This window comes from Mesocricetus auratus, unplaced genomic scaffold (assembly GCF_017639785.1).
Source record: "Mesocricetus auratus isolate SY011 unplaced genomic scaffold, BCM_Maur_2.0 Super-Scaffold_100045, whole genome shotgun sequence".
Lineage (NCBI taxonomy): Eukaryota > Metazoa > Chordata > Mammalia > Rodentia > Cricetidae > Mesocricetus > Mesocricetus auratus.
In genome coordinates, this window is record NW_024429222.1 from 8,546,012 (window position 1) to 8,679,833 (window position 133,822).

Below are 133,822 nucleotides of genomic sequence, written 5' to 3' on the forward strand. Positions count from 1 at the left end.
TGGGCAGATGTGGAGAGAGCCAGGTCACACTTGACCCTGAACCTGTGATGGGCCTTTCCGGGGGCAGCTGCTGCAGGGAGCCCGTCTCCATGATGAACTTCTTTTCCAGCAGCTGAAACAGAGCCACTCAGACACAGCCCCTCTGCCCTCATAAACCAGTGTTTAGTATGTGCCTGTTTCTTCCCCTGGGAAGGAAGGCTGGAGTGGAACCATGTCTTGTTATAAAGTGCTTGCCTAGCATACAAACCCCTAGATACCAGAACTTCATAATGTGGGGGCAGGGTGTTCACTGATGAACTAACTATTCCCGTGGTCGTATGGATGGGCTGGGCTTTGAGGACTGCAATAGGTACATTTTAAAAATAAAATTAAAATTTATATCTGCAACAAAACCAGAAACAGAAAAGAAAAAGAATATCGAAAAAAAAGAAAAGGAAACAACACCTTTTAAATGGAAAGAAAGTGTTGCTCCCAGTTAAACACTGGATTCAGCAAGAGAAAGGAATGAGCATCGCCTATAGTGAGCAAAGCCTCATGCAGAGTGAGTGGGTTCTTTATCTCTAAGCTACAATTCCATTCCCAGAGACATGAATTGTATCCAGTTTCAGTAATGACCCAATTATGCCTGTCTCTGGTAAACATTTCAACATTCCAATTTAAATAATGGAGAGAACGAAATTAGAGCCATTGAACTATTAGGCAGGAACAACTTACTCTTGGATCTCACACATTGGTTGTCTCTGCACTTTCACAAATCAAACATGATTGTGTGTGTGTGTGTGAGAGAGAGAGAGAGAGAGAGAGAGAGAGAGAGAGAGGGAGGGAGGGAGGGAGGGAGGGAGGGAGGGAGGGAGGGAGGGAGGGAGGGAGAGAGAGAGAGAGAGAGAGAGAGAGAGAGAGAGAGAGAGAGAGAGAGAGAGAGAGAGAGAGAGCTGTTGCTGAGGTTAGGTCTGTGTGTCAGGAGTGTCCCTGCATGGAGGTTTCTGTCCCACCTTGTCCTGCAGCCATTTAGCCCAAGCTAAACACCAGAAGCAAACTTCCCACTGCCTGTAAACTCCATGTAAGTGTTTTGTGGCAACTTTTAAGTGTTTAGAGCTGTTTTAAAAGAGCCTTTCTGGTTTTGGCATGAACACTGTGTCAGGAAGCCTCTCTTAAAGGACCCACACCTCTGCTTGCCTCTAGCAAACAGAGCACACCTGAGAAAATTCTGCTACCTCTCGAGAAGCTGTGCTTGATTCTGATCTTTTGTATACAGAATCCCTTTTTAATTTTTTTGTCTGGTTTGACGTGGAAATTCCTGCCAAACTTTGGGATGCCAAATGCAGATGGAGGTTTCTATCCTGCCCAGTCCTGTAGCATTTACTTCCAAATAAATACACAGAGACTTATATCAATTATAAAATGGTTGACCTGTGGCTCGGGTTTCTTACTGTTTAGTTCTCTATTAATTATTAACCCATTTCTATTAATCTATATATCTCCACATAATCTGGGATTATCAGTGAATGCTCTGCCTACTACCTTTCTCTATCCCTGTTGTGAACTTTTAAAGGGGTTAAGACAATTATAGACTACGAGAACTTTTCAAGTTGAACTGGATACATTTCTGAATTATGTTATGGCTACAAGCCTATGGGAGCCAGGGAGTGGAATGTGATTGTTTAAAATGGAGTAGCTCCTACAGACTTGTGTGTTTGAGATCTTGGTGCATAGGTAGTGAAGCTATTAGGAAGGTGCTATTCCATAAATAACCCATCCTAGTGTGACGAACACTAAGTCTAGAATATCACTTCTTCCAGTGCAGAAGTCATTGCCATATTTTTATAACCTCCAATGTTCTCAATTAAACCTGTAATTTTACCATTGTGAAATTTATAAGAACACAAATGAAGTGGCCCTTGTTAAGCCCTAGCACACGCAAATAAGTGTGGAATATTTTAAAGAAGGAACTATGATGTGTATATATCTGCCCAATAAGAAGGAATATTCCACAAGGTTTATCAAAGCCATAGTCTTGTGCCAGGGCCACTGTATCCAGCAAACAGCAGTTCCAAGAGGATGCTAGTCTGCCAGTCACACAGCCAAACCTGGACCAGTGCCATCTTTGGAGTCCCCACTACTAACCCTTGTAACCAATGATTGTTGTTTTAAAACTGCTTACATAGCCCTGCTGTTTTACGTTAAATGTTGCCTTCACCAGCCTTCAGATGAATCCCTGATTTCTATTGCATCATTTTGACATATCACAATGTCCCCTGATTACTTTCAAGTAAACCTAACATTTCTTTAAGGACCACCCAGTGTGTGTGTGTGTGGGGGGGTGTTCTCATTTAAAGGTTAACTCCAACCAGTATACTGTCTGTACTATTAGTTTTCTGTAAATGCATTCAATCTTTTTATTTTAGCATATCACCTCAAAGGGGAGCTTTTACATAAAACCCATAAATGACAGAAACATACTAAGTACAATAAATTAAATGTTGGTATGGCCAAGTTGCTACTGTGCTAGTCATAAAACAAAAGTGAAATAATGGTATTCAAATAATGCATCTGGCTTACCAAAAGTCACATCCACAAATTAGTCACTCAGTGTGAATCCTGGACCACGGACAATCAATTATAAACAAAAAGTCAGTGGCTACCCTGACCACCAGGTAGGTGACAGGCATCAGATTGGTCAAGGTTATTGTCACTGCCATCATCTTCTGGAGTTTCAGAGAACATCAGATATTCATGCTCAGAGTCTTTGGCAGATGCTGATTATGTTTCCAACTTTCAGCTCTTAGTGTTCTACCTACATTGGATGTCCTTCTCCCTAGAGACAAACCTGCTCAAAGAATGACTGAGTCAGTGTCTGACAGAAGCTCAGCCCATAGTTGAGTCCCAAAAAGTACAATTTAGGGGCTTACATGACCCATTAGAAGTCTCATAATCTTGTAGTATGCACGGTGAGCTATGGCTAATGGTATGTAAACAAGTACCCCATTCAGATTGCTATAAGACCTTCCAAAAGAAGATATGCAATGGTCCACATTGCATTCCCAGACGGTAGAGCTCCTAGAACAGTGTCCTCTATTACAGCCCACCCATGAAGAGTCAGAGACATAGTAGGTAAAGTTCCATGCAGGATTTGCTTTTGTCTCAGGCTATTCTCCTATCTATTCTCTGCTGAAAATTCTTAATCTGAATAAATTAATAGATATGTGAAAGCTTGTAGGTTTAAGAGCATCCAGAGACACCTGTGATACCATGTTCTTCAGAAGTCTTAGAATTCCAGGTCATTTCCTAGTACTTTTCCCCTAAGGTCACTTAGTTCCACACAGAATCTGTAAACAGCATCTCAATGAAAAGACATTAATAGAGATTAACTCATGCTTAAGGGGAAAGAGATGTGTCAGCTATAGCCAGAGTGACACAGAGAAATTAGATGTGGTGAACAACTTTGTGCTGTGGTGTGAGACATGGGAAATCCCTACTTCATCATTTTTGCCAAGTCATGATGAGACAGGAAGGCTATGCTTAAATGCATCTGAACTTTAGATGTGGCAATCTGACTCCAAATGATCCGGAGTGACAAAAGTGCTTGTGATGTGAGAACAGTCCATGTGTATCTCAGATATTTTGTTGGGAAATCCCTGCATAATCCTCATAAATTTAGTGCCAAGGCAGTTTGCTGGGTTTCAAAGGCCAGCTGTCTAGGGCAAACAAAATATTGTCCCTCCTACCAGTGAGTGTGTGCATGCACTTTGAAACAGCCTTGTTGTCAAAACAAGAGGCTGACACAGAGTGTTGTTTGTGTGTTGAGATGGGGGAATACTATTAATCCACTATTTAAGGCTAAATTTCCTGTTGGAATACATTGCTGGTTACTTGGAGGACACACTCTGTTGTAAGCTTAGCAGCCTTTTGTCTAAACCCACCAACATTGAATTCCCCACTCTGAGCAAAACTTCTGTCCTACCTCCCCTTATCTGAAGAATATCCTTGGGCCTGGGGGACTGATCTTATCTGAAAGATGTCTCTAAACCAGACCATCTTTAGCTTGACCCTGGGCACAAATCCCTGCTAAGACTTGCTCTGGGAGTTCTGTTATTGGAGCCTCATGCCACATACTAAGTCTTGTGATAGGAGTGTGCCATTTAATGCAAAATAGGATTTGCCCCAGGCTCCCCAAATCCTGTATATTCCTTTTACTCTGGAATAAAGTTGAGCTGGTTCCCTGAAGTCTGTTTCCTAGAGAGCTGTCTGTTCATGATTATGGACTACAAACAAAGATTTTTGTCTTCCCTCCTGCCTCTTTCACTTCTCTACCAGGTGCCCAACAGGCCCAGAGGAAAGAGGACCCCCACAACTTCTTTTGTAAATAAAAGTAAAAGAAAAAATTCAGCCCAGGCCAGTGTTCGTAGAGTGATCATCTCTGGGAACTTATTTTAACTCTTCAACATTGGTTTGATCTGGGTGAAAACACACTTCTGTTGGCCACTGCTTTCTCCTTGCCTAACCCCGCAGCTCTTACATTCTTATCTTTGGTTACAGAACAATCAATGTGATTGTGCATGAAATTAAAGCATTTTGCCTCATGAAAAGACTGCAGGACCCTCTAGGGTGAATCATGGGCTTATTCTGAACACTGCTGTCCTGCACACAGAACACTGACCACATGGTTCTCCACTCTGCTGGTTCTCAAGAAATATTTGGCAAAAGAATGTAATAAAAATAGAAAATGTATATAAAGAACAACCCAATATTAGGGTCAAAACATGGTTGTTTGAATAATTAAATACAAAACATCCAGAATGTTTGCTGTGCAATTATAGAGGTTTGCTGCTACTAAAATGTGGCCAGATTATACATATTGTATATAAAGTCTGTAGTTCATGAATGTGACCTTTAAATTATATAATTCAATATTCATGTAGCAAGGCATGAGGGGTGTTATAAGAGTCAGAGATTGAGGGGAACCAAAGTGAAACACTTTGTTCTGGAGATGACATCATTGTCACACTCATGAACTCACAGCATGCCTTCACAAGACATGTGCAAGGTAAAGGCAGTCAACACTCTATCATGAAAGTGGAGGGGTCAGTGGAGTTTCCACTCCTAAGTGAACATATTTGAACAGCTGATGGCTTCTGGGGGGAGGCAGAGTCAGTTTCTTTAAGGGTATGATGACAGTGGTTAGTGTCATACTCAGAAGTGTATGGGAAGCACAACTGGACTTAATGGATATTTGAAATACCTGAAGAGGGCATGAAGTTGAAGACATGAAAAGGAGGGAAGTGGAGGTAAACAGGCCAGCTTCCCAGCCTGTGTTCCAGTACCTGCAGATCGCCTGGGAACTGCACAGAGCTCCCAATCCCGGCAGGAGCCAAGCACCCAGACTCCAGGTCTTCTCTCCCACCAACGAGACCAGGAAACCAGAGGAACCAGGGAGAGCAGGGGAGTAGCTGTTCCGGATCAGGTACAACAGGACCCAGCATAGGGTCCAGGGGACAAGGTAGGAGGCTAAGCGCCCCAGATTCCTGTTCTTCTTCTCCACCCACGGGACCAGCATTTGGACAAGGAATAGAAGAACCACCAGAGTATTGGACTTGCTAGCACCCACCAAAAGGGAACTCTGGTCCCCAGACCAGTAAGGGGCTCTTTCTGCACGCACTAGAAGAAGAGATGGGAAAGAGACAATACAAAAACACAGTCTACAACAGAAAAACAAATATGACACCGCCAGATTCTAGAGACTCCACACCAGCAAGACCCCAACATTCCAATGCGAACGAAGCAGAAGAGAACGACCTTAAAAGCACTTTCATGAAAATGATAGAGGCCCTAAAAGAGGATATAGGAAAATCCCTCAAAGAAATGGAAGAAAAAACAAACCAAAAAATGCAAGAATTGGAAGAAAAAACAAACCAAAAAAGGCAGGAAATGGAAGAAGAAATGAAGCAAAAAATGCAAGAAATGGAAGAAAAACAAAGCAAAAAATGCAAGACTTGGAAGAAGAAACATACCAAAAAAGGCAGGAAATGGAAGAAGAAACAAAGCAAAAAATGCAAGAAATGGTAGAAAAAACAAAGCAAAAAATGAAAAAAATGGAAGAAGAAACAAACCAAAAAAGGCAGGAAATGGAAGAAGAAACAAAGCACAAAATGCGAGAAATGGAACAAAAAGCAAACCAAAAAATGCAAGAAATGGAAGAAAGAACAAACCAAAATTTCATAAAAGGCAACAAACGGACTAAAAGATAAACAGAAAATTGCAAGAAGCAATGCAAACACTGCAAGGGTTGAAAACTGAAATAGAGACATTAAAAAAACACAATCTGAAGAAAGGCAGAAAATAGAAAAGCTGGACAAACAGTCAGGCACTACCAATACAAGCATTACCAACAGAATAGAAGAGATGGAAGAGAGAATCTCAAGTGCTGAAGATACACTAGGAGAAATGGATACATCAACCAAAGAAAACCTTAAATCCAACAAATCCTTAACATAAAACATTCAGGAAATATGGGACACCATGAAAAGACCAAACCTAAGAATAATAGGTATAGAAGAAGGAGAAGAAATCCACCTCAAAGGGGCAGAAGGCATATTCAACAAAATCATAGAAGAAAACTTTCCCAACCTTAAGAAAGACATGCCAATGAAGGTACAAGACGCCTACAGAACACCAAATAGAGTGGACCACAAAAAAAAAATCCCCTCGCTACATAATAATCAAGACCCCAAACATACAGAATAAAGAAAGAATATTAAGAGCAGCTAAGGAAAAAGGTCAAGTAACATATAAAGGCAGACCTATCAGAATTACACCTGATTTCTCCATGGAAACTCTGAAAGCCAGAAGGTCCTGGATAGATATTCTACCTACACTAAGAGACCATGGATGCCAGCCCAGACTACTATACCCGGCAAAGCTCTCAATCACTATAGACAGAGAAAACAAGATATTCCATGACAAAACTAGATTCAAGCAATATGTGTCCACTAACCCAGCCCTACAGAAAATTTTGGAAGGAAAACTCCAACCCAAGGAAGCTAACTACAACCAGAAAAACATAAGCATTAGAGAATCCCTCTCTACCAACAACCAAAAGAACAAAGGGGTGAAATTCCACTCATAATTCCACCAACAACAACCATCGCAAATCGAAGAAGGATGAGCAATCAATGGTCATTAATATCCCTCAATATTAATGGCCTTAACTCACCCATAAAAAGACACAGACTAGCAGAATGGATTCGAAGACAGAACCCTTCCTTCTGCTGCATACAAGAAACACACCTCACCCTCAAAGACAGACATTACCTGAGAGTTAAAGGTTGGGAAAAAATTTTTCAATCAAATGGACCCAAGAAACAAGCAGGGGTAGCAATCCTAATATCTAACAAACTAGACTTTAAAATAAAATCAATCAAAAGAGATGAAGGAGGTCATTACATACTCATCACAGGTGAAACCCACCAAGATGAAGTGTCTATCCTGAACATCTATGCCCCAAATACAAAGGCATCCACATTCCTTAAGAAATATTATTAGAACTTAAATCTCATCTAAAGCCCCACACAGTTATAGTGGGAGATTTCAACACACCACTCTCACCACTAGACAGGAATACCAGAAAGAAGCAAAGGGCCTAATAGAAGTAATGACCCAACTGGGATTAACAGATATCTATAGAACATTTCATCCACATAAAAAAGAATATACCTTCATCTCACCACCACATGGAACCTTCTCAAAAATCGACCACATACTTGGCAACATATCAAACCTCAGCAGCTACAAAAAAATTGGAATAACTCCATGCATCTTATCAGACCACCATGCTTTAAAATTAGAATTCAACAACAAAACAAATTGCAGAAAACCTACAAACTCATGGAAATTGAATAATGCTCAACTGCACCATCCCTGGGTCAAAGAGGAAATAAAAAAGAAATTAAAGACTTCCTCGAATTCAATGAGAATGAAGACACAACATACCCAAACCTATGGGACACTTTGAAAGCAGTGCTACGGGGGAAGTTCATAGCACTAAGTGCTCACATGAAGAAACAGGAGAACAGTTATACCAGAGAATTAACATTACAGCTGAAAGCTCTAGAACACAAAGAAGCAAACTCCCCCAGGAGGAGTAGACGCCAGGAAATAATCAAATTGAGGGCTGAAATCAATAAAGTAGAAACCAGGAAAACAATACAAAGAATCAATGCAACGAAGAGTTGGTTCTTTGAGAAAATCAACAAGATAGACAAACCTTTGTCCAAACTTACCAAACAGCAGAGAGTGAACACGCAAATTAACAAAATCAGAAATGAAAAGGGGGACATAACAACAGACTCTGAGGAAATCTAGAGAATCATTAGGTCATACTTTGAAAACCTGTACTCCACAATATTCGAAAATTTAAAGGAAATGGATGATTTCCTGGACAGCTATCATTTGCCAAAACTAAATCAAGAACAGATAAGCAATTTACATAGACCTATAACCCCTATGGAAATAGAAGCTGTCATCAAAAGTCTCCCAACCAAAAAAAGTCCAGGTCCAGATGGCCTCAGTGCAGAATTCTACCAGAAATTCAAAGAACAGCTTATACCAATTCTTCTCAAAGTGTTCCACACAATAGAAGCAGAAGGGTCTTTGCCAAACTCTTTCTATGAGGCTTCAATAACCTTGATCCCCAAGCCACACAAAGATACAACTAAGAAAGAGAACTTCAGACCAATATCCCTCATGAACATTGATGCAAAAATACTCAATAAAATACTGGCAAATCGGATCCAAGAACACATCAAAACAATCATTCACCACGATCAAGTAGGTTTCATCCCAGGGATACAGTGATGGTTCAACATACAAAAATCCATCAACGTAATCCACCATATAAACAAGCTGAAAAACAAAAATCACATGATCATCTCACTAGATGCTGAAAAGGCCTTTGACAAAATCCAACACCCCTTCATCATAAAGGTCTTGGAGAGATCTGGGATAACAGGGACATACTTAAACATAATAAAAGCTATATACAGTTAACCAACAGCCAACATCAAACTAAATGGACAGAAACTCAACGCAATTCCTCTAAAATCAGGAACAAAACAAGGCTGTCCACTCTCTCCATACCTTTTCAACATGGTACTTGAAGTTCTAGCTATTGCCATACGACAACAAACGGGGATCAAGGGGATACAAATTGGGAAGGAAGAGGTCAAACTTTCACTGTTTGCAGACGATATGATAGTTTACATCAATGACCCAAAGAACTCTACCAGGGAACTCTTACAGCTGATTAACACCTTCAGCAAAGTGGCAGGCTACAAGATCAACTCAAGAAAATCAGTAGCCATACTATATACAGATGATAAAAGGGCTGAAAGAGAAATCAGAGAAACATCACCCTTTACAATTGCCACAAACAACATAAAATACCTTGGGGTAACGGTAACCAAACAAGTGAAAGACCTGTATCGTAAGAACTTTGAATCTTTAAAGAAAGAAATTAAAGAAACCCTCAGAAAATGGAAAGATCTCCCATGCTCTTGGATAGGTAGGATCAATGTAGTAAAAATGGCAATCCTGCCAAAAGCAATCTACAGATTCATTAAAATCCCATTAAAATCCCAGCACAATTCTTCACAGACCTTGAAAGAACAATAATCAATTTTGTATGGAAAAACAAAAGACCCAGGATAGCCAAAACAACCCTGTTCAACAAGGCAACGTCCGGAGGCATCACCATCCCTGACCTCAAGCTCTATTACAGAGCTTTAGTCCTGAAAACAGCTTGGTATTGGCACAAAAATAGACAGGTAGACCAATGGAATCGAATTGAAAACCCGGGTATTAACCCACACACGTACGAACATCTGATCTTTGACAAAGAAGCTAAAAATATACAATGGAATAAAGAAAGCATCTTCAACAAATGGTGCTGGCATAATTGGAGACTGGCATGTAGAAGAATGCGGATCGATCCATGTTTATCGCCATGCACAAAACTTAAGTCCAAGTGGGGGAAAGACCTCAACATAAATCCAGCCACACTGAACCTCTTAGAAGAGAAAGTGGGTGGTACCCTTGAACAAATTGGTACAGGAGACAGCTTCCTGAACATAACACCAGTAGCACAGACAGTGAGATCAACAATTAATAAATGGGACCTACTGAAACTGAGAAGCTTCTGTAAGGCAAAGGACACAGTCAGCAAGACAAAAAGGCAGCCCACAGAATGGGAAAAAATATTCACTAATCCCACAACTGACAGAGGGTTGATCTCCAAAATCTACAAAGAACTTAAGAAGCAAGTCTCCAAAACAACAAAGGACCCTATTAAAAAGTGGGCTGCAGAACTAAATAGAGAGTTTTCAATAGAGGAGTCTAAAATGGATGAGAGGCACTTGAGAAAGTGCTCAACATCCTTAGCCATCCGGGAAATGCAAATCAAAACAACTCTGAGATACCATCTCACTCCTGTCAGAATGGCTAAAATCAAAAACACCAATGACAATTTATGCTGGAGAGGATGTGGTGAAAGGGGGACACTCCTCCATTGCTGGTGGGAGTGCCAACTGGTTCAGCCACTTTGGAAATCAGTATGGAGATTCCTCAGAAAAATGGGAATAAACCTACCACAAGACCCAGCAACTCCACTCTTAGGCATATATCCAAAAGATGCCCATTCATACAACAAGGATGTCTGTTCCACTATGTTCATAGCAGCTTTATTTGTAATAGCCAGAACTTGGAAGCAACCTAGATGTCCCTCACCCGAAGAGTGGATAGAGAAAATGTGGTACATCTACATAATGGAGTACTATTCAGCAGAAAAAATTAATGGAATCTTGAGATTCGCAGGCAAATGGATCACACTAGAAGAAACCATCCTGAGTGAGGTAGCCCAGTCACAAAAAGAGAAGCATGGCATGTACTCTCTCATATATGGATTTTAGACATAGATCTGGGGAGTGCCAGCCTACAAACCTATGACCAGAGAGTCTGGGAAACAGAAACTTCATTTAGTGGCTGATCGAAGAAGAGGCAGACTCCCTTGGTTAAGTACTGAGCTGAACTCAAGAAAGCCAGTGACAGAGAGGGAGGACTGATGATCAAAGGGATTAAGACTGGGCTGGTTTAACCTCCAGAAACAGCTGACCAGACAAAGGTTAACTCTTGAATCCCAGGCATCAGCCTGGGAATCCAGCATGGGACTGATCAAGACCCCCTGAATCTGGGTGTCAGTGAGGAGGCCTAGGGAATCTATTGAGCCTTGGGCAGCAGATCAGTACCCATCCCAAGTATACACATGGACTTTGGACTCCCATAGAACAATGTGAGGTGCACTCTCACCCTGAACTCTTGGGGAAGGGTCTAGGCCCTGCCCTATATGAAATGACAGACTATGGACACCCCCATGGAGGGCCTCACCCTCCCGGGGGAATGAGGGGATAACGGGGGGGGGTTGGGGGGAGGGCACGGGAGAGGGACCTGGAACTGACTTGTGAAGCAACCTCGTTTCTTATCTAAATTTAAACTGGAAAATAAAATATATAAAAAAAACAAAGTACTGGAACGTCCTGTGATGCAGGGATTGAGAGATGTTCATTTCAGTGTTTTACATAAGAATGCAATAAACATGCTTAAGATGCTTCAAAAAAAGAGTACATTTGATTTTATCTGCATTAGAGTTCCATTTAACAAGGTCTCACACTTACAGTATTTGAAAATATAATTATCTCTTCTTCGGGAGGGGAAATTGTGGTTTGTATTTAAAATAAATAAAAAATAATAAAAAAAGGAGGGAAGTGGATCTGGGAGGAGTCATAGGAAGAGGGGGGATGAATATGGTCAGAACACATTGTGTGAAGTTCTAAAAATCTTATAAGGTATATTTTAAAGACATATAGAGTACTTTATACTCATCACCGTTTTATCCAGCACATTTTCCTCACTGAAAGGAAAAGATAAAGAGATTAAAACCAAGCAACAGTTCCTTCCATTAAATATGGCTTTGCTTTGTCTTGATTTAAAGTCAGAGAGTTCAAAACTACCCTTCCAAGGTTGAGGTCCAAAGACCTAAAGGTCTAAGGCATGGCTACTGTAAGATGTTTGTTCTTAGGTGTGGAGGTCTTATCTTAATAACAAGAGACTGGGTCTGAGGTGTGTTTACTCTTAACCCTCAAGGCCAGATAGTGATATTATAACCTTAGTCCTAGGTGTGGTTACTAAATGTTTGGAGAATTAAGGAAGAAAGTCTGTTTCTTCTTTATATCTTAATAAAGAGGTCTTTTGTCATTTTCCCCTTTTTGGGATTACGAATGTTGAAGAATAAACTTGGGGCATTCGGTATTCACTGGATTGCCACCCTGGCTCTCTTCTGTGTCTCTATCTTTTCCTTAGTATCTTTTCCTGCCCTTTCTCAATCCATACTCCCTCTCTCAGGTACACAAATCAGGCAAGTCGTCTGGATCTGACTGAAGCCCCACAAAGATGGGTTCCTACACATTAGCAGTTGATCCTCATTGTTACTTTTCCTTAGCCCCTAGCATCCAGAATGACATTTTTATTTAGCCATTCATTTGAGATGGTTCTGCTTTGGGGCCATTATAAATAACAGTGTTATTTGTGTAGAAGTTTTTCTATGGTTGGCATTTTTAATTATCTTGGGTATATGCTTAGGCCTCAAGTTTTTGCACCCAGTGGGAGAATTTCCACATTGAGATTTTGGAGAACAGACTATGTCCCAAAGACACTACAATAATCTATGGCTTGCATTTTCCCTTCAGGATACAACAAGTCTATATTTCCATGCCAGTACCTAGAGACTCTCATCTCCACTTTGAGTGAAGACTCGGGTGTACCAGACTCTATGAAATAAATCTCTCTGATAGGGCATTTAGAAACATCATGAAAGAGGATTTGAATCACTTCCCTCAATCATCCACACCCTATAAAGGAGACCCTCTCAAGTGCACCCTCACACTGTATCCCCCTATGGTGGAGCTCTCACGCACACTTCAGTATCTGTTTTCCATTCAGAGAATTGTCTGAGAAAATGGTCTGTGGCTTGGAATCATCTTGTCATCCACAACAGTTCTCAAAGGGCATTCATTTTGGTAACTGTTTGTAGTATATATGAAATAATGGATAGACAGATAGTTAGAGCCTAGAATTTGGGGAAATGCAGTTAATTTACTGTAAGGGAATTTATTCTTTATATAATGCCATCTCTGAAAGCTAGTGAGTTCCCTGACCTTTTTTGTATGCAACATCAGGTGTGGCCACTTGGCAGAAATATTGCAAACTAGTTTAGGCTTCCCTAAGGAGGCTGGATCAAATTTAAGATCACTACCACACTCGAGAAACCCTGAAAATATCAGGCTATAGAACTAAGAGGTGTGTTCTAAACTATGTGATGAGCATCTCTGGGGGTTGTGATGGGCTTTAAGGATTCCTAACCTATTGTGAGGACCCCCAACCAAAGATTCACTCTTCTGAAGGTGTTGTTCAGGTTTGGGGAAGCTCATAGAGCACGGAGATGAGGGCATTGTCTGACAAATGTGTAAATAAAAAGTTGTTGGAAGAGTTTTTGGCCATCTATAAGCTGAGAGTTGAGTTGTGACTATTCAAACAAAGGAGGACAAACTGGGTGTGTGAATACCCGGGTTAAGCAGAGTAAACAAGAGGTGTAGCTTAGAGATCTCACACAGAGTCCTGGGAGTGTCTTAGCAGAGGGAGGAGTTTTGTCATCAGGGATTTTATAATTGTGCTTAACAGCCAAGATTTCAGGGTGGGTCACCAGCACAGCAGTGGGACCAATACTCCAGAACATTCTCCTTTATTACAGACCAGAGTTGAAGACTTCACTGGATTGCAAGCCTGTTTTTCCGAGATGTGCCTTTGTGCTCTGATTCTGGTATCTCTATCAGCCTGCACGGCATTGGGTGAGTTCTTTTAAATAGTAGTCAAAATATTTGCTCCAGGTGGAGGCTGACAGAGATGTGTGTATATCAAAGGTAAGATAGATCTAATTTGGCAGATTTTCACTCTCTCAACCTGGATTCCCTTGTGGAGTAGCCCAGACCAGGGTTCCCTGTGCCTGAACACAGTGAGATTAGGAGAGTGTAGTAACTGTGAATCCCAGGAGCACATGATGGTGCAGAAAGGCAAGGAGTCAACCCATGCCTCACAAAGAGGGACAAGGACATCTCATTTTTCCTATAATCAGGGCAGATTAGACTGATTTTTCTCTGTGTTTCTAAAGTGTATAGTATGGTAGTTGTTGAAAAAAGTGTAAAAAATCAACTGATAAATAAGGACAGATCCCAAATGGAGTGGATTAAGAGAAAAGATATGGTGAGGTCAGTGCACAAGGATCTAATGACCTTTGGAAAGGCATTTATTATTAGGGGTTCTTAAAGGAATGGGTACAGAACTGGGTGTAGGGCAAAGGGGCAGAACCAGGTTCAGTCGGAAAACACAAGAATAGGGAGTCTTTGCAAGTTGCTCTTTAGGATCTCGATTGGACACAGGAGAAGCAGCAAATGTAGGTATAGGATTGGTTTGAATTGCAAGGGAAACTAGGGAACACTGGCTGTTTTGATTGTGTGGGGTAAGGTCAAGGGGATTAAGGCAAGGGAAATGGTCCATGGTATGAGGTCTGGATAAAGGAAGAGGCAGGGGTACTGTCATTGCATTAGATAGATGCTAACGGTGACAGTTCCTAGAGGGTAATGGGATCCTAAAAATGAAAGCAACAGATACACAAATTACATTTACAGTTAATATATGGTATAGCATTGAGTCTCAACATACAGTCCTTAATTTCATCAGCTGAGAATTTAGACTCACAAGAACATATACTCTCCCCAGAGTTATCAAGAAATTCATGATCTGATCTACATCTGGCCCATGAATCTAGCCTCATCTTTTCTTGAGCTTATGTTTCCTGAGTATATGAGATACTGAGAAAGGTCTAGACTGAGTAACAGTAAGAACGGAATATGGAGAAGAATGCTTCTGTGCTGCTGGTTACCCCGGCAATGCTACCCCAATTCCATCTTTTGAAGTTCAAGTTTTCAAACACAGTTAAGTGGGCATATTAACAGTACATATTGAGACTTTGGGGAATATTAAAGGAATTGAAATGTAAATTTGGCATATAGGAGATTTCCAATGTGTGACAATTCCGTACAATTTTAGTGTTATCAACTGTTGATAATATTCTTGTCATCCAGTCTCATTATAACCAAACACACTCTACTCTGGCTGCATCAGGAAAGCTCATAACTGAACTAATCCCCCTAAATACCTAAGTGATTTGTAATCTGACATTCAACAATTTTGTCAATCCTTCCTCTCCTACTGCCCAGGCTTCCATGGTGCATGTCCTCCTGACACTGCTCTGATGGCTGCTCTCACTCTAAGTGGTGTCCATGGTTGATTTTATCTTTGCATCTCTGTCTTCATTTACACCTCGTCTCCTACCATGGAGTCAATGTATCACATTCTGTGTACTTGCACTCAAGTGCATCACTCTACCTGACCTCTAGTATACAGATGACCAAACCCACTGACATTTTCCTTTCTTGTTTGCTTCTGTTTGTCTTACTATTTATGTCAGGCTAGCCTAAACTTGAGGTGATCCTTGGACCTCAGTCTCAGTGAAAAGCATGTCCCCTCACACCTGGCTGGTGGCATCTTTTATCAAGACACTTCTCTCACTGTGTTCATGTCATAAGGGGCCAGCACCACTCACTCACACTTCAGTACACTTTTTACCTTACTTTAGCCCCCATGTCAGGACAGATGACAAGTCTCCATTCCTTATCCATTTCTCCATATTTCTTCAGAGCAGTTTTTTCCTAATTATAAATGGGTCCAGGCCTCACAAAAATTCTTCAAGTTTATGAAAAATATTAACATGCACTGATTCCATCTGTGGGTCTCCTCATGTCTAGGTTCTGGTCACATGATCATAATTAACACAATGAGAAAAGGAGAAAAATGTAGGATTGGCTTCTAATGACATCAGGCATGGCCTCAAGCTTGAAACTTGGATTTCCCCAAAGCGTTTACAGTGTTAATGGTTCTCATCTCTATAAAGCTCATCTGAGACTTTGGATGGGACTACATCCTGATAGCCTAACAATGTTAAAGTAAAAACATACATCATTAGTTAAATGCCATTAAATTAAACCACCATAAATTGGATATATAATGTAAATTTATACTCCAATCTTCAATTGCTTGTATTTACCAATAAATTAGAATTAGAAACAATGAAAATGTATACACTATGGGTTAGCTATGGAAATCATGTGTTATGGGTACCACATTATAAACTACTTTCCCATGAAGACTCCCCAGTGCCATACACTATTTTTCTGTTTGGTGGGGGCTAGAATTTTCTTTTGGGAACATATGTTAAGGACATGTACTTTTCACCCATAGCATCTCTATATAGTGATACTCTGACAACATGACCATTAACCAAATGATGAAACATCAGGATTGTTGATGGTGAGGTGTAGTATCTTGAAGAAGGACCAGGTTGGTCCCGTCAAATCCCACAGAAGATAGAAGCAAGACAGGTGACGAAGTTGTAGGGACATGAGAAAATTTTTCCTGCATTGTAAGAACGGAGCCAATGGTTCAGACAGGGTCAGACATCTAGTCCCTTTTACATTTAGATGGCCCTACACAGAGTTTCCAGGGTATTTTAGAAGATCATTGTGTTCTTGGGACCATAACTGCTACTGGGGCATACTAATCCATGGCATGAAACCTAATGTCATCCTCATCGCTACTTTGTACCTGTTCTCCCTGGATTATCTTACTCTTCCTACAGAATTCTGCCAGCAGTGATATGCTACCCACCCTTCACAGCCATGCTCTGTGCTACTCTGTCTTCCTCATATTTCTTCTTGCTTAGCTATCCCTCAGCCTTTCATCTTTCCTGACTTACCTCAAGTACCAGTTCCCATGTGGTAACACCAATGAGGAAGACTCTTTTCTTCTCTAACTCCCATGGCATCTACCTGGCTCTTCTCATAGGTTGCACACGTTTCATCTCAGCATTTGCTCGGCCATTCTAAGATAAAGGTAACTTCTTGTTTGTTGCCATATCCAACAAGTGTCTCTGCCCAGGATCTTATTGGATAAGAGTCTCCAGAGGCTTATAAGAGGCACACCAAGGTCTTGTTTATCTCGGTCTGTCCTCTTTTTGCGGTGACCTTTTGAGAGATGCTTTCTAGTTCCAATATCCACTCAATTTTCTATTTGTTGCTATCACATAAGGGCATTTTTCTTCTTAGTCCTTTTATGTCAGAAGCAAATGAGACCTATAAAAGTTCAAGGCCATATCTTGAAAGTGTCCCACCTAAAACCCAGATCTGACCTTTTCCTTCTGATGAATTTATGTGTCATCTCTTTGTCTAGCAGGATACCCATCCTCACCACCCGTGGTGGACACCGTTCATGGCAAAGTCCTGGGGAAGTATGTGAGCTTAGAAGGATTCGCACAGCCTGTGGCCGTCTTCCTGGGAGTCCCCTTTGCCAAACCCCCTCTTGGATCCCTGAGGTTTGCTCCACCACAGCCTGCAGAGCCCTGGAACTTCGTGAAGAATGCCACCTCCTACCCTCCTATGTAAGCCACATTTACAGTTAGGAAATCTGTCTCTGGATGCTGCAAGAAGGATTCAAAACAATTCTGTGGTCTACTATACGTTGTTTTGGTGTCTTTCATAGATACTATAGAATCATTTCTGAACCACAATAGCTTCCTGGAGTCCTCTGTTCAGCACATGTGCATTGAGCACCTGTTATGAGCCAAGTATGCTCCAGTATGAAGACACAAACTCAAACTCATAGAATCATTGAGATAAGTTTTAGTACAACTAAGAGACTAGTGCAAGCACAGACATTAGCAAGTAAATAATGCAATGTGTTAGAATATGATAAGCAAGAAGAAAAATACTCCAATATTATCTATGCTAGTGATAACATTGATGAAAATTGTAGGGGACATGAAGAAGGGAATGCCCCTCCTAGATGTATCTGTCTGACCAATAGCAATCTGAACAGTGATTTGTGTGCCCCAAATATCCTCACCAGGTGGTGAAAAGAGCCTCATAACCACCCCCAGAGAAACCAAGACACTCACAAATATCACTTCAGAGGTTATTTCTCCTCTAAGTAAGGGACATGAGGATACCCAAGGTTCCACCTGTGGCTGCCTTCTCTGATGATATCATATCTGTTGTTTTTACCTTCTGATCCCAAATACAATACATGAGTACTGAGAACAACTCAAGAAACATACAGAAGTAAATGTAAGTAAACAAAAATCCATATGCAATATCCCTATCACAAAAGAACTGTTGTTACATCATTAATATTACTTTTCAGTCATTTTCCTGTTGCCTATTTCCCAGACAATGGTTCATACCTCCCCAAAGCCTAGGTTGCTTCCATACTTACAGGTGTCATCAATGCCACTCTACCAGTAAGTATCACAGCCTAATATTTAATAGCAACACAAAATCCAACAAGGAAGTGAAATATAACTACTCAGTCTCTAATTTAGAGTCATGAAATTTTCTTTGGTGTTCTTGATGTTATACATGACGCTATGATCTTACAGCTAATAATTGTACATATTGATGACTGTTTGAGGGTCGGTTCCAAGAAATTTCTGAGGAATGAGTAAGAGTCTTTTGTTAAGTTTCCATCCAGAAATATCTAAGTCTGTCAGCTTTCTCCATAGACATATGAGAACATTCATTCATAGACACCTGCCAGTGCTTGGGCTTATTTAAAGAATAATTTGTGGGCACTGGAAAGAGAATTCAGCAATTAAGAGCAGTTACTGAGCTTGAAAAAGATCAGAACTTAGTTCCCACAACATTAGGTGGCCCACAACTGCCTGTAAATCCAGCTCCAGACCATCCAGTGCACTCTTCTGACCTTGATGGCAGTCTTACACATGTGTATACCCTCACATATACATACACATATGTATAAATAAAAAATAAATAATGTGTGACTCTTGGGGAAACAAGATACAATATAATAGCTGGAACAACAATAAATATAATTTTGTAGAATTTATTTTAATACTAGTAAAGTTGAATTTCCCTTGTTTTGATAATTTGAATTATTACTTTTGAATAAAATTGAATTATTGTTTTTGTTGACATAAAGTCTCAAGAGAACAAGGGTATAGATATACCTTTTCTGGTATAACTTTAACCTCTTGGCAACTTCGTCATCCTGGCACTGAGAGCCTCACTTACACATACTGAGGCCAGTGTGACTTCCATCTGTGTCACATAAGATTGGACAATGTTACTTATAATTTACTTAAATTAAAAGTACTTCACAGACAGGATAATCCTAGCTGTGTGATCTTGGGCAGACTCTCAAACTTCCCTGTCTTTTTTTCTCATCCACAATCTGAGAGTAAAAATAAATGATTTACTGTTTGTACATTAGGAGAATTTAATTCAGTGGTAGACCCAATTGCTACCTTTTCAGCCCTGTAATCTGTTATCACAGAATATTGTAGTGATTGTTGGGATAAGAAGATGAAAAAAAGCCTGATATTCCACCCCCTTAAGCACTCACCTCACATGGACCAGGAAGTTTGGGACCCAGATCAAAGCATGAATTCACTCAAGGTCATCCAGCTCATCAGTGGCTAAGGCAGGATAGAAGGCAGTTCTTGTGTGTTTATCCCTCCTGACCCGCAGCAGGCTGTCATTGGAAGTAACCCTTCTGGTTAACACAAGTCTCCCAAGAGGTAGAGTATGGAGGAGCACAAATATCCTGCAGCCCACTGTACAAAGCACATCAGATGGCAGAGCCCTTTACTGGTAGTGTGGGGCTATCATCTCCCAGAGAAGGGCAGTATATGAACATTTCTGTCCTTTGCCAAGAGTTTCACAAAGGCTCTCTGGAAAGTGGGAGGCATCAAGTTGATCTCCATCTTCAGTGTTGGGAGACTTTTAGAGTCCCAGGTTTCCTACTGGTATTCTTAGATACCCTCTTGCCAATTGTATCTAAGTCTGGTCCAGTGAAAAGAGCTATGGAAAGGTCAAGTTTGCTAGGTGACCTTTTCAGCTTTGTTCTGGGGAAACATCTGCTATTTTTTATCCCCTCCCAGGTGCTCCCAAGATGCAGCACAAGGTAAGACAGTCAATGATCAACTAACAAACAGAAAGGAGAAAATTCATCTCCAGTTTTCTGAAGACTGTCTCTACCTGAATATTTACACCCCTGCTGACTTGAGGAAGAACAGAAACAAGCTGCCAGTAAGTACGGAGCCCAGTGACTCATTCTCTTGAGCTCCAGCATCTAGATCTGTGTGCACCTGGAAGACAACAACAATAGCTGGGTACAGGGCACCGTGGGCAAACCAACTGCAGATTTCTTCTGACCACACCTTTCCTTGTTTCACACTTGTGCAACAACATCAGATTTGCTGCCCACCTGCAATTACGTCCTCATCTTCCATGCTCTCTTATGCTACTGAAAGGAAAAAAGACTACTTTCAGTTTTCAGATATTACATTAGGATCTGACCCCAGAGCATCCAAGACACAATTTACAATGATGTTAGTGCCAGAAAGAATCTTAGAGAAAAACGAACAGCCTACACCTTTCTATTCAGATAGAGAAACTGAGGCTCTGGTAGTGAAGGGAGGGTGAACAGAAGGAAGGATCACAAGACAAGAGCTCAGGTCTTCTGCCTTTACACCTTTGCTCTTAGGCAGGGTCTGGCAAGGGGGATGTGTGCTGCCTTTCTCCCCACGTTACCTGAGACAACCTTTACTGCCAGATGGGAACTCTCATGGCCCATGATAGCAGTGTGGAGGAAGGATTCTGGGGCAATCTCATATCTGCTCCTGACTATCTGTGATTTTATTGTAGCTCCTTCCACTCCCTAGTTGTCTTTGGCATGTGCTGACAGCCTGGTGAGTCAGCATTTCCCATAGAAATTACGAGGCAGAAGCATGGCACACTGCCAGTTATAGACCAGAGTTTTATATTTTTGGTTGTGAGCCTAGCCTTTAATGTCTGAGCCATCTCTCCATCCCTATCCAAGAGTCTTAAGGAGGATTACTACAAAGGAAATGACACTTGAAGTGGAATAAGACAGGGTGTGAGAACCCACACAGTCTCCTTCAGTCCTCTACGATAGAACTCAAAATGAAGGAGGAGACTGTGATCATGAGAATAGTATTTGGTCCTAATAGTGCATAGTTTGCACAAGGAGGTGAGAATAAGTCTCATTCCCACTCATTCATTTGCCTCTACTGTGGACTCAGTGACTACACAGTGAGACTCTGGGTCACAGGAAGTAGGAACATAGACCATTGTGGAAAGCCTTGCCTGCCAGGGCCTTGCCATGTGGCCTGCACTCATATCACAATATCTTGAGCACCTCATTTCCCACCAGCCCTTGAGCTCAGTCTTTACTCAAGATGAATGATTTAGTCTTTCCTTGGACATAATCTATAGAAGGGAAAATAGGATCTCCAGAGGCCTGGAGGTAGGGCACTCCTCACCAATGTCCACAAGGCCTGGACCACAGGGTCTGGTTTTGAATCCTTGGTCTACATTTCATTTGCTGAATGACCAAACCATGGTTTTTACCTTCCCAGCTTCTTCTCCTGAAATAGGAGTTATCTTTGTGAACACTCGATGGTGACTATCTAGCCAGTCCTGGTTCAGTAGCCAGGACAGAAGCAGCAATGCACCAGAAGGAAATGCTTATAGTCTTACTCGTTAATGCCCTAGAGTTACAGGGGTTCCAATTCCTGTTTAGCAGAAGCTTACTGAATTGTGGTCATGAGCCATGGCAGGAGATGGGAGCTCAGTGTGAGACCACTGGGGCCAGGTGGCTGAGTCAGGTCCTATTTCTAGCTTTCATTAGGGCCTATTTTCCTATCTGTCAAGGCATACAATATAAATATCTACATTGTGGTTAGATAATCTACTGTCGCTGAATATTTTGATATATTCATCAGTAATGTTATATACATAAATAACATATAATAAATAAATAACATATATAATGTTATACAACATTGTAACTTTATCCTCTCTCAGTTCTATGACACATGAAGTTTTAAATTCAGGAGTCATGGGTCAGAGGCTTTTGTCTGCTCCCTGGGTCTCAAGTCCACTCACAATCCTTTATGTGTTGTAGATACTCATCTAGTTAAATGACTGAAGACTTCATAGAGGATGTGGATGTGAACAGGGCTTTGAAGGATAGGGGAGAACTTTCATGTGCAGAGGAAACAGAGAGAGAGAGACCATTGGGAAGGCATGACATTGAGGATGTGTGTAGATCTTGAGACAATCCCTCAGGTATATTAGTATTAAGAGAGCTGAAAATAAAATTTGAATACTGCCTGTGGCTAAGTCTCAGACATAAGGATGGTGCAATGGTAAAGAGCATGTGACATCCCTGGCCCTATTGTTTCTCATGATAATTCTTCCTTTTAAAGAAAATATTTATTTTTTTATTTGTTTATTTATTTATTATATGTATAATGTTTGCCTGGATATATTCCTTCAAGCCAGAAGAGAACACCAGATCTCATATTGATGGTTGTGAGCCACCATGTGGCTGCTGGGAATTGAACTCAGGACCTCTGGAAGAGCAGTTAGTGCTCTTAACCACTAGGCAATCTCTCCAGCCCTGATAATGCTTCTTATTTTGAAAAGATATAAACAGACACTGAACAGGGTGGGTCTGTGGGGAAAAGTAGAGAAGGGTGACTATGATGACCTCTAGGGTCTAGCCAGGCAAGATGAGGACAGAGACTACCTTTTGCAACCTGCTCCCACTTCTTGAATTTAAGTGGTGGTCTTCTCGAGCCAGGGTCTGATCAAGGAACCAAACCATAAAACATATAATGAGCTCCTCCTCAATTCTACTTTATGACCAGGATGGTTCATTTCTTTTTGTCCAGGTAATGGTGTGGATCCATGGAGGAGGACTGGTATTGGGTGGGGCATCCACCTATGATGGACTGGCCCTCTCTGCATATGAAAACGTGGTGATGGTGGCCATTCAGTATCGCCTTGGCATCTGGGGATTCTTCAGGTAGGGTTTTGAACCCTCCTACCTGCCTTATTAGATTTGCATTGATTTGTTTTTAAAATGACAACATACTTGAAACTGATTAATGATATAGATACAGATTTATTAGGCACAGAATCTGAGTGCCTAAAGCCACCAAACAACCAGGGCTATTTGAGCAGACTTCAGTGGTGAAAGTCTCCACCTTACCATGCAGTAATGGAGTAAAAGAACTTTAGTCTGTAACATAAAGGACAAAGCACATGGGAAGACAATAAGCTGGGAAGAACAGAGAGACAGGTAACGTTAGTTTTCTTTTTATTGCTGTGATAAAAATATCATAACCAAGAGAAGCTTAGGAAAGAAAGAGTTTATTTGGCTTATACATCCCAGCCATAGCTGATCATTGAGGGAAGTTAGGGAAGAAATTTTTGAAAATAACTAAAACAGAGTCTATGGAGGAATGCCCTTACTGGCTAGCTTTCAAGGTTAACCTATCTTTCTTTTCATACATTGGAGGACAACCCACAATAGGCTGGGACCACTCATCATATGTTATTAATTAAGACAACGCTTCCACCAGCTTGCTGACAGGTTAATGGGATGGAGGCATTTTGTCAATTGTCATTGTCTTTTTTCAGGTAATTTTAGCTGTTTTCAAGTTGACAAAAAAATTATTAGCACACATATACTCACACAGATAAACTCACTGTCTCAAGAAGTAACTTGATCGCCCCGTGCATACAGATCCTAAAAGAATACAGTGGGCCCAATGACCTAATTACCTTTCACTGGGACTCACCTTCCACAAATTCTATCACTGTGTAATGCTGTCATCTGCTTAGGGACCAAGACTCCAGCACATGAACCCTTGTCACATCAATCATATCCAAACCATCGAATCTGCAAAATCAGAAAGACATTAGTGATGTCCTTCATGAGGACATTTGCTAAGTTTCCTCATGATGTTCACAATTCTGTCTTTCTTGGACCATATCACTCTTTATTCCCCAAACACTCGGTTCAAATCCTTCTGAGCTCCCTTTCAGGAAGTTTGCTCCACTCACCAAACTTGTGCTTGCCTTGGGAGACCTACTCTTACATTCCTGTAGGTGTCCTTCAAGTACTCATCCATTTTCGCCTGTGCTGCTCAGCTCACTGCATTCCTCTGTGACAGTATCAGCAACAGTGTTTCCCTTGAATGTTTGACATCTTCTCACAGGAAACTATGGAAGGAGTGGGCTCGTGTTAGGGGTGCTGTGGGCAAGTTTTTTACTACCTATACTGCCAGGCTGTGCTCAAGGCCAACTATGAACTCTACCAGAGCTCACCCCAAGCTCAGGTGACTCACTGCACCAGCCACAGACAATCTCTTCTGGCTTCTTTGAGATGCTCCTGTTCATGGCTGTGACTGGTGGCTCCTTCCTGGTCCTTCCACACTCTCTCTCCTAACACCAAGTGATCCCAGAAGTACTTAACACAGTTCCCTGTTTATAGTCTTCACCTTTCCTTTGAACCCCAAGTGTTCCTCTTTGGATAACACCTCATCTCCATTCTGTTTGTGTGCAGGGTACATCCCACATCACCAGACCTTTGTCACCAAATAATTGTTCCCTACAACAAAATCCTGTTTTTCTTTTCCCAATAAGATCCTCTGCATAGCCGCTGGCTGCTCCAACTTCCTGACTCACCTGAACAAAAGAGCTTTTGGACTCCGCCTTTTCGCTTGGCCCACATCCAGCATCCATTCTCTTTATTTACTAATCAAAACCCTAAGTCTCTGGCCTGTTATAATCCCTTAGTTTATATGAGCCAGTTAATTTACAGTGAGAGTGATCCACATAGTGTGCAGAATGTTCTGGGAGATGACTGAGTCATGTCAGTCCTCTGAACAATGTTCCCATTATTGATAATAACACAGAAACTCTCATCAAGTCTCCCAGTCCGGTTCTACCTGCATTTCACAGCAGCCACCCTCACGCTGTTAGCCCTAGGGATTTTGTACCTGATGCTTCTCCTGCCCTAAATTTCATTCTCTATGTCAGTGGTTCTCAACTTTCCTAACACTGCCACTCTTTAATACAGTTCCTCATGTTGTGGTGATGCCCTGCCCATAAAGTATTTTCATTGCTACTTCTTAACTTCAATTTTGCTACTGTTATGAATCATAATGTAAATATCCGATATGCGACCACCAAAAGGGTTATGAACCACATTTGGAAAATCAAGTTCTAGATGCCAATAAGACCCATATTAAATTTACTTAGATCTATACCAAATGCCACTGTCTCAGTGAGTCCTTCCCTAGTCATGAGACTTCAATACTGCCTCATCCCTCTTTCTTTGTGACTTTTTTCCCAGTGGCATGCTATACCCTTTGAATCTGTTGGTTTGTAGTCTGCAGTGTAAAATGAATGTAGTCAGATTTTGCCTTTAGTGTTCCAGAAGTACAGTTGCATAGATGGATGATGGATACTCAGTACATAGTTGCTGAAAGAAATAGTGAGAGGCATACAAAGATCAATGTAGGCAGATGAAGTCCTTTGTGTCAGGCATTAGAGTATAACCTAGTTCTGGAAGATTCACTGAGGACCCTCAGTCCATCCAAGGACCTGGGAACTTTGCTATTCTATTTGTCTCCCCTTATATTGTCTTGCAGCACAGGGGATGAACACAGCAGGGGGAATTGGGGCCATTTGGACCAGGTGGCTGCACTGCGCTGGGTTCAGGACAACATTGCCAATTTTGGAGGAGACCCAAGCTCTGTGACCATCTTTGGAGAGTCAGCAGGAAGTGAAAGTGTCTCTGTTCTTGTAAGTGTCCCTGGCAATACATGCCTAGTATTGGTGAATTTGCTGATGGAACCTCTTGGAGACCAGTTATCTCCAAAGACCACAGGCATCTTTGCTTTCAGTACAGGAGTTCTGAAAACTATATTGTAGAACATTAGATCGGGAGGAGTTAAGGAAAAATTAACACTTTGGCTTCTATAAAGATTACTCTCCAAATTTGTTTTCCAAAGCCATAAGCATGTCCAGTTACAGCTTGGGACAATAACAATTCTAGTCTTCTCATTTGGTTGATTTTCCCTTTTTAAATATTTGGCATAAAGAACACTACTTCTAATTGTAAATAGAGTTGAATATAAACCACAAACAGGAAGAAATATTTTCTAGGCTCCAAGACAGATCTACATGCTATGACCTCAAGTGGTAAAAGCCAGCATTTAACTCTGAGGTGTTCTTGTGAGCTGTCAATACCCAAGAGGTTGGGCAGCTGACTCTGGAGCAGAGGGATGGATTTTGCTTGGAGAGTTACAAAGAGGACCTGGTAGTAGTGAGATGGGCAAGCCCTAGTAGGGGATGTGGGAAATAAATGCATGGAGATATAAATGTCTTGTTGATGTGGAGAATGGAACTTAGGGAAATTCTAAGAGAAGCTTAGAAATAGAAAATTTGTGTGGCACATAAAAACACTACTAAACCCTGACATATCGATTGCTATTCTCTCTCTCTCTCTCTCTCTCTCTCTCTCTCTCTCTCTCTCTCTCTACCTTCCACCTCTGAATCAATCTATAAATCTACCAACCTATGATCTAGCTGCATCTATTAATCATCTAAAAACCAATGTATGTATTATCTATTTATATCATCTATCTATATCATCTATGCATATATCTATCATCTGTCCATTGATCTATCTATAATCTATCAATTCATCTCTCATCATCTCTTTATTATGTCTCTATCTATTTTCTGATTCCATATAGGCTTAATTATAATCTTTCTTTTGTAGTGAAACTTTGCTTAGTGATGTACTGTGATACACATATCTTCCTAAACATTAAGCGTTCTTCATAACACTATGATTTATAATTGCACACTATTCCACATAAAAACTGAGACATTCCCTTTTTACAAAATATCCTAACATATGGATATTTAATTATTCCCATTGTTTCCACTATAAAAATGCAATATCAAATATCTTCTGTATCTCTGACATTTCACACTTCCTGTCACCCTTCCCTCTTCCCCACTTCCTCTCTTTCACTGTCCTGTTGTTGTCCCATAAGCTATATCCTCAGTCCTTTCATCCTGACCACTTTTCTTAAGGTTTAAGTTCTGAGTAATAAATATTATATCGCAGAATTTGTAACTAGGAATTGCCAAAACTGTCTTTCAGGTAGTTTTGATCATCACTTGTCATATACTTCCTGTTCCACTACCCTGAGGATCTGTGGAGATCTCAGATCCATGGTCTCAGAAGCAGGTCTAGAATGACAAATTCCCCTATTCCCACAGAGCACTGCAGTCCCTAGGTGAATGGCTAAGTTAGGGGAGAGGGCAGAATAAGACTTAAATGGCAATAAGAAATAGAAACCATGAATTTGAGAATTCAACAAGTGGTGGGTATTTGGGAGAGTTTGAGGGAGGAAAGGGAAGGGATAAATTATGCAATATAATCTCAAAAATTATTATAAAAGGGTAAACTGACCATTTATGCATATAAATTCTTTTCTTCTGTCCTCCTTCCCTCCAGGTGTTGTCTCCTCTGGCCAAGAACCTCTTCCACAGAGCCATTTCTGAGAGTGCTGTGGTCTTCACTTCCGGTTTATTCATGGAGGATGTGACATCGCTGACAGAAGTATGTCTCAACCTGGACAACTCCTGTGTCCTTCCGTCTGATTTCCTGAGGCCTGGGTGTGCATGGGGGGGGCTTACTGCTTATGAGATTCAACTCAAGGGATTCCTGAAGTTAGAGTGGCTGAACAGGAAGGGATTTTCTGGTCTCATATAAGTGACATTCTGCTGGTACCTCACCTGTCCTCCTCTGAATCATGTTACTCAGATGCCTTGCAGTTCTGCACACGTTGCATGCTGAGACAGGTTGCATGCCACCTGGATTAGTTCTCATACGCTGGGTGCTGGAAGCTGAAGCCAAATGACCTGAAAGTGAGCAAACAGATCTGAACTAAATAGTGGAATCATGGATCCTGGCTCTTCACTTGTCTCTACATGGCTTCAATTGAGATATTTTTATATTTGTTCATTTTTAAGTTATATGCAAACAATCAGATATGTAAGTGACTCATGGATATCTGATATCACAATTATAATTAAAACTGAAAAAACTTATTCATGGGCCTCAGAAACAACATCAGCTTCTCTAGAGTGTTTTCAGACATGCTTTCCTGTCTTTAGAGATGGGGCTTAGGATAGAACCCACTGTCTACACCAATGGTGGATACTAACGTTGCTTTTGACCTCTGTGTTTGCCTGTTATCTAATGCAGAAAGTTGCTGTTATTGCTGGGTGCAAAACCACCACACCTGCTGTCATTGTTCACTGCCTGCGCCAGAAGACAGAGGATGAGCTCTTGGAGGTCACGAAGAAAATGGTGGGTGTGTAGTCTAGTGAACCTGCTCTCTAGGCTTCATTCAGTCTTCTGTCATCTGACTCTAAAGTACTGCATGCAGGGGGTTTTTATTCATATTTATTTGGTAATGTTCTTCTATTGGGGGCAGTATCAATCAATGACGCCAAATATTATTTTTGTGCTTTCTTATTTAAAATAGTTTTAGTTTTGTAAATTAAATGCAATTACATCATTTCTGCATTTCCTTCTTCATGCCCATCTTGCTTTCTCTCAAATTCTTGACCTCTCTTCTTTAATTGAAGATACGTGTCTGTGTGCGTGTGCACGCGCGCGCTAGATATGAGCTTCTAGGAGTCATTTTTCTGTTGTGAGAGTCATTTCTTTGAGGCCTTGAACTGGAAAAGGGATGGGTTTTAACAGAATGTTTACAAAACTTTTATCTTCGATGTGGCTGGGTCTGTGTACTTAGGAAATATCCCCGAGGAACCAAATCTAAGCTTTCCATTCCGTGGCTTCCCTCTGCAGCACCCCTGTCTCCTGGGAAGATAAAAGTTAGCAGCACCCTGCACTTACACCCTGTCTGCTTAGAAACTGTCTAGTACAACATTTGAGCAATAGTTTTTGTTTAAACTTTGTTGAATGGAAACTGTTATGAATTCATTTCAAAGGATTAACCATTTCAGGAATATGGTGCAACCATCTGATATCCAGACATCTGTATTTATGAAATGAAAACAGGGGTGTGGGAAAGAATGGGAGGCTCATCCCATCCTGCTAGTTCATACACTCAGATCAAACTCCCCTTGGTGCTGCCACACCCTCTCCGTATTGTTGCCAAGAAGAAACTGGAAGGGGCATGATTGTAGGAGGATGCAGGTACAGGCAAGCAGACATTCTCTCCAGAGCTCCAGTGATCCTGACTCTGGGTCACTCTCTGCTACTTCCTCTCCCTCACCATGCTCCACCCTGTATCATGCAGAGAGGACCCCATGTGGGATTCTGTTACATCAGTCAATGAGGAACTAAGAGCCCAGCCCAAATGATGAGATTTTATACCAGTAAGGCTGACCACATAAATGTGTCTTTGTTTCCACAGAAACTCCTTAAATTTGATTTACAAGGAGATACCAAAGAGGTAAGGATGCTTTACCTTTTGCAGCTATGCAGTGTTAGTCTTAAATTAACTACAGTTGGTAGGATTCCCCTTGGTGAAATCATGCTAATTTCTTGTGTGTACTGTTGATGCCTGGAGGAGCAAAGTCACTAGATAGTTAGCACAATCAAGGAAACCAGAGGCTTGGCTGGCCCTGCTGCCCTGACTGCCAGTTCTGTGCTCCAAGTCAGCCATTCTTTTCCTTTCCTTATTTGCACTTCTTGCTCAATAACTGGTCCTGTGAGAAGAGATGACACCAGAACTTTCCACTATCAGAAGGAGGAGATTACTAGCCAAGAGTCTTGGGAGCCATGGTTGAGCACAAACCTCTCAGGGTGACACAGCTCAGGAGGTTTGTAGCCTGAGATTTCAATCCTGAAGCTACCACATTGCATCTTATACCATGGAAACTCCAGCAGGGCCCTCCATCTTGTTCCTCCTGTCCGTGCACCTACCTCCCAGCCATGCAGTCTGGGAATCAGTTATGCAGCCTCCTACACCTCTGCCTACTCACTCCCCCTGATGATCCTATCGCTTCCCTTAAATGTCTGTGAGGCCAGAATGAAAGTCTTTTAGCCAGCTGGCAAAATTTAAGGCAGTGTTTATTAAGTGGCAAGATATGATTTTGAGCTGGTATACAACAGTAAAACAAAAAATATCTATCGCTCTTGAGGAATTCCATCCTGGAGAAAAAATATTGATCTATGTTTTGGGTCTTAGATATGGTTAAGATAAAAGAGAAAGTCAGTTTTGATGAAACAGCATCCAAAAGAGGGGGAGGATATTTGCCTATTTGAGGATGACATCATTCTGGGAAGTGATCATGTGGTACCTACATTTTGTGATAAAACTTTGGAAAAGGTAAGGGACCATCTAAACTTGTGGATGTATATGTTTAAACTTCATTCGAAGATAATGAATTTGAAAACTTCACAGCATAGAGCATGAATGTGAAGCTGAAGAAAAGTTAAACCTTGTTATGTGGGTGAGGAGAGAAATAATGAGTCCTGTCCATTTGTGTTTCACTAAATACTATGTCAACTAATTCTTTTTAAAAATCTATGCAATATAGTGTTTCTTTAACTAGGATTTCACATATAATACAAGGGTACTGCCATTGTGGTGAAGGCTCATGTATTCTGCCTTTCCCTTGAAGCAATGGATTAGGATCACTAATTCAACATTTATGACAACCTTTCAGATCTAAGGTATACTGAGGAATACATAACTATAATAGTATAAGGAATACTGAGGGTTAATTTTATCTGATGTGCTGCAATTGAAACATATCATACATGACACATGTTTAATTTAAGATAAGCCTTTCCCTTCTCCTTCTTTGGCACAGTTATCTTGCTATAGACAGATGGCTCTAATCAGGCCTTTGTGACTCTAGAACTTTACCTCCCTTCTAAGGACCCTGAGTTTCTGTAGGCACCATCCACAGTCATGGGATCTATGTTCCAGCTGCAGTCATGGGATCTATGTTCCAGCTGCTGTCGTGGGATCTATGTCACTGCTGCAGTCATGGGATCTATGCTCCAGCTGCTGTCATGGGGTCTATGTTCCAGCTGCAGTCATGGGGTCTGTGTCCCAGCTGCAGTCATGGGGTCTATGTCCCAGCTGCAGTCATGGGGTCCATGTTCCAGCTGCAGTCATGAGGGTCTATGTCCCAGCTGTCCCCTTGGATAGGGAGAGCAGGAGATGCTGGTGATCTCTGACACTGTTCTGCTCTTTTTCCCCAGCTCTATCCCTTCCTACCTACTGTGATTGATGGAGTAGTGCTGCCCAAGGCCCCAGAAAAGATTCTGGCTGAGAAGAATTTCAACACTGTGCCCTACTTAGTGGGGATCAACAAGCAAGAGTTTGGCTGGACCCTGCCAACTGTGAGCATAAACAAAACTGTTTGACAGGTGCCCTTCCCCCTACCAATTACTCATCCAACTGTGCACCCATAAGCTCTTTGTTGGAGCCTTGCTTGGTATCTTGGGCAGCTGTCCCTATTGTTATGAGTGGATTCTTCCATGGAAAAATTGTTTGACATCACCTATCGCCTGTTACCTAAGAAATGCTGCCTGGGAAAATGTCATTAATTTTCTTTAGTGAATTCTGGAATTCCCAGGCTTCTGGGTCCTGTGGAGACAATAATTATGCAGATAAAATAACCAAAAAAATCAGGGAAGAGGTGAGTGTTCAGGAGCATCAGGCTGGGGCATAGAAAGACACACTTGTACTTGACCCCTCAAGTCACATGGATCCCATGGGTGTTCTGAATGCCTCAAGAACAGTATTAAGAAAGGTGATCTGACTGATTTGTTTCTCATAGGTAAGAAAATGGTTTCTTTAGTGATTACAGAACTCATCAACAGTAGTTAATACAAGGCAGGTTTTACCCAGTAATATAATTAACAGGGAGAGAAAGATTAAACATTACCTGGAGTTAAATCCCTGATACTAAGGGTGGGGATGTTATCTGTATTATGAGACATAATTGGCACTTTCTATAGTGACTTATATAAGAGAGATGCTAGGGGCCAGTCTTCCCATTAGTGGGTTGTCCATGCAGAAGTGTAATTTTTGCTTGAAAGCATTGTGCTTTTTCAGGCAAGCATAGTAGGGGCTCATAATGTCTTAAGTTGCTGAAACAATGCTAGAATCTGGGCTCTAAGAGTAGAATTCTTGATAGGGTCAGTACATGCTGAGAGTATTGCAACTCTCACTGGTGACTTCAGATGCCATCAAACAACCCAGCCATAAATGTTGGAATGATGACTTCCTCGGTCAGCAGGGTCTGTAAGGACCCAGCCTTTTCCTCTATCATTGGGCTCTCTGCTTCTATTTTACCATTGTCTAAATGTTCTTCCAGTGCCTAGGGTAACATAGTTCCTCTAGCCTGATAAATAAGTATGTAAGTATCTTCATCCCATCCCTTCATTTTCTATATAAAAATCCATTAATTTTGTTGATTTTGTTAAATTCATGGGAGACCCATACCTAGGAATGAGGAGTTAGAGTCTTCAATGCACAGTAGGCAGGATGGTTTTCATGGTTGTTTTTTCTTGTTCATTTCTGAGCATTCACAATTACTGAACTATTTTTTAAACAGCTAATGGAATTTCTACCAACTGATGTAAAACTGGACAAGGAGATGGCCACATCACTCCTGAAGAAGACCTCGAGTTTCTTCGTAAGCATCTTATGATCCATGGTACCTGGCTGAGGGATTGGCCGAAATTGCAAACATTTCTTTTGCTATTTCTTTCTCATACATTACACCCTGACTACAGTTTCCCTTCCCTCCACTCCTCCAGAAACCCCAATCATATCCACTCCTCCTCCAATTCCCTTCAGAAAAAGATCAGGGGTTGGCCTTCACAGGGTTATCAAGCAAACATGGCATAACAAATTAGAACAAGACTAGGTACAAACCCTCATATTAAGGCTGGACAATGCAACACAGTAGGAGGAAAAGGATCCCAAGAGCAGACAAATGAGACACCCTCACTCCCACTGTTAGGAGTCCCACAGGAGCCTCAAGCTAAACAATCATCATGTATAAGCAAAAGACCTAGCTCAGACTCATACATGGTCCATGATTCTCTCTCCAGTCTCACCAGAGAAAGATTGAGACTCATTCAGACTCTATACACATGTTTTCCAGCTATCACCTCAAGAGGAATTTATATAGGGCACAGAAAACTCACAATCGTTGAGTCTTTCTCAATTGACTGTAAAAGCCAAGTTACCCAGTTGGGGGTGGTCCCTTTGTTCATTCATTTCAGGATATACCGGAGGATGGGATTCCAGCTGCCATTGAGAAGTATTCAATAGACACAGATGACCCAGTCAGAAATAGAGCCCAGTTCCTAGAGTTGATTGCGGATGTGATGTTTGGTGTGCCATCTGTGATTGTGTCTCGTGGTCACAGAGGTGAGTCCAACAGGTGACTGACCAGCTTTGGTCTCTAACCTTCTGACCCACTTGGACAGACAGATGTGGAAGGTCTTGTGGGTGAGGTCTCAAAGTTTAGTGCAGGAAGAGTTCTATTCTGTTTAGTTCCTGGCAGTGGCAGGTTCTACAGGCAGGATGCAAATGTAAGCAGTTAATGTTTGAATTGATCCCAGAAAACATCATTGTGGGAGATGAAGAGAGGCACAGGATGGAGGTAGCGGCCAGTTAATGATGCACAGCTAAACACATGCCCATTGTGGACAGTTGGAGCTGGAAACTCTGAGAATAATCAGATGAGTGGTCTTGGGGTTATTGCGTCTGAGCAAGAGGGGAGGATTTTTATCCACCACTGCTCATCTGTCATTGGTGTGCTTTGCCTGATGAACATGGGAAAAACAATTTATAGTGACCAGAGAAAACCTGGTACACTAGTTACCAGTACTGGAAGTAGAAGTCAGGTTTCTTTGCCCAGACAAGATGGCTGCCATAAATATTGTGAGAGAAGATAGACTTATTTGGGTCAGGGATGCAGTATGTGGTGGGTTGACTCAACTGTTCCTGAGGTAACATTCATCATTTGGGGAGCACAGTTAAGCAAATATGCTCACTTCATGTCATACAAAGAGAAATGTGCAGGAAGAGGTCAGGAAATGTATCTCCCTTACTGGCAGGATTTATTCTTAATATGAGGAAACATTATTTGACTTTCATTTCTTGATTTCCTCTGCTGTAATTTTACTGTATTTACTTAGTGTTTGTAAGTATTTGGGGAGTCTATATGATTTCTATCAGTAGATATATAATGTCCATGAATATTGCTGCATGTCTGACTTTCCTATTTAGATGTCTTCTTTTTCCTTTGACAAATAGTTCAGGCAAACACTTCCAAGACTATACTTATTCAAAGCAGTGTGAGAGGTAATTTTATTCTTGTTCCAAGTTTTAGGGGAAAATAGTTTCTCTGTTGTAGACAATGTTGATGTTGTCCTTTATTATTTCAAAAACACTCTATCTCACACCAGGTGGTGGTGAGGAACACCTTTAATTCAAGCACTCGGGGAGGCAGAGCCAGGCAGATCTTTGTGAGTTCAAGGCCAGTCTGACCTACAGAGTGATTTCCAGGACAGACAGAGCTACACAGAGAAACCTTGTCTCAAACACACACACACACACACACACACACACACACACACACACACACACACACAATCTATCTCTTATTTGGTCAACTTTTTAATTGTAACAGTTGAATTTTATCAAATACCTTTTCTGTATATAATAAGGTGACTATTTTGTTCCTCTACCTGTAACATGATATAGCATGTTGTCAAGGGATATGATCTACAAGTCTAAGTCCTGTTTGACCATGGTAAATTGTCTGCCCAATATGTCATTGGATTGGTTTGCTGGTGCTTTTTTGAGTATTTTTCGGTGTTCATTAAGGCCTTGATGTAGTTTTCTTTTCTTGTAGTGCCTCATCTTATTTTCATATCTGTGTGATTGTCCTCATGGGAGGAAAAACTGGAGATGGTCCATTTGCCTTTGGGGAAATTGGCAATAATTTGAGATATATAGTCCCCAGTTCTTTAAATATTAGTTGTGATTCTTCAGGGAAATCATCACATTTCTTGGATGAAAACTTTAACCAATATCTCAATTCACTTACTATTGACCTTCAGATTGTCTGTTTCTTTATAGTTCAGCTTTGGTAGAATTAATTGGAGAAATAGTTCATGTTCTTCTTCCAGGTGGCCACTCTGTGCTGATATTGGCTCTTATGAGCCTTTGAATTCTGGTGGCTTCTTCTATACGATCTTTCATTTATGATTTTATCTATTTTATTCTGTATTGATTTTTGCCTGGTGATTTAGCTAAATTTTGCTGATATTCTTTATTCTCAAAAACCTTTTACACCTTTATACTCTCTCTCTCTCTCTGTGTGTGTGTGTGTGCGTGCGTGCGTGCGTGCGTGCGTGTGTGTGTGTGTGTGTGTGTGTGTGTGTGTGTGTGTGTGTGTGAACCTTCATCTTTATCTCTGACTATTTGACTCAGTTCCTAACCAGTCTTGGGCTGTGTTCCAGCCCTCACATGTTTCTCTTCTTTTACTCTCTTCTCTAGCTTTAGGCCTGGTTTGTTCTCCACATACTTTATGTCGTTTATATCAGAAATCAGATCATTTATCAAGGACAGTTTATTTTAGCCACAGAGTATTTGTTTTAGTTTTGTTGTTAGCACTATTTTTGTCTTTTAAATTTAGGACTTGGAATCCACTTGCCACATGTATGATCACTACAGCTCTAGAGTGTCCTAAATTCCATTTATGTCTTTGACGTTAGTGTTAGCAGGTCTCTAGTTGTTTATTAGTATCTCTTTACTTCACCTTGAAAACTCCTCTAATTTCTGGAAGACATGTCTTCTCATGCTCAATTCCATATGTTTTTATTTGTTTATTTCCCTTATTTCTGAATGGCAGCTTTATACATTGTGGTTTCCTGAGACTGGGAAGACAGATTGCTTCCTGTCTGCTTATATTTAAATTTTAATAAATTCTACCACAGAGATACTGCTATACCCATGTTCATTATCATTCTATTCACAATGGTGAAGAAGTAGAACCAGCCTAGAAGTTCACAAATGGATGAAGGAGCTGTGGTATATACAAAGTGGAATTTTATAAAGAAAATAGTTATGATTTTTGCAAGAAAGTGAATAGAACTGCAAATCATCCTGTTTAAGTAAAATAAACTTGATTTGGGATAATAAATAAATATGGTGTGTATCCCCTCACCTGAGGAGTCTAGATTCAAATTTGTATGTATATGGGCATGGAGTAGAGAAAGTAGAAAACAGTAAGAAAACAGATCTTCAGGGAGAGGGAAGATGGATAAAGACAATAGTATACATATTATAATGAAACCCATTACTTTTTATGCTACTTTCAAATAGTAATTAAAAACATTAAATAGCATTTTTAGGCAAGCAATTAGATTTTCTTCACACTCCTGGAATAGAGTGAGCAAACATGTGGAAATGCTCACTCTAGTATGTATAGAAGATGCTTAGTAGGTTGTAGATCTTGGAATGAATGTGCACCAGAGCATTACCATGAACACCTATCTGGGTTTTTTGGGGGGTGCATCTTATTCACTATTTTTAAAGTCCATGAATGCCTGACTGAAGTACCACCTCCACCTTCCTTTCCTGAACAGCCAAAGCACATCCAGGTGATGCATTGGTAGAGTTCCTCTGCTTTGCCGACCACCAGGGGTTCCTTCACATGTAGAGCAATTTTTGCCATCCAAGTACATTCCTGATAACATGAACTCTCTTCCCAGATGCTGGAGCCCCCACCTACATGTATGAATTTCAATATCACCCAAGCTTCTCATCAGAAATGATACCCAAGACAGTGATTGGAGACCATGGAGATGAAGTCTACTCTGTCTTCGGTGCCCCAATTTTAAGAGGTAATGTTACTTTGTTGTCTATGAGTCTAATATTTATTTCCCCAACTCAGTGTAACAGGAATGAGCTAGCCTGTCGGATGCCCAGCCCTTCTCCAACTCTAGCACACACCAGGAAAGGTATATGCTCATGGGCAGCCAACAATGCTTTCCATCAGGATGCTGACCACTAATAAAACTAAGAGAAATGTATCACCCAAGTTCCCCTGCCTGAAGATAAGAACTGCACTGCTTGATTTCCCACCCAAAATGACATATCATAATGTGAGTTAAGAAGAGGTCAAGTTGTTGCTGACTGTCAACAAGATGTAATTTGTATCCATCTGTCTGTATACATATCTGTTTATCTAAAAGTTGTATTTTTACTTACTTTATAGATAATAGTATAATGTTTTTAAAACCTTTGATGAACATCTTTAATACCTTAATTCTCAGCAAGTTATGTTTTTTGGCCCATTTCAATGGCTGCTGATAACACACTCTGAGCATTTCCCAATTAGGTATGTTTTAGGATATATGCAATTCTAATATTTTTGCAAACAGTGAATATATGGTTTTGAAGAGGAGCTTGAGAAAGGACACATGTACCAGAAATACTTTCCTATAAGGACATCACTGAACTGCAGCATCCTTATCCAGAGTAGGGAAGAACTGGACGCTGGGTGCGGAAAACAAAATCAGACAGCTAGGAATGAACTGCATGACTTGCAGAGTCCTGGATCATTCATTCTCAAACTAAAAGTACACACCAGATAGCTATGAACTTCTTATAATGAATAATTGCATACAGAAATTTTTAGTTATAATCCATATTCTGTATTCATAACAAGCTATTGCTGGTTCATGAAATGCATATTAAGTTTATATATATATATATTTATATATATTCTTATTTCCTACAGATGGTGCCTCAGCCGAGGAGGTCAACCTCAGCAAGATGGTGATGAAATTCTGGGCCAACTTTGCTAGGAATGGGTGAGAATAGTACAAAACATTGCCAAGGCATTGGGTGAGGTGGGACCATGGGGAAGGGGTGGATTTTAGCTATAAGTGATCAAATCCCACCCTGTGATCACAGGGCTCTGACAATTGTGTGCTCCAATTTCTTGTTGTGCACAAGCCTTTGGCGAAGATACACTAGGAATCACTGTAAGTGTCATATGAATGTGGGACCACACAGCAACTCTAAGAAATTATGTTTGATTCTGTCCTCAGGAACCCCAATGGGAAGGGGCTGCCCTATTGGCCAGAGTATGACCAGAAGGAAGGCTATCTGCAGATTGGTGTCACCAGCCAGCAAGCCCAGAGACTGAAAGATAAGGAAGTGACTTTCTGGACTAAGCTCAGGGCCAAAAGCCACCCCAGACAGTGCACACATGCTGAGCTATGAATAGGAAGCTCTTCCAGCCTCAGGAGACCATCAAAGTCAAGATAAAGCTACTCCATAGAAGATGTTTCATGGCCAAAGATGAGTCCTTGAGAAGACCGAAGAATTTTGTTATGGGAATGGGCAGGGGACAGGGAGGGTAATGGTTATATACCTGTGGCCTCAATTTGGAGAATAAATGTTCATTTTAATATCAACTCAGTGTCTGCATCTCCACTTACCTTAGACTGAGAAAGACAAATAGAGATTATCATAGGAAGTGCCTCCATGTAGAGCTGTGACTTGTCAAGTGCTTACCTGCAAATTTGGGAGGAAATATTTTTCAAGCAGAATACAATGTGAGCTTTGACTCATCTTCCTCCTCCAGCTGGGAGATAGCATCAAACACGGGAGGAGGACACATGAGAGTTTACTAAAGTGTTAAGCAACTCTCCATTAACCAGCCCTCACAGAAACATGCTAGAACAGTGACAACCCCTGGGAGGTGTAGAGGAGATGCCTCAAAGTCCAGTTTGCTGACTGTATTTCCTTCCTGTGTGTGTAGGATTGCTCTCAGGATCCTCAGTGCTGTCATAGTTGTCATGATTTAAGTTTATGCTTGTCGTGGAAAGTTTTTGGGTCTCCATCAATTTTTAGAGATAATTTGGCAAATGTAGGTAGAAATTGTTTGCTTCAGGGCTTAAATTATACCATGTTATGCTTTTTATTTTATTTATTCATTTATTCATTTTTATTTATTTTTTGTTTCCAGAGTGTCTGTCAAGAGGGTGCTATAATTTTGATGAGTTTGTCTTTGTAAGTAAGCAGACACTTTTCTCTTGTAAGTTTCTAGTGTTTTTCCTATGTCCTGAAGTCTTTTAGTCTTTTGAGATTATAATCATTTCCCCCTTTCCATTCCTCCCTCCAACTCCTCCCATGTATGCTTCCTTTATGTCTTTCAAATTCTTGGCCTCTGTTTCATTAATTTTTGTTATATACATATACACACATGCATATACCTAAATGCATAAATGTATAATGTTACTCATATGTTTTCAGGGCTGACCATTTACTTGGTCTGGATAGCTCTTTAACAGTCTGGTTCATATACATAAATGGAATAAAGAAGCAAACCACACCAGGCTTCCCCTGACTGCAGTAGACCTCCTAACAGAAAATGGGTTTCTCTATTCGACAGTTCCAGGGCTGCTGGTCCTAAGACATTGTAGAACTACACATGTTGACATGTTATTTTCTCTCATGTGTGAAATCTAGTTTCATGTGTTTGCTCATGCCTGTGTGTGTATGTGCATGAGTATGTGTTCATATGTGTGTTTGTGTATGTTTATGTGTGTGTTTGTGTATGTTTGTGTGTGTGTGTGTGAGTGAGAGAGAGAGAGAGAGAGAGAGAGAGAGAGAGAGAGAGAGAGATGACAGTAACAGTAGAGATGGGACTATAATGAATAAGGAAGAGATCCTTAGAAAAATGAGATAATAGAACATCCTGTGGCCTGGAATGACCCAAGGCTTTCTCTTACTCCTTGATATATGGAGAAGAAGCACAGTTTTTTTACTAGCTGGTTTTGTGTGTCAAATGACCAAGCTTGAGTCATCAGAAAGGAAGGAGGCCTAGTTGAAGAAATTCCTCCATGACATCACGCTATAAGGCATTTTTTAAATTAGTGATCAATGGTGGAGGGCCCAGCCCATTGTGGGTGGTGCTATCCCTGGGTTGGTGGTCCTGGGTTCTAAAAGAAAGCAGTCTTAGCAAACCACAGGAAACCAGTCAGTAACTAGCACCCCTTCATGGCCTCTGCATCAGCTCTTGCTTTCAGGTTCCAAGCCTGCTTGAGTTTCTGTCCTGACTTCCCCAGTGATTGACTTATGATTGGGAAGTGTAAGCCAAATAGACCCTTTCCTTCCCAACTTGCTTGTTGGTCATAGTGTTTGTTGCAGTAAGAGAAACCAGTGGCATGTTTGGCAGAGCCAGTAATAGCCTGAATCCAGGCCCCAAGGAGCTTTTCCCTGAGGTTGTCATGTAGGAGAATGAATGCCGTTACTTATCTAAAACCAGGAACATGCTTAACAGAGCCAGTAATATTCTGGAGTCAGGCCCTTGGGGGAGCTGTAACTTCTGATCCTGGGAATTCAGCGCTTCCCACTACACAGGGCTATAATTATTAGTCCCAAAGCTTCTGTGTGCTTGGTCTACAAAGCTCTTGAGACACCACTGTGTTCCTCTTATGCAACATTGCTTGATTAACTTCCAATTAACGTCTTCCCATTTTATGATAGTTTCCACTGACTCTATTCCATTCCTCCCTTGGAAATAGTACATAAGATGCTTTACTTCTTAATATACTTGTTTGGCATAAGCTATAGCTTATGTAAGACATCTTGAGTCTACCATTTTTAATGTCCTTAACTCTGACCAATCCCCACTTTCCTCCTCAGAACCCTGTCACTCAAGAGTGACCTGATGGTCCAGCTCAGGAACCTACGTGACATGAAAGCACGGGGTGAACTAGCTGGGAGGATCATGAGGACGTGCAAGACGGAATGTGAAGACAGAGTGGGAAAGGGTGAAAAAGAAAAATGTATAATGACATATTTATGAAAATGCCAGATGAAATCTGCTTTCTACAAATGAGTTTTAAGAAGATATTGTAGACCCTTGGGCAGAACAGAAGCCTCAGCCAATAGCTAAATTAGGAAGCAATGCCACTTATGTCACCTTCATTACATATTAGCAGAGGGGAAGAGTCCAGCCTCTCACCTGAAAAGACTAAGCTTACAGGCATGTGGGGGCTAGGCCTGCAGGTTTCTTTCCTGATTTCTTTCATGTAGAAGGAAATACCAGACATTTTGGTAAATGTTTGAAAAATGAATGGATAATGGGTAGGCAGCAATAGACTACGGGGGAATAATTCCTGGGGAGAGATCACTAAGGTCAAAGTGTAGTGATCTCTCTGACCTTAGAGGCCAGCAGAAGGTTGGGCACTTGGCAGGAGTACTGCAAAGGCAGTATTTAGACATTAGGGCCACTGGATAAAGTGTAAGTAAGGTGGGTTCCAAATATGGGCCAGGAATTCTAGGAAGCACAGGCCCAGGGATGCTGAGAGATGTGTCCAAATCCTAGAGCTGGGATATTTGGGGGTCTTGAGTTGTTCTGAAATCTCCCATCCTTTTCTGGGGATGCCAGATCAAAGCTTCCCCTGCCTGAAGGCATCTGCCTGCTATGCTAGTCTCTGCCGTTGGGAGGCACACAGACCACTGAGGTTTGACTGGCACAGGGACAAACCTTATATAAGTCCTTGGCTTAGTTTATGGGCCTCTGTTATCTGAGAGTTGGGCAATGACTGTGCAAACAGAGAGCACAGAGTAGGTGGGCGTGGCTTAGCGGTCCCTCCCACAAGACACCCGGAGAGCTCTTGGTAGGGAATTTTCATTTTCCTTGGGCTGTCTTATGCAAATCGGCAGAGTGGGCAGGATTTCAGGGATTGGTCAATAGCTGGATCAGTGCACTCCCTCCAAGCACCAGGCACCTCACTGGACCCCAGAGGGAGGTACTGACCTTCCATGATGTGGCTCTGTGCTTTGGTCCTCATTTCTTTCACTGCTTGCCTGACTCAGGGTGAGTACTTAGGGGAGCATATTTGAAATTATTTGTCCTACGTGATGGCTGAGTGCAGACTCATGCAAGGAAATGTAAAACAGGGCCCATTTCTTAGTGGTGTTTGCCCTCTGGACATGGGCAGAGAGTGTGAGTGAACCTTGGAACCTTGTGTCCTTGAGTGAGGAACTTAACTTCTCAGGGCAGCTGCTTCTCCATTGGGCTGCAGTGAGGGTGAAATGAGTAATGGTGTCTGCAGCATTCCCAGTGGTGGTTGGTCTAGAAATGGGGGGATTTAAATTAGAGTATGTCCATAGAAAAATTGACATATAAAATCATCAAAGAGTTGCATTTGAAAAGATGATTTTTTGAGAGTTCCCTGAAAGGGGGTACATCAATGAAGCAGGACAGAGAGGGGAGTGCTGGGATCAGTCAGAAGGCTGAGACAGAATAGAAGCTATGGGAAGGGTCTTTGTCATGGTTTGCGGGACAAAGAAGAGAGGAGGCAGGAGAAAGTGGCATAACCTTGAATAGTTGGGGCGGTTTCAGAGGATTTGAGGATTTATAAGCTGTGTTTTTTTTAATTGTACCTAATTTTATGTGATCAAGATGGGTTAGTGGAGGCACAGGCTAGGGGACCCAGATAAGTGGGTGCCTGGGGGTATAGTTCTGGGGTTGTTGAACCCTAGGGGTGACAGTTTTTTCCAGATGAACAGGGCCTCAGGTGTCAAAGCAACAGGTATAGGAAACAGATCCATGGCTAGTACAAGGGTACAACATGGGACCTTACTACCATATGTGTCACTTGAAGGAAGGAGACTGAGGCTTTCAGGGGAATGTACTCACCCAAGGCCTCCTGGAATCATACCTCACTCTATCTCTAGCTCCAGAATCTACAGCAGGGCTTCCCCAATAAGGGTCATGTTGAAATTTCTAGACTTCTCTTCTGTTTGGCTGTGTGACACTGGGAGAGGCTGGGACAGATATGAGGCAGAGTGAGAAAGGGTTCAAATTAGGAGTAAACATGTCTATACTGCTGATTGCCCGTGCACATTCCAATGACCACCTAAATTCTGTCCTCAGGAAGCTCATCCAGTCTGCTTGCAACTCCTGTTTCTTCATCTTTAATATGACCTTGATAAGTCCTACTTAGCAAGGCTTTTTAAAAGGAGCATTGGTATGTGTTTGTGCACACAGTAGGTGACCAATATGTGTACATCCTATATTGTTTAAGCAACAGCTATATTTTTGTTTATACTTCCATCCCATCCATCCTATTTATTACCCGGAGCAATCTAGAGTCTTCCCACTTCATTTGGGTAGAAAATACTTATTGAGTTATATAGGTTTCACCTAGTGGTTTCTGTATGGCTTCTCTCTCTCCTTTTTCTTGCCTGAATTAAGTGTCTGTGGTCTTTCTTATGAGGTCAGACTCCCAAGGATATGGTCACCCTCATTCTTTGTCTCATTCAGCAGGCAGCTCATGTTTTCTTTATTTTACATGCAATAAAACCATAGTCTAGAGGGTTGAGGTGACTTATTCAAGGTCATATACTTAGAAAGTGACAAAGCCTGCCTGGAATCCAAGTCCAACATTTCTCTCCTAACTTGCCCTCATTTCCTCCATGTTCCACAGGGAACCCTCGTGGAACCCAGGACTGACCTTGTCACTCTGATGTGTTCTCCTCTTCTCCATGTTTCACAGGGCACACATCCTCACCACCCGTGGTGGACACTGTTCATGGCAAAGTCCTGGGGAAGTATGTGAGCTTAGAAGGATTCTCACAGCCTGTGGCCGTCTTCCTTGGAGTCCCCTTTGCCAAGCCTCCTCTCGGATCCCTGAGGTTTGCTCCACCACAACCTGCAGAGTCCTGGAGCTTCGTGAAGAATGCCACCTCCTACCCTCCTTTGTAAGCCACCGGGGCCCCATTTGGTGACATTGTCCTCGTAAATATGAACAGTATCTTCCCAACTGTCTTAGCCCCCTCTCTGTTTGCTGTGTAGATGTCATGACCTAGGCAGCTATAGGAGAAAAGGTTTTATGGGCTGACAGTTTCTGAGGATGAGTCCATCATCATCATGGCAGGGAACATGCTAGCCAGCACTCCGAGCAGGAATGGTGCTGAATGCTTGTATCTTAAAACAACCGCCAAAGGGCAGAGCTGGGTGAGGTAACTATGAAAGGTGTGGGCTTTTGGAACCTCAAGCCTGCCTTCAGAGACATGCCCCCTTCAACGAGGCCACACCTCCTACCCTTCTCAAACAGTTTTGACAATCGGGTACCAAGCATTCAAATGTTTGAGCATATGGGGGCCATTCTCATTTAAACCACCACACTGACAGATTGTCCTTGGGGAAGTTGTCTAACATCTTTGCCTCAGGTTTTTAGCCAGTGAACGAGGATAATAATAGATGTCTGGTGTTGTGGCCCTTAAATGACTTTTACTAATAAAGAGTAAGAGCTTGCATGCTCAAAGGGCTCCATAATTGCCATCGCTTTAACTCTGCTTTGAACCTTTGAGCTTTCTTATCAAGGTAACCACAGTGGTTTCTGGGCTTTGAGAAAGGCAGAATCTTAGCAGGCCAGGGCAGCAGGACCCTTAGGGTCAATACTTTTCCCTAGACCCAGTATTTTGAGTCCCAGTGGAGGAAATAATTTATCCAAGGTCACTCAGCATATTAGTGGTTGAAGCAGAACAATGATGTGGTTTTCCTAAGTGTACTCATTAAACACAGGTCCTGACCTGTACAGTGTGTATGTTTGCCATTAGAAGTAGTACCATTGCTTGATGAAAGTGTCCCAAGGATTAGAAGATGTTTACCTGATGGAGAGTCATGTCACCCTGTAATCCACTGTATAAAGCCCAATAGAGGCTTAAACATGACATCAATCCAGGCAGGAGATGACGTATTTTCAAGCCAGCATGTGAGTTCTTCTCTCCTGGGCCTAGGATATTCAAAGGCTCAGGGAAGGAGAAAGGTGTCAAGTTCTTCTCATTCTGCAGAGTTGGAAGGCACTAGAGAATCTAGAGGTTCCTCCAGGAAGCACAGACCTTCTTACACATGGCTGCCAGCTTCACTAACAAGTTCAAACCTCCTAGTACAAGGTTGGGCCCCAGACAACATGCCCAGCTTCCATCTGGTGGAAATTCAGGCGTTCTGTCTCCCTCCCAGGTGCTCCCAAGACCCAGAGGGAGCACAGATGATTGCAAAACACTTCACCAACAGAAAGGAGACCATTCCTCACAAGTTTTCTGAAGACTGTCTCTACCTAAATATTTATACTCCTGCCGACTTGACAAAGAGCAGCAGGTTGCCGGTAAGCATGGGGACCACTGGTCCAGCATCAGTCTCTCTTCTGTGCCACTGGAAGAGGATGAGGGCATCTGGGAGCAAGGATACCAGTGTAAGACTGAATCCAAACCTTCTGTTAGCCACCAGAAAAACAAAGGTTCCTTGCCATTTGTCAGAGTGCATCAGACTCTGCTGGAGGTTGCCTGGCATCTGAGTTAACACATCTTATTCTTCCAAGCTGTCTTACCCTAACAAGGACAAAGATGTCAAGTGTTAGTTACTGGAGTGAGAACATGATCCCAGAATAGTTAGGATGTAATTTCAATAGAATTAAATTAAATTAAATATCAGAGAAACTGATATTCTGGTAGAGGAAGCTAGGGCACACTGCAGGTAGGCAGGGCAATAGCATGGGTCTTTTGACCTTTAAAACAAAAGGCAAAACAAACAAAAAAAAAACTGCTGTCTCATAAGGAGTAGCTGTGTTAACTTCATTGGCCTGTGCCAAAGGTTCCAGGGGGGGAGCTGGGGGAGGAGCTGGGGGAGGAGCTGGGGGAGGAGCTGGGGGGCAATTAGAAGCAGCCTGTTTTGCCTTTTGTCAGTAAACCTTGGTTTTATTGTAGGTCGTTGTTATCAGTAACTGCCTTTGGCACAGGCTGATGATGTAGTGAGTCAGCTTTTGCCACATAAATGAAGGGACCTGAGATGGAACAGGATGCCACTTGTGGGCCAAGGGTGGGCAAAGGGCTTTGGGAAAGAGGCGATTCCCTGGGGTGTGACAAGTCAAATGCCAACTCCCTGTCAGTCTCCACAGGCAGGAGTGGGGAGAAGAGATTTTGAAATTGGGACTAATATTAGATGCTATTCATGCTTTTCAAGTGCAGGAAGGTGGAGACTAAAGTTCTTTCACTCAGACTCTGATTTCTTCACCCATTTCTTTTGTACACAATGCCCCAAACACAGCCATGATGCAGTCAGGGAAAGCAGGGACATGCCATTCTCATACAGCCTGTCTTGAAGGACCTGACCATCTCACCAGCATAGTCTTACGATCTGCTCAGTGTGCCATTGCTCATGAGCTCTTTCCTCCAGCTTTCGTTATGAGATGGCCTTGACTGACTTAGAGCTGGCAAAGAACCTGGTTGTGTGAATGAGGGGGACAGGGCCTCTGGAAACATAGAGGCAGGAGAACCTCTGTTTATGACAGAGGTCCAAGAGCCACAGGGTCTGGGGTTAAATTTAGATCTTGCCTTTTTCTCCTGCTCCAACTGCTGGCTCACTAACCTGTGGCCATAGGCAACAGAGATTGGGAGCTCAGTGCAGTGCTGGGCACATGACTTGGCCAAACCATGCTTCTGCATTTTATTAGCTATTGAATTCAGGCAGGCAAAGCACTTCATTTCTTAGTGGAGGCATGGGGAATTATTCTCTACTCCATGCAGAAGTTATTTCTTCTGCTTAGTGCAATTCTTGGTTCATAATACACACTATGATTTCTTTTAAACAAATAGGATTTTGTAAACTCTCATATTTTCCTTGGCTCTATAGGTTAACACACACACACACGTTTTGCATCCTTTTACCTTCAAGTTTCATCAGTCTTTGGTACACAATAGTTTCTTAAATAATGTTAGCCAAAGTACTGAAGACATTCTGGAGGAAGTAGCAGTGAGCTGGGCTTAGCAGGGTGGGAGGATTTGGGTGTGTTGAGTAGATACTGTAGAAGCCGTACCACCAGACTGCTGTGCTTCTCATGAGATAATTACTTCCCAACAGAAGTTTAACTTACCCCTGAAAGGTTAATGCTATGAAATGAAGTGATGGTCCAAGAGCTTCCTCTTTCTTATATGTTCAATTGGCTGGACAGTCCAGGCATGAGGTCATGGGATTGTGGAAGAGAACATGCCATCCTTGGTTCTTGCTGTTCTCATGATGTTTTTCTCAATTTGAAATCACTGAAGGATGGAAATGAGAATGATGGGGACATTGAGTGTTGAGTCATTTTAGGCTGATCTGATATAGTTGGAAAGAAGAATGACTGCCTATTGCAGTCTTTCTGGATATTGGCATGTTTGTGGTGATATCCTTAAGTCACAGCCTAGATGCAGGTGGCCAGACCAGATGACTTCTGCAGTCTTTGCAGTTATGCTACCTGTGACTTATATGTTTATGTTTTTGTCCAGGTGATGGTGTGGATCCATGGAGGTGGACTGGTGATAGATGGAGCATCGACCTATGATGGACTGCCCCTTGCTGTTCATGAAAATGTGGTAGTAGTGGTCATTCAGTATCGCCTCGGCATCTGGGGATTTTTCAGGTGATACATAATATTTCTCTCTATATATTAGTTCTGCAATAGGTCTGTTTCTTTTATGTTAGCAAGAAGAGTGAGTATATGACATTGTGTATAGTTCAAAGTCATGTATTTAGCTTAGATTTGAGATAATGAGAGTACAAGTAAGTGTGGTTGCATCAATGAGGCATTGGCGAGAGCCTTTGGCTGTATTACATGATGCAGAAACAAAGGGGATCTGAACATACAGGTAGGTTACATGGTGACGTAGGATGCCTGGAAGTGGAAAGGGGACAGTCTTCCTCTTTTCATAAAAGCTCAGTCACTGGAGAAACAATCTAAGTCACAGAAGAACTACATTAGTTCCTTCTCTGTGACCAAATCACCTTCTCTTAGTCTCAACTTTCACAAGTCCTATCATTGCCAAATGTTGACACAGCATAGACCAGGACTACCACACTGAACCCTTGGTGGGAAAACCATGTGCAAACCCCAGGGATCAGTACAAGGCCTTGTTATATCCCTAGTTTAAGCCTGATATTGTCCCAACTATCTATTGTTATAAGTAGCTATTTTAATGCTATAGCTGTTCTACACAGGGTCAGAATGTTCTCTGAGACTGATTAAGCAATTTTGTTTCTCTGCACAATCTTTCTGTGTTTCGTATAATGATACAGATGTCCTTGCCAAGGCCCATAGCACTCATTCTGACTGCGTCTCATACCAGCTACACTTACACTTCTGTCCCTGTAGCACTGGGGCCTTTGTATCTATTGTGTCTCCTAACTGCAGTTCTCTTCTTCAGATGCACCTACACATGCCCTCCTTTGCTTTCTGTTGCTATGACAAAACACTGACCAAAAGCAACTTGGGCAAAGAAAGGGTTTATTTGGTTTGTGCTTCCAGGTTCTAGCATTTCATGGAGGGAAGTCAGAGCAGGAAATCAAGCAGGAACTAAAGTAGAAACCAAGAGGGGTGCTAATTCCTGATTTTCTATGTCCTCATACTCAGCGATCTTTCTTAGGTAGCCCAGACCCACCTAACTAGGGATGGTGCTATCCACTGGGGGCTGGGCTCTCCAAAATTGATCATCAATCCCAACAACCTCACAAACCAATGATCTGGCGCAGTCTTCAGTTGAGGTCCCCTCTTCTCAGGTGGTTCTAGACTGTGTTAAGTTGGCAACAAGAACCACCATGACCCATTTATATGATTTATTCAGGTTTCCGGTAAGTGACCCTGTCGCAATGCCATCTTTCCTTGTTATGCGATCTAAAGCACCAGCCCTCAGCCCTCCTGCTGTATTCTCTTCACCCAACCACGTTTTCCCACCATCTGCCATTATATTCTGTTTCCATCCGTTGGTCTGTGGTGTAGAGTAAGAACCAAGTGTACACAGAAGTTTCATGTGCTTTCTTCTCAGATGAGCTGTACATTTTAAACCCTGTTTTTATACGTGGTGGTTCCTCACTACCTGGTTTATGGAGAGTGAGTATAGAGCCCCACTCTAAACACTGCTGTAGGGATAAATAGCAGGTGAACACTCTTGTCAGTGATGTGGAGCTGGCCTTATTCCAGAAAACTCATTAAGAATCCTAGTCTCTCTCTAGACCTTAAAACACAGCCATAGCATTTCTAACTCTATCCACTGTTGTCTTTCAGCACAGGGGATGAACACAGCCGGGGGAACTGGGGCCACTTGGACCAGGTAGCTGCACTGCGCTGGATCCAGGACAACATTGTCAACTTTGGGGGCAATCCAGGCTCTGTGACCATTTTTGGAGAGTCAGCAGGAGGTGAAAGTGTGTCTGTTCTTGTAAGTGTCCCTGATATCAGGCCTCAAGTCCAGATTTAATGTCTGCTGATAAGATCTCTTACAGACCCGCCAGTTTGGCCTTGGCACTTTTCCTCTCATAACTTGGATTCAGGTTGACTCTACTTATCTATCAGCATCAGATGGAGGATGGTTAAAGACTAAATTTCCTGAGCTCCTAGGGTGTTCAGAGCTTTGTGTCATGGGCCATCACAAATACCAGTTGTATACTGCACAATGCCACTTCTCCTCTTCTGACTTATTTGCATTCTCTTTGTTAATTAGACTAGCATTAGGGGTTGATTTCTATCAAGAAGTGTTGGGTGTAAACTTCAAATAGGAAGGGTGAGAGCATGAGTGTAATTGTATGGTTATAGCCTGGGTCTACACAGTGAAGAGACATGGGCACCCAACAGCCTGGTTCTACCCAGTGAAGGTACTCAGGAACCAAGTGGCCTGGGTCTACACAGTGAAGGAACTCGGGCATCCAGAAGAAGCAGGTGTATCTTCAGATAGTTTTTCCCTGCCCAAAAGGGAAGGTGCAGTCTCTGGGACTGAGTTATATGGTAGGATGTGGAACATAGATCTGGAGGGCATTGAGGGGAGCTATGGAAGGCATTGGTGACTTTTAGGACTACTCTAGCTCCCTCAGGGTTGAACAGAGAATCAGCCCAATCATTGCACTCCCAAATACATTAATTTCATATTTTGTTTGTCAAATGAAATGTTCATAGAGATTAAGTAGAGATTAAGGAAAAGATAAATGAACTCTGAAAAGCTGGGTGATGGTACATGTCTATATTCCTATCACTCAGAAAGCTGAGGTTAATGGGTACAAGTTCAAGGCCAACCTTGACTAAAGAACTAATTCTTGCTCATTCTGGGCTATTTGGAAACAAGTGTTTCCTTAAAGGGGAAGCAGTCTTCGGTAGTATTGTTTTGTTTTTAGGGTTTTTTATATAATTGCAAAGTATATCTCAGTGAAAATGTTTAACTAATCACATTAGAAACTTAGGCTGTTTGTGATTTTAATATTATGAATATCAGGAGCACACTTATTTTATGATCACTTTTCTTGGGATAAATTCCGTGTAATATAATTCTGAAGCAGAATTTGAGACTAAGAGTGTCAAGTTGTCTTTGCAGTGGTTTGATTATAGAAAAAGGCTCTTGCTGCATTCTTTTTGTTCAGTTCTCATTTTGGGCTCTGCCTTCACTGTGATAAATGTCTTTTGGAGGAGGTGGTTCCATGGTGACCCGAGGAAAAGGATGCTTTTCTGTCCACAGATCACCAGGGCCCCCAGGTGAATGGCCTTGGCAGTGGAGCAATCCAACATAGCCTTAAAGAGCAAGTGAGTCTCAGATCACTCCTTTGAGTGCAAACTCTCTTCTTGTCCTCTCCCCTGACAGGTGTTGACCCCACTGGCCAAGAACCTCTTCCACAGGGCCATTTCTCAGAGCAGTGTCATCCTCAATCCTTGCCTGTATGGGACAGATGCTAGGCCCATAGCTAAGGTATGTGTCATCCATGTCAGCTACTGTAGACTTTAATCTACCACCTTGGATCCCTACCAGTCTTTCTTGCTGCAAGATTCAGCTGAGATGCTCATGGCTGCCTGAAATAAGAATGAATTAACAGTAAGGGCTGGTTTATTACCCACATCTAAGCCATAGTTCACTGTTGAATATACTATCCAGGCCTCCAGCAATTCTGCACACATTTTAATGCATGGGAGACATGATTGCTTCCTGTGCATGCCTCATCAACCACCATCCCCATCTGTGGATGACTGAAAGTGAAACACAGAAAGATTGAATGGCATGGCAAGTGATAGAGGTGAGGCTTAAAACCAGACAGTGAAATTCTTGATTTTAGACCTTTAATCTCCAACAGCTTCTTAAGAAATGTTTTACTTTGAGAATATTCCTCATCCCTTTAGTTGTCCTGGGAATGGACATTGTGCCCATTTTTATCAGGACAAAGTGACAGAAACATAGATATTTGTGTAACCAGCTCTAACCACTGGTCTAGTCAGTAATAGAAGTTGCTCTCTGCTACCCAGCCCCCATGCTTGCTCCTTTAGACTACTTTCAGCAACCTTCTACCATCTTTAAAAGAAATACATGGGCTAGGAGCCACTGTCTACATGGAGGGAGAGACAGGAAATGCTCTTGACCCCTGATGTCTTACAGAAAGTGGCTGTTCTTGCTGGCTGTAAAACCACCACCTCAGTTGCCATGGTTCACTGCCTGCGCCAGAAGACAGAGGAGGAGCTCTTGGAGGTCTCCCTGAAAATGGTAGGCATACCCATCCTCGTGTTCCTATGCTATATACTTGACCCAAGACTTGACTCATTCAGCTGTCTTCTGAAATAACTATCTCCTCTCAGAACAGTTTCAATCTTGTGATGTAAATTGATTCTCACTGCTTCTCCAACATGAAATAAATAAATGTAAAACTGCTCAGCAATAACATTATAAGAAATTACATGGCAACCCTCAGCTTAATAGCATGGCATTCTTGTTTTAGGGTATATTTTAAGTTATATTTATACACATAATCACCAAACTGAATGGGTGAGGGCATGCAATGCAAGCCTTCTAAAGAAAGTGTCCCATACAATCTAGGGCCACCTATCCACAGAAGGTATGGCCCACAGTGGGCTGCGCCCTCTCGCATCCATCATTTATCAAGAAAATTTCCCACAGACTGCCCACAGTCCAATCTAATGGAGGCAATTCTACAACTGAGATTCCCCCATCTTAGGTGACTCTAGTTGTGTCAAGTTGACAATAACTATCCAGTACACTGTATATTTCTCCAAACATTTACTGTCTATCCATTAATTCTTATAACCAATTCTATTAATAATTTTTCATTAATCTAGTAAAGGGCCATATGGCATGAGTTTATTTTAGCCTTTGCCTCTATGTTAATGATCATTTTATCCTATGGCAGAAGCATACCTAATTGATTTGCCTTTCTTTTCTATGTAGTTTTTCCTAAAAGTAGATTACCAAATTAATAAGTTAATTTCACTTCCTAAATATATTTTTTACCTCAACAACTATTTATAATATGGAAGAAATGTCGTGGAGAATCCTTCAAATTAATCTTCAGATTAATGTATTCATTCAAGAAAGACATGTCTTATGTCTCTAGAAGCATACTAGATTATAGATTACCTTCAGAAGTCAGCAAGGTACAACATACCACCCAGATAACACTCCAACAGACTATCTAGGAACAAGCCATTAACTTACAAAATACTTTTTAAAGAGTGGGCCAGACCAGAAGTAGCAATACAGAAAGAAAGTGTACAAGAAACAGTACATGAGTAAATTGTCTCAAAATGAGATGATAATGACTCTTGGTGTCTGATGGTGCTTTTCAGAAAAGGCGGGCTTGAGAGCTGATGTGGTCCTGCGTGCTTATAATTCTAGCACTTAGGGTGTGGAGGTAAGAGATTTTTGTGTCTAAGGCCAACAAGAGAGGTGGATGCACATGAAGGAGGATAAAGAGGAAAGGAGGAGACTTGAGTCCTTGGACCTTACAGATGATTGACATTGAATAGTTAAAGGAGATATTCCAGGCAAATAGAGATTATTGGAATGGAAAAAAATACATTCCCAATTCAAAGACTATGAAGCTGTCCTTCTAAGAACAACTTCTTAGGCTGTGTGTTGCAACCCCACATTGGGTCATGTAACAGAATGTGTCAGGAAAAGATCTGATAACAGCAAAAGGTTTCCCAGAATAGAGAAACAAAAAATTAATTCAAACTCAAATGCATAATGAATCAGAAGTGTTTCACATGACTTCAAAGCAACCTTTGTTCTGAACACAAAACATTTATATTTTGTACTATCTGTACTGTAAAACCATACAATGCCATAAATACTTCCTGAAACATCTCAAAAAAAGAAATCATCTAAAACATTTAATTCTTCTATTTTCAATCTTTTTCACCTCTATTATTATCCAACCAACCAGTATGTATGTATCTTCACACAGACTCTAAAAACAATGGTATGTAGGAATCTTCTAGAGGCCATAAAAGCCCTCTGGCACTGTGCTCTTTCTGCTTGCCCAATGATTGAGCCAGTGCAGACACAGGGTTTTCACTGTCAGGCTTAGATTAGGTGTTATAAGTGTTAAGAGAGGGCTATTTTCTAATACCCAGAGAAAAGGCAACTATTTTAGCCACTTTCCATGTGACACAGGAGGACTCAGCATGCTCATGAATAGCTGGTATCTTTGAAGAAACCAAAAGAACCTAATATCCAAGAACATGCTACAAGTTTTAGTATTGTGTAGAAGTACTTCAGCCCCAGCATGCATGCACATGTACTCATATGCATGAATGTGCACATACATTCAGCAACTCTTGGATGGTGGGACTACAATGCACAATGGAGGAATTATAGTGGTTGCTTCTACCAAGCAAGTGAGCCCAGTTAGCTAGCATGCAGTGATATAATCACTGCCATCCTTACAACAAAGAAAAGTGTGGGTTACAGTGAGGTCCAGAGACCTTGGAAGTGTCATTCTTTTTCTGAGCCCGGATGGCAATACTCTTCAGTGTCCCTTGAGCAGAAAAAGAAATACATTGTAACAGAATGATTCAACTTTAAAATGTTCTGGAACAAATTGTCTGGGAATGCACCAACTCTATTACTTGGTTTTTTGTTCTTTTCTTTACCCAGCATTCCAGAGTCATTCCCTATCTGCTTAGAAGGCATTTTCCTTCATTTAAACCACAGGCTTAGTGTAAACTCAGGTGAACCAACATGGTTTAACCATGATTTCTGACTTACAGGGAGGTAAACTGTAGTGGAGGGCAGGTTAGATGCTCAAACACCACTTGGGAAGATATGGTGTTGCATTAAACAATGCAAGGGCCCTTGTACCAGAGAAGTGAAGGTTGGATGAGGTTAGAATCTGGACTCTTCCTTAACTGCTCCTCATACAGAAGACATGGTGCTCCAGATCATGTGTAGTTGTCTGAATTCATGAAGTAGGAATGAGGAAAGGGGAACCGTGGTGGTGGGCTGTCCTGCTAGTCTATCCTAACTGTTGACTTATCCCCCCACCTGGCCTCTGTATGCCTCCTACCACCACCTTGACCTAATTCCACTGCTCTGCAGAGAAGACATTGGGATACTGTCACCAGTGAGAGAATCGAGATTAGGAGCACAGAAATAGACAGAAGACATCCTTTCCACACTTCCCAAGGCCTGTCCCTTTTCTGCCACTACCCCTGCATCATCTGGATCCTACCTGTGCCTACGTCCAGAGAATCCTGACCCGATTTTGTATTAGTTTCTATAATAAAATATGCTGAAAAAAGAAACTAAGGGGGAGAAAGGGTGTTTTTAGCTTACAACTCCTGGTTATAGTCCAACATTGTGAGAAAGTCACAGTGGCAGGTAATTGAAGCAGCTAGTAGTATCACATCCTCTGTCAACAGCAGAGATAAACTATTGGATACATGCTTTCTTCCTTGCTTGTGCTCAGTTATACAATCTTACACAGGACTACCACCGTAGGGAATGGTGTCCCCTACAGTAGTCTGGATTTTTCTATACCAATTAAATTTCTTAAGACACTTTCTAACAGATAAACCCATATCCCAATTGAAATTCTCCTCACAGGTAGTTCTAGGTGGTACCAAGTTGATAATTAAAGCTGTCCATTACAGACTTAGTAGAAGGTTCTCTTAACCTTGGGCCTAGCCAAGGAAGAATCCGGCCAAGCTCATAGGATCAGCTTTGGACAAAGCAGTTTTCTCACCCAATTTCTCTGTCTTTGTTTCCACAGAAATTTGGTACTGTTGACTTTCTTGGAGACCCCAAAGAGGTAAAGTCCTTTGCTTTCTGAACTATAGGTACTGAGTCTTACAATTAAGGAATAATTGTAATAATTATTTGTAATGTGCATTCTTCCCACCAGCTGCCTACGTCCCACTGCTGTCTCAGCCACCAAATAACACATGAGACTCTATATTAATTATGAAGCCATTGGCCATTTGCTATGGTTTCTAGCTCTGACTTGATTATCAACCCATAATTACTAATATATATTTTTATGAGGTCTTTTCTTACCAAGAATGCCAGACTTGTGTTCTCTCTTCCCATGATCACATGGCAACTCTCCAACCTTGACTACATTTCCCAGAATCCTCCTCAACTCCTAGTCCCACCTATCTTGCTTCCCTATTGGCCAACGGTGGTCTATTTATCAACATATACAGAGAAATACTTCACCCATCAATTATTGTAAGGAATAATTCCTTACAAATGAGGAATAATTATGTGTGTGCACTGCTGAGGTCGAGAGAAGGGAAATTACTTGTGAGGGTAAGATAGTCAGGAGGAGCCAGGCCAGGATGATCTGAGTCCCAGTCAAGTCCTCCATCTCAGCAACTTGATGTCCCCCAGAGTCACCTAACCTCTTCTAAGTAAAATTTCCTGCTTTTAAAATGATCCTGTAGGAGTGGGATACACCAGAACCTTCCATACTCAGGAGAATAAGATGGATGGCTAAGTCAGGGAGCACAGATCTCCTGAAAGGACATAGGGCCAATATACTGTGAAGAAGGAGACTTTGATCTCAGTGCCGAGGACCTCATCCTCTTCCCGCCAACCAAAAAAAAATGCAACAGGGCCCTCCATTTCATTCCTCTCACAGATAATGTACTCCATACTTTACTCCCTGTATCCTGTGCTCAAGTATTCCTCCAAATCAGAACTATTTGAAAGTCTCACAAAGAGCCCTGCATAGTGATACTTTATCCATGAGATCATTTCCTGCCCATTGTTTTGGAAACGTTGGTTCACAGAGAACACACACAAATACTGTGTGTGGCCAGCACATCATGGGAGCTGCTTCTGCCATCTGCTCCCATGATGGCTTCTCTGCACTGCACAGTTTTCTTAGGGCAGAAGTAATTGCTCGTAGGTCCTAGTCTCCATTGTCAACCTATTGATGAATGGTTTGGCTCTCACCTGCATCCCTCAAATGCAGAATCAAGACACAGTTTTGTCACCTTGAGTGATAAATTGCGTGTTTTCATAAGACTAATTACATTTTTAACAGTACAAATTTAGATATGCATAGGTAGATATCATCTACCATATCTACATCTGTAATCGTGGATTCTGCGTTTCAGAACTCACTTACTTAGTAAAGTATCTCTGGAAGCCTAAACCATCACTCATGACAATATTCTGGTTGTCTGAACAGTGAGTGTAAAGTAGGTGATGCCCAGTATCCATCTGAGATCGGAGAGGAAATATTTTGTTTTCTTGCTCATGCTCACAAACTCACAAGTGTCTTCCATTTTGACTATTAGTGCTACCTTTAAGAACAATAATTTGTTGCTTTTTAAAATGTCCTTTCATGGGAATTTTTTTAATTTTATACATGAATATACTGTATTTATATCAACTCTACCTTTCCCTCTCCGACTGCAAATCCTCTCTCTCTCCAATACTTCTTGAGTTCTGATCTCATCTCCTAAAAGTATTACTATATATTGTGTACAACACATGCATACATGTGTGTATCCCGTGTGTGTGTGTGTGTGTGCGTGTGCGTGTGTGTCCTGATCCTCCAGCTCTTACAATCTTTCTGCTTTTTTTCCTCTGAGTCTTGAGATAGGTGTTGCATTGTAGATATACTGAATGGAGTCAGGCAATTAGACTACAATTCTCAACCAGTAACTTATGTTTACTGCAAAAAAAAATAAGCTGCTTTGATGAGGAGTGAGAGCTACACTTACCTCTGTGGAAACAGATAGCTGTTCAGAATGAAACTATGTTGATTTAGGAAACCATCAGTAGTAGGTTCTCCTCTAAGGTCTATGACCTCTATAGCCATAGGGAATTGACCAGGTTTATGGTAATAAGTATGCTTTCCCCAAACTGAATCCAGGCATTCGGGATAAGTAGGGATAGAGATTGTATGGTGGGGCAGTTATAATTTTTTAAATTAGCATACACAGTATTAAGTCTCATTATGGTATTTTCAAACAAAAATGAATTAATATGAATTAAATTTGTTTTTAAACAATTTTGAATTTTGTACATGCGTGTGATATATACTAGTCATTTTTGCCTCTAACCTCTCTACAAACAACCAGCTCCTTTTCTTCCCACAAATCTCTCTTTTACATTCATAACTATTTTCATACTTTGCAACCCACTTAGATTATCCATGGCTTTCTGTGTGATCATGGGTTTGGAGCTAATTCCTTGGATCCCAGTGGGTTCAGCAGTTTGCATACAACAAGATACTTGCTCCTCTTCACTAGCACCTATTAACAATCAACAACGTAGGGTTAAAGGGCAGGAGCCTGTCAACCCCTCCCTCATCCTTAACTTATTGTTGATAGGGCCTGCTTCATGCAGGTTATAACTATTAATAAAAATTGTTGTCTAGAGAAGGTGGCTTCCTATGCTTTCACTCTGTCTTTCAATAGTACATATTTCCTGCCACATCTACTACAAGGTTTGCTAAGCTTTGGCAAGGGTGGAATATGTATCTCATTCAGGCCTGGGAAGAACAGTTACAGACATTCCATTTCCATCTTCCCAGAGCTATCCCTTCCTGCCCACTGTGATTGATGGAGTAGTGCTGCCAAAGGCACCAGAAGAGATCCTGGCTGAGAAGAGCTTCAACACTGTGCCCTACATGGTGGGCATCACCAAGCAAGAGTTTGGCTGGCTCATTCCAATGGTGAGAACATATGGCCTCTTATACAGGTGTACTCACAGTCCCTGCTATAGGGAAGCCCCTGCTGCTCAAAATGCCTACCTCCTACTTGAGTTTTCTTTGAGACCAGAACAGATGTCCCCATTGTCATGAGTGGGGATTTCCATGGCAACATTACCCAGAAAGCCCAACTATCCTGACAGTTTCAGTCCTGAACATCCCTCTCCACAAACACTACGTTTCCTTAAGGAGTCCCAAACTTCACAGGCTGGCAGGGCCAGAGATAATGCCTGTGCAGATGGAGCAACCAAGGACATCTACAAAGGAGAAGGAGCTGGAGAGCAGGGGTCAGGCTGGAGTTCTGCAGTTTCCACCTTGGAGTTGAACTCTTAGGTCCCCAGACATCTCCACAGGGCTCTGAAGTGCCCTGTTGCCAAGAGTCAGAGACAAGTCATTGACTTAGTTCTGAAATCAAAACGGGATTGACTTTTTACAATGCCATAAAGTCAGACACACAACAATCCAATTGGGTACTTTTAGTTCACTTTTAGTATGGCTGAAATATAGAAAAGAGAAGAGGTGACCTGAGTTCAGGTCCCTCACTCCCAATACCTAGAGAGGTTTCAAGACTGGGATCTCAAGGACTGATGTGGCTAGCGTGATCCTGGTACAAGGCTATTGAATTCAGTTCATGCTCCCTCACCAGGACTGGAAGTTATAAGTTGAAATAAGACTCTCACCAAAGTGAGTTTGTTGTCCTCCATGGTGGCACAAAAGAAATCAAGTATCATCTCCCCCAGATGTTTACATTTCAAATGGTTTCATATGTCACAAGCAAAGTCTTGCTCACATCTTGAGAAAGCAATTCTGGCAAAATGTTATTAACTCTTAGGATAAAGAAAGAACTGGTAACTGCAAGCTGTTTAACTCTTAAAGAGAGGGCCCAGGAGTCAATCTGCCCATCATCAGCTTCATGCTGAAAAATAGAGTAACTTCCACTGAGTGTCCCAATTTGGTGTCATGCTAGGATATGGCCTTAGCTGCTAGAGTGGTATCAAGTCTCTGATTGCAGAAGTCTGAACAAGGTATGAACGTACTGGTGGTTCTATAGCTTCTCTGGAGAAGAACTTTGGGGATCATAAAAGTATACAGTCACATGATTGCCTTTGGCTTCCTCAGTCACCTGAGGCTGTGGGCAAGGTCTTGAATCCTCTGCCCTTAACAATGACTTTTCTATTACTCTGATCTAGATGTTACTTCACTATTCAGATAACTACTGTGTATGTGTTATATAAGTATATATGTAAAACATATATTGAAGTATCTATAAGCAGACATATATAGACTATAGGCCTTACAAAGAAGATATTTTGGTATGTATGTATATAAAACATACACTATATTAATATATACAGTATATAATAGATGAACATACAATATATACTATATTGTATACAGTATATAATGTATACTGTATGTGAATATATATTTAATATAAATAAAACATGTACATAATAGACATTCTTATATATTCATATTGTATATGATACATATTATATTTTACATATTACATTCACTTCACTCTTAGTACTGCTCATTCATTTCATTGTTTCTTTTCCTCAAACATGAACTCTCAAGAACACCTATTAAGACCCAGTAAAGAAGTTTCCTTTTGTATTGATGTGATTGTTTGGCTGTCTGATTCTTGTCATTTCCCCATAATTCACGACTGTTCATAATTGTTTCTTTAACAGTTTCAGGGCTTTTCAATCTCTGAAGACAAACTGGACCAGAAGACAGCCACTTTCCTTATGCGGCAGGCCTACCCCATTCTTGTAAGAGTTGAGAGAATCATGGAAATTGGTTGAGAAACAGAAGTCTGTATGCTTTCCCTGAAACACACATGTACCCAGTGGCTGAAAAGTGCTTACATATGGGACTCAACTCCAGATTTCTGCTTTTCCCACTTCAAAATCCTCATATGAAACTCGCATTTGTGGTTTGCAATCCAACTCTTCCCTGCTGGTCACTGCAAGCAAGTTCTTGGAAAAAAAATTTACCTTGGTAAACCAAATAGGATGGAGGCAGTGACTGGTGGCATAAGACTTATGTAGGTTGCTATCAGGAGGCATTGGTGGTTACAGAGTTTGGGTTCTCTGCTTTTTTGGCAGATAGGTTGCTGTCATCTGCAGGTCTCTGGGTGCCCCATAAAGCTATAGAGAAGTTATACAGCTGCAAATCTTATGAATAGTATATTTTATTCAGTTTCCCAGGAATATTTTATTTTGAAGTTAATTTATTGAATACCAAAGGTGCCTTTTCCCAGAGATCAAGGGAAGATAGCAAAAATTGCTTTTCCCTTAAGGAGTATGTGAGTGTGTAGAGAAAGGTGCCATCCCTTCAGGATAGAGCTGGAGAAATCACCCTCTAGAAAGCAGTCCCTCAGCCATTAGGTGACGTTAGTCACATGAACTTCTGCTGCTGAAGCCAGTGGGACAATAACGGTATATCGCTGAGATGTCTAAACTCCAAAATTAAACTTAAATCTATTAAAAAATAAATAAACCTAGAGAGTTTATTAGTCTTCCCTGGGCTACACTCTCCTCCAAAAGCCTTGTGTCCATTCACTACTGAAACTAGGAGAATTTGTCCCAGAACTCAGGTGGCTCGGGATCCACGGATCCATGACATCCACGGATCCATGACATCCACCTAGAGAGGCCCCACTGCAGTGGGTTACATGGTCACTTTCTGGTCCATTTCAGAACGTCTCTGAGAATCTGATTCCTGCGGCTACTGAGAAGTATTTAGGAGGGACAGATGACCCTGTCAAAAAGAAGGACCTGTTCCTGGACTTGATTGCAGATGTCATGTTTGGTATCCCATCTGTAGCTGTGGCCCGTAGTCACAGAGGTGAGTCTTGAGAATGGAGTAGGAACTTCAATTCGCCAGACAGATCTCTAACTTCTGCCATTCAGTATAAACAGACATAAAATCTGTTGAGGTCAGGTCTCAAAACCAGGTTCCTATGACCTGCAATGTTTAGTATTGCTTCTGCCAGTAAGTGTCGGTTTAAGAAAGGCTCACAATTTAATCAAGGAGGTGCTGCCAGCAAACACTCTAGATAGACAGGAGAGTGACCTGGAGACCAACCTGGTGGACAGTCCCTCAAGCCATATCTATAGCCCCAGGGATGACACTTTTAATATGTTGTTGGATTATATTTGGTAAAACACTGTTGACAATTTTTATGACTGTGATCATGAAGGATATTGGACTGTAATTTTATTTGCCTGTAGTATCCCTGTCCTATTTTAACATCAGGAATATGATGCTCCCAGTGAAAGAATTTTACAGATATTTGGAAAGAATCTAAGGATTAATACCACAAGCTCTTTCCTTTTATTTGTATATCCGTTTATCAGTGAAATTGTAATAATCTGATATTTTCATTGATAGAGGACTTCTAATTACTTTTACAGTCTCCTTACTCCATACTAATCTGTTCAGATTGACTATTTCTTCTTGTTTTGTTGTGCCAAAATTCTGAACCCCAAAATCACTAAGAGGCCCATTTGATGCAAAAGCAAAGAGTCTTTTATTAAAGTTATTTAACGAGCTAAACCCATTAGCTTGGGCCCTTCATCCATCCACCATGGCGGATGGCTGGAGAAAGACCTCGAGCAACCTCAAGTCAGGGATCTTAAAGGGCAGCATAAGGGGTGTGTCTAGGGTTGTGAAACAGTCTCAGGATTGGTGCGCTTCCAGGTTTGAGTGACCTGCCCTGTATTGATGGGTCAACTGGTTGTTATGGCCCATAGGCCCTCCCAGGCAGTTGCTATGCTCTGCACATCACAGTTGTGCACTGTTCATAAAGCACACCCAGAGCCGTAAAGCACAGCCCCACCAGCTAACTTCTGATTGGTTCCTTGCCACGAGAAGGGCATCTGACCTCCTAGTGACCAGGACAGGAGCCACAAGTTCATACAAGCATGTGTTAGCCTGTCATGGCTGCTAAAATGGAGAGGCTGGTCACTACAGTTTCTGTCTCCATTTGGCTTATTAGAGCAATTATTTACCTGCTTTGGTCATTAGTTGGCATGTTGGTGGTACTTTGCTCTGTCCGGATATTAATCAAGAAATTCTTCAAGCACTGGTCTCTGGCAGCTCTTGTATTTGGCAGCCTTGACTGTGGTTGTAGGCAGATGGCAGTCTCTCATCTTACATCCATGTAGCATGGGGAAACAACATGAAACACAGGCAGTCTTTAGTTCTGCCAATGGTTCAGCTCCTGTGTAGGCCCTGGAAGCCAGGATTCCCCAGTCCTTTGCTGCTGTCACTGAAGCATCTGCAAAAGCAGAAAACAGTGGGGTATAGCCATCCAAATTCCTTAGTTTTAACAGCAACCAGTATTGCAGCTCTTGTGTGAGCCCGTGAGTGTAAAGTTCTTTAGCCCTTAGTACTGGTCAGTGTCACAGTTCTACCTCTGGCCTAAAGGACTCCATAGACTTTGCATAGCTTCTGTCACCCAGGATCTGCTGTCCTCCTTTTCTTGCACCTTACTGCCTATATTCTTCTACAGTCTAGGTTCCTCACCATCTCCTGCTGTCTCTCCTTCCACTGACTGTCTTCCCGGCTCAGCTGTTCTTAAGTTGTTCAGCTGCATCTGCTTTAGCAGCTTGGCCTGTCAACAGTTCTACTGCCTCTGCCATTGCTGCTGCTATCCAGTGTCTCTTTCTTTGTGCTACAGCGCGGTCTGCATGACTGAATTAGGCAAGAGAAGAACACTCCAGAGTCTCACATTAGGCCTGATGTTTCAGTGCCAGAGGAGGGAGCATAGTCAAGCATCTCTCACCCATGTCACCAAATAAGCCTGAACAGCCTGCTTGTACCCAGAGGAGGGGTATTCACATGAAGAGGTCATGTGTCTTTACCACTGGCCACAGAAGCCATCTGCTAGATGGTCAGGGGAACTGCTGCTCCTCTGACCTGGGTGGAGATAGTCACAGGATCATCTAGAGTTCGCCAAGGGTTGTGACAGTGAAATGTCTGGTACAAGCTATTTAAAATTGTCTTGGTGATGCTGTACCCTCAGTAGCCAAGGCTGTCAGCTGTCTTCACTCTGTGGTTGTCTCAAAGAGTCTGTGAGTATTCATTTAGGTTGATGATGGCATAAAGGCTGTTTAGCCCAAGGAAGCCAGGATGCAAAGGGGACCCCAACAGTTTACACTAGAGAGTCAAGATGCTCCTCTTTCACCGTATTTACTTATTGACAGGAAAACTGAGAGGAGAGCCTAAAATACCCAACAGAACTTATCATTGACACTGTTGATGGTTTTAACCATCTTAAACACTTTCCCAGTACACTAGTACATGTAAGTCCCCTTAAATGACACAACTTTTCCATTATCCATTTCTTGTGCATAGCTTGTGTCTGTAGTGGTCTCTTATGATCCAGGGATATTGATACACAAATGAATAATGATCTACATAAATAGACTAAAGGATAGAAACCACATGATCATCTAATTAGATGCAGAAAAGGCCTTGGACAAAATCCACCATCCATTCATGATAAAAGTCCTGGAGAGTATAGGGATACAGGGGACATATATCAAAATGATAAAAGCAGTATTCAGGAAGTCAACAGCCAACATTATTCTAAATACAGTATTCAGGAAGTCAACAGCCAACATTATTCTAAATAGAGAGAAATTCAAAGCATTTCCACTAAAGGGAACAAGTCAAGTATGTTCCCTCTCAACTTGTTAAACAGAGTATTTGAAGTCTTTGCCAACACAATAGATGAGTGATGGAGATAAAGGGAACACAAATAGGAGAGGAAGAAGTAAGTGTTCTTACGGTGATAAGATTCTGTGTATAAAAGATCTTAAAGACTCCATTAGAAAACTCCTACAGCTGAGAAACAGAGTTTCTTCAGCCTTGGAGACAAGCTCTTTATCTCCTGAGACATCTTGCTAACCTATAGTGTAATCTAATAATCTATAACAAGATGGTCATAGTGTAACTGTAACTGACTAAGTATAAGAACTCTACATCCCTGTCCCTCAACACACACTTTCTTCATGTTTCTGATACCAGGATTTATATCATCTAGGCAGACATCATAGCTTATTGTCAGTCTAGTTGATTAATTTGTCTCATCTACAATCATTGGTGTAATTAATTTCTATTGACCCTTTACACTACACAGGATAAACGTGCGCCCACATTTCAACTATAATTCCAGAGTGTCCTGCGTGTGGCTTGCTTCACACCACTGCTTTTGATGTCTCATGCTATCCATTGTTATATTGGAGCTTTTGTTTAAAATCCCTGCTTTAGCCACTCCCGTGAGGCAGGAACAGAGGTAGTGAGTCCCGCAACTCTGCCTGGGAAAGCCGCTCTGTCTCCCTCACCCCTGAAAGACCCTTTCCTGAGCACAGTGCTCCAGGCTGGGTTACTTTTCTTCAGCACAGGGCCTGGATCACCTGCTCTCCCAGGCCCTGGGATTTCCTCTAAGACATTGGCACTTCCTGGATTGTGAAACTCATAGTGCTGATGCCCCTGGGATTCTCCCTTTTCTTTCACTGTTAATGCTGAGATTATTTGTGTATTGGCTGAAATCACCTGAAGTCTGCTGTGCTTCCTGACTTAATGCTGGGAATCTATCCCAGAGGAAGAGCATTTTCAGCCACAATCTCTTGAAATAAATCCTCTGTCCTTCTGTTTTCTTTCCCCTACAAGTCCTCTTATTCAAATGTTGAACCTGGTGACAGCTCCCCATTGTCTAAGCTTTTTTTATTGTTACAACTTGAAACTACTGAGAATGTGTGTCTTAATTTCCTTTCAAATATTACATTGTAAGTATAATATGGTTAAAAACACCAGAGGTTCAGCAAAAGGCAATAAAAGTATGATGGGCAATGCTATATAGCTGGGGTCTGAGTTCCCTTCTAATATTACCAAGCGGCAGAGGCAAGAGCAAACACTTTTCACCAAGTTCTACTTATCTTGAAGCATCTGTTCTATAAATGACTTTTAGAATCACATGGTTGCCAAGGTTACAGTAAAGGAAGATATGAAAGGTGATTTTCCTCCTCATTCTTTTTATGTCATTAAAAAGTTCTGTCCATGGATGTATCATGATGTGAAGCAATGACACAGTGTATTAAACATATACCAAATTATTTTAAAGGTGTAGATTATGATATACATGGCAAAACTGAATTATAAGTGTATAAATGTTTGTACATACACAGCCTATAAAACAGTGGGGCTTCTCTGTGTGATACAATTAATTATACATTTTAATTTTGTTTTGATTTTTACTTTTTCTGCAAATGTCAATTCTCTTAAAATATCCATGGGGGCAAAGTTGTAAAATTTCTCCTCCAGGCTGACATGCTCACCCTTCCCTTCCTGAAGTCACTGCTCTGTGGTCACCCATACATTACTGTGACTAGTACACAGTTACGAGTCTCCTGTGCTGGGGTTCCTGGGCTGTACCATAAGGAGCAAGGATTGTTGGTTCCACTGCTACTGTAAGAAAAGTAGCATTCTGACTCACATCCAGGACTTTGTTGGTGCGTGTGGAAGGCAGAGGAGATAGGAGAGAGGTTGGAAGAGACCCCAGTTCATCTTGCCTTGGCACATCTGTTTTGCCATTACTTTCTCACTTTATGATATTGCAGTGGGCCAAGCACAGCTGGATATGAAATATGAAACCTCCAGTTTCTGCATAGATTTTTAAAATCTAACTACCATAATTTTCAGAGGCAATCTGGGTTTTCTTCAGCCTGCTCTGTAGAGCTGAGAAAATCCCTAGGAATGCTCAAAGCCAGTGTGGATGAAAGACAGCCATGAGGATCTAGACTGTCTTGGAATCAAGGAGCAGCAATGTCATCATCAACACCCATCCTGTGCGTTGCATTCAGGGATACATTAATTGCTCATTCAATAAACACCTGGTTCAAATCCTAATTCCACATCAACCAGATGTGCAGCCCATAGCAAGTCAGACCCTTCTTAAAACTATGTTTATCTCCTATACACATGAGGGGTATATTCAACTTCAGGGCCTAAGGCCTGGATATCATCCAGGTATGTGCCTGAAAATGGGAACTGTGCATGAATCCATGTCTCTTCAGATGCTGGAGCCCCCACCTACATGTATGAGTTTCAATATCGGCCAAGCTTTGTATCAGACATGAGACCCAAGACCGTGAAAGGAGACCATGGGGATGATCTCTTCTCTGTATGGGGAGCCCCATTTTTAAAAGGTAAGGTCTCTCTGTTGGCTTTCCCCTGGTGATCTGAGGCCTGGCTTTGGGTTTTGGCTTTATGGCCTTGAGGAATTTCTCCTTCTAAACTGGCTTTCTGGACTCTCTGTAACAGTACCCAGACTCTCTCCTTCTTCAGTTCATGTGATAGGATTGTGTTACTGTGTCCCCAGCCATAATCATTCTCAGAATCCTGACTTGTGACACCAGAAAAGATCTGATGAATTGTATATAGGCCATGCTTAAGGCAAGGATGCCATGGTTTATTTTCCTTCTGTGAGAACATTGGAACAGGGGAGGAAATTTAAAACTTTTGCTAACCTTAGCAAGACCTATTGAGTTTCTTCCTATCTGGCTATCTATAAATGTAAAATATATCATGTACTTTATATATTTGATTATTTGATATTTAAGAGAAACTTTCACGGAGGTCTTAAACACCTTAATTCTCAGCAGCTGTATGTAACTAGTGATCTTACAGTGCATCACTGTCTCTGTGAGTGCCCAAGCTGCATGACTCCTTAAGCTCTTGGCAGTTCTGATCATTTTCAGAGTCTGTGCAAAGGTGTGAAAATAAGAGAGTGATAACAGCTCTAAAAGTCACCAACCCTGCTAAGCCAGAGATAACTGACTGTTGTTGTCACTTTACCCCAAGAGGAAAGTTCCAGGCAGCTGAACGTGGAAGAGAAGGTAGACAGCTTATGGAATTAAGTCATTTGAACTCAAGTGTGGGCCTGATCAAGCAGGATTTTCTTCCTAAAAGTTAGATTTGGACCCAATAATTATGTGAGAAGGACCAAGACTATTCATTTCACTTATCCAAGTCCTAACCAGGCCCAACCACACTTAGCTTCTGAGATCAGAAGAGATGGGATGTACCAAGGGCACTATGGCCAGACAAAGGACTGTACTTCTTACAGGCTCCCTGTGCTGCCGCTGTGCCTTATAAACCAGGTCTTACATACTTAAAGCATCTTTCTTTGTCCTCCACAGGGAGCATCTCGGAAGAGGAGATCAACCTCAGCAAGACAGTGATGAAATTCTGGGCCAATTTTGCTAGGACTGGGTGAGGTTGGAGATATGGTGTGAAGGCTCACAGCTTTTGGGAATGAGTGTTTTGTAATGCTTGAGTGATCAACCTCTTTTCTCTATGACCACAGCATTCTAACAAGGAGACCCATATTAGTCAGTTTTGTAAGCCTAACTTTATCTGTGAGATAATTCAGTATAAAGGATGGATTGTGAGCCAGGCATTGGAGGCGCATGTCTTTAATCCCAGCTCTCGGGAGGCAGAGGCAGGCAGATATCTGTGAGTTTGAGGCCAGCCTGGTCTACAAGAGCTAGTTCCAGGACAGGCTCCAAAACAATACAGAGAAACCCTGTCTCAAAAACCAAAAAAAAAAAAAAAGGATGGATTGTGAAATTTGGTTCATAGACCAGAGGTTTCAATTCTTGGGCACTTGGCTGTTCACTCTGGTCTTGTGTCAATACAGATCAGTGTGGTAGGAAACAGGGTAGATCAAAGCTCCATATGTACTGTGGACAGATAGAGAATAGACATAAAGGATAGACCCAAGATTCCAATATATACCTCATGGGCATGTTCCCTATGACCAACTTCCTCCAATCAGTGGATGCTCTGAAATTTTCCATCAACTCTCAATAGCACCATCAGATGGGAATTAAGACGAGCACATATGTTTTGGAAGGATTATTTAAGCTCTAAATAATAACCTGTGACCTTCAGAGGCTCATGCCCATTGTACAATTTCAGTATTTCCAACACTAATTAGAATCCAAGTCAATGACTTCCTTAGTCTTTCAGAACCTCTTATTTTTGAGTCTCCATTGCAACAAAACAGTAACATTTCCAAGATACAATGACAGAATCCATACATTCCTATCATACATGGAAGAACAGGAAAGTGGCACCAAGGAATTGTCCCAAAGCAAGTCCAAAATACAAGAGAAAAATCTTAATTGCTGAAGCTCAGTGTCCAGTAGATAATGGGCTTGGGAAACTTCTCCTCTATGGTCTTGATGTCTCCACATCCAGGACCTCTCTGGGACTGGCTGTGCTTAAGGCCTGAACCTTTCCTAGGCAAATGTTCTGGCCCTGCCAGTTCTAATGTACTAGGGTCTCCGTAGCACCACCAACTTCACTCTCACAGTGTCATGCATCATGCTCTCAGTGTTGCTAGCAGGGCCTTCAAATCTTCCACACACTTGCTGGCCTCCCAGATCTTCATTTGAGAGCAGGTAGACGCCTTGATAACTCTGTAATTCTTATATTCTGCTAGTTTACAAAACCAGCACCCCATAGACAATGCTGAAATGCAACTGTGGCCTGAGATTTGGCAGGGCTCCATGAAATGTTAGCTATAGCACCTACCAAGTCTTTGAATATGGGAAAATGAATTCAAGAGAATCAGTTCCTTAGGCCACTTTGTGGGGGGCAGGGATCCCTAGTGTTCTCTTCTCAAAGCAAGTTCTTCAAAAACAATTGTGTAGCCAAAGCCTGTGATGGGCTGATTGGCGACTTTCTAAGTCATTTTTGAAGTAACTCCCCTTTCTTCATATACAAAACAGACCTGATCCAAGGGCACTAATCCCTTGAGCAACAACTATCTTTGTATACAACTTTAAGCATGTTCTTTGTTTGGCAAAACTCCGAATTTCAAGCCTTTATGGTGTGATTTTTGCTCCTAAATCTTAGTGTAAACAGATTGCAATCAGTAGGAAATGCCATTGCCACTGCCTGCATAGTGTGCTCCCTAAATTTCTCCCACTAGTTAAATAGTGCATCAACTCCAAATTCAGCCTCTCAAAAAAATTTCAGTGAATGGACAAAATATAGATAAATTCATTTCCACAAATGAACATGGATGGCTTCCAATACAGTTCCTTATAGAAGACCCATTCCCATGTGAGTGATCGAAAGTTTGACTTTTCTCACCTTTTGCCCATTAGCTCCCACTAGATTATCCTGTAAGCCTTACTAGCTGCATTCTGGGTATTCTGCACACACTCACAAAACATTTCCAAACTCTGTCACAAACCAATTAAAAAGTCTTCTGAACTATATCATCATGTTAATTAGATAATGTCCCGCATCTCAGTAATAATTTCATGTATTAGCTTTCAATCAGTTCAAATGATGGATGTTTATTTTGGGTTCTGAGTTACACTTGAACTTTTTATTTGGGACCTGTGTTGAGGAAGAACATCACAGTAGGGACAAGTTTGTGCAAAAGCTTCGGTCTCTTGACTGGAAGGAAGCTATGAGATAGAAGACTGGGGGGCTGGGTGCTCTTCATGGCCAAGCCTTCAGGGACCTGCTTCCTCCAACCGGGCCCCACTTCCTTAAGTTTTCACTTATGCCCAGCTTGGTATCAGCCTGTATCACATGAGGAAAATTTAATATCCAAACCACAATGTGAATGTTCTTAAAATGAACAGGCTGCCCCGTCAGGAGACGGAGATCTGGTTACTGGTTTCTTGGCAGAGATGAGCCAGGGCATCCTGGCACATTTCCAAACACCATGGGGACAGCACAGCTGATTTGGTGACTTTCTCTTTTTATTCTGTTCACAGGAATCCCAATGGGGAAGGGCTGCCCCACTGGCCACAATATGACCAGAAGGAAGGGTATCTGCAGATTGGAGTCCCAACACAGGCAGCCTATAAGCTGAAAGACAAGGAAGTTGCCTTTTGGACTGAGCTCAGGGCTAAGGAGGTAGCGAAAACACCCACCCAGAGAGACCATGTTGAGCTCTGATCAGGAAGCCAGTGAGGTTTGAGAGCCTGGAGCCATGAAAGGGCTATTCTACAGAGACGTTTGCTTGTTTGCTTGTTTGTTTGCTCTCCAAAACAAGGCTTCTTACTGTTGAGTGTGTAAACTCTTTGAGATATTGTATAAACAATAAGAGGGAGATGTTGGTCTTTGTGCTCTGAGTTTTGTATGTGTGTTTTTTTTTACAACAATATAAATCATAACTGTAAATCAAGCCAGGGTCTGTGTCCTTGAATCAAGATGAATGTATGTGCCTTCCAGAGGGAAGTATGGAGAAAGATCCAGCATCATGAGATGCCACTTCTACAGGCGGTGGATAGATGATTGACCATCCTGAATCATAAAGGAAACAAGCAGACTGTGTGATAGTCGAGATGTTGTCATGCCACTTTTTCCTGGGAAACATGAACAAAGCTATTCACTCCAGATAGGGCAGGAATGACAGATCAAAATAATGATTCCACCAAAGTCTAGCTTACTGGACTAATGAGTTTATTGGCCTTACTTACATGAGTGAGGGGGTTTCTTACCAGTTTACTGAGAAAGAAGCCGCATCACGAAAAAGTCCTACCTGAGCATGGTTTATAACTATGAGGAGTTGCTGAGATGGAATCCCAACCCTAGCCCTCTACCCTATGTTCATGCTAACACACTGTTGGATGACATACAACTTGGACAGAATATTATACAGCCGGGATGGGATGACAAAGGGACGGACTAGACTCTGGTGAGGAACAACTATGAGGAAACATTGACAGCTGAATTTTGTGAGTCTCTTATAGGTAATCACAGCTGTTCTGGTTAAGATGTTACATTTAAAGAGATCTCTGGACACTGGCTCACTAGCTCCCTTTAGATGTAAGATGTTTTGATGAATGTGAGGAGAAGGGCTACACACCACATGCAGCCTTAACAAGAGAGTACAAAACCCCTGAGAATCACAGACTCCAGGAAGAGTCTGCACGTCCTAGGCTTTGCTCTGTGCATGTCTGTCAGGTATTCAGGGTAACAAGACTGGTACACAGAATGTTCCTGCATTTCAGGCACAGAGCACCTCACAGGTCTGTTTTCATGAATAAACAGAATTCTCTACCCACTGGGGAAAGCAAAAAAAAGGGGGGATGGGGGTTGTCACAGCTTTGGTGAAAAAAATATTTCAAATCCAGAAAAGAAGAGCTTTAAAATTCTACTCACCCATAGGTGGGGAGGAACTTGGAGGACTGGTGGGAAGGGAAACTATAATCAGAATATACGGTATGAAAATGATCTCCTTTCAATTAAAGAAAAAGAAAGGAAAGAAGTGGAGGGTGCATCTGTTTTGGAAGCCTGTGCCCTCTGCAGCACACTCTGTTCACATTCATCATTGTATTAAAAATGTCCACAGCTCAGATTCTGACCAGTGCTGGCCATTTCAAAAGTGAAACATGGACCCTCTTATATCTAGAAAAATCTATTTGTTTTCAATTTGGCAGGTGGGCCTTATTGCAGATTGTAACAATCTGTCCCTGGGAACAGATCTAGTTTACTTTTAGAAGTCTAGTGGAGAGAGTGACTGAGGTAACAAGATATTCCTTGTAAGACCTAGTCTAAGACATTTTTCTAGTTTCTTCCTGCACAAAACTGAAGTAAATAAAACATTGCAGAAAAACATCATCTACTCTGGAGTGGTTGTTATGGAGCTTACAACAGTAACTTCTTCCATATGCTACCAGCCATACCTGCAAGGGGAGTATGGGACATCAACTGTGACTCACAATCCTGTTTCCCAGAATATTCTTTGTGCTGTTCACAGCAGGATGAAACCATCAGCACTCAAAGGCATAAAAACTTCCCAGAATTCCTTGGGGAACCTAGAAGCAAAGCATAGAACATGGGAACATCTTCCAGCAAGAAGGCCATTATAGGTTTGGATTCCACACTGGCAGTGGGCAATCCACTGGAGTATAGTCAACCTACCAGTGACCACACCCTCAGGCTGACTCTCCCTGCCCTAGCAATCGGAAACTTTCAAAAGGGTCTGAGCTAGCGGAGGAGGCTCATGATTCCTCCCCTCCACACTAGAACGTTGATGGGTTTGCTCTTGTGCAAGCAGCTACAGTTGTTGTGACTTCTTGAGTGCATTGGTCCTATCATGGAGAAGATACATGGCTTTTCTCGAATTCTCCCTGACCTCTAGTTCTGCAATCCTCCCTCGCCTTCTTCTACAATGATCCCAGAGCTGTTGGAGAAGGTGATGTGGACGTTCTTTGCACCTGTTGCTCTTGAAAAGACCTGTGTTCAGTTCCCAGCAACCACATAGCGAAAAAATAACTGTCATTTTGGCTCTAGAGAATTCATGTCCTCTTCTGGCCTCTACAGGCACTGCAGACACGTGATACACAGAAACACATTCAAGTAAAAAAATCTTACACATGCAAAATAAAATGAGCAACCCTCAAAGAAAAGTACAAATTTAGAAGGCAGTTTGATATTATTTTCATTTATCAGATAATAGTAATAAGTTTACTCTGGGGGCCTCTGAGTTCTCCAATCATGGGTTCTTGGTCATATTTAGAGTAGCAGTTATGAGTTTCCTCCTGTGAAACAGACATTCGTTCTTGGTCAGATTTAGAATAGCAGTTATGAGTTTCCTCCTGTGAAACAGACATTCAATCAAGTTGAAAAGCAGTTGGTAACTCCTGTAACATTTGTGCCACTATCGAATCTATGGGTCGTTATTGTAGTTCACAGGGTTCACAGCTGGGTAAGGTTGTTCATAAATCCACCCACCCCAGCAGCCCACCTACCTCCTTCCTAGTACCATGAAAGCAAGCCAGTAGCAGGGGGAGCTTCCTGCTTAGTACCAAGTTGATTTCCCTAGGCCCTGTGACTAAAGGATGTGGTGTCCTCAGCAGCAGGGCCTTACTGTAAATTTATGTTGGGCTACCAGCCCAGTGGCAAGAGCCTGTACTACCAACTTGAGTGGAGAAATCCCTTATTTGGCATTGGGGTTTTATTTGGTAATTTATTGTTTCTAAGAAGAATGCTATTATCTATGTAGGGCAACTCCAACTAATATACTTTATAACATATATGCAGCTCACAAAATACTCATTTTACTTATTCAAAAATCTCTAGTATTGGGCTGGAGAGATGGCTCAGCCATTAAAGGCTAGGCTCACAACCAAAAATCTCTAGTGTTAATTACCCCTACTCCCAATCCTGTCTCTGCCCTATCCTCTCATCCTTTTCTCCCACTTAATCCCCTCCCATTATTCCCCTTCCCTAACCCATATTAACTGTGTTTGATTATCTCCTCTCCCATTAAGATCTTCCTTCTCTCTCCCACCAATGGGTATTTTTCTAGTTTTCTGAATTCTGTAGGTAGTCCAAGTTAAACTGAGATGTACACCTAAGTGACAACATATGGCATTTGTCTTTCTGGATCTGGGTTACTTCATTCAGAATGATTATTTCCTGCTTCATTTCCCTGAAAATTTCATTTTCTTATAGTTGAATAAAATTCCATTGCATATTGGTACCTCATTTTCATCATCAACTCAAAATTGATGGGCATATAAGCTATTGTGAATAAAGCAACTATGAACATAAATGAGGGTGTGTCTGTGTAGTATAAGATGGAACGTTTTTTGGCTATATAACAAGTAGTTTACCTAAAGGCCACATGGCAGATATGTTGCTAATTTGGGGGGAAACAGTGTGCTGACTGAGGAAGAGGCCTTCAGGGAGGCAGGATGGTGGAATATACGTGGTATGAAAATAGAAGAGGGCACTAGCTGGGAAAATTAGAGAACTAACAAAAATGAAAGGGGTGGGGCAAGAAGTACAGAGTGGGGCAGGACAACACTTCTAAGATGTTCTAACCACACAGCTAAGACTCTAGTGACACATGTAAGAACATGCCATAATGAAGCCCATCATTTCTAAGATGCTCTAACCACACATCTAAGACTCTAGTGGCACATGTAAGAACATGCCATAGTGAAAGCCATCACTTAAAAATGTTCTTTCAAAAGACATTATACACCTTAGAACTCTTAGCAAGAAGCTTGCTTTTTAACAGCTAAAGCATTAGAAATCATGCTGTGTTTCTTAATTTACTTTCACTGGCATGTGTGGAAACCAGAAAAGGTTCAGTCTTCTACCCAAGAAGACTAAACTCACAGATATCTCAGCAGCTAGATGCAGGTTTTACTTTCCCACTTTCTTTCCTGTGGAAAGAAATGCCAGACATTTTAGCAAATGCTTAAGAGTGAACAGATATTTAGATGGAGAGTGATTAGAATACAGAGGGATGGAGTCGGTTCACGTGGGAACAGCTCTTCCCCAAATGTCTGCTGTACAAAGCAGTGTGTTCTCTCATAAAGTGGCATGCAGTAACACATAGGAGCTCTTACCAGGAATATTAAAGGCAATTCAGACACTAAAGGAGACAGGATAGAGTTTAAAGTTGCTTTCAAGTATGAGAACTTAGAACTCTAGGAAATACAGACGCAGGAATGTTAAATGGTAGATACAAATTTTGGAGCTGAGATGTTTGGAGGCCTTGATTTGTTCTAAAATCTCCAATCCTTTTCTGGGGATGTCAGATCCAAGCTTCCCCTGCTTGAAGGCATCTGCCTGCTCTGCTAGTCTCTGCCTTTGGGAGGCCCACAGACCACTGAGGTTTGACTGGCACAGGGACAAACCTTATGTAAGAAGTCCTTGGCTTAGTTTATGGGCCTCTGTTATCTGAGAGTTGGGTAATAACTGTGCCCATAGAGAGTACAGAGTAGGTGGGCGTGGCTTAGCGGTCTCTCCCACAAGACACCCGGAGAGCTCATGGTAGGGGATTTTCTTCGGGTTATTTTATGCAAATTGGCAGAGGGGGCAGGATTTCCGGGGCTGGTGCATAGCTGTGGGGTAAGATCTGCAGCACCAGGCACTTCACTGGACTGCATAGTGAGGTAACTGTCCTTTCATGATGTGGCTCTGAGCTTTCATCCTGACCTTTCTCACTGCTTGTCTGTCTCAGGGTGAGTATGCTCAGATGAAAGTACTAGTTACACATTTGAAAGCCTTTACCTTGGCCCTGGTTTATGGAGATGCATGTGAGCAATGACAAAACAGGCCCAGTTTCTCTGAGGTGTTTGTCTTTTCTGTTTCAAACATCTTAGATACCGGGTGAGGGGGCGGGGCGGGCGGCAAACATCCTGAGACCCTCAACTCCAGATCAGAGGCAGAGGAGGGCATAGATAACCTCCTACCTTCACAGGGGGAAGAGTTAGTTTACCTCCTAGTCTTAGTCTAGGTCTCAGGGAGTATGGAGAAAAGACGAAACAAAGTATTGAAAGCGTAAACAGTAGTGGCAAAACACAGGGGTAAATCCTAGCTCCATGTACTGAGCTGTGTGTTCTTGGGAAAGGTACTACACTTTGTAGTCTCCAGACTTGCCTGTCTCTAAAGGAAAGATGACAACAACATCGTCCTTATTTAACTACATGAAAGTGAAATGAGTGGTTGTGTCCATAGCAGCCCAGGGTGTAGCCTGCTCTAGAGGAGATGTAGAAAGGGAATGATTTAAAATGCAATGTGTTCGTAGATAATTTGACATGTAAAATTATGCCGAGAGCAACAGGCTGTTTGAAAGATGGTTTATTACTGAGGAAAGGGATACACCAATGTGGCGGAACGCAAGGGAGGCACTGGGGTCAGTCAGAAGGTTGAGGCAGAGTGGAAAAGGGTGGTAAAGGTCTTTGTCATGATTTTCCCTAGAAAGAAGAAAGGGAACAGAGAACAGTGGTGTGGGCTTGACTAGGTAAAGGTTATTTCAGGGGGTTCAGGGATGTAAAGGCTGTGCCTGGTTTTCCGGTACCTAGTGACCAAGACAGGTCAGTGGTAACCCAGGGTAGGAGACCCAGATGAGTATGTGCCTACAATGGTTGGACCCCAAGAGTGACAGTTCACCCCAATAAACAGAGCTTCAAATGTCAACTCAACAGGTATAGAAATCACATCCATGGTCAGTACAGGGGTCCAGTGTGGGCCTAGGCAACCATCTGTGCTATTCTGTGGAGAGGGACTGAGGTTTCCAGGGGAATATACTTACCCAGGGCCTTCTGGAATCATGCCCGGCTCTGTCTCTAGCTGCAGAATCTACCATATGCTTCCTCATTAAGGACAGTGGTAGTACTGACATTCCTAGACTTTATCTTCTCTCTGTGTGACATTTTGAGAGGCTGGGAGAAGAGTGTGAAGCAGAATGAGAAAGGGTTCAAATTCAGAGCTGAACATTCCTGCGCTGCTGTTTTCCTTGTCAATGACCACCTCATTTCTGTCTTTGGGAAGTTCATCCAGGATGCTTACAATTCCTGATTCCTCATTTATAATATGGCCTCGACAACCCCTGTCTATCAAGGCTTTGGTGAGAAAAACTGTACAAGATTTGGAAGGTACATCTCTTACATACTAGGTGGTCACTATGCACACATTCCGCAGCACATAGCTGGCAGCTTCTGTAGCTCCATTTATGCCTCCTGTTTCATATGTCCACTTTTCTACTCAGGGCAACCTAGTTTCCACACACCTCAATTGGGTGGCAGATGATTTTGAGTCACACATTTTGAGTTCAGACTTTAACCCCCTTTTCAGAACTTTGGGCAACCTTTCTCCTCTTCTCCCTGGTATCTCTAGTTCTGTGTCCTTCCTTCTCCTGCTATGGTTCTCAATCTCACATTTGCTCTTTCCTGTGTTTAAGCTTTGAATCTTTCCCACTTTTCCACACTGGTCCCCTAAGGTGCATGCATCTATGATGTGTACTCTCACTTTTAGGTGGGTAACTAAGTGCCCATCACTGCCCACTTTCCAGTACTGAAATGCCTCCGATGTCTTTATAATTCTTTCCTAATTATAAAATGGCATTCTAGTATAGATGTCTTGGATTCACACAAAATAGCAATGCTACTACCCATGGACATTTCAACACAAATGCTTGGAAGCAAATGTATCTCAGTAACTGGTGACCTAAAAGCATGAGATTTGTTATTACTAAACCAAGCCATGGACATGCTCAATTATATTTCATTTAAAAGTATTTCTTTTATTTTTTGAAATTATAATTATCACAAAAGATTTCCCTTCCCTTCCCGCCCTGAAACCATACTACATAACTCTCCTTGTCCTTTTTCAAATTCATAGTCTCTGTTTTGTTAATTTTTTCTTATACACACACACACACATTCCTACATACATAAGTACAACTAGATCAGTCTGTATAATATTACTCTTGTGTATGTTTTTAGAGCTGACTATTGATATTTGGTAGCCAATTGATGTGTCTGTCCCTTGGGAAAACTATTTCTCTCATTTTTAGTATTCCATAGTTTCCTGTAGTTCTTTTTGTAGGCTTGAGGCCTCCTGGTTCTCATATTTTATTGTTTGAGAATATCCATACATGCATATAATGCATTTAGTATTGAGGTAGACTCCATTCCCCATCCCTTCTCTTCCAATTTCTCTTCTATTACCATAAACATTTTTCTTCCCAGCCTCATTTACTTCTATAAAAATAGATCCAGTAGGTTCCATTAACTACTATTAGTACGTGCTTGTGTATAGATCATGAGTAGTAGCTTCTTAGGACCCACATTCTAAAGAAACCTGGCTAGTCCTCTCCAATTTCCAATGGTGCCTCAATTAGAAGTGTGACTTTGTGATGCCTTCCTTATCCACACCTGCGTGGTTGAGTGAAGAAGAGAAGACTAGGGTATGGTTTACTGGTTGTTCTGCACATTATGCAGGCACCACCCAGAAGTGGACAGCTGCAGTGTTACAGCCCCTATCTCGGACAACCCTGAAAGATACTGGTGAAAGTAAATCTCCACAGTGGGCAGAACTTTTGGCAGTACACATGGTATTACAGTTTGTTTGGAGGGAGAAATGGCTAGATGTGTGATTGTTCAATGGTTCAATGGATGGTCAGCAACTTGCAAAGAACATGATTGGAAAATTGGTGAGAAAGACTTCTGGGGAAGAAGTATGTGGCTAGGTCTCTCCAAATGGGCAAACATGTGAGGATTCTTGTGTCCCCATGGGAATGCTCAACAAAAGGTGACTTCAGCTGAGCAGGAGTTCAATACTCAAGTGTATTTGATGAGTCATTCTGTGGACAGTCAGCCTCTTTCCTCAGCCATCCCGGTCATTGTCCAATGGGTCCATGATCAAAGTGCCCACGGTGGCAGAGATAAGGGTTAACACATGGGCTCAACAACATGGATTTCCATTTATCAAGGCTAACCTGGATACAGCTGCTTCTGAGTGCCAGATCTGCCACCAACACTGAGCCCCAGATAGAGCACCATTCCTGACGGTTACCAGCCAGCAAATTTGCGGGGATGGGGGGCAGGTTGACTATTCTGGACCTCTTCCTCTGTGGAAAGGACAACACTTTGTCCTTACTGAAATAGGTACTTCCTGTGGTTATGGATTTGCCTTCTCTGAACATAATGCTCCTGTCAAAACCACCATCCATGGAAACCTGTATAAGGACATTGGAAGAAGAAAGGGGTGTATTCATCCTTTGCCTGCTTGCCCTCTCCCTGTCAGCATATCCATTTCTTCACTGGCATTGGAACCTACTTCTTTGGGATTCCAGTATATAAGGAAGATTAGCTGAGACACCCAGCCCCATGGGTCTGAGCAACTAATGGATTCTTGGACTTCCATTCACACCTAGCAATTGTTATATTGCAGACTGTTGTCATTCCAGTAAGATATGGATATGTATAGAAAGAAAGAGATTCTTTACCTAAGTTCTGTGACTCTAGTGAATCTTGACTAATATAGAGGGAGAATCAGGTTTCACCTGAGACAAGCTCTCTGATAGGTTATCTAATTCCAAATGATCAGCCCTAAATACAGGTATATGCAAGCACCACAAAATGATCTCAGTAAGTTGTGTGTGTGTGTGTGTGTCTGTTATGTAACAATAGTAAATAAAGCCAAAGAGATTATTAACTTGAAAGAGAGTGGGGACATGGAAAGATTTGAGGAGAGTGGAGAGTGAGGTGAACAAATTATGTAAATATAGTACCCATGTATGAAATATTCAAAAACCAAAAATTTAAGTTAAACATGTCCTGAATTGGAGATAACCTGTACATTTTTTCTAGAAAGTTTATCTTGATGTTATCAGTAATGGCACCAAATTTCATTTAATTTGCATAGCATGGAACTAATTATTGATAGAGTGACTTACACAAGATTCACTAAAAGACAAGTTCTAGTCTCAGCTTTTAATGTATCAAATCTAGATTCCTCTCTTCTTCTATGCCTATAAATTCTAAGAAAGATGTTTATATGTTGTCTGAATCCAAGAGGGTCTATATGGAGAATTGGAGGGAAAACGTTATATCCTATGAGGGCACCCTGGGAAACTGGTACATTTCAGTGTAATCAAGAGATGTCAGAGGTGGCCATGATCACTGCAGAGTATACTTTGGTCTTTTGAAGGAGGAAGCGATTTGTTCATTTAAGTCCCACAGGTGGTAGAATGCAGACAGTTGTGAAGCTTCAGGGAGATGAGGAAGGATTGTAGGCTGAGCAAGAATGCAGCCTGATGCCCACCCAGTCTTTCTTCCTTTGAATGATCATGCTCAGAGACCCCAAGAAGAATTTTCTAGAACCTTTTATGTTAGTGATCCTTGTCCACTAAATGAAACTTAATCCCTTAGGCAGATATTAGTGTCTTCCCTGACATGGACCTACCTTTCCATGATCATGCATCGTCCATCCTCTCTGACTGTACCTGGTGGTATTTATATGCTATTTGGCCTTCTTAGAAAGGTTCCATGGTTCCATGCCACACTGTCTCTAGTTCTCTTCACTGTTTATTAAAGCTTAATCACCACACTTTTCATCTTTCCTTGTCCCGCTTTCCCTCTACTGAAAGTCACAGTCCCTCCTCCTCGATGACATTATTCAGAAGGTCTCCCTTCTTCCAGATGCTGTGACTCCTTCCTCTTCCAGGTGACAGCCTCTTTATTGCCAGAATGGGGAGAAGTGTGTTTCTCCTTCCTATCCCTCTGAGATCAGCCCCGAAGGCTGGTGGCTAACCTCTGCTCATCCTCTCACCCAGCAAGCAGCACAGTGCTGAGATTCTCATAAGGGAATGCCTCCATGGATTTCTAAGAGAGAAAACTATGTTATGGTTCATTTCCAGCTTTTTCAACAAATTTGACTGGATGCTTTTTATACAACAAATCCAGTCTCCTCCTTCTATCATTCATTTCCCTGTTAGGAAAAAGTTGTCCTTATCCTTATTTCACATGAGATTAAGTGATGTCTTATAGGACTGAGTTGACTCACTCAAGGTCACATGCAAGAAAGTGACAGCCTACCTGGAATCCAGGTCTGACCTTTCTCTTCTAATGTGCCCTCATTTTCTCCATGTTTCACAGGGCACACATCCTCAGCACCAGTGGTGGACACTGTTCATGGCAAAGTCCTGGGGAAGTATGTGAGCTTAGAAGGATTCTCACAGCCTGTGGCTGTCTTCCTGGGAGTTCCCTATGCCAAGCCTCCTCTTGGATCCCTGAGGTTTGCTCCACCACAGCCTGCAGAGTCCTGGAACTTCGTGAAGAATGCCACCTCCTACCCCCCTATGTAAGCTTCTGGGGTGGTCCTCAGTCTCTTTAATTGTAGATGTCTCTCTCAATGTGGTGTAGGAGTGACTCAAAGTAATCTTCTGATTGTCTATACTTTCTTTTTAAATTTTAATCATTTTTATTATTGAAAGTAGATGTTTTTATTCAATATATTCCTATTATGGTTTCCCCTATTCTAATTCCTCTTAGCTGCTCCTCATCTCTTTTTTCCTCTGGATGCACATCCTTTCTGTCTCTTGTTAGAAAACAAACAGATATCTATGGAATAATTGTAAAGTGCAGTAAGATAAAACAGAAACAAGCAATTTGAAATAGGACAAAACAAACAAACATAATAAAAAGAGCCAAAGAAAAGTCTGAGTAACACCTACACATATAGATACAGAGACATATGCTCATACACAGGATTCCAATAAAAACAAAACTGGAAGCTAAAATATGATTTCATTTGAGGAGTAGTATGGAAACCTAATAGAGCAGAAGTTTCTTAAAGTAGATACATATATAAAGGTGATGTAAATGAAATTGCCATGTAACAAGGGAGACAAAGCCCAACTAGACATGTCTCATAACCAAACGAAGACTCCAGTTCCAGGAAGGTCACAGCTATTCAAGATGGTCTCTAAAAGGTCCAATGTGAACTGCAAAGCAACCCAGGCTGTTTGTTGCTCTCCACAAGCTGACAGGGAGGTCTTATTGCTGGAGAACACACCCACAAAACTCAGTGAACATGGGGAAGTTGAGGCTTCACCCCTTCAGACTAGTGTTCCTGGTAGTGGAAGGTACTCTGCACACTCTCAAAGGAGAGACGTAAACACCAATCCAGCTACAAACCCTTCCATACATTGGTGATCTGCCTGCAGAATATTTTGGTACAAAAGTGGCACAAAGCCTGTGAGAGTGACTAAGCAAGATCTGATTTAATTTCAGGTCTGCTCCATAAGATGGAACCCATAACCAACACTGCTTGGGTGGCCAAGAACCAGACACTAGATAGCCCAGAGACTTAAGGTAAAACCGGATACTACAGTTCTGCAAAAGGAATGTAGCAGTAAAATTATTCCTAATGACATTCTGCTGTCCTCATAGATCAGTGCTATTTGCTCAGCCATCATCATCAGAGAGGCTTCCTCCTGTAACAGATGGGAACAAATACAGAGACCCACAGCTAGACAATTTGCAGAGAGTGAGGGACTTTGGAATGCTCAAAGCTAAATGGAAAGTCTCCATAAAAACCCTCCCCTCAGAGCTCAGGGAACTCTGTGGAAGAGGAGGCGGAAAGTAGTGTAAGAGTCAGAGAGGATTGGGGACACCAAGGCAACAAGGCTTTCAGAACACAGATACGAACTGACAGAGACTTTGGCAGCATTAACAGGACTCAACAAGTCTGCACCAGATGGGGTCCTACAGTTGAAAGAGATGGACATCCTCCCCGTCACAGAAGCTATCTCCAATCAATAGCTATTAACAAATGAAAACACAGTCTCAATGAGGAAAGAAACCACTCTTAGGGGTAGGTCCCATGTCCATAGTAGATGGCCAGAAGCAAAAGGACTCAAGGTTCTTTGTCTCATAATGCTTTGTTAGAGCTTTAATTATTTAGTTAGTTTACCTTACAGGAGGACCTATGTGTAGATAGAACCTCAATCAGTGACCTTTGGAGGTTCTTTGACTCATAATGTTTTGTTAGTCATATCTATTTAATTAGTTAGTTTACCTTACAAGAGGATCTATGTGTAAATAAGATCTCAGTCAATGATCTCTGGAGGTTCTCTGTCTCATAGTGTTTTGTTAGAGCTTTTAAAATTTTATTTTAAGCTTATAGGACCTATATATGAATAAGACCTCAATCAATGGCATCTTTTAGAGGGTCTTTGTCTCCTATATGAACTTAACAACATCTTTGGAGGTCCTTTGTCTATACTTTCTCATGACATCCTTATGAACACTGTAGTACCTGAAAGGAATCCCAGTACTGTCACTGTCTTCTGGATCCTCTTATTTAGAAGATTCTTACTGAACCAGATATATTCTAGATTCCCAAACCCCATTAGGAAACAAAAAAAGCCTACTCTGATGGGCACAGCATATAAATTAACAAAGCAATTGTATATCATTATAAAATGTGCTAAATGTTTCATAAATATTTACTATATTTGGCAGGGCAAATACATCCTCATGTTATTAATTCTCCTATCTTGACCCATGGCATTGCTTGCGGACAGAGTACATAAGGGTATACTGAATAAGTGTCTAGTTACTAGGACACAACCTGGGCAATGTCTGGATTGACCTTGTCCATCTATTCAGTAGAGTATAGAAGCCTAAAGGATGCAAGTGGTCCCATAGCCACCTCCAGGGCACCCAAGGTACCTACAAGTGTCAGTTCAGGTATTTCTTCCTTAGCAATGCTTCTGAGGATCTAGTGCCCTGCGTTGCTTTTCTTTTTAAAATATTAGCTCTTTGTATGTTCTTATTGCCAATTAAATAGTATGAACATATTTCAGAAAAGCTCAGGGAAGCAAGGGCATAAATTAAAATTATGTACATTTCGGTAGTTAAACTAGCTGTTCACTTTGATTTATGTCCATTTTTTCTGTTGTATAACTTCAACTTTAAAATGAATCATATATACAATGCCACTCTACACAATTGAATATTAACCGAATGTTCATTAATAGTTATATTTAATTGGATATGTAACGTATTGATCAAGTGTCTTATTTGTGGACATTGAGTTATTTTTTAATCTCAGCATCATAAAGGATGATGTAATAAAAATGTAATAGATAAATCATTACACACAATCAAGAATATCCCAGGACAAATTCTAAGAAGTGACGTTTCTGAGCTAGTGTATCTAAGTAACTTTCATTTAATTTATTTCTAGAAATTCCCAAATATATGAATTTCTCTTTCCATAAAAATCTGAAAAAAATCCAAAAAGTCATTGCCAAATATTAAATGTACTGAAAGAATGATTTTATCTATTGAACAAACACAGTAGCAATCACAATAAGAATGTGACTTGGCATGTCTCTAAATACCAGTGAAGTTGATCCTTTTACCAATTTGGAACGCTGAATTTCTCTTCCTAGTCTGATGACTATTATGCCTCTTGTTCTTGGTGGTCTTAGGAAACTTCCTCAGTTATTGGTGCTGGCTGTACTCTTCCTACCATGTCAGGGGACACCTGTGTCACCCTGTCCTTCTGGTTGAAGGACGTGTAGAAAGAATCAGAGAATGTTTACCTGACTGAGGGAGGTGGACACCCTGCAGGTCACTCTGCAAAGCCTAGAACAGGGAAGCATTCCGTCTAGATGCTGAAGGAACTCTCTTCTCTTAGGGAAGTCCAGCACAGGAGCACATAGTCCCTGAGTCTAGAACATTCCCAGGCTCTGAGACAGGAAGAAGTACCATCTCATTCTCCCTGTTCAGAGTTAGGTGGCGTCTATAGAACCACAGGGCTCCCTTCAGGAGCCACAGAGACTGTCTTAGGCACTGATTCTCCATTAGCAAGCACAAACTCAAGCAGAGCAAGGAAGGTTGGCTCTCAGAGAGCATGTCCAGCTTTGATTTGCTATAACCTGGGTGTTCTCTCTCCTTCCCAGGTGCTCCCAAGACCCAGCGGCAGGACAGATGCTCTCAGCACTCTTAACCAACAGAAAGGAGAGCATTTCTCTCACGTTTTCTGAAGACTGTCTCTATCTGAATATTTACACTCCTGCCGACTTGACCAAGAGCAATAGGCTGCTAGTAAGCATGGGGACCACTGGTCCAGAATTGTGGGTTGCAACATCCGGCTGTTCTGTGCCACTGGAAGGGGATGAGGGAAGCTGCAGGCAGGAGTACTACAGATAAGAACTGAGTCACAGGCACAAAGAAGGCAGCCTTTGGTGGAGGTTGCTGTGCATCTGAGATACACATCTTAATTTTCCAAACCTTCTCACACTAAAAGTAATGTAACTAGTAACAATGCCCAATTTGAATTGTTATGATAAGAAATTGTTCTCCAGAGTAGGTGTAGGATAATTTTCATGAGACTCAAAGCTGAATGTAAAGAGAAAATTGAGCAGTCCATGTGATCCCTTTTAAAAAATATGAATAGATTTGATTTAATTATGTATTCAGTGTAGTCCCAATGCATAGGAGGCTTTGGTAGATATTGTTAGTGTGCAAAGAAAAGAAACTTCTTTGATCTTCAAGAATTTGCAATTTTATAAATATGACAATTAAGAAATGATTCATAATGACAGTCAGACTAACATGTTTCTAATGGTTTATTATAAATAAAACGTAATTTTCTCATTAGATTTGAAGATGTTTTCATAAGAGAAAGATTATTTAATTGGGCTATAAAATAAAATAGCATGCATTTTAAAATGCACAAGTGATTCCTAGGAGGACCATGGGAGTGAGATGTTAAAAAGTGTTTTGGAACTTTAGGGGATGGGCCGCTGATGCAGTCTACGAAGTACTTGAGGGCCTGAGTTTGATCCCAGCACCAAGCAGGAAGCAGGATGTAGTTGTGCATACTGGCAATCTCTGGGCAGGGAAAAAAGATGGGAAGGTCCCTAGAGCCCAGAGGTCACCAGCCCAGCAGAGGTGCTTAGTCCTAAGTCCTGCTGAAGAGACCATGCCTTAGACAATAATGAGGAGGGTACCTAAGACAGGACTTAAGTTTGACCACTGACCTCTGTGTGTTTACATTTGACATAAACATACACCTATATGTTTACACATTTGGACAGACACATACCTCTGCTGCAGAATGCCCTGCCTCCCTCTTATGAGTCTTCCATGCCAAGGACTCAGAAAGAGAAAACAAGCTCCAGAACCTCAGCTCTTTTGAGTCTTTCAGGCCTTTCCAGGATCCTGCTTTTGTCCAGTAGTCCAGCAACACGGCCTGTTATCACATGGAAAGTCTACTGCTCACAGAAGGCTAGGGATCCGTATATTCTCATGCTTTAAGAGCCACTGTGACATCCCAAAGCAAACTCCAGGGCAGGGTTCAGCCATCCTAATTCACCATGGATCATCTTTTTGGTGTTTGCAGTAAGTCAGTGTGGTTCCATTCAGAATAAATTCCCCCACAGAAAAGCTCTAGCAGTTCATTTCCTTTACAAACAAGTTAAATACAAGAGACAAAGTGAGGACAAATCTTCAATGAGCTAAGATAAGCTAGACCATCCCATCTGGTCCTGTCTTGCCAAGAGCACACAACCCCTTGGTATAGATATATTTCAGAAGCACCATATGCCTCTTTGCTGGTCAGAGCATTTATAGAAGTGTCACACCAGTACCCATAGATGTGCAGAGTACCCCTCGTCCCCAGAATTCCTGAGACTGGAACTGTGGTTTAAGTAACTATTCACGTGATCTCCATGCATGGTGAAATTTTGTTCTCTGTTCTTCATTGCTGTCAGGCTGACAGTCATGGTATTTAACATTTAAATCTCTTCAGTCCCTGCTATCAAATTCTGGTGTTTGAAGAAAGGATAGACTACATTAGATAGTTGAAATTTATGAAGACACGGATACTGAATGGATATTTGGAAAAGGTGATTTTCATTTTCCTCTGTCTCCAGTTGTATGGGTAGCCTTGTGAAATCATTTTATCCCTTAGTAATGATGACCTGGTGACCCTGTGGTTCTCAAAATTTTCAACTGTATAGGACTCTCTATGAATACTTAAGGACAGTTCACTTAAGACTTCTGTGGCATGAACACTGTTAACAGTGTATATTTGAGGTGAGAATTTTTCCTGTCTATGAACTGTTACATTCTAGTGCCTGTTCCTTAATGGTGCATGACAAAAATTGCATGCTATTTCATTGCCTTGTAAGAGCTACCCAAATGAGGCAGGAGAGATGGATTCAGCAGTTCATAGCATCTATTGTTCTTCCAGAAGACATGAATTAGGAGCCCAGGACCCATGTCAGAAGGCTCACGAATGCCTGTAACTCCCTCTCTAGGCATCTGAGTTTACTCATATAACCCTGCCCTTTACACATACACACACTCTAGAACAAAATGATCTATAAACAGATGTGTAGTTCCAAACAATTATACAGCGTGAAACAGAAGTCTTAACAGTGAAAATCCTCTTTGTAGTGTGGTCCTGAGTGAGAAAATTAGGATGTTTTCACTCAAAAGGAATGTTGAAATATTCAGGTGAAAAAAGCAAAATTTTGGCTAAAGCATAAAATGCATAGAGATATCCCAGTGCCTTCTACAACATGAGGAGTGCGTCTTCTTTAAGGTACTTTGTGTCATGTAAGGAATTGTATATATCACAAAGCTCCGTGCATTCTGATATAGAAACATGAGCTCTTCATATGATTAGTAATGTGATACACATCATGCATTTTTCTTAAGTCTCAAAACATCTTTCATGTGATCCCTTTTAAAAATATGTATTTATTTGTTGTTTTAGACTTCCGTGCACGGATACAATGTATTTTGTTGCATTCACACCCACTCACCCTTTGCAGTCCCCTCAAATCCTGTTCCATATCTTGCTCCATCTCATACATAATATGTATGAAAATTGCCCATCCATGTATTCACACCATCACCTGAACAAAAAGACTGTAACAAGTCATAGGTGGGAGAATTGGGAAGAGAATGTCCATTGCACTGAGTCAAATTAGTGCTGTTCATATGTTCAACCCATGTGATCGTTTCCATAAGGAGAAACTAAGCACTGGTGCAGGGAGCTAGGACAGGCAGTGCACAGACAGGGCGATAGTTTTGATCTTTAAAACTGTACTCTTTGATATTGACTACAAAGGGTGGTTGGAATGTCATCTTTCTACCTACAGTACCTGTGACAACTTTCATTAACCTCTAACAACAGTGTGAGAATAATATCCTGGGTGCAATCTCATAAACACTCTCCTTTGTCTTTTGTCAATAATCCTGGATTTTTTTTCTTTAGATTACTTCCATCAGTAATTGTCTTTAGTTAAGTGCTGAGCCAGCATTTGCCATGTAAATGAAAGGCCAGTGATGGGGCAAGCTGCCTTTCATAGACCAAAGTTGAGCAGAGCCTAACCTGGAAGGGGGAGAAGAGTGCCTGTGACTGTGTGATGGGCGCTGGTGTCCGTTTGGGTGATGCCTTCCTGAGCCACAACTTCAACGTCAGTGTCAACACTGAATGAACTCTATGGTCTTTCTCACCTTGCTGCCTACGACTTCTGCAGTTATATTCTCCTTGTCCAGGTGATGGTATGGATCCACGGAGGTGGACTGGTTGATGGGGCATCCACGTATGATGGACTGCCCCTCTCTGCTCATGAAAATGTGATTGTAGTGACCATTCAATTTCGCCTGGGCATCTGGGGCTTCTTCAGGTGAGATACCCAACATTGTAACTTACACATTAGCCCCTGCGTCAGTCTGTTCTCTCGTGCTGCAGCAAAAGGCGTGGGATGCATGACTGCATAGGATTCTAACTTACCTAGCTTTGAAATTGAGATGCTGAAAGCCCAAGATAGTGTGGCGTCATCAAATGAGCCATTTTCGGGGAGACTTTGGCTGCGTCACAACATGGTACATAAATAGAAATGGAAGCTGACCATTCAGACAGGTCACAGTTCACATGGTGGGACAAGTATCCTAAAGAGGGTACTAATGTTCCCTTCAGAAAATTAGCTCATTCTCTGGGAATCAATCAGGGTCACAAAAGAACTATATTAATTCCTTTTCAGGGCTGCATCTACAGTGACCAAATAACCTTCCACTGAGCCTCAACTTTCATAGGTTCCTTCACTGACTAATAATAATACTACAACATAGACCAAGAAATGGGAGCTGAACCTTTGGTGGGCAAACCATTTGCAAAGCCTAATGATCAATACAAGTCCTTGCTGCAACCCTAGTCAAATAACAGTGTGTCTAGACTAATATTATTATAACTATCTACTGTTATAGATTTACTATTTTGATACTACATCTGTTCGGCACAGGGCTCAATATGGTCTGTAAGACATACGAAGTCCTGTCATTCCTCTGCACAATGTTTCTGTGTTGCTTGTGATGATACAGAATCTTTGCCAATGCCCATAGCACCCGTTTCTCCTGCATCTCACACCATCTACACTCACGCCAGCTATACTCACATTTCTGTTCCTGTGGCCCTGAGGCCTTTATAACTATGTGTCTCCCTCTGCCAATACTTTCAAGACCCACATGCTCATTTTATTCAGACCTCTACTAAATTCCACTGCCTAATGGGGGTCTTTTCTGGCTATACGATCTGCAATACCATGCTACAGTCCCACCTTGCCACCCCATCTCCACTTTTAGACGTAATTTCATTTTTCCCACTAGATTTTCCTATATTCATTTCTTCTGTTGGTCTATGGACTTCACCTGGAGTCAGCTATAGTTAGAGATTTTTCTATTTGCAGATGAGCCTTAGCATTTAGACCTAAGTTGTGTGCATAGTGGGTGGTACCTGAGTGCCTAATACCTGGATGATGAGTGTAGGAACCACTATAGATCATCATTGTAGGAGGAGTGGCAGGGGAATGCTCCTATTGGTAATGTGGAGTCCAGCCTTATTTCAGAGAACACACTAAGAGACTTACCTCTGATGTTCAGAGCACAGTCATGGCATCTCTGCTCCAACTCACCATTGTCTTACAGCACAGAGGATGAGCACAGCTGAGGGAATTGGGGTCATTTGGACCAGGTAGCTGCATTGCACTGGGTCCAGGACAACATTGCCAATTTTGGAGGAGACCCAGGCTCTGTGACCATCTTTGGAGAGTCAGCGGGAGGTTTCAGTGTCTCTGTTCTTGTAAGTGATTCTAACTCGATAGAGCACCAGATAATCCAGATGAATGGCTGGCTTAAAAAGAGCACATGACAGGGGAACCCACAGACACAACTGGCCTGAGCATGTGGAAACCCATGGACTCCAGAACAACCTTAGGGAGACTGCATGGGACAGACCTAGGCCCTTTGCATGTGTGTGACAGTTATGTAGCTTGATATGTTCATAAGGCTCCTAGCAGTGAGATCAGGACCTGTCCCTGGCACTTAGCTGGCTTTTGGGAACCTGTTCGCTATGTTGGTTTACCTTGCCCAGCTCTGATTCAGAGGGAGGAGTTTGGTCCTGCCTTAACTTGATGTGCCATGCTTTGATCAAGCCCATGGGAAATCTGTTCCTTTCTTAATGGTGACAGAAGAGGATAGGAGGGGAGTAGATGGGTGTGGGGTGTGGGAAGAGAGGAGGGAGGGCAGACTGTGGTCAGTATGTAAAATAAATGAAAAATGTTGATTTAAAAAAAGAGCATGTGTGAACCAAGCTTGTGGAAACTTATGAACTTGAGGCCTACAACTGTGAAGACTCCAAGGGACCAAATCAGGCCCTCCACATGGGGGAGATAGTAGTGAAGTTTGGACTAGCTAAGTGTCCTGACCCGCAGGACATTCAATGTGGGTCTGGTGGACACCTAGGAGAAAGATGGAGGACAGGCAGTAGGAACATGATACAAACCTGGTACATGAGCTAACTTGTTGGAGCCCACTCCCTATGGTGCCATGCTGTACTCAGCCTTAATGCATGGAAGAGGGCCCTGGCACTGCCCCAACCTATTGTGACAGACTATGTTGACTCCTCATGGGAGCCCTTACCCTAGGGGTGGTCTAGGGGAAGGTGAGAGGGGATGGGAGGAGGTGAGGGAGTGGGAGGAGGTGTGGGAGGGAGAACTGTGGTTGGAATGTGAAATGAAATTAAAAAATAAAAAATAAATGGCAAAAAGAGCATTTGAACAGGGCAGGTAACTTACTGACTTCCACTGTGTGCATAAACTTTCTTCCTCTCAGGTGTTGTCTCCCCTGGCCAAGAACCTCTTCCACAGGGCCATTTCCCAGAGCAGTGTGGTCCTTAACCCTTGCCTGTTTGGAAGAGATGCCAGACCCGTAGCTGAGGTACGTGTCACCTGGGACAGCTCCTGAGCCTTTACTCTGTTCTCCGGGGATGTCAAGGGTCTTTCTTGCTATGAGATTCATCTGAGGAGCTCAAGGCTACCCTGAAGGAGAATGGCTGAGCGGGAAGGGCTACTGTTCTGAAGGACACACTACACTTCATGTGTAACACGTTACCTAGGCCTCCAGCCATTCTCCCATATTTTCGTGTATAGAAGACAGGGTCCTTCCTCCCCTGTGCATATCACCTGATCACTGCCCTCATTTGCAGGTGGAGAAAGTAAGGCACAAAGAGGTTGGGTGACTTGTCTCAGAAGACAATGTGTCAGAGTTGGGTTCTGAAACCACATAGTGAAATCCAAACAGCCTCTGCAACCACACTTGACTTTGAGAACACTAAGTCCTCCTTGTGTTCCTGGAGATAGAAATTGTATCCATTTGATCAGGCACCAGAGGCATAGAGATTGTATAACAAGAACCAGTCCATGTTCTGCTCAGTAACAGGGGTTGTTACACTCTGGGCCTCAGCTTCTAGATTTGCTGGTCTAGAATACTGTCAGCAGTCATGTGTTGCCTTAGGAATTAGGAAATGGAGGAGCCCACTATCTACATGGAAGGAGGGAAAGGATATGCTCTTGACCCCTGATGTCTTACAGAAAGTGGCTGTTCTTGCTGGCTGTAAAACCACCACCTCAGCTGCCATGGTTCACTGCCTGCGCCAGAAGACAGAGGAGGAGCTCTTGGAAATCACAAAGAAAATGGTAGGTGTGTCCATCCTAGTAACTCCCACCCTGTATAACTGGCTCAAGGTTTCATTTGTTCAACTATGCTCTGGTGTTATATCCCCTTAAACCATTTCTTTCCTCATAGAACTGTCAACCTTCTGTCTACATTGCTTTCTTGTTATGAAACACTTCAAATATTAAAAACTCCAATAATGACATGATTTGAAATCACGTGACAGATTCCCCTGCTTATCAAAGCATAATATTTTGAGAAATGCCATACTGTGTGAGGAGCTCAGCAGTGAGACATCCCAGACTGACTTACCCTGGAGCTGGGTTCTGTGAGGGATGCAGTTAATGATAAAAACCAGTGAGATGTCACAGTTCTCGAAGGTGGCAGTAGTCAAATGACCTGTCTGCCCATGGTAACTGTCTGGAGACAAGAACACTTTTCACTAGAGAGTAACTGACTCCTTCCTTATTTTCTAAGTGTGGTCTTCATGCCTCCCATAGGTAAGATGAGACAATTTTGGAAGCACCTATTACCTAGTAATCCCTATTCTTAACCACAATTGTATATGGTAGTGGATTGACCTTAAGAATGTACCACAGTTAAATGGAAAGCACCATAGTAGTTTGTTTGTGTGGGGATTTTACACTTAGAAAACCCAGCAATGCAATGATTTGTTTTAGGATCTACCTGTGTCAATGTTAGGCAGGAAGTAGTTGTAGATCAAGAATTTGACCTGAGTAAAATGAGGAGAATCTGTGTGCATGTGGTATGTTCATTCTCTCTGTGTTTTCATAACTTCCTGATCACATAACCTTTACATAATGTGTGGGGGCCACTGGATTGTGTACTCATTTTTAGCTAGTCTGATTGCTGCAGACACCTTACAAGTGGTGTAGATCAGGTTTACCATCATTGTGTTAATGCCATCATAGTTCTTTGGTATACATTGCTGTGTGTGGTGATGTGCTAAAATATGTTCTCATAAAACACCATAATATTTTAATGTTAGCATTTTCATGTTTTAAGAATACAGTGTTCCCTATTCCCATGTATAACTATCAATTTGAATTTTTGGAATGAGTAATGCAACAGAAGACATTTAAAGAAAGTGTCACAACGTATGTTGGTTGGTATAGAAAACAAATTTATGGGATACTGGTAGGACAGTTTTCTAGATTTCCAAAGATACTCAATTGAAGTTCTATGATTGCCATCAATCTCCCTACTAATTCATCTGTGAACTATCTGTTCATCTTAATAAGTGAATCATGTTCATCACCTTTATAATCAATCTAGTAGAGATCCACCTAAAACTTTGAATTAATCTCTTCCCAATCTATTCATCATCCATGAATCATTTGATCTCTACCTACATAGCTTCTTCCAGACCTCCAAAACAATAGTCTGTTCTATATCTACCTCTTATTTTTTGTCTGAATTTAGTGAATCTACCTAAATAAACACAGCTTGTATTGATTAGCTACATCTATACATCCATCGTCTGTCTGTGTGTCCATCCATGTATAGTCCAAACAGACGGGTGCTGAAGGGAGAAGATGAGGATATAAACTGAATGCTTTTCTGATCACAACAAAGAAATGCCCACTATGCAATGAGTTAAACTGAGAGTGCGGGATTTGGGGTTTTCTCACCTCGCATGAAAACAACCTTCAAGGAAAGAAATATTTTGTACAGAATTTTCATATAATCGAAATTCCCTGCAACATATGTCTTAGAATGTGTCTGGATCTAGATGCTCTGCATGAAAGTATGTCCGTTCCTTAACTTCCCATTCTTATTAGAGGGAGGGTGTGGGGACCTTCTCTGTAAATTAGTTAGCTTTCTTAGAAGGTTAAAAACCTTAGAATTCTAGACTAATACTCTATATGCTTTGGAGGCAACTGTACTAAACAATTCAGCAGTAATGCTAAAGGTCTGAGTTTTACCAAGATTTCTGACTTACATGAGGCAAACTGTAGAGAGGGGAGCAGAGAAGCCAACTGGGAAGTTGTATCACTTCATTAACCCAAGCAAGGCATCTGCTGTACAAAATACTCTGGGTCAAATGCAGCTCCTGAGGCAGGAGTGAAGAGGGAGAAAGGTACAGGTGAAATTGAGGGGGAAATGCTGTTCTGTTGCCCCTCCCAGCTGTATGTAGCCTTATCTTCACTCTTGGCACTATGTACTCCCTACATAGTGACCTAGTGACTGTACTCCGGGAGAGACATCAGGGTGGATGCTGATCTGGAAAGAACAGATGAGGGGAGAGGGGAAGAGATGGTGAGCATAGACAGAGGCCCTAGATGTCCTCCCCATGCTCTGAAGGCCGTGAGTGGGCCACAGGCCCTGTCTCTTTACTGCAACTGCCCCTCATCCTGCTGCATCCTATGCCCAGACCCTGAGGACTCACCATAGGGTCCTCTAATTCTGGGTACTGCCAGTGAAGAATCAGGAGAAAGAATCTAATATCTTAGGGCGAAACTCAAAGGATCCACTTTTGTCTGAGGGAAGTTCCTCACCCAGTTTCTCTGATGTTTTCTCCACAGAAATTTGGTGCTCTTGATTTTCTTGGGGACCCCAGACAGGTAAGGGCCTTTGCTTTCTGTATTACAAGCATTGGGTCTGACCAACACTTTCATATGTTTAAAAATTATTTTCTTAGGCTCCAAATTTCACTGTGACCTATTTTGGAGGTATATATTTAAACTAAGCTCCACTAAACCCCAAGCAAAGAACTGGCCTTTGTAGAAACCTATTGTTCCTTATGTGTATTCTGCTCAGGTCCAGTCACTTGTTTGAGTAATACAGCCGTGGCAACCAGAGACAGGATAGCCTGGTTCCAAAGTCAGTGCATCTGCTCAGCAACTGTGCCCCCTACAATCACCTATCGCCCTCCAGTGGACATCTCCTGCTTCTAATATGACACTGTGGGAAAAGGTTGTACCAGACCTTTCAAAGGGCAGAGATGACTGGCTAAGAGCCCAGGAGGCTTCACTGAAGAACACAGTTCTCGTGGGATGACAAAGGCCTAATGTGTGAGAGAGGAGCATGAGTGAGATCCCAGTGTTGAGGGTACTGCCCTTCTCCCAGCATCCATAATACTCTAGTGATACTCTGCTGCTGGAGTTTCTTGCCCACCAGGTCCCGCTGCTACTTCAGCACCAAATAAACGCACAGAGATGCTATATAAATTATCAAATGAGTTTAGCCGATAGCTAAGGCTTCTTGCTGGCTAGCTCTCTCTTAATTATTAACTCATAATTACTATTCTATGTATTTCTCCATGGCCTTATCTTACCCGAGAATGTCTGGCACATCCTACCTTCCAGGTCTCTACATGGCATCTCCTTGCAGTCTCTCTCTGCCTTCCTTTCCTAGAATTCTCCTCATCTCCTACTCCTGCCTATCTTCCTGCCTCTATTGACCAAACAGTGTTTTATTCATCAACCAATAGGAGAAACACACATATATACAAAAGGACATTCCCTATCAGTGTCCCTCCTCTCCCCCTGTCCTTCCACCTCCTAGCACTGACCAGGATCTGGTGACATTAGGTACGTACCATCTCCAGCCTTGACTTTTCTGTTCTCTCCCTGGGGAAATCCCTGTTCTTACTATGTAGAAGGAAGAGTTTAGGAGCAGGGACATGGAAATGAAATGCACAAGATTTTCTACTTTCTTAGAAACTTATCTTCTAGTTGGACATGGTATCAGGAAAATAAATCAGTAAATTACGTTGTGTATCTGGCAGTGAAACAGGAGAGAGAGAGTTGATGAGTGGTTTGTGTAAAGGGCATATTTATGTTATGGCTTGAAGGGTCAAGTCGTGCTGGAGGGAAATGAAGGCAACTATCTGAAACCTAGAAACATTTCCCTGTATCTGCAAAGGCCTGCTGCAGAAGGATAGTGTGTTTGAAGTAAAGGCAGTCAGCACAGACAGGCTTGAGTCTGGGGAGGTGGGAGAGGTATGACATGGGATTGGCTATCGAAAGACTCAGGTTGTAATTCAGCACGAGAGAGGGTATCCAGAAAGGCCAGATTGACACAGTTAGATGTATTGCGATAACAAACATCCCTTTGACTCTGTGTGGAAATAGGTTATAAAGAAAGGCAGGGGAGGCCCAGAGACCTGCTAGTGGCCACTGTGTGACTAGAGTGTAGGCAAAGGATTCTGGTGTATTAGCTCAGGCCATGACAGGATGGGAGCAATAAGCAGCAGGTGTGGCAGCAGGAGTCGCTTGAACTGCAAGCATGAAGTAGACAGTGTAAATTAAAAGTGACAAGGCTTTGAGCTCTCAAATTTCCCTGCAGTTGACATAATCCCTTCAGCAAGGACACAACTTTTAAAGCTTCCTAATAGCGTCACAAACTGGAGACAGAGTATTCAATTAGGGAGCACCTAAACCACACACACACAATTGTGCTTCATTTAAAAATTATAATATATGTATAATTGCATATTGTATACAATTTATAGACCTATGTAAAATTGCATATAATTTATTACACACACACACACACACACATCTTACTTTGCTTAAGACCAATATCCATTCCCTGCCAGTATTATTTCTGGCTCCCCTTGCACAGTTGTTTTCAGCAACTCATGGACTTGGCTCAGGTTAGGACTCTGACTTCCTGTGACTCATTTCCATGTGAGTCTTTGTGCTGACCAAGCATTGAGACAGATAGAAAGTGATTCTGATGTTACCTGGGGAAGGGTTATCACAGACATAGCATTTTTCTCTCCACTAGAGCTACACTTTCCTTCCCACTGTGATTGATGGAGTGCTGCTGCCAAAGGCACCAGAAGAGATCCTGGCTGAGAAGAGCTTCAACACTGTCCCCTACATGGTGGGCATCAACAAGCAAGAGTTTGGCTGGAGCATGCCAATGGTGAGAACATACACGTCTCTTAGTGGTACCCATGCAGCCTCAGACCATACAACCTACCTTTGTTCCTGTGCATTCATTCCAATCACAGTCTACAACCAGGCCAGAGAAACTTTCACCACTGTTGTATTTCCATGGAAACATTCTCCAGAATAGCCCAACTGTCCTCTGGGAACCCTGGAACACCTTTCCTCTAGAAACTAACTTTCCTTAAGGAATCCTAAAATTCCCAGGCTGGGAGAGTCTGTAGGGATGACAGTGATGCAGATGGACTGAGGGGCATCTAGGGAGCAGAAGGAGCTGGAGAATCAGGATGGAGCGCTGTAGCTTCCACCTTGGACCTGGACTGTCAGGTTGTGTAGATTTCCATGGGTGTTCTCGGTACTTCATTGTTCAGATCTGTAAAACTCACTTCAGACTGACTTAAAGTTGACTCTAGAAAGTAAGAAGGATGGGTATCTCTCCTCTCTTAAAGAAAGCTCAGACACTGACTAAACCAGTAAGATGCACATTATTTCAAAGAGTTTTGCAGTGAGTTCAGATTCCTGATGGAGATTTCAAGGCTGAGATAAGCTTTGAGAGACACTGTGGTAGCAGTGAGTCGGTGTCTCCAGTTACTGAATTTAATTCACACTCAATTACCAGGAACAGATTTCGTTTTCATCATGACAGGATGCAAAGATGTAAGCTGAAGTATGGGCCTCACCAAAGTGAGTTCTTCTTTCTCCATGGCAACCAAATAGGAGAACAGGGGTTATCTCTCCAAAAGTTCACAGTTTTAGAAGATTAAAGTGTTGCAAGCAAATTTTCTCTCTAGTTCTTGAGAAAATACTTACTGTTCCTACGGAAACTGTGTCTCACAGAACAGAGAAAGGATTGGTGATCACAAGAGATCTATCACTATGTCGACCTATCACTATGTTCAGGTTAGAGGCAGAGTAACTCCTGTTGAGTTTCCTGAACTTTCCCAGGCAGGCACTGAAGAGAGACTAGTGTCATGCAAGGGCTCTGGGATGGCCTTTAGCTGCTAGAAGCTGTACAAGAATAGGGTTAGGTTTCTTAGGACTGACATTTGGACCGGGTCTAGATGTACAGAAGTTGCTGCGGCTCTATCTGCAAAAGAATTGCAGAGGTCATCAATGAAACTCGGGCATATAGTTAACTTGACTTTAGTTTCCATAGATACCTGAGATGTAGGTCAGGCCTTGTATCCTCCCAGGATTTCCCACACCATTAGAGCCTGAATATCACTCATTCTCTGAAGGACTATTGTGAGTTTGTATGATATTAATTATATATACTATAGATGTGCTATATATAATAGCTAATAAACGTAATATATGTGATATGTGCATTCTCTTCAAACATGAAATTTCACATCTAACAAGGCCTGGTAAAGGACTTTCCTTCTATATTGGTTTGGTTTTCCCTGTTAATTCCACAATTCACAAATGTTAATCATTGCTTTTAACAGATGATAGGCTTTCCACTTTCTGAAGAAAAACTGGACCAGAAGAAGACCGCGTCCCTTCTTTGGCACTCTTACCCGATCCTTGTAAGAATTTAGAGAATTATGGGACTTGGCTGATAAACAAAGAATTATGGGTTCCTGCCTCCAAACACACCAACTCAGTGGCTAAAAGTATTTACATCTGTGTTTCTGCCCCTGTTTTCTGGTTTGCATACTTTAGTACAACAATAAAAACATCATTTGTCACTTGTTGCTTAAAAATTCCAGTATTTCCAGAACATGTTTTTGAGAAAAAGTTTCCTTTTGAAAGCTGGGAAAAGATGGAGGCTATCACCAGTGAAGATCAGTGTATCTAGGGCTTGGGGACCCAAGATTTCTGTAGGTAATTCTTGGGAGGCATGCAGACAGGTAGGCACCACAATATTTACAAATTTTGAGTGTGCTGCCTTCTGACACATAGGCTGCTACTTTCTGTAGGTCACTGGATGTTATGGGCTCTGATAAGCAAAAGAAAGGGTTACTGACAAGCAAATCTCATGAGCCATGTCTTCATCTGCTTTCCCAGAAATACTTTTCTCTGATCACTTTCTGGTCCATTTTAGAACATCTCTGAGAGTCTGATTCCAGCTGCCATTGAGAAGTATTTATCAGGGACAGACGACCCTATCAGAAAGAAAGACCTTCTCCTGGACTTCATGGGAGATGTGATGTTTGGTGCACCGTCTGTGATTGTGTCTCGTGGCCACAGAGGTGAGTCTCGTGTGTTATATGGGAGAAGCATACAGGTTCACCAGCTAGGCCTCTGAAAACCCTCACCTATGGAAATAGTCAGATATGAAATCTTCTGAGGGTCAGGCCTCAAAAACTGGTTCCCTATGACCTGCAATCTTCAGTTTGACTCCTGCCACTAAGAGTCTATGAGAAAAGTGTTCATAAGCAGTTTAATCTGGGAGAGAGAACACTATAGAGGGGTGAAGGAACGCTTAGAAAAGATAGAGGCCAACTTAGAAACATGTCTAGTATGTGAGCACCTTAGATAGTTGCAGCTTAGGGTTTTTCTTAGGGCTTTTCTCTCTCTCTCGGAAGCAAAAGAGCTGTATATGCTCACCTCTCATTGACCGAGAGCTCTTCCACAGGGATTGGTAGGTTTATGACATATTTGCCTGTTGTAAACAAGAGCACAATTGTTTCTAGTGACCAGAAAAGGACTCAGACAAGTCCTCTTGATGTTTTATGTAGCCATCAGGCTGGCCTGCCCAGAAACATAGGCAATTAGTAAGAAGGTATAATTGTTACTTTTCTCACTCCTTAACAACAAAAATATGGCCTCACCCTTCAGGGAAGGAGGCTTTACTTTTGTTCAGAGCCTCAGAATTTTCAGCCTGTGATGTTGGGAGAGTTTGAGCAGCTCACAGCATGGGGACATATAAGTATTGAAGCTGTGTGGAGCAGCAGACATGGTCACAAGTCATTTATGAGTATAGTCCCAATGACCTACTTTCTATAAACAGGTCACACTTCCCCATTGTGACTTCTACCCAATGGTGTGTTAGAACTTTGAACTCATCAACAGATAAAAATATTAGCCATAATAATCAAATTGTCTCTGGAAACACTCTCATAAACACAAAATTGCGACTTACTAGTTTTCTAAGCATTTCTTAATATAACCAAATTGCTGAGACCAACTATCAAAGGTACCAATCCCATCTGCCAAAACTGCTTCCTTGTGAGTTTGAGATGACTTTCCAGAGCTGTCTTCTAAAGCTGCAGCTATCTGTGAGAAACTGCGGGGGTGAAGAAAGTATGGAGAAATAGCACACTGAAATATTTTGAAAGAGAGAAACTTCCTATCATATCTTAAATTGCAAATTGATAAGTTACATTTGCCAACTGTTGGTGCACACATTTTATGCTTGCTATAAAGCGCCTAATAATTATATCAACTGATTAACACACACATTTCTTCAAATAATCAACATTTTCTACAGTAAAAAGACTTGAAATTTCATCTCATCTATTTTTAAATGTTTAATTTTTTTATTCATGTGTATGACAGTGTGGGTTGGAAGATTAGAAAGAGAAAGAATTCCTTCCCACCTGATATTTTTATTCCTCTTTTCCTTCATCTTCCTCGTTTCTTGACTTTCAACCTCTTAATGCCAAGTTTTGTCTGCATGCTTGTGAGTAAATCTAGATACCACAATGTATAGCAACACATGGCATTTATCTTTCTTTTTATTTAGTTTCCTTTTTAATTAATTTTTATTTAAATTAAAAATAATCTTATTTTACATATCAATCTCATTTCCCTTTCCCTCCAGTCCTCCTATTCCTTCACCAACACCCCATCCACTCCTCAGGGAGAGTGAGGCCTCCCATGAGGGATCATCAAAGTCTGACACATCATTTCGGGCAGGGCCTAGGCCCTCCCCCATGAATCTAGGCTGAGAGAGTATCCTTCCATAGGGAATGGGCTCTCAAAACCCATTCATGCACTAGGGATAAATACTGGTTCCACTGCCAGAGTCCCCATAGACTACCCAGGCCTCCCACCTGACACCCACATTCAAGGGACCTGGTTCGGTCCTGTGCTGTTTCCCCAGCCGTCAGACTGGAGTCCATGAACTTCCACTTGCTCAGGTCATCTGTTTCTTTGGGTTTCCCCAGAGTGGTCTTGACCCCTTTGCTCATCACTCCTCCCTCTCTACAACTGGGTTCCAGGAGTTTGGCTCAGTGCTTAGCTATGAATCTCTGCTTCTGCTTCCATCAGCTACTTGGTGAATGCTCTATGATGGCATTTAAGGAAGTCATAAATCTGAGTATAAGGAAAGGGCATTTAAGTTAGTCTTTCCACTGTTGCTTAGATTCTTAGTTGGGGTTATTCTTGTGGATCCCTGGAGATTTCCTTAGTGCTAGATTTCTCGTTAAGCCCATAATGGCTCCCTCCATTAAAATATCTCTTTTTAGCCAGGCGTTGGCGGCGCACGCCTTTAATCCCAGCACTCAGGGGCAGAGGCAGGCAGATCTCTGTGAGTTAGAGGCCAGCCTGGTCTACAAGAGCTAGTTCCAGGACAGCCTCCAAAACCACAGGGAAACCCTGTCTCGAAAAACCAAACAAACAATCTCTTTTTTTGCTCTCCTCCTCTGTTCTTCTCCCAACTGGACCTTCCTGATCCCTCATGTTCTCCTCCCCCCTCCCCTTGTTCCCTCCTCTTTCTCCTACCTCCCTCTCCCCTCTTTCCTGTGCCAGGCTCAAGGGCATTTATCTTTTTGTACTCAACTATTTAACATGTCTTAATGTTCTCCCATTCACCCCACACTGTAAAAGTAATAGTTTTCTTTTTAAGGCTAACCACAATTCCACTGTCTACACATCTGTGTTTTCCTTGTCCTCTGATGTTGATGGACACAGCTGATTGCAGTGCATGGTGCTGCAATGAAAATAGGGTGCAGACATCTCAGAAAACTGTTCCTGAATATTTATAGTAAACACCCAGTAGTGGCACGGCTGGGCCATATTGTGACTCTGCTCTCATTCTCTTAGGAGCCCTACATTCACCACAACCATAATTTAAAGGGTTCCCTTTTATATGCATGTTTGGTAAAAGTTTCTATTTTGTCTTCTCAATGAAATCTATTTGGATCATGGGAAAAGACCTACATCATGATTTTAATCAGGATATTTACAAATATCCAATAAAGAGATAAGAATTTTCATTTATCTATTTTTTCATTAGAATTTTTAATGTTTTAAATTGAAAAAAAAAAGGATTACATAACTTTCTCCCTCAGGTCTCTCCCTCCATCTCCTCCAAGATACTCTGCCAGATACTTGAACTACCTATGAATCATGAAAGCTAGCAGCATCATAAGATATGCATAAATGTGCATAAGTAGCACTAACATGTCAGTGGTAACCAACAATTGTCTAACTGGACTAAACTCTCAATCATCAGGAGTGAACTCATACCTAGTACTGCAAACCTAACCAGCTTCCAGGGGCTAGTAATATCAGGGACATCAGAAAAGAATCTACTATCTATTTTCATATATATGTCTTCAATTGCAAGATGCTACTTCAGGCATCTGGCCCCTTTTTATTTGCTTATTGCTACTGATTTTTTTAATTGCTCATATGGTTTTGAGTAGACACATGCCATATAGAAAGATTACAAATAGCTTTCTCTTCCAATGGCTGTCTCTGCACACTGCTATTGGTTTCTTTGCTGTGAAGAATTGTTTGGTTTAATATTATTCCATTTGTCTGTTTCACTTGTTCTTCATAGTGTTGATGTTAAATCAAAGCAACCATTTGCTGGTGTTCTTTTGTGATTTCTACTTGTGACGGGGGGTGCTCTGAACTTATATTTGTCTTCCCTACATTTTATTTTAACGTATGACTGTAGAAATCTGGTTTTCTCAATGTAATTAGCTGAAGAGACTGCTTTATCTTGTTGTATATTCTTGGCACCTTTGTAAAACAGTAGCCAGTACCTGCCTGTGTTCTGGTCTTCATTATATCCCATTGTTCAATGTGTGCACATGGGTAAAGCAACTATCACATTGTTTAGTAAGTGTGGACATAGAACAGAGTTTCAAATCAGGCAGTGTGATAGCTCCAGCTTTGTTCTTCTTACTCATGATCATCTTGGTGACACACTTTTTAGGTGGTTTTTCCTCTTTGTATGAGGAATTGGAATTTGAGCAGACATTTTATTAAACCAATAGATCACTGTGAGTACTCTGGACATTTTAAATTCAATCCTTTTACTCCACGATCAGGAGATGTCTTTGTATTCATGGTGTGTTCATTTTCTTTAATCTGTGTGTTGTAATTTTAAGCATTCACTGGCAGTACCACCTCGATTAAGTTTAGCTGTATATTTGACTGCCATCATTGTGTAGTTTCTCCAGGTGTCTATTGATTGTTCAAGATGTCTGTTGCTGGCATAGATGTAGTCCAGTTGACTGACGGACAACCCTTCAGGTCAAGGCAGCCAGAGCACTAAGAGAAGTTCCAACAGCAGCTAACGGTGGCTTAGAATGGTCCACCAATCCCCATCTTGACTAAGTTACAGAAAATTAACATCAGGAAGTTTGCATACAAAAGAATTAGAAAGAATGTGTCCCTAGCAGGAATAGTGAACTTAAAGATTTTTTTTACTTGCCCAGTGGTCCAAGGAGTACTGGGTCCCCTTAGCTGTCTCTGTTCCTTCTCTGTTATCATATTCTTGTGCATGTATTTGTTTGTAGTAGTTTCTTATGACAGGTTCTGTGTCTGCGGCCTCTGTTGTAGTGTTTCCTCTTTCATTTCTGGCTTTGAGTTTTCAAATTGATTTAGGTTCTCCCTCTTCTTCTGTGGTTAGTAGGCTTATCACTTTAGGGTGCTTTTTCTTACTTTCTTCTTAAAAAAAGAGACCAATTCATTTTTGTTCAACTTTCTTATTTTTTAAAATATAAAACTTCTTACTTTACCTTTGACTTCTTTATTCCTTTGAGCTTTATTTGAACATTGGTATGTACTTTTAGGTTTTAGGCTTTTTGAAAACTTCCCTCTCTTAATACAAGTGTTTACTGCTATAAGCTTTTCTTGTAGTTGCCCTCACTATAACCCATATGTGTTGGAATGTTGCACTGTTTTCCTAATTTAATTGTTCAGTTTTCATACACTGATACATACATAATGTCTATAACGCATTCTCAGTCCCTGCCCTTTTATCTCCCTCTGCCTCCAATCACTCCCCATTTGCTATATTGATTTCTTTTTTGTTTGCACTGTGTGCCACTGGGTTTACTTGGGGCCACCTGGGTCACATGACCATGGGTATGGAACTACCCAGCGGAGCCTGGTGGGCTCACCTGAGAGCAAACATCAGATGGTAATGACACCCTCTACCCAAGACTTCATCAGTAGCCAGGATTGGGTGTCCTTAGAAGTCCTAGGACACACAAGTGCTGTTGCTGTGAGTACACAATTACAATGGCTGTGTCATGCCCAGAAGATAGGATTTCACAGCCGTTCTCCCTGTTTCTGGACTCTTGAACGCTTTCTGCCACTTCTTGTACTATGTTCCCTGAACTTAGAGGGACAGGTACTTTATTCCTATTTGTTTTAATGTGTTATCGATTTTAATTTCTTTGGGATATCTGTTGTTCAGGAGCATGTTTCTTAGCCCTTGAATTTGAATTTTCAAAAATTACTCTTGTAGTTGATTTTTATTTACTTTTAGTATTGTAACAGTAGATTCTTGGTACAATATCAGTCTTCTCAAACTAAATGACTTGTTTGTTGGTCTTTTTATGACTCCTCAGTCTATGCTGGAGAAGGATGTGTGGGTGTTTTGGAAGAATGGGCATTTCATCAGCATTGGGTAGAATAGTCTTGTCATAGTTTACTTTCTGTTGCTATGTTAAATACCATGGCCAAAACCCCTTGGGAGGAAAGGATTGATTTCATCTTACATTTTCACATCATAGTTCATTATTAAAGGAAATCAGGGCAGGAGCTCAAGCAGAAACTTCAAGGCAGAAACTGAAGCAGAGACCATGCAGGTGTACTGCTTACCAGTTTACTCTCAATAACTTGCTCAACCCTCTTTCTTACACAACCCAGGACCACCATCCCGAATCACTATAGTTTGTGTCAAGCTGACAAAAACTTAGCCTATACAGTTCTGTATAATTGTGCTTAGTCTCCTTGTCTCAGTGTGTTATCAAGTCCCATACTGCTTGTGAATTTTCTTTCTGAATGATTCACCCATTATTATAAATATGTGTATTGTAGAGTCCTTATTGCTATGGCATTCCTTGGGCCCTATCTGTCAGTGCATAGCCTCCACTATTTGTTCCACATATATAGGAGCCCTGATGTTGGATCTGTATTTGCCATTGTTATGTGCTATGGGTGATTTTACCTTGTCATCAACATGATGTCTTTGTCTTTTTCTTCTGAAGGTCTCACACTGTAGTTCAGAATGGTCTAGAAATTACTGAAAGGTCTCAGATTCATAGCAATTCTTCTGTCTCAACTTCCAGAATTCTTTGAGTACGGTATGAGCCACCATTTCCAGCTCACTGTATTTTTTTATCTCAGACCATGTGGTTTAATATATCCATTGCTACCTTTCCTCATGTTTAGCTTTCCCTTCAAATTCCAGGCATTTTCCTCCCTTCTCTTCCAACTTTCATTTGCTTTAAGGTAAGCCTGTTGGCCTGGTATGTTTAAAAATTCATTCAATCCATCTTCTTCATTTCAGAATTTACATTAAAGATAATTTTTTCTTCAAAGACTTGTTACTGTTACATTGGTGATTCTATTATGATTCTTTTATAATTTTTGCCCTCATTTTTGTGCCTTTCCTTGTGGTTTTCTGCTGTTCTGAAGGTGTATGCCTTTAGTTTTTTCTAATTTGTGGTTATGTTTCTACTGAAGACTTTTGCTTTGTGTCTACCATAAATCCTACATCTACCATTGTACTTTTACAGGTATGTTATTTCTATTTGTGTCTGTGTGTTTGCTATGTACCCATGCCACCATGTTAATGTGAAGGTCAGAGTGGCAGTCAGTTATTCCATCTAGGAACTGAACTCAGGGCTTCAACCCTGAGCCATCTCACTTGCCCCTAGTATAATTCTAACAGCCCATAGTAAGCTGGTAAAAGTGTAACTTTGATAACATGTAAGGGTTTATGTCCAGATGATCCTGAAAGCTTCTTCAGATAACATGATTAGTTTATGACTCTACTTTTTAAGGAACACACACTTTATTATCTTTTATGTAAAAATTTATATCATTGGGTTACTGTTTATTTTAACTCTACTTGGGGAGTTGTCTGAGCTATAATCATTAGCATAATTTCCTGTTGACTCCTTGCACTATTTAGGATAAACTGTGTTCATGTCATCACTACGGTCCTAGAGTGTGTCACATGTGGCTCATTTTGCAGCACTGACTGTCATGTGTCTCATGTTAAGCATGCTCTCTTGAAGTTTCAATTTAAGGAACTGTCTTTAGCCATTCATGTAAGGCAGCACCAGGAGTGACATGACTGTAGCATTTGCTTGTCATGGAAAGTTGTTATTTCTTCCTTATTTTAAAGACTCCTTTTCTGAATGCACTGCTCTAGGCTGGCAATTCATTTCCTTCAGCACACTGGCAAGTCGGCCACGCTCCAGGGGAAGGCCATGCACCGAAGAATATTTGGGAAACACAGATTGGATTTGACTGGTTGGAAATATAAGGAAGTTGGGTGGATAGGAGGGGTGGGTCTGGGAGCACTTAGAAGAAGGAGTGAGTTTGAACAAAACAAATTGCACAAGGTTTTGAAGAACTAATAAAAATATAGACAAAAGCATTTGTTTCAAACAGAAAAGTTACAAAAATATCTTCTGCTGTGTGCTTTCTAAAATATGTTCTCATTCAAAAAGTTCTCTGCACAGTTCCCTTTCTAAAATGTCTGTACCACACGGGCAAGGTTAAACTATCTGTCCAGGAAGTTCTACTTGACTAGCAGCACTGTTTCATAGATGGAGTGTGGAGTCACAGCTTTGTGATAGAATTTGAGTTAATTCAATTATTCCTTATCCTGTATTATCATGACATATGTTGTTATCATCCACTTCTGTGGAGGGATATCTCATGGTCTAAAGTAATGACAATGTATTTAATGTAATATACACAAAATTACCTCAAATTCATGTATGAAATATGTGTGATAAAAGAGAATTATAAATGTATAGAATTGTATGTGTATATAAGCATTTATAAATATATAAGAATATATACAAATTTACTTATACAATATATGTCTTACGATAGAGTAGGAACGTTTTCTGGTACAATAACACATATTTCAGCATTTTTTAATGTTTCCACTATACCTAGTATGTGGGTATTTATTCCATTATTATGACCATTGTTTTGAGGCCCCCCAGGCTGGAGGTTTGTGGGCCAGTACATAAGGTGAAAGGATTGATACCTCCTTTGACTCTTACAAGCAAAACAGGGAAATGTTGACACTTGAACTGGTCATCTTTGTTGATGAATGAGAACCCAGTGGATACGAGGAGAGTGATTGAAGGAGACACGTTTACCTTGCCCTGGCACTTAGATTTCACCACCACTTATAAGACAACCAAATACTACTGTTTTGATAAAGGAACATAGCAGTAGAAATGAACCTTTGATGATATTCTGCTATACTCAGAGATAAGTGCCTTGTCTAGCCATCAATAAGTGGGAACAGATACAGAGACCACAGTTAGACAATGAACAGAGAGGGAGAGCCCTTGGAACATTCAATCACAAATGAGATGTTTCCATCAAATCCTTCACCTCAGGGATCCAAGACAGTTGTTAAAAGGAAGGCAGAAAATCCTGAGAGCCAGAAGGATGGAGGACACCAAGGAAGCAAGGCCTCCTAAACACAACAGATTTGGGGAACATTTAAACTCACAGAGACTGTGGCAGCACAGGGTCTGCACAGATCTGAGCCAGATGGAGTTGTAGTGCTCTGAGATCATATGGACATAGTCCCGCTTTTCCAGCCCAGAAGCTATCTCCAATTCACAACCAGTCACAAAGGAAAACTTAGTTTAGTCCAACAAAGTCTCACTCAGTATACAATCAACTCTTGAGGGCAGGCCCGATGCCCAGCCAAAGACAAAACTTACTCAATTTTGGAATTTTTTCCCTCATGTAATGTTTTGTCTGGACATTTTTGCTTATATATTATTACTTCTGATTTTGTGTTTTTATAGAATTTCTGTGTGTGAGTGTGTCTCTGTGCCTGTATGTGTTTCTTGTGCCTTTCCTTTGGTTCTTCTTTTTTCCTACTCATTTGTTTGTCCTGTCCTACTCTGGTTTGTTTGCTCATTTGCTTGTTTTCTAATGAGAGGGAGAAAGAGATGCTGTGTATGTGGCTTGGTGGGAAGGATCAGGGTGGAGTTGGAGGAGGGGAATCTGTGATCAGAATATATTTTCTGAAAGACATCTTTAAAAAAAGAACTTGCATTTAGCTAACAATGAAGTTGGAGATGAACTATCAATCTCCAGTTCTATGGTATTCATGAAACACAAGAAACAGATCATTCTATCTCAGCAAAGATTCTTATTTATGTGTCATCATTTCCTTTATTCTTCTCTGAAGAGCTGAGAAAAACCCTGGGAATACCAAGAACTAGGCTGGATGAAAAACATCTGGGAGGGTCTAGGTCTCGTAATCAGTGCACAGGGGTCCTGAGTGACACTCATCCCGTACAGTCACTGCATGTGTGGATCCATCCACTTTTCATTCAGTAAGCACCTTCTTCAAATCCTAGGTCCTCATCAGCCAGTTGTGCAGCCCTAAGCAAGTCACTGGGCCTTCCTAGATCTCTTCCGTATGAATCTGAAGAGTGGTTCCAACTGAAGGGCCTACGCATCGACACCATCCAGGTATGTGTCTGGAAATGGGAACTGTGCATGAATCCATGTCTTTTCAGATGCTGGAGCCCTCACCTACATGTATGAGTTCCAATATCGGCCAAGCTTTGTATCAGACATGAGACCCAAGACGGTGAAAGGAGACCATGGTGATGATCTCTTCTCTATATGGGGAGCCCCATTTTTAAAAGGTAATGTCTCTCTGTTGGCTTTCCCCTGGTGATCTGAGGCCTGGGTTTGGGTTTTGGCTTTATGGCCTTGAGGAAGTTTTTCCTTTTAAACTGGCTTTCCCAACTCTCTGTAACAGGGCTCAGCTATGGGTCAGTACCCAGCCTTTCTGCTTCTTCAGTACACATGATGGGTTTGTGTTACTGTGTTCCCAGCCATAGTCATTTTGATAATCCAGATCTGTACACCAATAAGAGAACTGGAAGGTCACTCACGTGCCCTATGTGATGACAAGAGTGCCAGCATTTGATTTTCCTCCCATAAACAGTAGAATAGAAGCAGGGAAAGAGAAAATTTTCTTAACTTGAATAAGGCTTATCATGTTCCTACCCATCTGGATATCTAATATATATCATAAATTTAAATGGGCTTAATGATATGATACTTAAGGAACCTTTTACAAAGGTCTTTAATACCTTATTTTCAACAACTACATATAATGTGTGACCTCTGACATGGCACACCAGTGTCTAGGAATATCCCATTTCTGATTGTTTTCAGATTCTATGAAAAGCTATATGTGTAGGATGTTGAGAACAAACCTAAGGGCCAGCAAACCTAAGGGCAAAACTGAGGAAATTGATTCTTGTTGCCACTGGACTCCAGGGGGGATGGATCCCAAGCAAGTTAGCATGAGAGATAAAGGCAGAGAGCATCTGGAATATTCCTCTAAAATATATATCAAAGGCACACTCACTCAGATCTTTTTAAAAGGCAGGTTTGGCGCAATGAGTATTCAATAAAGGGTGCATTTCTCACCCTCAAATATTAACCAGGCCTGACCCCATTTGTACCTCAGAAATCAGGGTAGATCAGATCTTTTCAGGCTGACGTGTTCCTAAACAAGACTAAATGCATTAAAGGTGTTCTATTTCTGCTGCTTCTGCTTAAGCACATCTTAAGTGGGTAATTTTTTATGACTTTTCACCACAGAGGGTGCTTCAGAAGAGGAGATCAATCTCAGCAGGATGGTGATGAAATTCTGGGGCAACTTTGCTCGGAATGGGTGAGTCTGGTGGCAAAGATGCCAGACCTGAAGGTGTGGTGCAGTGGGTCATACCTATTAGGAAGGAGAACTTTTCTAGTGATTGAGTGATCATCCTTCTGCCCCTGTAACCGTAGCATTCCAACAATGAGAACTGGGTTAATATGGTGTGTCGTTGTGATGAGATTTGTGTGATACTTCAGCTTGAGTTGAGAATGTGAACTTTGACTCAGACTGAGAGATTTCAAGTTTTGTCTATTAACTCTTGTGTCGGAACAGAACATCAAGTGGGGAGCCTATGTTAGGTCGATGTTCCTTACCTCCTGTTGCTTGTAAAGTGGAAGTAGGACCAGGATCCTAACCCAATCCTCAGAGGCAAGTCTCCCATGATCATCGTCCTCCAACAAGCCTTTCTTTATTGCTTTCTGCCATGTCCCAGTGGAACCATCAGGTGGGGATCAAGGCATCAGTCCATGAGGGGGTAATATTAAATTCTAAATTATAACTTGTCCATGACATTAGAAGCTTATGTTCTTCTCAAAATCTCATCACAGCAGATTCACAACTTCTTACCACTTTTAATATTGCTTTGACCTCAAAGTCCAAACACTTTCCAGTCTCAGGTAAACTGTTGCTATAAGAACCCACTCAAACAAAGAAATAACAGATTCCAAGATGTCAAACATTCCTATTCTAAAGAGAGGAACAGGAAAATAGCAATGAGAAATCAAGCCAAAGCCAAGTCCAGCATCCAAAAGAGAGAAGAATTTAAATCCTAAACCTCCTTTTCAAACATCCAGGAATCTGTTGACTGACATGTGTTCTGAAAAGCTTGGAAATGCATTTTCCTAAGGTCTTGCTGCCTGCACCCTCTTGGGTGAATAAAATAATGCCCATATTAATATTAATATATGGGCATAAAATATGTCCCATAGGCTCATATACTTGAGTGCTTAGTCACCAAAAAATGGAACTCTTTGCTTGGATTAGAAGGATTTGGAGGTGTGTTCTTATGGGAGGAAGTGTGGATCAGGATGCAGCTTTTCACCTACCACGCTGGTGCTATGCATGCTGCCATGCTATTGCAATCGGAATAGACCAAACCTCTGAAACTGTAAACAAGGCCCCAAATTAAATGCTTTCTTTCATAAGAGTTGATTGGCCATGGTGTCTCTTCACAGCAATAGAACAATGACTAAGACAGACTTGCACTATTCATAACCTGGATGTTTCCTAGGCAGATGCTCCAAGTTATTTCTAACTCACTAGGGTCTCCATCAAAAATGTCACTTTACTCTAACAGCTTCATGCATCATGCTCTTAGGCTTGCTACCTGGGACATCAAACCACACACTTGATGGCTTCACATGCTTTCATTTGAAATCTAGGTAGGAACCTGATGACCCCATAAGCCTTGGATTTCACATGTCTGCAAAACCAGTGCCATGGGATAATGCCAAGATATAACTGTAACTTGAGACACAGTTAGATGCCGTGGGCTATTGGCTGTAACACAGGTAAATAAGCCCTAAAGAATCAATTTTTACACCATACTGTAAACAAAGAGATACTTAATGCTAATACTTCAAGCAATGTCTCAAAACAAGTGATAGCCTTGTGATAGACCATCTTGCAGTTTCCTGAGACATCCTCAGATAACTCCCTTTTTTATCTTTTAGAAAACTTGTATCTTCCTATGTCACTGATGTTTATTATGAAAAATTAAGTCTTTCAAGTCTTTATGCTTTGATTTTTCCCTTTAATCTCCCTGTAAATGTAATCAAAATCAACAATAAAATACCCTGACATTGCCTGGAAAACTGTGACACCTTTGAACAAGTCCGTCAGTTACACAGTCCCCCATCTCTGAAATCAGCCTATCAAAAAAAGCTTGCATCATGGACAAATGTAGACAGAATGAACACTAATTATCTCTAGTCAAATTCCTCACAGAGGCCCCATTCCCATCTGAAATGTTATAGTCTTGGCCTTTTTGACTGAGCTCAGGGCCAAAGAACCTGCAGAGAGACCAACCCAGAGGGAACATGTTGAGCTTTGATCAGGAGGCACAGCCATGTTTGAAAGCCTGGATCCAAGAAAAGGGATATGCCACAGAAGCTGTTGCCAAAAAAAAGCATCTTATTGTTGAGGACAGAGAATCACGTGGCATGCCATGCAGTAGGGAAATCACTGTACAATCACAGTAAGGAGAAATGTTTGATTTTATGCTTTCAAATTTTTTTTTGCTTTTTGTTTTTGATTTTGGTTTGTTTTTGTTTTGGTTTTTTGAGATAGGGTTGGAGCTGTCCTGAAACTCATTCTCTAGACCAGGCTGGCCTCTAACTCACAGAGATCTGCCTATCTCTGCTGGGATTAAAGGCATTTGTCACTGCTCTCATATTTTAACAACACAGAACCATTCCCCAGGAAATCAAGCCAGAGTCTGTGTCTTTGTCTCAAGATGAATCTATGGGCATTCAGAAGTGACATATGGAGAGAGATCCAGTGTCATGAGATGTCACCTCCACAGGGGATGGATGGATGATTGACTGTTCTGCTGTCTAAACCAAAGGAGCATGCTGTGGAAGAGATGGGATTTTTGTTGTGCCACTTTTTCCTGGGTATACACAAACAAGGTCCACTCATCCCAGAGAGTGCAGGAATGAATGACAGCAGAAAAATGATTCCACCAAAGTGGTCACTTACAAAATTAAGAACAATTTGCACACCAGTAAGACACATTGGAATGAAATATACACTACCATTCCAAAATGCTAGATTTGGGGCCCATAGAATAGGAATGTGGATAAAAGAAGATTGAAAGACAGCAGGGCAAACATTAGGTCCTTTATAATCATGACCTACACCCATGGCATATAATGTTCATATGAGAGCACCAGAAGACTAGAATCTACACTATAAGCCTGCCAGTTGTGGTATATATGACCTTTCTAAACTGGCCCTGCTCACTGTCTATAGCTGTCCTCTGTATTAGTTTCTTTTCTAACCTCCTACAGTCTCTGTAGCAACTCAAGCTTTACCCTCATCACATCATCCATGGCCTTCATATAGGCTGCTGATGGTTATTTGGACTGTGTCTGCTTTTCCTATGGAACCCATGTGAAGACTTCCATGAACAAGCAGTTTGAATTATGTGCCTACAGAAACAGCATCATGGATGATGGCAAAGTCTGATCCCAAATGGTAGACTACACAGGCCCTTAGAATGCAGTTGTAGGAGCCACTTTGGGTCTAGGTGTTAGAATGCAGGGAAACTCTACTATGTGATAGGACACCATGGAGAATTTTCTTCTCAAAGTAAATGTTTATGTTCTTGAGAGCAATGAATAGTAACTAAATAACTTCTGTGATGCACAAGGTATTTGTCCTTTTCAGATGAAAATTTGTGGCTTATTTTTAGGATTTTAATCTGGCCATATACCACAGTTTCCTTGTCTCCAACATCAAATGAGTTTTTGCCAGCAAACTGCACTTCTTATTGTACATTGATGCTTAGTTTCACTGCAAGCCTAGCTACCAGCATCTACCAATAACCAGCCAGGCATGAATGCTGTTCTGTTGGAAGTTTCCATCACCAGCTTTATCAACGCCCCCCCCCTTTTAAATTCAGTAAAGTCTCATACTGTGAACACAGTGTAGACAACTTCCTTGCCAATAATTAATACGTAAAATAATTAATTAAAAAGTAACCTCTCCTAGGCATTTCCAATGTGTTAATATTAAAACACGGCACGAACTGACTTTTTAGCCTAGATACACGGGGGAGGGCCTAGGCCCTACCCCAAATGACTTGACAAATTTTGATTATCCCACATGGAAAGCCTCACCCTCCCTGGAGAGTGGATGGGGATGGGATGGGGGGTTCAGAAGGGGGGGAATGGGAGGATGGGAGGATGGGAAGGAGAAGGAAGTGGGATTGATATGTAAAATAAGATTGTTTCTAATTTAAGTAAAATTTATTTAAAAAGAACATGGCATTATTTACAGAGTTCCCACTCTGCAACTAGGCTATTAGGTTATCAAGACCCAACAACACCTCCCCCCAAAAAACCATCAAAAATCTCATAATGCCTTAAGAAAGTGTAAAATTTTGTTGTGCCACATTCACAGTTATCCTCTGCTAGACACCTGTGTCTTGGGCAGTTTGAGGGTCCCCTGGCAGTGGGACCAGGGTCTATCCCTAGTATGATGCAGTAGAGTGTGTTTGGTAGTACCTCAACTTAATATGTCAGGCTTTGTTGACTCCCCATGGGAGGACTTACCCTTTCTGAGCAGTGAATAAGGATGGTTTGGCTGGAAGAGTTGGGGGAGGGAGAGGAGAAGAGGCAGGAGGAACTGTGGTTGTCATGTAAAACGAAAAAAAATTTTTTGAAAAGCTCCTAGAAGGTGCAAACACAATACAAACTCCATCTAAAGAGCTGAATGTCAGCACAAGGCTTTTTCTGAAGTCCTCGGAGACAATGACACTGATGATGACCCTTGTTGCCAAAGTGGCTGTCACAGTGACGGACAAAGTGGGCACACTTTACTAAATGACTATCAGTGATTCCATTTCTATACCAAATGTTTTATTTTTGGATATGTTCTTTTGTGAATAAGACATCATTTTATATATAATGGTTTTACCAGTATTTTGGTTTTAGGAACAATGATGCATTTCCAATGCCATTCTCCAATTTATTGTAATTAATATATCTCTTTCATTTATGGGAATAGTATTAAAGCTCCTTATTGAAGTAACATGCTACAGTTAAAAGACTCAATGCATTAACAGAACACTAATAGTGCAAATGGTGTGTTCATCAGAATCAACCATTAAGTAAAAACAGAGGGAGAGAGATCCTTAAAGAATACTGGCTTTTATTTGGGATTACACATGGGACATTGTGATGTAGAATAAGAATATAAAAATGCCATGGTGAAGGCTGGCTAAGGCAAACTGAATGGCACAACCAACCAGATTGTTGTTAAAATGTGTTTTTTGAAACCCTATTCATTGACTACAAGGATCAGTAACAGGAGCTCAAACTGGTCCAAGTTTGAGTGGATATTCCCATTCTCTTGAAAGTGATTTTTGCATGTAACTGTGGGTTTTGCACAAGGCTGTTGTTTTGACAGACTCATTTGCAATGCTTTTTAGTACCAGGTAAAAATGAACTTCATTCCCTTCTTAAAATTCCACTGACTTTACTTTGTGTTAGGGCTTGACACAGTGACTGAATTTGGATATAGGTAGCTTTTTCACAATGACCCCAATGTGACAATATGAGAAAAGTGGAGATTCCAGAAGCATGGCAATATACTCTGCGCTGGAAGATGTTATAGTACTCTAGACTCAATGAGTGACAAACCAGAGTTGGGGGTGTATGAAGTGGTGTGTTCCCCATAGCTCTGACCTCATACCATATTTTCAGAAAAGGTCTGCAAAGGCATATGGTAGATCCCTGTGTCTTTCAACTTTCCAGGCTAGTGTTCTCCACGTGGCCTACCCCTGATTAGTCCCAGGCCTTGTAAGTAAAGCTAAATGTAGGATGTAGTGGGATATGACTTGCTCACACCTTGAGCTTTAGTCATATGTGTGCACCACTAATATGATGGATAAATTAATGGGTAGAGGGAGGCTTATAGAGTTAATCTACAGGCAGCAAGGATAGCTACTTTGCCATGTAATGCCAACTTTTTGAAGCTTAAGACCACTTCCTAGAATTTTATTCATCATGTCACCATATTCAGAAAGATTCCACATAGAAATCTCTAGGGAAAAGCATATCCATCACCTGACACATAAGTATAAAGATGTGACACCTACAGCTATAGTGACATAGGGGAAGTAGACTTGTTAGCAGTCTGCCCTGAGGTCTTCTCGGAGGCTTTATAGGCTCCAGATTCACCATCTCTTCTATAAGGTCACTGGGCCAGCAACTGCTTCAGAGGCTACAACCAGGTTCAAAAAAGTTCCATGTGTGGCTTCTTGCTTAATAAGTGTTCTAGTGGTTCAACAGTGAACTGGAAATAATTCACTCTTCTTAGTTCTAAAGTCCTGTTTTATGTATGTTGATTGCTGTTTTCTTGAAAATGTGCCACACAATTTCATGAACTGAGTGTCAAAGCTGTCAGGTAGGTTTCAAGATAGTTAATAGGGAGAAATTATGTCTTTGTATTCAGTAATTGGGAATAGCTTTATTGTCTAGTTAGAAGGAATACCCAGATTGGCCTATATGGGTAGAGATAGGGAGCACTCTTTTATTATGGCATCCTTCGAAGGCCAGATTTCCTTCCTGTATACATTGAAGGGAAGAACACCAGCCCAGGTTAGTCTTTGGCAAAGAGGATCATCTCCAGAAATTGTGTCATTACACCCTTCTCCAGAGGAATAGGTCCCCACATTTTGTCAGAATGAGTACTAATAAACATTTTTGAGATTCTGGTCTCCAGAAATTTCACAGCAGGCAAACCTCTGTCTTAGGGAAGAGCTCATCAATGTATCTGCAGTAATAGGAGCTGCCTGGGTGCTATTGACCAACCTTTTCTGTTATCAATCTTAATCTGGTCTATACAATGACAGGCTTATCAAGCCATCTTTTTATTCCCTCTCTTTTTTTAAATTTTAAATTAGAAAGAAGCTTGCTTTACATGTCAATCCCAGTTTATCAAGTCATCTTATTTGCCCAACTTTTCCTGTTATCAACCTTGATCTGACCTATACAATGATGGGCTTATCAAGCCATCTTGTTAATAGGACATACCTCCCTAGGTCCCTGCTTCTTGTGGTTCACCTAACCCTTCAACCCTTCCTTCCCAATTTTTGGTCAAACAAGAACTGACACCGTGATTGTGCACAAAATCAAATGTGTTTGCTTTACAATAAAGCTGCCAGGTAAGACCTCTTCCTGGTGAATTAACAAAATAAGTGTATACCAGTCACCATAAAGTAAAAGCCGTGTTTCAGATTCTGATACTTATTTTTCCATTGACTTTTGACTTTTGCTGTGTCATGTCACATCCTCTATAAATATCTGGGAATTAGATTGCACCAGGCAACAAGAACAATGATGAATTAAGCTCATATGTCACTCTTCTTAGGCTACTTTAACAAAATTGCCTGTTCAGTCCAACTGGGTTGGCACCTGAGAAAGGGAGTACAGATTGAGGAAAGAAACAGTCTAGAGACAGAAGACCGAGTCAAGAGGGCATCCAGTGAATACTGGTATCCTCCCTAAGTTCTTATATACCCCACCCAAAAGGGGGTGGAGGTAAAAGGATTTACTTGCTAATGATATAAAGAACAAACAAGCACTAATTACTTCTGTAATTCTCAAGCATCCAGTAATCACACCCTATTGCTAAACATCTTGTTATGTGCCCTTGAGGATTAAGACATTTAATAACCACACCTTTGAACCTTTGATCAAGTGTTCTTTAATCTGGGTAAGGCATCCAATGACCACACCTTAGGCCACACCTTCAGGTCTTAGGCCTTTAATCTTGAAAGAGAAGGATAGGTTGGAACTCTCTGACCTTAAGTCAATATGGAATGGAGCCACTGCTATGGGCCCCAACAATAGCACAAGTTGGTGGAGATGGTACACACTAAAACCCTCTTCCATTTGTTTCAAGAACCTGATACTCCAAGTTCAAGTTGTTAGGATGGTTGCTTTTCTTTCAGGTCTTGTTTCTTTCTGATAGCGTATCTCCTTTTTGTCTTCACAGGTATTAGGTCCTTTATGGTGTTGTCACCTTATTTGTTGAAAAGTCATTCTTCTGATGATGACATCAATTAGATTGAATCAGGGCCTATCAGAATGACTTATTGTTCCCTTATAACTTCTTTAAAGTTCCTATCTATAAACACAGACTAAAATGCTATAGAGACTTTGTTTTTCCTTAGGTTTTACAAAAGACACAGTTGACACAGGGATTCAAATAGAAGTTCACTTTGGGAGATGAGAAAAACAGTCATGGGAAATCATCCCATTAAGAGATATATTTTCTGTCAGATAGTATCCTGAATGACCAGAGCCATTGCCAAGAAAAAAATGCAAATAAGATAATGTGTATATTCAAGGTCAGTTCAGAGATAAGAGAATGTGAGATACATATTGTGTTGCATCATCACTGATTAAGGATTTTTCCAGTGCTTGGAGAACCATGGATTCCCTAGAATTGATACCTGTCATGAATATAATTACATTTCTCCACTTTAGGGAAATTTCTGAAATAGAGAGACTGTTCAACCACAGCAAAGAGAGCAGGTTGTTTCTACACAAAAGTCAATGCATGTCACCACATATATACAATATAGGTATGTACACATCACCCTCTCGATGAACATATCAAAATACTCCATTCCATTTGAAATTATCCCAAGATAGATCCCCTCCCACTTCAAAGGACATCTGAGAGGCACATATTAAATATTTACAGGAACACACAAGAATACATTTACATTTCAAACACTGCCACAAATGCCATTCAGACTCTTCTCTTGGACAGAGCACCCATCTGTTTATGTATGTTTATTACTCTTTGCTCCAAAGTCTCTAGTCAATTTAAGCCCAAGAGAACTTGCTCTGTATCATCAATTGCCAACAGAAATGGCCACTAGAGGGGACTCTGCACCCATCAGGTAGCCCTGCCTGGCCACAGTCCACTGGGCCTGAGTCCTGGGTAACAAGGACTACAGAAGAGTGGTGAGTCTAGACTCAAGTGTCATTCTTGGTCATTTTAAATATTAATAAATATTTCTATCACTGCAAATCAGTAATAATAGCCAAATGGGAAATTAGCTTCACATAATTTGTAAAAATCATGATCAGTGGTCCTACTCAAGTCATTATGTTTCAGAGACTGAGGTACTCCAACACCCAGTTATTTAAAGTGTACTCTGCTAGTAGCAAACGTAGTCATGGAGCAGCTGTTCTGGTGTCCAGAAAACAGAGACTTGAGTAAACTACCGGGAACCCTATCTTCCCATGCTTTCCCCTACTGACAGCCATCTCATCTCACCTGGTCCTTCTGAGAATGGCCTGTTTGCTACTGTTTTATAATTCTCTGATTTTCACTTATCTGAGGAGATGTATCTGAGTTTCCTTTTCATGCCAAGTGGGACCCAAACAACAGAGGTGCACAAAGCTTTCCCTTCTCCCCAGCTCTCCCATGGCTTCCCAGTGATTCATTCACAGCAGCACTCCATTCTCTCTCTCTCTCTCTCTCTCTCTCTCTCTCTCTCTCTCTCTCTCTCTCTCTCTCTCTCTCTCTCTCTCTCCTCTCTCTCTTTCTCTCTCTCTCTCTGTCTCTCTTTCTCACACACACACTCCACCACAGACTTGCTGAGGCTTAGTTAACATGATTTAGCATTGCTGAGCCCAGAGACACTAACAAGCAACTGGTACGTGGTTATTTCTCCTTTATTTGATAGAATCTATTTCCTCATTAAAACAGATTCCCCACCCCACCCCCCCTGTAAAGAACCAATTAGAAATCTATTCACTGCAGGGAGAATCTCTTTTCTCCTACTTTCATTACAAAATCAACACAATCAACCCATTCAAACTGTGATGACATGAGACAAACCAACTGACTTAAACTCCAAGATGTTCCTTTGTTGGGCACACACAGACCCAACAGCAAGTCACAAAGTCACAGCACTCAAGACTGAAGCAGACTCTGGAGCTACAGCCCCTTCCAGCTCTACCTAAAACAGTGTGGACACTGCTGTATAAACCCTGCCTCTGTGCCCTGCTGCCTAAACAGACTATGGTTTAAATTCCAGGAATTACCTATGTAGCAATTAAGTCTCCATCAGCAGGAAGACTAAATAAGAAGGAAGCATACTCACCTATTAAAAGGAGTGATGATAAAGAGAATGACAAATATCTCTGATTGCTTTTGTCTATAAACTTTTATACAGAAAAAATTGCTTTCAGACAAATTTCTTCCTAGAACCCAAAAGAACTATGCATTCACAGAAAGTAGTAATAAATATTAAAATAACACTTTTGAAAAATTAACTTAAATGAATATGGAGACAGTGATTTGTTTGAAGAGTCAAGCAATACCTAGCTTCAGTTCTTCCACACATTTCAGAGCTTTCAAAATGCAGCTGAGGAAATACACTGACAAAGTACAGCACACACTCTACAACTCCCTGCATTACAAGCTTGCTCAGGAACAACAGACCCTCTGCATTGCGGAGAGTATCAACTCCAGGTTCCGTGACTTACTCGCTGGAATCCATGATTGCTCCTATTTCTGAAGATTAATAAAGGAAACTGGGCTTTGGAAAGACCCGTTTACTTTTAGCTCCCTACACTGTCTGAAAGCATCCTGCAGAAAATGGCCTAACAAGGAATAAAAATTGACAGTAACTTTCTTGTCAAAGACACAACAGTCCCAATTAAAAAAAAACTTGAAGCCTTTCAGTAATGTTTGTACATGTATTTACACATATGTTTCCATAAACTGCTTGAAGCAAAATAGGCTCTGTCTGAAAAATCAGTCTGGCACTTGTGGTTAACATCAAACTGACACAATATGTAAAAATACTGTCCAAATCACAACAGTTAGGAGCTACAGAGGGCACTGGAGGGAGACAAACATGTAGTTCTTGCTTGGGTCAGATAAATGAAGTTAAGTTACCCAGCTAGAATCTCTGCTTGTCTTCAAAATGAATTTAGATAGCACTGGTAACATCGCTTTGTTCTCTCAGCTGGACTCTAATCCTTCCTTTCACTGAACAGAAAGGTTGCTGGAGTCTGCTGTCCTGCAGAAACAAGCCTACACTATTGAATCCCAATCAAAGTCGTCCTGTATATCATCTGGAGGCAAAGAGTGCCCACCACATCTGGAAGGCTTGGGAAGGCATCATGTGCTGCTGGTTCATGGCTCCATGATGGCCTGCTATCGTAGTTCCTGGAGTGCCGAGAACCTGTGGGATATGAGTGTGGGAACAACAGACCCTGGCCGGAAACCCACTCCTCCATCAGCCTGGGAGCAGGCAGCTGCCAGACAATGTTTACTGAAAGCATGTCTACTGAAAACAATCCAGTACCCTAAGAAATGTTTACCGGAGTCATAAGTTCCCGATAAGGGCTCGCTCACTGAAACACCCTGACTTTGATCTAGCCACTTCCTGCTCCCTGCTGTCACCAATTCTGGTGTCAGGGATTTAACCACCAGCCAGGAGGAGAAAGAGAGATGTATGGGAGATGTGTGCGTGTATGTATGGCAGAAATTTTTCTGAAGGGAAGTGTTTTCTTGGGAAGTTCTCTTAAGACGACTTTGGGAGCATAAAGATTTCTTAACGCAACCAACTGGTCTCTGTGTCATCAATCCCAACACCCTCGCCACATCTCGGATACAGGCTGTAAAGCGGTGGCGGCATATGAGGGAGATTTTGCCTGGAATCTATGTACAAATTTCCTAACCCAATGTGTTGGGAAGGCTTTACTGGGTGCATGGCTACGTGACAGACATTCTGCTTAACATCGATCTCTGTGTGGATAAGGCCAGTCTGGGTAAAGAACTGATTAAAAGAGGAACAGAGATCAGTGAACTGAGCCTGATCTAATGACCAATTCTTGAGATATACCTGCCTCATACTCTCCATCAGACCTTGGAATTGTGAAAGGTCTCCATCTTACCAGTTAACACTGCTGGCAATTCGACAGCTTTCCTTCAGCATGTTGAGCATTGAATACCAATCGCTTGAAACACCAGAATTACAGCATACCTGCTGTGGGGGTGAGGGTGGCTGGTGTGCTAATGTCTGATGCTGATGGTTTGAATGATGCTGTATGTGCTGATGTGGGGAGGAGTGCTGGGTATGAGGTGGCTCGAGCTGCCTGTGTTGCTGTGGGTGTGATGCTGGGTACTGGGGATGCTGTGGATACTGTGGTAAACCATGCAGTTGATGGGGTGGGTGTAGAGAGCTGTGTGTGCATTTGGGGATGAGATAGCAAGACCTGTGCAACTGAATTACTGCCTGTGGCATTGAGGCCACTGTGACTGTTGGGTAGGCTGCTTTGGTTTCTGTGTAGGTGAGACCTCACTGTACTGCCAGGAGAGTGTTGATAGGAACATGAAGTGTGGGACTTCTGGGAAGATTCAGGAGGGATGCTCATCAAACCTTGTTGACTGAGTGACTGCTCAAAAACTGACTTATAAAGACTCCAAAATGAGGCACTGAGATCTTCAAAATTGTATTCTGTGAAAAGTAGTTCTTTATCTAGTTCTGGAAGTTTGTACTGTGGCTTATCTGAGGTGTTAATGATTGAGAGACTGGTACTGGATGGTTAGTCACCGGCATGTATACTATGCACACTTCCAACACTGTTCAAATTAACAGACACCAAACTCTGGTCTGAGAAACTGTTTTTAAGGCTGCTTCTTGAGCTATCACTACCATCCTGATCAGTATTGTACAATGTTACCCATTCACCAGATCATACCCTCTTCTTTGACCAAGTAGGCAGTGTATCTTCCTTCGGATTGGTGTCTATTGCTAATAAGAACCCTTTCAGGGATCATCCTTGGATCTAGGAAACATTTGTTCGGTAACAGAGTGTTTCGTATGGAATCCTTCCAACCACTGCCAGCCTCTCTATAATATAGGAAGTATCACAAATCCACTAGTAAATCTCACTTAAAGTCATTTTCTTTTTGGGTGAGCTATGAATTGCAAATGTGATGAGGCTGGCATAACAGTACAGAGGTTTTCCATCTTTGTGCTGTTGGACTTCTTCCTGGTCCAGCGTTGTGTTTGGGTCAAGGATTGCATTCTTCTTAGAAATCCCCGTTCCTTGTGCATTTTGTGTAGCATCAGAATTTTGGATGGCTGCTCTCATGATGAGCTGTGGTAACCAGTCCATAGATGCTAGGCTCCTCTCTAGTTCAGATGTCATCCTTACTTATTAAGTTACAGATGGCCAAGCTTGTCCATACAAACCCATCTGGCCACAAAGAGTGTCAGGCTGCACAGGACAGAACGGCCCATCTGAGTCCCCGGCATGGCAACCTTAGAGCGCCCAGGCCCAGAGCAGTGCCTAGAACAGCAGCAGAGGCAAGGGTGGGGTGGGGGTGGGGGCGGGGGCGGGAGCAGCCAACAACCGCCCCAAGCACCCAGAACTACTTCCCGGCCGGCTACCCCTGCCTCCTGCCTACTCTTATATTTTCATGCTAGATTCTGTAAAAGTGGCTGTGAGAGTAAGTATTTGCACACCTCATCAAGGGAGATACAAGAGACCAAAGTGACAAAGACCCCTTTGGAAATGACTGCTCATTGTTTGGAGTCTGTCCAAATAGTTTTCAGGGATCACTACCCAAACATGTATGGCAGCTCAAAATAGACATTTAGTTCCTTCTTACAGGGAACCCAAAGACAACTTGTCCAGGCATAGTCCAGGGACTCAGGCTTCAGTCTCCTTGTCCCTTAGTGTCTCAGAGCCATTGATTTCTGGTTAGCTGTAGAGAAAGACTAGCACAGAAAAGCCTCAGCTGTCTCCTCTCTGCACTGACCTGGAGACAACCCAATTCTCACCCGTCATCCTTGCTGCATTGTAGCACCTAATCTCATGAAGCTGGCTAAATGCCAGTAGCCCTATGTCATGTAACTCTTGGCAAGGCACAACCTTCTGAGTAAGAAATCTACAATAGTGAGTAGAAAACAGGGAGCTCGAGAAAGTGCTCTGAGCTTGCTAGTGAGGACTCGCTAATGTGGATCATGGTTTCTTGATTCACAAACAGCAGCAAGCACAGGGTCTTCTACAGTGTGAGAGCTGAAGGAATACTGTCAAATGAATTGTAGGATGAATAACAGTAGAAAATCAAAAAAATAAATATGCAATTTTACAATTAAGACACACTAATGAGACATGTGCTGGCTAGTTTTATGCCAGCTTGACACAACCTGAAGTAATTTGGAAAGAGAAACTCTCAATTGAGAAAATGTCTCCATAAGATTTGCCTACAGGAAAGTTTGTAGTACATTTCTTCTTTAACAATTGATGTGAGTGAGAACAGCTAACAAGACATGGTGTCACTCTGGGCAGCTGGTTCTGGGTAGCATCAGAAAGCAGTCTCAACGAGTCATGAAATACAAGGAAGTAAACAGCATTTATCTTTGACCTCTGTTTCACTTCATGCCTCCAGAGTCTAATCTTGAGTTCATGTCCTTGGTTTCCCCTAGTAATGAAATATATAACCTGAGAATTGTACGGTGCAATAAATCCTTACTCCACAAGTTGCTTTTGGCTATGGTGTTTTATCACAGCAAAAGAAACCCTCAGAGGAGATATAAGTCACTCAGAATGCTTCTTATTTAAATACTATTATATTACAAAATAGGACTACATTATGCAAAACCCTATTGAAGATTTTTATTAAACTTCAATTCACATGAAGCATGTATTTTAAATGTCTAACTTATAGCTAAGTGTATTTAGATGATGTATCATTGTACATCACAGGAAATGTTGAAGAGGGATAGAAATGATATAAATACAATACTCATGTGTCAAATTATTAATAAATAAATAATGTATATTATGTTACACATGACTGTTAACTGCATAGCATTTCCATCTCTCTAAAAAGAGACCCAATTTCAATTAGCAGTCATCCCTCCACTGTCTTCCATAGTCTAGAAAAGCTGTGACAATTAGAGTCTATGAGACAAATCTTGCTCTATATTTAAAAATAAAGTTTTATTGAAACACAGACATATTTATTTTCTCATGTATGAACACTTACACCATAATAGCAGAGTTAGTAGTTGCCATGGAGTCTGTATGGCAACATGGATATTACTTAAATTCCATAAATTCCAACATTTAAATTCCACAATTTACCACCTATCTGAATCCAGGAGACCGTACAAATTATCATCATTCATCTCTCTCAGAAAAACAGGTCCTTCTTTAGCAATTGTAGGGTGACTCCTAGTGTGTTTGGCATGAAAGCCAACAGTATCTGTCCGTTAGGATGTAAGTTATAATAATATGGAGAGTGCAATCCCTCCTGGAACTCAACTAAAGACCAAGATTCTCTGACCCTGAATCAATCTTCAAACCCAATTGGCCCCAGGGAGACAGAGTCCTCTACTTACAGTGTAGCATCTAAACCCTAGAATGTGTGAATGTGTGCTGGCTTCACAAGGATCTGGATGACAGCATAAAGAAAGATCTCTGGAGCCTGGCAGTGATGTACACCTTTAATGTCAGCATCCATTAGGTAAAGACAGATGAATCTCTGAGTTCAAGGCCATCCTGGTCTACACAGCAAGTTCCAGGACAGTCAGGGCTACATGGAGAATCCCCATTTTGGAAACCCCCAACAAAAGGAAGTAAGTTCTCTGAAGCTCAAGGACATGAAGTAAGCAGTCCAATCCCTGTCAACTGACTGTCCCATGAATGTCACCTAACTGGTGTTCTTGACGGTGCTCAAAGTGGTTGCTGCCTTTATGCTCCTGAATCAACAGCAATGCGCACTTCATCAATGTTTTTTAACATACATTTCCTAAACCAGAAGTATTCCACAACATAATTTCACTTTTATTTCTGCCATTATTTTACCTTCAGACAAATTCTATCACCATATTTTAGTGTACTTTATTTTAATCCATATCTCCCACTTGTCCATATCCTATGAAAGTCCTCTTGTGAATGAATGTATTAACTAAAAGAGGTCTAATTAATTTAAAAGCTACTTTCATGTCCTTTTTTCCATTTTAGTTTATTTTTTAGCTGAATTATTTTTTAAATTTATTTTCCCTTTTTGTTTAAATTAGAAACAAGTTTGTTTTACACATCAATCCCAGTTCCCTCTCCCTCCCATCCTCCCCTGCCCACCACCGACCCCTATCCCATACCCTTTCTACTCCCCAGGGAGGATGAGGCCTTCCATGGGGGATCTACAAAGTCTGTCATTTGGAGCAGGGCCTATACTCTCTCCCATGTGTCTAGGCTAAGAGAGTATCCCTCTATGTGGAGTGGGCTCCCAAAGTTCATTCATGTACTAGGGATAAATACTGATCCACTGCCAGAGGCCCCATAGATTTCCCAGTCTCCAAATTGACATCCTAGTTCAGGGGGTCCGGATCAGTCCTATGCTGCTTTCCCGGCTATCAGTCTGGGGTACATGTGCTCCCCTTGTTCAGGTCAGCTGTTTCTGTGGGTTTCTCCAGTCTGGTCTTGACCCCTTTGCTCATCACTCCTCCCTCTCTGCAACTGGATTCCAGAATTCAGCTCAGTGTTGAGCTGTGGGTGTCTACTTCTGCTTCCATCAGCTACTGGATGAAGGCTCTAGGATGGCTTTTAAGGTAGTCATCGGTCTCATTATCAGGGAAGGGCATTTAAGTTAGCCTCTCCACTATTGCTTAGATTGTTAGTTGGGGTCAACCATGTAGATCTCTGAACATTTCCCTAGTGCCAGATTTCTCTTTAAACATATAATGGCTCTCTCTATTGTGGTATCTCTTGTCTTGCTCTCCTCTATACTTCCCCTGACTCAATTCCTGTTTCCTCATGTCTTCCTCTCCCCTCCTCTATTCCCCTTCTCTTTCTCCTAACTCTCTCTCCCCTCCTCCCATGATCCCAATTAGTTCAGAAGATCTTTTCCCTTTCCCCTTCCCCAGGGGGGACCGTGTATGTCTCTCTTCTCTAGCTTCTCTGGCAGTGTAGTTTGTAGGCTGGTTATCCTTTGCTCTATGTCTAAAATTTGTACATGAGTGAGTACATACAATGTGTATCTTTTTGTGGATGGGTTATGATTTAATTAGATTTATTTACAGGAATATGGGTGAAGGTTTATTTATAGGAACACTGGCGCTTGCCAGTGAGTACACCAATGAAGAAAGTGTCTTTTTCTTCCTCTCCCAGAGGCAAATATGGAATCTTTATGACTGCATATGGATTCCTAAGAGGCTTCATTTTACATATATATATATATATATACACACACATATGAAAAATAGTGAAACCCATTATTATTTATAATTAATTTGTGTTAATAAAACTTAAAAGAAAACTACAAAAATATACATTAATATGGATGGTATAATGATATGTGAGTAAAAGTAGATTAGCATAAGAGAGAGGGAGGAGAGAGGGGGAAGGAGGGAGGAAAGAGAACAGAGGAGAGAATAATTAAATGTATGGGGAATAATCAGGGAGCTTTGCTCTGAGCAACACACTTGCCATGGAAATGGTGCCTTCCAGAGTTGATACAGGAAAACATGGAAGACGGGACAGAAAGAATATAAAAACTGTTGCACAAGTCATCTCTCAGTAGCTGGGGTCACCTGTACAAGATAGAGACAGTCAAAATCCAATGTGCACTGGAAAATAACCCTGAGGGTTGATGACTGTTGAGGGAGAGTCCCTCTCCTTTGGGGACATGGCTGATGGTGGGTTGCTCATGTCCCAGTGGGTGGACCCACGCCCATGCCCATATGTAGCACTACTTGGACTCAGGTTATTAATAACAAAAATGGGAGGACATTAAGTTGGGAGAATGACAGAATGGAGGCCCCAAAGAACATTGGAGGGATGTATGGTAGATGATATGATCAAATGAAAATTCAAAGAATAAAACATTATTTTTGAAAGTCAAGAAGATAAGTATTAAAACTATTCTAAAATAAAAATCAGTGACTGAAAATTGTTAATGATTTCCAAGTATCAAATGTCTGAATCACTTTTGTCTTGGCTCCAGTTTAAGGTAAAGTTCATTTTTCATAATGCTATACTTGAGAGAGTGTTATTCTCATGACATTGTAGTAGCCTTAGTGCAAGATTGTGACTTGAGCAATAGTGAATGGTGCATGAGTGAGCAGCGTATCCAAACTACCTTCCTCTTGGGTCCTCATACAGTGAGGATCTTCAAAGGTACATGGTGGTTTCCTAGGTTTTAGATCCCCAGCACAGGGCCTTCCTCTACAGTTTACCACTGATTAGTCCCAGGACACATAGGTCAAGTATTACGGGTAGTCTACTCTTGTCTAAGGCCTGTTATAATATGGATGTCCATTAACCTGAGTACATAAATGGTCATGGAAAAGCTTGTCAGAATAACTTGGATCCCTCAGATACTCTACTCTTACATATCTTACCAACATTTTAAGACTTAAGTCATTTCCTTGGTGTTTTCTCTGCAGTTCATATAGTTATACATAGAAATCTTTAGAGGCTTTCCCAATGAAAAAGCAGTGATATCAATTGACACTTAGTTGTGTCACCTACAACTGAAATAACTCGAGAGAATTAGACTTCAGGAACATCTCTGAGATCTTGTGTGAAGCTTCTTATACCCCAGTTTTACCAACCATTTCTGCAAAGTCATCCTAGGACAGGAAGTTTACACCTGGGTGTAGGCAAGCTGTAGATGTGTTTTCCTGTGTGTGCCAAATTCCTTGGAGTCACAGGTAGTCATTTGACTCAAGAGTGACTCTGACAATGATTTTCTTATCTTTCATGTCTTGCTAAAAAATCTTTATAAACAGGGTGCCAGAACTTTTTGCCAGATTTCAAACACCAACTGACTAGGGAAAGCCAGGGTGTGTGTGTGTGTGTGTGTGTGTGTGTGTGTGTGTGTGTGTGTGTGTTCTATAACTGGAAGCAATATTTTTGTCTAATTAAGAGGACTGAATGTATCATCGAATGTAAATAGAGGATGGAACTTAAAAAAACAACTTGCATTTATTTTTCAAAAGTTGAACATGCTCACCTCAACTTCCTCTGCTCTTCCCATCACTACAAAGGCAGGCTACAGACCCAAGAAAAACTGGACTTGACAAGGAAAGAACTTTTTATTAGAGTTATCTTTAAGACCATATTTTCTTCCTGGATAAAAGTAGGAGAGGAACATAAACCCATATCAGTCTTCGGAAAGTAGAACATGTCCAGACACAGATTCTGTTAACAAGTTCCCACATTCAATAAAGGTCAAACTTTGTCACAGAGAACTAAAGAACATCTCTTTTTAGACCTGAAGTCTTCAGCACTTTCACTGCAGGAAAAACCAGTGGTCTTGGAAAAGAACTCTGGGGCATGTCTCAGGTGGTGGAAGGCTGACTGGGCGTTGCTTCCTGGTCCAGCTTCTTAACAGCATTGGTCTGACCTAGTAAAAGAGACCCTCCTCTCTAGATTCCTGCTTCCTTCCATAGACTTTTCTAATGCCTAGACAGCCGCTCCTTATCTGGCATTGGACTGGCAGTATGATTGTGCAAAAACCAAGACATTTTGTTTTATGAGAGGGCTGCCAGTTGGGTCCCTAATGAGTCAGGCAAGGTAGGTGATTACCAATCACAATTATGTGGAAATTATTTGCTTCAGAGTCCATTTCTGATTTTGAGATTGAGTTACTTTGTGCCATTTAGCATGCCTTTTCACATCTGGGCCAACAACAACAAGAAAACCATCTTACACCTGTCAAAATGGCTCAAATAAAAAAACACCGACAGTTTTTGCTGGAGAGGATGTGGAGAAAGGGGAACACTCTTCCATTGCTGGAAATCAGTATGGAGTTTTGTCAGCACAATGGGAATCAGTCTACCTCAAGATCAAGCAATTCCACTCTTAAGCATATACCCAACGGTTGTACATTCATACCAAAAGTACATCTGTTCAACTACATTCATAACAGCATCACTTGTAATTGCCAGAGCCTGGAAACAATCTATATGCCCCTCAACTGAAGAGTGGATAAATAAAATGTGATGCATTTACACAATGGAGTACTATTCAGCAGAAAAAGAAATGGAATTTTGAAATTCACAGGCAAATGGATAGCATCATCCTGAGTGATGTAACTCAGACCTAGAAAGAAAAACATGGTATGTGATCACTCATAAGTGGATATTAAGCATAGAACAAAGGATAACCAACCTACAATCCAGAGAAGCTAGGAAACAGGGAGGACCCTAAGAGAGAGATACATGGTCCCCTGAAGAAGCAAAAAGGGACAAAATCTCCTGAGCAATTTGGGAGCATGGGAGAGGAGATTGGGGGGGTAGGAGAAAGAAGAGGTGAGAAGGGGGAGGAGAACATGTGGTATCAGGAAGATCGAGTCAGGGGAAGAATAGAGGAGAGCAAGAAAAGAGGTACCTTAATAAAGGGAGCTGTGGAGGGCCCTAAATAAGGATAGCACAATAAACGCCATCTTGTACTCCAACCGCCCTGTCAGAGACTAACATTCAGTTAAGATTCTATTTTTCCATGTCCACTTATCTTCTCGTAAAGCACATGAACAGGTCTGGGGTTGAAACTCTCCCAACCACAGACTTATTTCCTTGCAACATAACCTGTCTAGCAGAAGTTCTCCTCCTCTGCCCTCCACCCACTTGTTCTACTCAAACCCCCTAATGCATTCAATAAACAAGACTTGATCAGAATACTGTCTTGTCTTTGTCACTCGAGCTCTCTTGTCCCCCCCCCCCATTCTCACTCCCTCCCTTAGGGTCCCTGTTGACTGATCCCGCAGGCCAGGACAGGGAGCCATTATAGGTTTAAAGAGAAATCTGGCCTAGGGAATTGTTCAGAGATTCACAAGGATGACCCCAACTAAGAATCTAAGCAATATTGGAGAGGCTACCTTAAATACTCTTCCTGTATAACGAGATTGATGACTACCTTAAATGTCATCCTAGAGCCTTCATCCAGTAGCTGATGGAAGCAGAAGTAGAGATCCACAGCCAAGCACTGAGCTGAACTCCTGGAATCCAGTTGTAGAGAGGAAGGAGTGATGACCAAAGGGGTGAAAACCATGCTGTGGAAACCCACAGAAACAGATGACCTGAGCAAGTGGAAGTTTGCAGACCCCAGTCTTACATCTAGGGAACCAGCGTAGAACTGAACCAGGCCCCCTTAATGTGGCTGTCAGTCAGGAGCCCTGGGCAGTCTATGGGGCCTCTGGCAGTGGAACCAGTATTTATCCCTCATGCACGAATGGGCTTTGGGAGCCCATTCCCTATAGAGGGATACACTCTCAGCCTAGATACACAGGGGAGGGCCTACGTCCTGCCCCAAAAGATGTGTCAGACTTTGATGATCCCTCATAGGAGGCCTCACCCTCCCTGGGGAGTGGATGGGGGTTGGATGGGGAGGTCAGTGGAGGGCATAGGAGGACAGGAGGGAGAGGGAACTGAGATTGGTATGTAAAATTGTTTTTGATTTAAATAAAAATTTATTTTAAAAATCATTGGCTTGTGCTTGCATTTTATTCAATTTGGGCTCCCTTAGCACACTATACATATTTATTGGGAAGCAGAGCTAGCTACAGATTATCAACTTCCTTCCTTTTGTTTTATGGAGGCTGAACATCTAAGCTCAAGTTGTCACCAAGATTAGTTTTCTTTCAAGCCTTGTTTCATTCTTTATAGTAAGCTCCCCCATTGATTTCCCTGATACACACTACATGTGGTAAGTCCACTATGTACACTTGCCCATGGTTGTCATTTTGAATGCCCTAAATTCCTCCCATGATGACATCAATCAGATTGAATTAGGATCCACCATCATGACTTTATTTTACTGTCTAGATTTTAATGGGCCTATGTCTAAACACAATCACATTAGAGGTTTGAGGACAGTTCACGTACAGCTCGACTCTCAGCAGAGAGATAGTGATTTGATCTCAGATCTGGGAATAAATGCATTCTTCATCTTACTTTGGGTTGTCTTGAAAACACATGAGATAAGCATTGCAGCAGAAATTATTATGAGAGATGGGGTGTTGGTGATAAACAATGAAAAGGAAGAAAAGAAGGAAAATGGCCAGCGAAGGCCTTCTTATTCAGTGAGATAGTACTGTGGGTGATCAGGGTCGATGTCAAAAAGAAACATGGGCAAAGGGGTGTCTCAAAACTACTCCACAAAGAGGACAAGTTGGGGTAGTTCTTTGACTACTCTAGTCAGTCAATCACTAAGAACCACCCCAGGACTAAAGGAGAGTGGATGACCTTGTTCTGCTTCAGGAAGCTTCCTAACATAAGAGGGCAAGAGGTCCTGGGAGGCAAAAGTCACAAAGAGCACTGGGGTTATATGGTTCTAAGATAACTTCCAGTCACTGACAGCATCTACACTACCATTCTCATTCTGAGATCTGTGAAAGAAGATGTGGGGATGAGTTTTCACACTCTAGCTTAGATGAGAGACTAGATAGAGACCAAACTAACAAAGTCCCCTATGCTACTGTGTAAAAACACTTGGAATATGCTTGTACTTGTCAGAAATGGATATCCCAAAACATATATAGACTATATATATACATATATATATATATATATATATATATATAGAGAGAGAGAGAGAGAGAGAGAGAGAGAGAGAAAGAGAGAAACAGAGACAGAGAGGCAGAAAGACTCAAATGGAGATTAATTGAATTGCTTGGTCTGGGAAACCCAAAACCCTCTGAACTACAGAAGGACTGTCATGCAGGTGATTGATTATTGAGGACTCAGGTACTGCCACTGTGTAATCATCCCCATCTCTTCAGCCTCACAGCTGTGGTTTCCAGCTGAATATAGGAAAAGTCTCATATGGAGAAAACTCACCTGTCTCTTCATTACATTTACAATGCTTGAGAACAACATTCTTCCCAGTATCACTCTACTCCATTAGCCATAACTAAATCTACGTCTCCAGGTAAATGCCAGGAAGGCTGGGCCTTGACTCCTGGCTAAGTAGGGCTTTTCCAGAAAGGACTCTATAACAGCTTTCAATGTTCTGTCATCCAGCCTGAATCCCAAGATTTTAAGCCATCTGACCCCCTGCCCCCTCCATATGGTACTCTGTCGCATTCTTCCTTGAAGTCTGAAAGACACAGCAGAAACCAGTAGGAAGTCTTGTGTGAGTACTTTGTTGAGCAAAGGTGGAAGAATTCCCAGGCGATGGAGGCTTCCCCAGCTGTCCCACAGTTAAGTCAAGTGTGTGTATTTGGTATCGTGGCACAGGGGTCAAGACTATAGCTCCATGGCCCCACAGATTTTGTTCAGCCTCAGCTTATTGTCTTATGTGAAGTGGTCTAGGGCCCGTCTCTCATCCACACTGACCCTCAGGACCCACCAGTGAGAATCACCAGCTTATTCTGAACACCACTGCCCTGCATACAAGACACTGGGATCACGGTTTGGCAACCGCAAGCTCTCAAGAAATATTCAGCAAAGGAATAAATGGCTGGATAAAAATAGAAACTTTAAATAAATAGAAAGCATACAATCCATGAGGTTCTACCACATTTAAAAGATGCACAGTGTGCTACACATCACTGCCTTCCTACTCCAGCATATTTTCATCACTTCCCAAACAAAAGCAAAACCCAAATGCAGCCTTCCACGCCACTACCACATATCTGCTTCCTCTTCACACACGTTTCCTCTAAACCATCATCATTTTGCATCTTCATGTTCTGGAAACTTCATACAGCTTGGGGCATAAAGCCTAGTTTTGTGACTGGCTTGTTATATTTTTCATAGATTTAAGTTTTGGCTGTCGTGTAGCGTATTGTTTTAACAAATGGTATTCAGTGAGGTACAGACTGCCAATCTATACATTGTGTACTTCATGAACTTTTGGATTGTTCCTTCCTACTGTTTTACATATTAAATAAGTGCTGTTTTATGGACATTTTTGTATGGCTCATTGTTTTCATTATTGAAGGTATGTTAACAGAAGTGGAAATTTTGTGCAACACAGGCAATGTGTGCTTAGCTCTTAGACAAACTAAGTCTTTAAACTACTTGATAATCTATTACTTGTGTTTTCCTCTCCAGAACTGACTCTGTCTGTATTTCCATGCTACTACACAGTGATGCTCACAGCAACCTCGAGTGAGAATATGGCATTTTCTCTTAGCCAGCTGTACCAGGCTGCATTCAACTACAGCACTGCCATAAGGCTCTGGCGGTCCTATGAAGGGGTACCCATCATCAGCACTTGGGAAAGGATCCTCCCAGGTGCACTCACACACAGTAACCCCCTGATGTGGAGCTCTCACAAGCATGCTAGTCTCTCCCTGTCCTCACATGTGGTTTGGTAAATTTTCAAAATATGCATGAATCGAAGGATGTTTAGGTGGTAAAAGCCTAGGATTTTGGTGAAATGGAGTTCATCTACTGTAAGAATATTTTGTTCCTAAATCTCAGCCCTGAAGCAAGTGAGCTCCTAGCTTTGGTTGTATGTGGCCTCATACAGGGCTGCTTGCAAGTCTGCTACTCAGCTAATCTAGCCTTCTCTAAGGAGGCTTGATAAAACGTTATCTCAATGCCAA

At 41.6% G+C, this 133,822-nt stretch overlaps 3 protein-coding genes, 1 long non-coding RNA gene and 1 pseudogene across 5 annotated transcripts; 4 read left to right on the forward strand and 1 right to left on the reverse strand.

The window, feature by feature from the left end:
- Positions 1-13,781: 13,781 nt before the first annotated feature.
- Positions 13,782-38,631, forward strand: LOC101825337 (carboxylesterase 1E). 2 transcript variants are annotated; one of them, XM_040735303.1, is made up of 14 exons: positions 13,782-13,949; positions 17,446-17,653; positions 20,171-20,318; positions 22,991-23,124; positions 25,760-25,913; positions 27,643-27,747; positions 28,396-28,500; positions 29,576-29,614; positions 31,378-31,518; positions 32,739-32,819; positions 33,415-33,562; positions 36,919-37,050; positions 37,950-38,022; positions 38,263-38,631. In XM_040735303.1, exons 1-14 carry the CDS (start codon positions 13,898-13,900, stop codon positions 38,435-38,437), a joined length of 1,695 nt encoding a protein of 564 aa, XP_040591237.1. In that variant the 5' UTR covers positions 13,782-13,897; the 3' UTR covers positions 38,438-38,631. The 2 variants fall into 2 exon arrangements, with proteins under 2 accessions (XP_040591237.1, XP_040591238.1); XM_040735304.1 differs by having other exon boundaries at positions 17,449-17,653.
- Positions 38,632-41,893: 3,262 nt separating this feature from the next.
- Positions 41,894-70,431, forward strand: LOC101831149 (liver carboxylesterase 1). The gene is made up of 14 exons (XM_005079139.4): positions 41,894-42,047; positions 43,732-43,936; positions 45,201-45,345; positions 47,504-47,637; positions 49,276-49,429; positions 50,837-50,941; positions 51,620-51,724; positions 55,248-55,286; positions 58,026-58,166; positions 59,897-59,977; positions 60,908-61,055; positions 66,293-66,424; positions 67,418-67,490; positions 70,019-70,431. The coding sequence occupies exons 1-14, from the start codon at positions 41,993-41,995 to the stop codon at positions 70,200-70,202; spliced, it is 1,701 nt and encodes a 566-aa protein (XP_005079196.3). The 5' UTR covers positions 41,894-41,992; the 3' UTR covers positions 70,203-70,431.
- Positions 70,432-75,110: 4,679 nt separating this feature from the next.
- LOC121135916 lies at positions 75,111-85,008 on the forward strand. Its single transcript, XR_005873029.1, has 3 exons — positions 75,111-75,232; positions 80,654-80,858; positions 84,472-85,008. It is a non-coding gene; the product is annotated as an uncharacterized LOC121135916 (long non-coding RNA).
- Positions 85,009-87,951: 2,943 nt separating this feature from the next.
- Positions 87,952-110,660, forward strand: LOC121135913 (liver carboxylesterase 1-like). The gene is made up of 12 exons (XM_040735298.1): positions 87,952-88,002; positions 88,085-88,215; positions 89,195-89,217; positions 89,536-89,666; positions 90,698-90,802; positions 91,456-91,560; positions 94,084-94,122; positions 96,293-96,433; positions 97,905-97,985; positions 98,504-98,651; positions 108,387-108,518; positions 109,489-110,660. The coding sequence occupies exons 1-12, from the start codon at positions 87,952-87,954 to the stop codon at positions 109,563-109,565; spliced, it is 1,164 nt and encodes a 387-aa protein (XP_040591232.1). The 3' UTR covers positions 109,566-110,660.
- Positions 110,661-120,337: 9,677 nt separating this feature from the next.
- LOC101831416 lies at positions 120,338-122,511 on the reverse strand (annotated as a pseudogene).
- Between the last annotated feature and the right edge of the window lie 11,311 nt (positions 122,512-133,822).

Bases quoted from the DNA above. Each gene is read 5' to 3' on its own strand.
- LOC101825337 (XM_040735303.1), top strand. From the start codon at position 13,898: ATGTGCCTTTGTGCTCTGATTCTGGTATCTCTATCAGCCTGCACGGCA. The intron at 13,950-17,445 runs GTGAGTTCTTTT...CTCTTTGTCTAG, and splicing joins ATCAGCCTGCACGGCATTGG to CAGGATACCCATCCTCACCA. The intron at 17,654-20,170 runs GTAAGCCACATT...ATCCCCTCCCAG, and splicing joins GCCACCTCCTACCCTCCTAT to GTGCTCCCAAGATGCAGCAC.
- LOC101831149 (XM_005079139.4), top strand. From the start codon at position 41,993: ATGATGTGGCTCTGTGCTTTGGTCCTCATTTCTTTCACTGCTTGCCTG. The intron at 49,430-50,836 runs GTAAGTGTCCCT...CTCCCCTGACAG, and splicing joins GTGAAAGTGTGTCTGTTCTT to GTGTTGACCCCACTGGCCAA. The intron at 50,942-51,619 runs GTATGTGTCATC...GATGTCTTACAG, and splicing joins ATGCTAGGCCCATAGCTAAG to AAAGTGGCTGTTCTTGCTGG.
- LOC121135913 (XM_040735298.1), top strand. From the start codon at position 87,952: ATGGGCGCTGGTGTCCGTTTGGGTGATGCCTTCCTGAGCCACAACTTC. The intron at 88,003-88,084 runs GTCAGTGTCAAC...CTCCTTGTCCAG, and splicing joins TCCTGAGCCACAACTTCAAC to GTGATGGTATGGATCCACGG. The intron at 91,561-94,083 runs GTAGGTGTGTCC...TTTTCTCCACAG, and splicing joins TGGAAATCACAAAGAAAATG to AAATTTGGTGCTCTTGATTT.